This window comes from Schistocerca cancellata, chromosome 2 (genome assembly GCF_023864275.1).
Source record: "Schistocerca cancellata isolate TAMUIC-IGC-003103 chromosome 2, iqSchCanc2.1, whole genome shotgun sequence".
Classification (NCBI taxonomy): Eukaryota; Metazoa; Arthropoda; class Insecta; order Orthoptera; family Acrididae; genus Schistocerca; species Schistocerca cancellata.
The window spans coordinates 1,080,128,011-1,080,249,906 of NC_064627.1; the positions used below are offsets into that span (position 1 = coordinate 1,080,128,011).

Consider the following 121,896-nt stretch of genomic DNA (forward strand, 5'->3'; position numbering starts at 1 on the left):
AAATGCTAATGAAACAGAACGCCGAAAACATGGCAACCTTACAGACACAAAATGACGCAATTAAATCTGACCTCATAGCACTCAAGACAGGTAATGACACTTTATGTAAACGTGTGGAACTTATAGACGCCACACTGACCAAACAGATGACTGAACTCAGTACTAAATTTTCCCAGCTTAATACGAGACAAGAAAAGACTACAACTGACGTAGCACTTTTACAGACACAAGTAAAAAACCTTAATGTCACGTGTGAAGTTCTTACTGAACAAATTCAAACATATCCTTCAGTACATGACAACCTTGAAAACGAATTACTGACGTACAGAATAAATTTGACAATGTTGAACAACACCTGACTGACATCTTACAATCTGATGCCACAGCTCATTTTCAAAATATTAATAAAGAATTTCATGATTGGGTAGTGAACAAAGACAAACATTTTGATAGATGCTTACGTGAAAATTTACCAACAATTGTGCACGACTCCGTAGCGCAATACATTACTAATAACAAACAGCTGATCAGTGACGCAGTACAATCCGTCACTGCACCCATGAGACAATTCACCGATCGACCACAGTCTGTATGTAACGAAAATATCAGTCAAAATGCACAGTTCAGGAACCAATATACATTCGAGTATGACACACACATACCGCACACGACAAACACACAAGAACAAAACACACCACGACTACAACACATACCACGATGTTCAAACACAAACACAAGCTATTATCGTGGTAAACCACAGCAACATTATCGTAGTTACTCGCCAGCTGAACATACCAGTAATTACAGTGGAATAAATCCATATCACAATACGAAGGAAGAAGAAAGCTTAATGAAACACAGGCAATTTCAGATTTTTATCCCAGAAAAACGAACCATTCATCCGGTGATTTTTCTTAAATCTTTTAGTAACGCATTTCCACGCACTTGGAGTGACCGGAAAAAGATTTCATATATTGTCGGTTACATCCAAGGCGATGCAGCTGTCTGGGCATACAGTCAAGCTGACGTATGTACCACGTACAGTGAGTTTGAGCGTGCTTTTCTGAACAAATTCTGGTCGCAATCCGTCCAGGAGCGACTCAGAAGACAAATTTTAGAACCTGAAACTTTTAACAGTAAAAATGGCAACTTACGCAGATATTTTGAAAAAAACTTGAACATGGGACACTTTTTAGACGAACCAGTCGCAACGCGTGATATACTCCGTGCGTTGAAGGCCAAATTGCCTTTCAACATTAAAGAAAAACTCCTACATATCCCGGATGACGATTCAGATTATTTTTTAACAGCCTTAGATTCGGTTGACATGTTACTTGAAGATCAGAGCTTCGCGCGGCAAAACAGCAGCCACAATGTTTACACTAGTGGTATGCAAAACATGCAGGCTTGCCAACTCAATTCTGGCGCGCCCACAGTTGGATACGCGGTACAGCAAAAACAGCAAACTCACATGCCGTTTCAATACGAAAATCAAAATCAACACGCGTATTCCAATACAAACAATAGTTATAACAGTAATAACACTTCATGCGGCAATCCATACAAAAGGCACCGCGGTAATAACTACAACGGTAACAACGGATACAAAGGCAACAGCAAAAACACAAACAGAAATAGAAATAATAATAACTACGAGCCAAGACAGCATCAAGGTTGGACTCGTAACGATCAGTACTTTCATTCAAACTCTGCTTTACCACAGCAGCCATCAGGAAAAAATTGGAGCATACCTTACGACCGACAGGTAAGTTATAATGCGCAACAGCAACAACAACCACAAAAGTTTGGAGATCATAATAGGCAATATCCGAATGTGAATATAATAAAAATGACACCTGATGCACAACCTCAATCTGTGTCAGTACCTAGTACAAATGCTAATCCGACAAACTAGAAACAGTCACTTCTATGCCCCAGGTCGTGGCTGAAGAATTCTTGCGGGGCGACTGCAATGTTAATCAGTTATTTGACACCACACTTGAACAACAGAATAATGATATGCCGAATAATTCTAAACAAAAATTACCTGTTTTATTTATAAGATACAACCACAATGAGAATATATCAGATGAACTTTTACAAGACAGTACACAATGTCGTTCAAACACAAATGAAATTGTTTTAGCATCTACTACTGGTGTAGTAGGTGGGATTCCAACTACTATTATCCTAGATACAGGTGCAGCTGTGAGCGTTTTGTCTTTTAATTTCTATAAAAAGATGTGTGAATTGGAACCTGTGCCTGAGTTTCCTGCCCAAAACTGTAAAATAACTACTGCACTAGGTAATAAGTCATGTAGGGTTACGAAGCAAGTTTTTGTAAACATTAAAATAGGTAATGGAACCGTACAATGGCCATTCCTGGTTGTACAAAACCTTGTGACAAATTGCATATTAGGAATAGATATTATGAGCGAGAAGGACTCTATTATAGACTTCTCCAAAGGTAAATGTATTTTAAATGATAAAGGCAGTGTAATTATTATTGATTTGGACAGGAGAACTCTAAAGCATGACAAACACTGTACAGGGTACAAGGTTCAGTTAGTACTTGACAATGACATTCAAGATATGCAAACACACTCATCTGACACAGAGCTAATGGACTTGAAAACATTGCTTGATCATAAGATAAGTGAAGCTACAGCTCTCAGTGTACATGAACGTATAAAACTACAGGAAGTGTTATCCAAATATTTACAAGTTTTTTACCAAACGATTAGGTGTTATCAACGCGTATGTGTACAAGATTGAAGTTAAGCCTCACAAAATCTTCTACCACAAGACATATAACGTACCGTTATCTCAACGACCTGCTGTCTGGCAAGAATTAAAGCAAACACACAACCATCCACCTCACCTTATTGTAGTCCTCTACTTGTTGTCAAAAAATCAAATGGAAGCATTAGGTTAGTGTTAGACGCACGAGCAATTAATGAAATAATTTTACCGGTTCACACAAAACCCGAAAATTTAGAAGAGCAATTACAGAAATTTCTAGATGCAAAATATTTTTCCTCAATAGATCTCGCTAATTCGTTTTGGCAGGTGGGTATCACTCCTGATTCACGGAAATATACTGCATTTATGTTCGGGGGGCGAACCTATCGGTTTTGTGTTCTACCTTTCGGACTGAATGTCAGCTCTGGGGTATTCATTACAGCCCTGGATACCGTGCTTGGCGACGATTTAGTTGAGACAGTCACACACTATGTAGATGATATACTGATAGCTACACAGTCTTGGAAGGAACACGTTGACACACTTCAAAGAATTTTAGAAAAATTTGCACAAGCTGGAGTCACAGACAATCTTAGAAAATCAAAGTTTGGTTGCAGTGAGATAAAGTATTTAGGACATATCATTAATTCGCAGGGCATACGTCTGGATCCCAGTAAATTAGATGCTATCAGAAACTTTCCTAGCCCTCGAACTAAAAAGCAGTTAAAATCATTCCTTGGGCTATGTTCATTTTTCAGACGTTTTTTGCCACAACCACTTTTGAACAGTAAACATCTGCTAAATATACTCAGAAAGAATCAAGTTTGGATCTGGTCGGAACAGTGCCAGAATGACTTTAATACAATTAAACATGCTTTAGTGAGTGCAAACTTATTGAGCCATCCAGATTTCAATTTAGACTTTTGTATGACTTGTGACGCTTCACGAACTGGCTTGGGATGTTGCTTATTTCAAGTTGTAAAGAATAAAGAAAAGGAACAGATAAGAATTATTGGGTTTGCAAGTCGTACTCTAACTGAATGTGAGTGTACATACTCCACTACTGAGTTAGAAACACTTTCCATAGTATGGGCATTCAAGAAATTCAATTATTATTTATTTGGAAAACATACAGTAATTTACACCGATCACCAGGCCCTGACATTTTTGTTAACTTGTAAACTTGTACATCCTAGACTATCACGATGGGCAGTTACACTTCAGAACTACTCTTTTGAAATTAAGTACATAAAAGGTAAGGACAACACCATTGCAGACGCTTTGTCTAGACTTCCACAAGGTATGAATGATACCAACAGTGACTTAGAAAATATAAATGACTACAGGATTCTCTTAATGCAAGACAAGCAGTATCACCAATATTATATTGATATGTGCAGAAACATGGCTAAATTACAAAAATCTGACCCTCACTGGTATAAGATAATAACATTACTGGTAGAAAAACACAATCATCCTTCGACTAAGTATTACAAGTTACACAATGATGTGTTATTTTACCGCCGACATCCAAATGCTACTAACTGGTGTGTATGCATTCCCAAAGAGTCTGAACGTAATCTAATTTGGCACACACACTTAGTTTGGGGTCATTATGGGACGAAAAAGTGTTTGGCAAAGCTCAGCACATACTGTTATTTTAGCAATATGAGAAGAAAAATTTACAGGGAACTGAAAACATGTGTCATATGTCAAAAATCAAAACCTCAGAATTTATCCACAAAAACAGATTTATATTCTATTTTACCTAGTAAACCCCTGGAAATTCTGTGTACTGACATCAGTGGACCGCATCCAGCAAGCTCTGGAGGCGTCAAATATATCTTAGCTTTTTACGATATATTTTCTAAACATGTCAAACTTTATGCTTTAAAATCCGCCACTGCAAGTGCTATAATACGAAGATTCTCAAGTGATTACCTGACATACGTGGGAAAACCTAAAGCAATTCTGTCAGATAATGCAGCATATTACTCTGGGTACAAATGGAGAAATTTCTTGAAGGACAATAACATTAAAAGTATATTTATTTCGAGGTTTAGTCCACAATGTAACGCGACTGAGAGACTTTTCCGAGAATTAAATCGATTCATGAGGACCTATATTTCATCAAAACATTCTAATTGGGTGTCCTCCCTAAGTCATTTCGAAGACGTACACAATAACTTAAATATTTATGATACAAATTACACACCTAACGAGATCATGTTCAATTGCAAACAGAACGATCAGTGGATAGAACCATTACCTAAGTTGTCAGACAAGGAAATCACACCTGAACAAAAAATAAAAGAAGTACTGACTACGCTGACACATCATGCACTGATACGAAACAAACATCACAGAAACATAATAAAAAGAAAACAAAAATTCGAGGTAGGAATGCTTGTACTACTTCGTACTCATCATAAATCTGTAGCACTCAAACGACGCAACGCTAAGTGGCGTCTGCTATACGAAGGACCTTATATAATTGTTAACATACCGCATCCTGGTGCGTATCTGTTACAACATCGTGGAACTAACAAAATTATTGGGCTATACGCACACCGAGATCTTAGAGCATTTCATGCTGAATAATGTCAAGGTCATACCCATCAAAATATTGCTAAGCAATTCGAAAAACTCTGTTGTTACAACACAGATAATAAGTAGTGTAGAAATTTTCATTTCAGCGGTTCCAGAGTCGCAGTTGAAGGCAGAAGAACTCTTCTTTCAGCGCGCGCCACCACCTGGAAGACGGGATATCAAAATAAAATTTATGATTACGTAGCAGTGAATGATATATTAATTTTTCACGGAGCATTTGTTATTGTAGGTACCACTGGCTTGGTATCACACCTGACGAACCGACAGACGTCATCTGTGAAGCGATCTTTTACTTTGAGAAATAGATTAGACGCACATCTCTCAACACGAAAAGCATCTATCAGTAGTCAAGGCCACACAGACACTCTACACACACGCACAAAACGCGAGGAATCGAACATTTTTTCTCTCTTACTATTTTGAATATTTATTGAGTAGTGAAAACGCCTGGTCTTGCCTACTGATGTAATGAATGTTGTGTCTAACCTATCTTAATTTCAGATGACATCACGTGACACAATGTAATAACCTATAGCTATGTAATGATGATGCAAACATGTTTATGTGCAACTGTATTATGTTTATGCTAAGAAAATATGTGACGTGTATATGTATAATTACTTATTTTTTTAACTGATGTATCATGTAACTGTTACTATGTAAAAATTTGAACAAAACGAGTGCCAAAAAGACATTGCATAGTGAACCTCTGTTCACGGACATTAACGAACATTACTAACTCTGCAACTACGCAGAAACCTATGTGAAAGAAACGGTTAATGCCATTCATTATGCAGCGTATCTACACTCCTGGAAATTGAAATAAGAACACCGTGAATCTATTGTCCCAGGAAGGGGAAACTTTATTGACACATTCCTGGGGTCAGATACATCACATGATCACACTGACAGAACCACAGGCTCATAGACACAGGCAACAGAGCATGCACAATGTCGGCACTAGTACAGTGTATATCCACCTTTCGCAGCAATGCAGGCTGCTATTCTCCCATGGAGACGATCGTAGAGATGCTGGATGTAGTCCTGTGGAACGGCTTGCCATGCCATTTCCACCTGGCGCCTCAGTTGGACCAGCGTTCGTGCTGGACGTGCAGACCGCGTGAGACGACGCTTCATCCAGTCCCAAACATGCTCAATGGGAGACAGATACGGAGATCTTGCGGCCAGGGTAGTTGACTTACACCATCTAGAGCACGTTGGGTGGCACGGGATACATGCGGACGTGCATTGTCCTGGTGGAACAGCAAGTTCCCTTGCCGGTCTAGGAATGGTAGAACGATGGGTTCGATGACGGTTTGGATGTACCGTGCACTATTCAGTGTCCCCTCGACGATCACCAGTGGTGTACGGCCAGTGTAGGAGACCGCTCCCCACACAACGATGCCGGGTGTTGGCCCTGTGTGCCTCGGTCGTATGCAGTCCTGATTGTGGCGCTCACCTGCACGGCGCCAAACACGCATACGACCATCATTGGCACCAAGGCAGAAGCGACTCTCATCGCTGAAGACGACACGTCTCCATTCGTCCCTCCATTCACGCCTGTCGCGACACCACTGGAGGCGGGCTGCACGATGTTGGGGCGTGAGCGGAAGACGGCCTAACGGTGTGCGGGACCGTAGCCCAGCTTCATGGAGACGGTTGCGAATGGTCCTCGCCGATACCCCAGGAGCAACAGTGTCCCTAATTTGCTGGGAAGTGGCGGTGCGGTCCCCTACGGCACTGCGTAGGATCCTACGGTCTTGGCGTGCATCCGTGCGTCGCTGCGGTCCGGTCCCAGGTCGACGGGCACGTGCACCTTCCGCCGACCACTGGCGACAACATCGATGTACTGTGGAGACCTCACGCCCCACGTGTTGAGCAATTCGGCGGTACGTCCACCCGGCCTCCCGCATGCCCACTATACGCCCTCGCTCAAAGTCCGTCAACTGCACATACGGTTCACGTCCACGCTGTCGCGGCATGCTACCAGTGTTAAAGACTGCGATGGAGCTCCGTATGCCACGGCAAACTGGCTGACACTGACGGCGGCGGTGCACAAATGCTGCGCAGCTAGCGCCATTCGACGGCCAACACCGCGGTTCCTGGTGTGTCCGCTGTGCCGTGCGTGTGATCATTGCTTGTACAGCCCTCTCGCAGAGTCCGGAGCAAGTATGGTGGGTCTGACACACCGGTGTCAATGTGTTCTTTTTTCCATTTCCAGGAGTGTATGTAAACGCGATGAATGATTTCTTTGATTAATAACTACGAACATGTAGGTGAGCTATATTCAGCAAAAAACTGAAAATGTGAAGGGCATAATTCGTGCATCGTCTAGTGACATTACTACAGTACCTAACTTCAAGATGTTAACTGGATTAAATGGACACAAAGTGCCTGTCCAGAAAACAACACGACAGGTGGAAGAATTTTGGTTGGAACTTCAGGGAATGAAATGTTCTCGAAATGTGACGGACACTCTTACCTGGACTGTCCAAGGATCGACGCCAGCTATGTGCCGTCCGAGGTTCTGCAACCAAGCTTCCACGGAATGTAAAAAAAAAAACGAACTGCACGTAGACCAATTACTCGACGAGTCACGTCTGATCTGTAATGAGAAATACCTTTAGTCACAACGAATTGCATCACAACGACTATAATGGAAATGGGAAATGGACACGCTTATGTATTAATCACGTTGTTATACAACGATGTTACTGTGATCAAAAAAACTTTACCACGACGATACTAACCTGTAAAAAAAAAAAATTATTGTGCAGCAGATGAATATGAACTGTAATAACGACACGATGTGTATAGGTCAACGCACCTGAAACATACGGACATTTTTCCTTGAAGTATTTCAAAACAATACTATGTAACTAAGAACATTCAACAATCTAAGTTGTATTGTGTTATAACAAATATTGTAAATTTAAAACTAAGTTACCTGTCATAGAATGTAGTCTTCATATGTAATCTTGGTTGAATATTTTCTTTGTGCAACGACTGAGAAACGCGCGCACACGAACAATATGCACTGCAATACTGTGCCGCGTGATCTAACTGTACGATATAACGGCAGTGTCGGAGTCACACAGACGCTTCTGCGCATGCGCGCACTCTATCTGCCAACATAAGAACTTTTACGGCGCACCCGCGTCATTCAAATTTTGTATATAATGTGTATAATGTAAGTCATGTAAATAGTTGTAGATAACTTAGATTTTCTTGTGCCTTTAGGTGAATTGCTCGCCTGCAGGTGTGTCCTTTCGCCTCGCAATTCAGGGGGCAATATAAAGGCACATTTGCATGCCGAGCGTGAGTTTCCTCGGAAACGCGAAATATTATATTAAATAAATAATCAGTGACAAATAAATAAAGCCTATGGCACACAACTGCAGCGCTGTGTCGCTGATAAAACAAAGGCACAATTACGTTACTCTTATGTTGGATTAAGAAATGAGAGAGCTCTGGTAGAAGTGCTGCGAGAAGCACGTATAATATTTTATTGTCTGGCACACCGCCATATTTCATGTTATAGACGAATACTGCGAGTTGCAACCAGACTAGGCACTCGATTCTGTAAAGAATTTACATTTATAAAAGTAAGTAGGATTATGAACTGTAGGCTTATTCATTGAATATATCTGATTTAACTAACTGTGAATTTTTTTTATGTTTAGTAGACAATCACCACTGTACGACATTTTGGCATGGCTGGCAAATTATTGTAATATTGAGATTTAGGTTATGAGTCCGCACCTACCGCAGCAGTCTTTGGAAACGATTTATTTACGAAGTCCGATTATTTCAGTTTTATTTCACGGTCAACTACGAGTAACATTGCCTTTACGAGAAAGCCATTGTCAAGCGTCTGATACCAAATAATTAAACGTACACGTTCCAGATAAGCAAATATTTATTACAATTACAATCACAATCACCATCATACAGATAGAATAATTAATATTTAAACAATATTTTTTATTTTATTTATTTTATAAAGTCCTCTAATGTCTTTGCAGTACAGTCGTTTGAATGTACAAAATGGGTACCAAAAGAGATCACTAGTGAACACTGTTCTTTAACGTCAATACTCCAGATGTAAATCAACACCAACTGGAAAATGCGTCATTAGAGATGATGAAGTCTTTTACGCTTGTAAACTCAATTTTATTACAGTACCTGACATTTCAAAATCAGTACCATACCCATTGGAATTTGAGTTAACTAATTCCGTCACAGAAATCTTTAGGCAAAATTAAAATTTTTGTGAACAACAGATTCCGAGACAATATCAGGACTCCTGAAGTTATATGACAATTCGAAGTATTTTTACTCTTTGAAACGTTTCCCAGAGCATGTGAAATGTCGTTCCTGATAATCGTGGTTAGCCATAAACTGAATGTTGGGCTAACAAGTTAAATGCATTGCGATTAACAGCGACAAAGGCTCTATGGAAACCTCAGAACTAAAATCGCATCCGCAGCAATTTCTAGTACTCATGAATGACCGAATATTTGTGCCAATGATTGAACCTTAAACGAAATGCCGAACTTTTTTGTTCTGTATCTGTAATGATACCAAGCATCTATAATCACTGGGACTAAGCTAAGCTATCGTGTCTGACCGAGACTCGATCATAGCAACGTTCGTCATTGGTGATCAGGCGTAAAGAGTCGTGAAATATCTGCCTGGAATCCTGTCAAGACCTTTACCTCTCTGTTAGCTAACCACGGAAAACGTTTATTATATTGGGTTCAATTCTCACTGCCGGCCTTTATTTTAAAACACGTGAACAGATCTCCATTTTGAACTTTTCACTATTTCAAGAAACTTTTAGGTCGAGAAATACCGTTGAAGTTACCAAATACTTCGATTATTACTGCAATTCTCGCTATTAACTTCTTCATTCTGCTGCTGCTACAAGCGTGCCTGAAACGAACATTTAATGCTTCATCGTCATTATTAGCAGCATTGGCAAAAATACAGGGAGATTTTGTTCGCAGCAAATGGTTGCGGCCTTCTGTGGGAACTGGACCGTCCTTCATCTAGTCATTACTACCGCGAAATAATGGGGATCGTGATACTCCCTTCTGTTCGTTAGCAATTTTTGGGTGACAGATTAATCTTTCAACGTGAGCGTTTTTCTGTCCACACAGCGAGCTGTGTAAAACACTGGTTTCAGATGGACGAAGACGTTGGGCTGTGAGACTGCCCTCCAAAATGTGCTGACTTCAGTCTCATCGAGCACCTATGGTCAGAAATGGGGAAAATTATTACCTGCAGAAGACCAACTTAGACAACCAAGACACCAATATTCGAAGGAGTCAGGGTGCATGAGAAGAGTTGTCACAGAATAACAGATTTATCCGGAAACTTGTTGTCTCTCTTCCTAGTGGGCTAAATGCAGTTGTAGAGCAGGTAGAAAACTAGACACGGCACTGAATTATTGTGTTGTTAGGTACAAATTGTTTATGAGAAAAGTATGTTTTGTTCTCCTTGGAAGAAGTGTAGTATTAGATTGTCTTATCTCTCTTCTTCTTTTTTTCTTATTGTAACGTTGAGCACAGTAGATGCAAAAGCTAGGCTGTCCGTTTCACTCTTTCAGTCGTTGAATAGACTCTTGATTTTAAATTATTTCACGAAACAATCATGACATTATTTCTTTTTGGTTTCCTTGTTTTTTTGTTTTTTTTCCACCTGGCGCATGACATCAATACCTATGAAGATATTACGGAGAAAGAATAGTTTTCTTACGTCGAGAAAATGCATCATATTAATTTGACTCATCTTTGTTTACACGCAGGCGGAACGCCAATACGGACGAAAGCAGGAAGTACATATCATTTTCTTTTAATGCGAAGCAGATATCACAGTACATAAAGAGGAAAAGAGGCGCATGACCAGTAGTGTAGTCGTAACACTTAATAATTCTGCTATACCCCCTAAACAAATAACTCTTACCACTAATTAAAATTTGTGGATGTGACAGGATTCGAACCCTTATATATAGTCTTCTGATTGGTTTCATCCAGCCCACCATGAATTCCTCTCCTGGGCCAATCTGTTCATCTCAGTCTCTCAGTAGCACTTACAACCTACAAACTCAATTATTCGCTGGACATATTCCAGTTTTAGTCTTTTTATGCAGCTTTTATCCTCTGTGGCTCCATCTAGTACCATGGAAGTTATTCTATGATGTCTTAGCAGATGTCCTATCATCTTGTCCCTCCTTCTTGTCAGTATCTTCCACATGTTCCTTTTCTCTCCGTTTCTGAGCAAAACCTCCGCATTTCTTACCTTCAGCTAATTTTCAACATTCGTCTGTAGCACCACATCTCAAATCCTACGATACACTTCTGTTCCACTTTTCCCACAGTCTGTGTTTCACTACCATAAAATGCTGTGTTCCAGTCGTACATTCTTCGAAACGTCTTCCTCAAATGAAGGCCTATGTTTCGTACTAACAGACTTCTCACGTCCACGAACGCCTTCTTTCCAATGCTAGTCTCCTTTTGATGTCATCCTAACTTCATCCGTCATTGGTCATGTTGCTGTCTAGGTACCAGAATTCCATAACTTCATCTACTTCGTGACAATCGATCCTGATATTAAGTTTCTCGTTGTACTCATTTCTACTACTTCTCATTACTTTTGTCTTTCTTCGATTTTTTCTCAAATCATATTCTGTACTCATTAGACCCTTCATTGCCTTCAGCAGATCATGTAATTCTTTGTCACTTTCACTGAGGATTGCAATGTCAATCGCCAATAGTGTCATCGCTCTCCTTTCACCTTGAGTTTTAATTTCTCTAATGAACGTTTCTTTTATTTCCATCATTGCTTCTTTTATGTATAGGTTGAACAGTTGGAACGAAAGATTACAATCCTATTTTATCCTCTTTAATCCGAGCACTTCGTTCCTATTCGTTCTATTTCCACATATTCGCTCTATCCTCTGCATTTAAAGGGGAAATTCCCACTTCATTCTTAATGTTACCACCCTTGCTTTTAATTTCGCCGAGGGTTGTTCTGATTTACCTATACGCTCACTGAGTCCTTCTGATAATCATTTCTTTTTTCATGCCGCCATTTCGTCTTAGCTTCCCAGCACTTCCTGTTTACTTAATTCTTCGGCGACTTGTATTTCTTTATTCCTGAACTTCCCTGAACAGTTTTGAACTTTGAATCTTTCATCGATCAACATCGGTATTTCATCTGTTACCCATGGTTTCTTCACAGTTAACCTCCTTGTACGAAACAGTTGGAACGAAAGATTACAATCCTATTTTATCCTCTTTAATCCGAGCACTTCGTTCCTGGTCTTCTTTGTTTATTACTCCCTGTTGGCTCTTGTACGTCTTGTATAGTACCCGTCTCTCCCTGTGCTTGCAACCTATTTTCTCAGACATTCGAATTTCTTGCACCATTTGACATTGTTGAACGCTTTTTCCAGGTCGACAGGTTCTATGACGTCTCTTGATTTTTTTAGTGTTGCTTCCATTTTCAACCGTGACGTCAGAATTGTCTCTCTGGCGCCTTTACCTTTCATAAAGCCAAACTGATCGTCATCTAACACATCCTCAATTTTCTATTCCATTCTTTTGTATATTATTTTGTTACAGCAACTTGGATGCATGAGATATTAAGATGACTAGGCGATTATTCTTGTCAGCTCTTGCAGTCTCAGAACTGTGTGGGTGATATTTTTTCAGAGGTCACATGATAAACCGCCAGTCTGATACATTCTACACACCGACATAAATAGTCGTTTTGTTGCCCCTACCCCCAATTACTTTAGAAATTCTAACGAAATGTTATCTATCCCTTCTGCCGTATTTGATCTTAAGTCATCCAAAGTTCTTTCGAATTCTGATTCTAATACTGGATCACCTACCTCTTCTAAATCGACTCCGGAAACATCAGACAAATCTTCCCAATCACAGAGCCCTTCATTGTACTATTTCCACATATTCGCTCTATCCTCTGCATTTAAAGGGGAAATTCCCACTTCATTCTTAATGTTACCACCCTTGCTTTTAATTTCGCCGAGGGTTGTTCTGATTTACCTATACGCTCACTGAGTCCTTCTGATAATCATTTCTTTTTTCATGCCGCCATTTCGTCTTAGCTTCCCAGCACTTCCTGTTTACTTAATTCTTCGGCGACTTGTATTTCTTTATTCCTGAACTTCCCTGAACAGTTTTGAACTTTGAATCTTTCATCGATCAACATCGGTATTTCATCTGTTACCCATGGTTTCTTCACAGTTAACCTCCTTGTACGAATATTTTTTTACAAACTTCTTTGGGTGCCCTTCTTAGAGATGTCCACTCTTTTTCAACAGTGGTGCCTACTAAGCTATTTGTTACTGCAGCACCTATAGCCTTAAAGAATTCAAGCGTATCTCTTCATTCCTTAGTTCTTCCGTATCCCATTTGTCTTCGTATTAATTATTCCTGAATAATATCTTAATAAACTTCAGTCTCCTCTTATCACTGCTACATTGACCTGAACCTATAGCTGCTTCTAGGAACGCCTTAGAATCCAGTATCGGATGTCGGAATCTCTGTCTGATCATGACGTAATCTAGGTGAAATCTTCCCACATCTCCCGGCCTTTACCAAATATACCTCCTCCTCCTGTGGTTCTTGCATGTAGCATTTGCTGTTACTAGCTCAATTATATTACGGAACTCATTTAGTCTTTCTCCTCTCTCATACTCTCTCGTAACCCTTTCTTCTACTCCTTCGCCTACAACCTCATTCCAGTCCCCCATGACAGATTTTCAACTCCATTTACGTACTTCATTACCCGTTCAATGTCCTCACATAATTTCTCTATCTCTTAGTCTTCAGCTGGCGATGTCGACATGCATAAATAAACTATCGTTGCAGCCGTTGGTTTGTTGTCGATTCTGATGAGAACAACCTTATCATTGAAGTTTTCCCAGTAACACTCTCCCTACGTTTCCTACCTATTCATAAGGACTACCTCTCCCGTTATATTAATTTCTGTTGCTGTTGATATTACCCTACGCTCACGTCATGTTTTGTCACATCTTATCCATTATAGTGGTTCGACTTACTCCGTCCGATATGCGAATAGAGTTTCACCTAGGCTACTCTAAGTACATATAGAACTCTGTAAGAAAGCTGCTTCTTTCTTCATTAATTGTTGCCACACTTGCTAGATTTAGGAACCAAGACTCTGTAGAATAATTACGCTCAAATAAAAAAAATGGTTCAAATGGCTCTGAGCACTATGGGACTTAACATCTATGGTCATCAGTCCCCTGGAACTTAGAACTACTTAAACCTAACTAACCTAAGGACAGCACACAACACCCAGCCATCACGGTGTCAGATTAATCAGTGCAACAGTGTAATGTCACAACACAGCTCCTCCAGAGAACCAGAAAGCAAATGAAATCTGAGAAGCCTAATTCGAAAATGAACAAGTGATACATAGGGTCTTCTCGTCCTAAAGATAAGTTTTAATCTTTTGACTTAGAAGTTAAATTCAATAATTTATTGACAGACAGTTGATTTCTTATCATGATGCGATACTGAACCACAATAACTGCTGGAACTCCATGTTTCCCACCCAGCCTACGGCGTCAGTCACAACGGCACAGTTCCATGCCACCATAAGGCACCACTAGATGTTGATTTCTGGCCACCCACTGACGCCCCCACACGCAAATACTCTAATAGCCGTACCAGCAGCGAACAGTGAAGAAAACGGTTCTATGTCAAGTTAGGTATTTATCTTTATGTAACAGTTTTCTGTACGCGTAAGTCCCTGATAACGAGCAAAACATGCTTTTCTCCTCCGTAGTCTGTACTACTCCAATGAGAGGACGTTCTTCATATTCTTGATTTCTGAGTAGCAGAGTGCGTAGGCTCAAACCCCGCTGTGATAGTATATTTAAAGCCATATATTTTCCTCCTCCTCTATCCTAAGTCATAAAGACCGCAACGAATGTAATGTAAGTAACAGATTCCTACGGAATCCTTAAGATTGTACTACAGTGTTGTACTACAGTGCTGTAAAGGTCAATAAGTAGTTTTCCACAATCTTCAGATGACTGTTGGAGTATGTCTCATCACACTGATTATTATTTATTATTTCATAGGTTCTTCTTTGTCTCTTATTTTCACAATTTTTGGCGTAAAGGACCTGGAAGAATGTAAACATTGGATGATGACCTTAGAGAATATTCGTATTTCCTTGAAATATTTCTCTTGAGAACATTGGTAGAATATCCATTCAGAAAATCTTATGCTATTCAGGCATTGTTGAGCAATTCTTCCGTAAGAAGGAATTAACTATGGTCTATAATCTAATGTAGTGGTAGTTTGGCCTTATGATTCAGCAGCGTATGGATAGTCTCTGTGAAAGATAGTCTCTATAAATTCGAAAACCGTCTGTTCTATTGTGCCGCCGCAACAGAACTCGATGACTCTCGTATGACTATTGTGATATCCAAGAGGCGTCGTTAGTATTGAAACGTTAGGGGGAAAATAAATAATACTCTGCGCAAGCGATGCATACATTCTCAGCACCATATTCAGCTCGGAGGGCCAGCTGTTATTTCGGGTTCTATCTGTCTTTACCACACAGCGCTTTGAAAAGCTCTTCAACATAGGCGCTTTTCGCTTTAATTGACAAAGCTTCTGCATCCTATACATTTTAATGACAACGAATAGATCAAACTTACCATTCTTTTGGTATTTACGCATTAAATGACAGTTTTACTTAAGATGACTTATTCTAGACATTACAGTCAGCGTTTTGTGTTCCTTGTTCCATTTTCTGATAACACTACTTCTATTGGAAGCTGGAATAGAAATTGCACTGCTACATTCGCTAGTTTAAATGTCAACGGAACTTCAAGCCCATATTTTCTGTCATTTCATATGGTTTGCTGCATAGCAGCCTTTCTTGATTTGGAACTTCACGCTAATCATAGCTCACGAAATGTCTCTGTGGATGTTACATTTTGCGATCGATGCTGTGTTGTTTTCTCTTCATTTGTGTGCCAGTCTTTCATGAATACTGGCGTTGGCATCGGTCTCAAGGAAAATATTTTCCAAGTTTTATAAAAAGGATGTGTTGCCTTCTCATAACGCTTACAGTATAACTACTAGAGATGTTCTAAAAATGAGAAACATGTCTGGCGACGGGCTGAGCTTTCTAGTTTCAGAACGCTTAAGACAGAACAACACAAGTAAATCTGACAGTTTATGATTTATGCTGTTCAATTTGCAGCCGGCGCTTCTGAGTTTTATTAGTGTCGACCCCGTAGCCCTAAACCCAGTTACAGAAACGTAAATAAGACTCACTGACTTGTACTTTGTGTATTTCGGCGCTCGGCCGCCACGTCTTTGAGACACAAACTATAGTCACTTCCTAGACCATCCAAAAGTGGTATTTCCTGCTAGAAGTATAACTGAAACTTGGAAACAGCGTAGGATATGTTTGGCAACCCTGTGACCGAAGAGTTATGTGTATGACACAGTGTTAGCGTACAAAATTCACTTGATATGTTGGCATCATTTCCATCAAAAAATATGAGTGATATTCACATAAGGTGAGAAATGAAAATATCAATGTTTGGTTTTGAGTTCAGGTGAGTCATTCAACGTGTAAACTGCAACAGTCTCGGCTTTTACGTTGTGGGCCTATCTGTCCTAGCCGGCACTATAGCGATGAGGCAGAACTGAAGACCACAGCGTTACCCCAACTCTGAGCTAAGGTCGTCACCAGTAAACTGTGGTATCGTTTGGTTCCTGGTTCCTGGCTCGCCGAATAATATATTTTTAGCCGTTTCCTGACATAGCTACAATCAGACAGATCGAGAATCAATAAGGGAATATTATTTATTTATGAAATGCCACATTGCATACTATTTCATTGCGACACAGGACAACAAGCAAACATAGACAGCTTCGAAATCAAGAATAAGTAATATCTTAGTAATTAGTGCTTATACAGGGATATTCCTGTCACAGACACCTTATGTTTCATTAAAGTTCCACGCCTGCAGAAACCTAATGGATCTGAGTTAAAGATGTTGTAAAACCAGATTTGAAGTACATTTTGGTCCAGAGATTAATTTATCTTGACTGTTTTTCGATAAGGAGCTCGAAAGGTAAACACGTGAGGGCGTAAGATAAGAAGAATAAGAGCGACTTTTCAAACTCGTGGACATTATTGTCAGTGAAGTGAGCAAAGTGCGTTATCGTGTGGTATCAACACGTGATGAAGTTTATTACGTCGTTTTCCTCGCACCGCGACCGATACGTATCTTAGCCGTTAAAAAAAATACCAACTAAAGTATAGTCTCCTCTGGGAAGGTTTTTTTTTAAAAAAAGCACAACATCCTTTTTGTGCCACCATATTATTTTCACACTACCCTTTGCTCGAGAATATGTCATTTGTTAGAGATGACCCATCGTTTCTTCTTATGAAGTTAACATCATACCTAGTCCCCAGTAGGAATATAGCACTGGAATTTTTAATGAACCAGTTGATGACGAGCAAGGAAATATGCAGTAATAGTAACCCCTTTTGAATCATACCATGCAGTACTGCTGTTCTCAACCTCTGAACCACGCTTACTGAATTCAAACGTCACACAACGCTTAAATGGTCGCACTCTATCACATAAGTCTGTAATCGAGGCTTCCTGAATGTGCAAAGTCATTCATGACAGAATGTTTCTTGAAGTAATAATTTTTTTTCTATTGTGTTTTGCCCAAAAGACTTACCATACACGCAATACGAAGGTTTAGAGCTGCCTCTGTTATCTTTACCCCTTTACTAAACCCAAAGCGAACAATATGTCGCAAAAGTTTGACCATTTTTCATTTGTGACTATATTTTATCACACTTGAACTACATTTATAAGTTTCAGGCATATAATTACCATATCGTTACTGCGAGATAAGTACGAGAACTTTTTTATTTATTATTATTTTGAGCTTTTCCTCATTACAGAGGCTTGTCTCCCACTTAATAATTTACTTGGAAATTACAATACAAACAATAGACGTTCTTAAACTATACTCTCAAAATATTTCTCCAGGTGTTTCGATCTTGCGTGTCCTCTTCCTGTGCGCCCATTCCCCTCACTGTGTGCTGTACATTCTGGAGCCAGGTGATCATAGGCAGTCCTCTTCTTCTTCCCCCCCTCCGGTTCCCACTCCAGTATCAATTTTGGTATTCTGGTTTTCTCCATTCGTCGTGCATGCCCGTACCACTGCAATTTCTTCCTATCCATTACGTCATATATTCTTTCCTTTATTTCCATTCTGCTTATTACTTCGGTGTTCCTTATCTTTTCTTTCCTGGAGATTCTCGCCGATCTTCTCTAAAAGTCCATCTCTAGAGCTTGTAATTTTTTAATGTGCTTCATGTTAATTGTCCAGGTCTCCGTTCCATACAGAACCACACCCACTAATATGGATTTGTATATTAATTTTTTAGTTCTGCTCATTACATTCCTGCTCCATAAGACTGAGTTAAGCATCCCAATGACTCTCCGTCCGCTACTAATTCTTTTATTGATTTCTGACTCTGATTTTCCCTCGATTTCTAAAATGGATCCCATATAACAGAAAGTGTTTATTTTTTTGATTTTCTTTCCTTCAATGTATAGCTCATCTGAATCATTAGTCAAGTATTCTGTTTTTTGGTAATTAATCTTCAAACTCCAAGTTTTGTATGCTACTGCTAGTTGATTGCACATATAGTTAACATCCTCCCCATCTTGTGCTACGACTACTTGATCATCAGCAAATAATAAATGATGTAGGTAAACTCCATCTCTTATTTCTAATCCCATACTATTACATTTACGAGACCATGTTCTAAGGCTAATATCTATATAGATTTTAAATAATGATGGTGACATGGGACAGCCCTGTAAAAGGCCTTTGCTTGTTCTAAATTTCTGTGAAAGTTTATTACCAACTTTCACTTGGCAAATGTTATCTTTATACATCTGTTGTATTATTTTAATCAAGGAAGGGTTTACGTTTGCCATATGTAGTGCTCTCCAAAGTAATTTTCTTGGAATTTTATCATACGCTTTATCTAGATCTATGAAAATTAATCCTATATTTTTTGATTTTTCCTTATGTTTCTCCAAAATCTGTCGTAATGTGAAAATATGGTCTACACATGATCTCCCAGCCGTGAATCCACATTGTTCTTCTTGGGTTCTAAAATTGTTTTTAATTACTTTCGCAAAAATTCTCATAAATGTGTTTGTAACACAAATTCCTCGATAGTTTGAACAAATTTTGCGATCCCCTTTCTTAAACATTGTATTAGTGTAACTTAGCTTCATCTCGTTGAGTATTGAATCTCCATGTATCATTTTGTTCAAGAGCTGTGTTATCAGTTTCACAATTTTGTCACTACCATATTTCAGACACTCCAGATTGATATTTCCTGGTCCCGGTGATTTACCATTCCTTCCTCTTCTCAATGCCTGAAGTACTTCACTTTCTAAAATCTGGATCTCATCATCTTCATGTCCTTTATCTTTCCCTGTTCCTTCTTCTAGATATTCTTCTCTGTCCTCATTTAATAATTTTAGGAAATACTGTTCCCATTCCTTTTGTGTTATCACTTGGAGATTAGTTTTGATTTTTGTATCTTGTCGAAGCCCTTTCAATATTGACCATGCTTCTTTTGCTCTCCCAAATTCTAATTTGCTATTCACCTTGGCATATGTTCTTTCCCATGCTTCATTTTTTGCCATCCTTATTATTTTCATCACTTCCTTCTTCTTTTCCTTGTATATTGATCTTATTTCTTCTAATTTATCATTCAACCACTGAAGGAATGCATTTCGTTTTTCTCTAACGAGGACCTCTAGTTCCTGTGACCACCACTCTGCTGCACGGTTGTGGTTGCTATCTTTTTTACCCAAGACCTCTGTTGCTATGATTTTCACTTCAGCTTTAATATAGTCATATACTTCCTCTGTACTTCCTTCAAATGATTCAACCAGTTTGCTTTCCATCCTGGCCGCAAAGAGTGTTCTGATACTTTCGTCTTGTAGGCTGTCAATATTAAAAGGTAAATTTTCATCTTCCTCAGTCTGGTTCGTTTTATTTATGTTATTTGTATCACTCCTTGCATTCTTCCATGGCCAGAAAGACTTCATTTTAACTAGATAGTGGTCTGATCCACACTGGTCTCCTCTATAAGATCTGACGTCTACTGCTTTGAAACTACTTGTTTGCCTACTGATAATATAATCTATTATAGAACGAAGTTCTTTGGTGTTCTGTTGCCAAGTATATTTATGAATGTCATTATGTTTGAAAAATGTGTTGGTAATTTTTAGATCGAATTGTTCACTAATTGCAATCAATCGTTCCCCATTGTCATTATATTCGTCCTCTCCATGTTGTCCTACTATTCTACAAGATTCTCTAATTCCTACCCTTCCATTCAGATCTCTCATGATAATCAGTTCCTTTCATCTTGGGATTTTTTCAATGGTCTCCCTGAGGGTGTCCCAAAATGTATCTTTCTCCTTATCTTTTGTGTCTTTCGTGGGTGCATATACGCCAATAATCACAACTTCCCTAGCAAATAATGTCATTTCAGCAGTTATAATACGTTGATTGATGAATGTCCAATTTGTGATTCTTTCTTTCCATGATTTGTTTATCATAATGGAGACTCCTGCTTTGGCTCTTACTGCTTTTGATACCCCACTCCAGATATGTACATAATTATCCAGTTCTTCTTCTCCTTGGCCTTTCTTCTTAGTTTCAGAGAGTACGACCTCATCCATGTTGAACATGTCAAGTTCTGCAGGTAGTAAATTTATTTTAGTGGAAATACCTAGCACATTCCACCATCCAAACATAATTCTCCGTTTGTCATCGCCAGTTCGTCGTCCAAAGTTCCAATTTTTCCGAGGCATATTATTAGGTTTTTTAGCATTTTTATGTTTTTATGTGAGTGAGGAGCTGGCCCACTGCACAATCCCCAATCCGAAGGACCAGGTAATTTTTACTCAAGGTTTTCTTCCTTTAGCCTTTGATAAGCCAATATCATACTACAAGGCAGCAGTTGCTAGTTTTGGTCCACTCCGGGTAATTTATTTCCCCGGTACCTACCATATTAGGTGAGCATTCCCCTATCCACCACCTGGGGAGGCGCCGGATGGGAGACCAGCAAACTCCACACGGGAGTACGAGAACTTCAAATAAGAAAATAACCGTTTATAAATCCACTCATAGCGCCGCGGCACGGTGGCGGACGGCGTATGGCCATTGGGTGGCAGCTGCTGTGGGGCAAAGGAAAGTCTAGAGCGAAAACTGATGTAGTCTCGACGCAGCAATGAGCTTCCTCAAGACAGATAACTTTAGCAGATACCCGAGTTGAAGGAGCTAGGGAATGGAGTAAACTCGAATGCGCTACCATACGTTTACAGAGCACAAAGTTTATTGAATCACTGAGGAGAAGTGATTGTTTTTGACATACTTAGTTACTTCAAAGAATGACTCAGAAAAGACTCCTGTGTGTCGTAATTTGGGGAATCATTTCCTGAGACAAACGTTATGGAAGCTGTGGACATACTAAGGTGAATCTGGATGTGAAAAACGTATTGAGCAGCAGAATTGGACGCTTTTTCATGTCTTCCGTTTTGTATCTACATCGGATGAGATACATTTTCCTTGTAAATATACGTTTTGATTATTGTGTGATATGGTTGAATCAATTCACGATTGTACTGAAACGAACAGTTCTCTCTCATTACATAAGACTTTCGTCGTAAGATGGATACGATAAGAATATAATTCAACTCCGTTTTCTGATACATTTCAATCATGGTGAGAAAATATATACTTCAAAGATTCTCAAGCAATTTCCTGCACGAGCAGTGGCCACAGTGGCATCACTGTGCCTAAATTTTATGACACTTGCGTTAGCAGCTATTAAGTTCTCACACTCTCCCACACACAGCATATCGCAAATAAGCAAATGTGATGAAATCTAGCACAATACTTACTGTGTCACATTCAGAAACCTTATGTTCTTATGTGTCCAACACATGTAATCATTGTTTCCGAATAAATCTGTCACTCTGTGACAACTCTTTCATGCGTCATGAGCTGCTTCGGACATCGCTGTCATGTTTCTCGGCGCTGGTCTTCTGTGCCTAATAATTTTCTCAATCTCTGCCCATAAGTGCTCCATGGGATTAAGGTCAGCATTTTTTGAGAAGCCAGGCCAACCAATCAACGTCTTTGTTCACCTCAAACCAGTGTTTTACACACTTTTCTGTATGGACAGGAAAACGGTCGTGTTATAAGATTAATCTGCCACCGGAAACTCTCTAAAGAACAAAAGGAAGCATTACGGTCTCCATTATTTCGCAGTAGTAATGACTGCAAAAAGGACGGTCCAGTTCCCACAGAATGCCACAACCATTTGCTGCGAACAAAAAGTCGCTGTTTCGGGCCACTACTTCTTAAAATGACCTAGAAGAAGTAAATATTTCCTTCAAGCACGAGTGTAGCAGCAGCAGAATGAAGAAGCCAGTAGCGACAATGGCAGTAATAATCTAAGTATTTGCTAACTTCATGCTCATGAACAGTGTTTATCAATCTAAGAGATTTCTTGAAACACTGAAAATTTCAAAATGGCGTCGCATCGAGGCTCAGATGGCTAAAATCATCTTTTTATCCGGCTGATATGTGGTTAGCATAATTTCCGTGTCAAGAGCCTGCTGATAAATAACTAGTTAATAGAGAACCTAATTGTTTCACCGTGTCTATTTTGTAAACTAAGCGCATAATGCGTTAAGACACAAGCATGACTGTAATAACTGTAGGGTTCTGAGGTCTGGAGTATTCATCCCGATTTCTAGTTGTGAGATATGGGTTCGATTCTCAATTCTGGCCTTTATTTTAAAACACGCGAACAGATCTCCGGCAGCTCTAGTAACGCCAAGTGAAGAACTCCAGGTTGCACTATCGTTCAGATTCAGCGTTGAAACCATCATACAGCTTCGTTACCAAATGGGCAGAGCCGGATTACGTTGTGCCATAACAGAGGCGGAGGTCACAGAAAACAGAAACTCTGCTGGCAGTGAGCTTCCTTACATCTGAAACTTTATTTAATGAGCCAATGGTCATTTAATGTCACAGAGCAATTTTATATTAGAACTTGAGATGTAGAAAAATTTAGTGCTGGACTAAGATCCGAATTTGAATCTCCTCTTTCGTGGTATCTAACACACACAGTACGAAATACTTTGATCATTTCGTAGTCTTCCCCAAGTTACAAACTCCGTTAGGTCTCAACGAAAGCCACTTATGTAGGTTCGAATTCTGGCCCAGCACAAAAATATCCTTGGTTTCATTTAAAGCCCTGTCGTATGTACACCAAACTGCTACTGACAAAGAATTTTAAATTTTAACTAACGTCAAGTGTTGTCAGCAAACATCTACACATCCCTTACTGCTGAGCAAACAATTCGTGGACAGAAAACAACGGCCGCAGATGTCGGATTCGATTCCCGGTCAGACAAAAGAGTTGACTCCTCAGACATCTCACTGCTAGTGAAAAATTCGATCTCTAACATGTGATTTTTACTTGATTAGCAGTCTGATTACTTGCTAGGTTCGAGACCCTGTCACATAAGTTTAGATCATCGCACTTCGTTTTAAACATGTGCAAACTTTGCCACTTACTAGACTAAACGCTTTTCGTAGTTACTTAGCAGTGAGATACTGGTCTGGACAGGATTCCAGGCAGGTATTTCACGACCTTTTACGCTTAGTCAGCAATGCTGAACGTTGCTATGATCTAGTCTCGGTCAGGAACGATAGCTTGGCTTACTTCCAGTGGTTATGAGTGCTTGGTTTCAATACAGTTACAGAAGAAAAAGTTCATGTCGTTTAAAGCTCAATTATGTGCACACATATTTGCTCAACCATGAATACAGAAAAATTGCTGGTCTAACAATGTTAATTTTGTCGTTTCCATGGGGTATTTGCTGCTGTGAATCGCGTTGCTTTTAACTGGTTAGCTCAACATTCAATTTATTTAGAAGCACTCGCATCAGATACGTCATTACACAGACGCCGAAATCCTTTTAAAGAGGAAAAACACTTCAAACTGTCGTAGAAAAGTCCAGGTATAGCCTCAGATTCTCTTATTCATAAAAGTATTTAATTTACTAAAGACTGCTGGGATACCTTACGTGACGGAGCTAGTTAACTCAAATTCCAACGAGTGTGGTAGTGATTTTTAAATGTCATTTATTGTTGTGGAATTGAGTTCGCAAGCGTTACGAACCGTCTCATCTCTAAGAACGCATTTCCTAGTACCTATAATATATTGGTTTTGATTTACATCTGGACCGGTTACATTAAAGAGCAGTGTCCTCTCTTGTGATACCTATTTTGTACAGTCAAACGATTGTACTGCAAAGAGAGAGGACCTGCAAGATAGCTACGTTCTGTGCGTTGCATGCAAATACGGCCGAAACGCAATTCAGGTTGTTCAGATGCTTTTGGGTGTGATAGTATATCTCGTGATGTTAAAACTAACGAATATTTCATAGCAATCTCAGGATAAGTGACAGTATTACGAGATGACAGTTATTATCCTGCGATAAACTCACTGGTACCTTTTACTCGCCAAACCCATTTCATGTCTTCAGGAAAGCGACATTTGCAAAAGCGAAATTGTTGAACTGAATCGAACGAAAATGAGGCAGTTATTTCTGGATTATGCAGATTCTTTATATGTGTTTTGCCTTTACACGTGTTAGATCGTCACCATGACATTCTCCCTGCGTTGCGTTTTCTGATATGCTATAGAATGCTTGTGTCATATGGCGTGAGAATATTCTCAAACATCTTGTGAGATATTACTCAAGTCTCCACAGGAGCTGAAGTGATTTGCAGTTTTTCTAGGCGCGATGCAAACTCTCCTCGACTTCGCCTCAGAAATACGTCAGGCACAATATCTGAGGAACTTTTAAGCTTTTAAGCTAGAAGTTTCCAGAGTCAGCAAGTGGCATCAGACTTCTGTGTCTTCGGCTAAGGAAACGTGAAAGAAACTGTTTCAGGATCAAACTGCGCCTCATCCCTCAGAATGCAGTCTACCAAGCCTTTACGGTGCAAATCGGATGAAGCAAGTTTTCCCAGAATTCCATTTGCGAAATCCAGTGCTGCTGCGATGCGTTTGGCGGATTCCCTACAAAATATAAGTGAATTTAAGTTTCAAACTTTTTATGGTAAGACACTCAAGTCGTTTATTGTACCAAAATCTCTTCGCCTACGAATTTGGAGGAATTTTTCCTTTGATTTCAAGTAATACCACGTTTTTCATCTATCAGACAATCATCATTTCTGATAAGGCTGCCGTGTAATGTTTATTTGTAAATTTGGAACTGTGAGATATCGTAATCGCTAGGATTCTTCTCACTGCAGTCAATGGTATTAACATAAAGGAAAACATGGTCCATGCTATGCTGTATTAGTCATTATTAAAAGTGCGGTCGGTCGAATTCTCCGTTGACATCATTTTCAAACACCTAAAATAAAACACTAACGTGAAACACACTATAAAATCAGTACAGCATGCTGGATTAACCGTGGGTCAGCAACTCCTGTTAATCAGTGGAACGAAAAGCCAGTCCAAAGTTATCTGTATGAGATGTAACTGTTTGTTGCACTTTTTGACAAAGTTTTCTTATTTTCGGAAATCCCATTTTCGACTATGTTACGACGATTTGAAAATGGGTCTCATCGAGTGATTAAAAAAAGTAAAATTTGCAAATCTGGTCTGGTTCTGCGTTCTACTGATGATACTCCACTTCCAAACTGACGCTTCGTTTATCACATTACCGTTAACCTCGGTTATATGTCTATACATCTCGATGGGTCGGACGTTATGTGCGTTTAAAAAGCGGATAACATTTCGCACCTCACACTTGATAGTATCGCCAATTTCGTCACACATTTTAAAGTCGCGCAGCTAAGCAGTAACCAACCGTATTGGAATGCACCTGCCACCAAACAGAAGCGGATGAGTAACTAGGTCACTGGTTGGTTGGCGCTTGTGGTAGGGGGACGTCGTGACATGTCAAAACAAAACGTTCTTACTTTCCAAATGTTCCTCGTATTTCGTTCGTTATATCGCAGCTTACTGCGCCTCTCCGAACAGATTGAAACCGGCGAAATAATCTGCTCTCGGACGAAACCATCACGATTTCCTATCAACAATGGGCTGCTATCCCTGTAAGCAACCTGTCTACCATCTGTGACGTCTCAATTGTCAGTTATTTTACTCGACATAATCTCAACAACTTGACTAATATAATGTTTGGTGAGTCCCTCTTCCCAATTGACTCAAGCATGACGAAAATTTTATTATGTGTTTATTTTACAAGTATTACAATTCCCGACGCAGTACTTTATAGCTACCCCATTTCATTTAAGTGGAAGAGAACACGCTACTGCACCTGTGTCGTTCCTCTCATTTAAAATGCGTCTTACATCTATTTAAACTGGTAGTGTATACAGACGGCGCCTTTTTCAAGGTTCGAGGAGCCATGTTGGCAGCTGCAAGTGGAACCTTTTCCGGTCACGTCAACATATTACGCCAGCATGTCCGCCAGCACATCAATTATTCAGGCTTTCGGAAGAATGGAAAGCATGGCTCCTAGTGCGTCTCGGAATTTTTCCGACCCCCTACCTTTGAAATTGACTAGGAAGGAAGCGAGTTATTTGATTCTAATGAGAATTTATATTCGGGAATGATTGTGGGTACGGAAATAAAAGAGCACTGTCACATCTCGTGTGGCTCTGCAAATAAACAAAGCAACGTATCTTTGTATTTACAGAAAGATATAACCGCCATTTGACTGTACGATATGCTTTATTACACGATCTAGATTTCAGCCTTCGACCATTTTCAAATTTTACGACTGGAATAAATGCACACTAAAAGTACAAATAGGAGGAAAGTAGCAGAAAATCAGGGCAAAATATATTTAATGTATGGATTACATGATCTGTTTTCCTACTTAAATGGCAAAAATCATTTGAGTTGTTTAAAATATATATCTTTGGTTATACTCTATACACCTGATGTTTCACAAGTGAAAGTGATAACATTTTTGTGGTATGTTAATTGGCTGGTGACTTATATGACTTATTAACAAGATAAGGCCATGAAGTTAAACTGATGATTAGATCGCAGTTTCATACTTCGTTTCACTGTTTCTAAGCAGCAACCAACATAAACGTAACTGAAACGATCGTCAAAGATCGTCACAGAGACATCAAAGTCTGCACCACGAATCTATGGAGCGCCAGGGAACCAGGCAGTGGAAATATTTACTTAACAAGCTGCATTATCTTTGCTATAGGAACAAGATGCCAGAGTGTACATTATATGGCACGGAGAACTAACTTCACAAAGCCGCGACATAAACCGTCATAATTTAAGAGACATACAAATTCAGCCTTGCGAGATAGTTAAGTGTTTGATAAATGGTCGGATAAAAAATAGTTATAAACATAGTTAAAATTACATCTCCTTATACAACAGAATTCTGATACCTGGTTCATATTATAAAACAAATTGTTATCAACATTTTTAAAAGCTACAACCCTCTTTACGTAAAAGCCTTAAAGATTCGTATAAAAGACCAAGCATTTAGGAAGAACAAAGGAAAAAGTGGGAAAGGGGGGCATAGTGGGCGAAGGTAAAGTGCAGGTACAGTTAACTGGAATAAGCATAGTGGGCGAAGGTAAAGTGCAGGTTGCAGTTAACAGAAATAAATCACAAGTAAGGCATAGGCTACGGATGGAGGATTGTGGGAGATGTAGGAGGTGGCGGTTGTAGTGGAATATTATGATTAAGTAGATGGAGAAAACAGTGCTGGGGAGGGAGGTGGGGGGTGAATAAAGGAGGAAATCAATGTACACAATATTCTCAGTGTGACATAGATATAGAATCTATACTTCAATGTTGAGCATGAGATAAAAAGTAAGCCTCTTATTGTATGAGGGTTAACAAATGTAGTAAATGAAGTAAAACTGAAAGCATAAAATGAATGGGACAACTCTTCATTTAGAAATATAGGAATGCCGTATGAAACACCAATTTTGAATCAATAACATCATTATTGGCGGCCGAAGACTTTCGGCTTAAGAATTCGTCCTCATTCCACCAACAGCCTTGTCTAAGAAGGCGGAAAAGCGGAGAGAGTTTCAGGGCTCTCTCTGGCCTTTGGTGTGAGAAACTATCACTAAAGATGGAAGAATCAGAGACGATCAACGCCATAAGGATGCAGTAGCCAACGTAAACTATTGCATTAAAGACACCTTGCATATCCGTAGGACACGTGTGGTGTAATTGTAGACGTGTCATGATCTAACCACTAGAAAAAAATTCCGGTACATTCCCCAACTCGTATCTTCGTGAGGAGACCGCTTAGGAGGAGGTGACCAAGAGAAAAAGATTGAATACCATCGAAAGGATAAGGTTTTATGAATCGGGGTAGGGAAGCTAGAAAATCCGAAAAGGTAAATGCAAAGGCTCACTGTAGATATCGTGGGGGTCAGAGAAGTGAAATGGAAAGAAGACAAGAATTTCTGTTCAGATGAGTATAGGGTGGTATCAACAGCAGCAGATAATGGTATAACTGGAGAACGATTCCTTATGAATATGAAGGTACGGCAGGGAGTGTTACTGTAAACATTTTAGTGATAGGGTTGTTCTCATCCGAATCGACAGGAAACCCACATCTACAAAGATAGTTCTGGTATACACGCCGACGTCGCAAGCTGAAGACGAAGACTCAGAGAAAGTATATGAGCAAATTGAAATGATTATTCGGTACTTAAATGGAGATGAACATCTAATAGCCGTGGGGTACCGGAATGCGGTTGTAGGACAAGGTGTAGAAGAAACGGATACAGGAGAATCTGGGGTTGGTAGTAGGAATGAGAGAGGACTAAGACTAACTGATTTATGCAATAAATTTCAGCTATCAATAGCGAACACTCATTCAAGAAACACAAGAGGGGAGGTTTGCTAGGAAAATCCCAGGAGGTACGGAAAGATTTAAGTTAGATTATATCATGGTCAGGCAGGGATTCTGCAATGAGATATTGGATTCTAAGGCGTATCCGGGAGCAGATATTAATTCAGGTCACAATTCAGCAATGATGGAGATCAGACTGATGTCTAAGAGACAAATGAGGAAGAACCAATCGTAAATAAGAGGGATACGGAAGTAGTAAGGAGTGAAGAAATACGCTTGAAGATCTCTAAGATTATAGATACTCTGATAAAGAGTAACACAGCACTCAGTTCAGTTGAAGAGGACTGGGTACCCATAAGGAGGGAAATCACAGAAGTTGGAGAGTAAAACATAGGTACTAAGAAAGTAACAGTGAAGAAACATTGGGTAACAGAGGAAACATTTCAGTCGATCGAGGAAAGAAGGAAGTACAAAAATGTTCAGGGGAATTCAGGAAATACAAGTCCCTTAGGAAATGCAAGTTCCTTAGGAATGAAATAAGTAGAACTTGTAGCGTGCTTAAGATGAAATGGCTGCTTGAAAAACGTGAAGAAATCGAGACAGAAATGATTGTCGGAAGGACTGACTCAGCATATACAGCATATACGAAAGTCAAAACAATCTTCGGGATGGCCGGTGTGGACGTGCGGTTCTAGGCGCTTCAGTCTGGAACCGCGTGACCACTACGGTCTTAGGTTCGAATCCTGCCTCGGGTATGGATGTGTGTGATGTCCTTCGGTTAGTTAGGTTTAAGTAGTTCTAAGTTCAAGGGGACTGATGACCATAGATGTTAAGTCCCAGTGTGCTCAGAGCCATTTGAACCATTTGAACACTCTTCGGTGAGATGAAAAATAAGTTTGGTAACACTAATACTGCCATGGGAATTACACTGTTAAATGCAAAAGAGAGAACGGATAAGTGAAAACAATACATTGAAGACCTCTATGGGGGCTGGGGGGAGGGGGCAAGATTTGTGAGATGTGATAGGAGAAGAAACAGGTGTCGATTTAAAAAATTGTTGTGGGAAGTAGCAACGAAACCAATATGCACTTTCATGTGTACAATGTATGTCTGACGATATACCATTTGACTACCGGAAAAACATCATCCACACAAATACGGAGATAGCAAGAGCTGACAAATACATAATTTGCTTAACAGCTCGTGCATCCAAGTTGATAATGGACGTAAGACCAAAGGAAAATCAAGAGATGTTCATAGAATTCGATGACCTCGAAAAGGCGTTCGCCAATGTCAAATGGTACAAGATGTTAGAAATTCTGAGAAAAATAGGAGTAAGCTATAGGGACAGATGGATCATATACAATATCTAAAAGAGAAAAGAGGGAATAATAAGAGTGGACGACCAAGAACGAAGTGCTCGGATTAAAAAGACCGTAACATAGGGATGTAGATTTCCGCCCCTACTGTTCAATCTGTACGCCGAAGAAGCAATGAGAAATAAAAAAAGTCTCAGGTGTGAAATTAACGTTCAGGTTGAAAGTGTATGTAGGCTGTTTAGGTTCTTATTGTAGGCTGTTCAGGTTCTTATATGTAGGCTGTTTAGGTTCTTATATTGGTAACGCCGCCGCCACGTAGCGCTCTCTGTATGAAAATCACTGGTTGTGCTGTGTGCAGTCTGTGGCTAGTTTGCATTGTTGTCTGCCATTGTAGTGTTGGGCAGCTGGACGTGAACAACGCGTAGCGTTGTGCAGTTGGAGGTGAGCCACCAGCAGTGGTGGATGTGGGGAGAGAGATGGCGGAGTTTTGAAATTTGTAAGACTGGATGTCATGAACTGCTATGTATATTATGATTTTTCAACACTATTAAGGTAAATACATTGTTTGTTCTCTATCAAAATATTTCATTTGCTAACTATGCCTATCAGTAGTTAGTGCCTTCAGTAGTTTGAATCTTTTATTTAGCTGGCGTTAGTGGGGCTCGCTGTATTGCAGTAGTTCGAGTAACGAAGATTTTTGTGAGGTAAGTGATTTGTGAAAGGTATAGGTTAATGTTAGTCAGGGCCAATCTTTGTAGCGATTACTGAAAGTCAAATTGCGTTGCGCTGAAAGTATTGTGTGTCACTTTAGTGAATGTTTGAGTACGTTCAGTTTTGCTAAGCTGTTTGAAAAGCAGATAATGTAAGAGGTTTATCAGCACAGTAATTCAATAATTTTTCAAAGGGGACGTTTCATATGTCGACCCTTAGCCGAGGATACCTCACTGGAATCTTCTGATTTTTTCTTGTAGTTTGTGTAATTAGTGTAGATTTTGTTTATTGCTAGTGCGTAATTGTAGAGAGAATCTCCTTTGTAGGTGCAGTCTTTCATTGTTGTACAGTAAAACAGTTGTGGCATGCATGTAGTTTTGCACCAAGTATTTCGCAGCTGCGCTTGCAATTAACTAGATATTATTTTCAGTGCTATGTTAATGTGTTCCCCTATTGTTGCTCTTCAAATTGTGTTTTTCTGTGTTGTAGTGAGAAATATTGTGACAATAATGGCGTGTGAAAAACGTAACACTAGGCTCCAAAGTAAACTGAGAAATAATAGTGCCGACGAGCGTAGCTTATCAACACCACTGTGTAGTGAATTAACAGACACTCGAAGTAGTAATTTGGTAATTGTGCATAGGGAAATGCAGTGGGCGGCAAACAATGGTATAGGCAGTGAAACAATTGGTGAACAGGGAAGCATTATCGATCGATCGCTTGGCAACAGCTCGCCTCAGGAATCCGAAATGACAGGACACAATTTTGCAAATACTGTAGATTCAGGTTTTGCGTCCTCACCGTTTTCTCAAATAAGTCAAGACACATTTTCTGCTTGTCAAAATGTGAATGTTGCCGGTGCAAATGCACTGCCGAAAAACGTAGAGGACCAGATTCCAGACACTAATGCGATGTTATTACAGCTAATGCAACAAATGGAACAAAATCAGAGACAAACACAGCAAATGCTTCAAAAGTTAGACACAATGGAACAAAATCAGAGACAAACACAGCAACAGTTAGACACAATGGAATAAAATCTTCAAAAGTTAGACACAATGGAACAAAAGCTTCAAAAGTTAGACTTAGTGGAACATACGCTTGAACAAACACGTGAAGATTTAACTACTGAGTTACATAACATTGAATCGAAATGTCAAAAAGTCTGTAACGATGTAAAAACACAAATTTGTGAGCATTTTCAACCTATTTTTTCGCGGCATGAAAATGCATTACAGAATCACGAAGCAGCCATAAAAGAACTCCAAACTATTGTTCATGAAAATCACGACACCTTGCAAGCTAAAATTGACTCAGTTGCATCTGCCAATTCGGTTACGCAACTTGCAAAAACTCAAGAAAACTTAAAGGACACAGTAGATACGATTTCAACACAAATGGGCACTCTGAAACTTGGTTCAGAAAAACACACTGAGGAAATAAGTACACTATCGGAGAAAGTAGCCGAACTTTCGGATCAGTTCACTAACTTATCTGCACAGGTAGATGATGATGTGAATGACACAAGACCTGTAGCCATCACTGACACAGAAGAGTGCGAACAAATTAGGAAATTCAAACAAAATCAGAATGAATTAATACGCAACACCAAAGAGAAATCCGGGAAGTACAAGATCAGCTGACACAGGTAATACAAGAATTACGTATTTCAGAGGCCACTCGCGCTCCAATACGGGAAGAGGGACATAGAAATACGGAACAGCCACAAAATAATAACTTAGGGCACTTCAAAAATTATGACAGGAATTGGCAAGGTACACCGAATTTTGAGATGGAACCGCCGACATGACGTAACAATCACCGATATGCTACTCGCCGACACGACGATTTTGACTATAAGCTGTTCATTACTACACGTAAATTCAAAACGTTTAAGAATTCTGCCAACGGCATTCATCCACAAACGTGGCTCCATCAATTCTCTCATTGTTTTCCTCCCAACTGGTCATTGGAGCACAGGTTAGAATTGATGTGTGGTCACTTGGAGAATGAACCAGCTGTAAGAATGTGATGGTCATTCACGATTGTCACAGTGAAGGAGAATTTTACCATGCGTTCCTCTCAGCATATTGGTCTCAAGCTACACAAGACCGAGTAAAACATAGCATCATAATGATGAAACATTTCGAACAATCTGAATTTTCCAGTCTTGTGAAATATTTTGAAAACATGTTGCACAAGAATAAGTACCTGTCAAACCCATACAGCCCCTCAGAACTCATCGGCATTTGCTTAATCAAACTGCCTGAACATTTACGACATATTATTTTAGCAGGACGTTGCAAAGACGACATTGAAGCTTTTCAGGGACTGTTACAAGAACTGGAAATTGACACTGACAATCACGGAACGCGAAAACAGGAGCACAACAATTACAGATCACATCCGTCACAATTCCGTGATGACAGAAATAATATACGACAAGGCTATTCTTTCAATGTAAATCGTGACCGAAACAGACACCACCCGTATGACAACCATTGGCAGAGTAGTAATAATTACAGGGAAAGATCACCTTTCCGCGGTAATGACTATCACAGAGACAATCAGATAAACAGACAATATGGGAACCAAAATAATTATTATCAAGGGAGACAGAATAACTTTAGACGCAACAGTCCAGCGCGCAGTTACGACTCAGGGACAAATTCTCCACCACGTGACCGACAAGAAAGAAACTATGGAATCTACCGACATGACGACAGACGATATGATAGTAACGACAGACCTGAACTGCATCAGAACTGGCGCGATTTAAACAGGGCAGGGCCCTCTCGTCACGGTGAATTTGTAGAAGTTAGGTCTCCAAATCCCAATAACGACGCGCGCCAACAAAGAGACAATAGGCAATGACTCACACCGCGGGCAGCCACAAAACGTACTTATGAAACTGACAATGCAGCTGCCGTAGCTAATAATTACGTAAAAATGGAAGACATTAGGGACATCTTACTCCAGGAATATGACGTAAAACATAACGAGTGCTAGCAAAATCTGAAAAAAATTAATCCGTTACTGAATTAGAAGCTTTAGCTATCGTTTGGGCATTTAACAAATTCCGTTTCTTTCTTTCTGGCAAGCACGTAAAAGTATACAGTGATCATCGTGCATTGCATATCCTGTGATTCACATTACTGTAAATGACGTAAAATTTACGGCAGTACTTGACTCTGGCAGTCCCATTTCAGTAATTAGTGAAACAGCTTTTAGAAAATGCAATATATCGAACGATTGCCCCACACTTACGTTACATAAGATTAAATTACAAGGTGCAATCTTTAGAAAAAGTGTAGATATGCGCCAACAAACCAATTTAGAATTCTTTTGCCAAAGCCACAGCTTCTCTATGAACTTTCTTATTGTTCCATTATTGCCGACGGAAATTATATTGCGAGTAGACTTTTTGAATGAATACAAAGCAATCTTAAGCTTTCACGATGCTGAAATAAGTTTAGAGAAGGAAGGTAAGTCAATAGCTTTGAAATTTGAAGATTGGCTCTCAAACCATGACGAGGAGATTAATCGGCTTTACCTTCTGTTAGACAACAGTTCGGAATTTTCTACGGAACTAGACACTAACAATCACTCTGCACGTACTGACAGGGATGATATCGACGGCATATTTGAAACTAATGAGTTAATTCAGAATAAAATTCAAACAATTGAGAATTGTAATGACATTGACATGCAGGACCTTTTTGAGATTTTACAAGCACATTCCACAGTTTTTACTCACAAAACAGGAACAATCAAGGGATTTCAATACCAATTTCGTGTTCGTGAGCATACTAAATTTTGTGTTAGACCATACTAATTCCAGCACATTATAGGGACCGTGTTAGAACAGAAATACAATCAATGCTTGACGAGGGCATTATTGGGCCTGCAGTAAGCTCATACAACAATCCATTACATGTTGCTGAGAAGAAAAATGGATCGATCAGGATTGTCTTAGATTCGAGACAAATCAATACTATCATTATTCCTGAAACAGACAGGCCGCAAACGTTGGAAGAACTTCTTCAAAATTTTAATGGTGTAAAAGTGTTGTCTTTTATTGATCTCAGATCCAGCTTTTATCAGATCTAACTTCATCCAGAATGTAGAAATTATACAGCCTTCCTTTGTTTCGGCGTTTGTTATCAGTTTCGGAAACTTCCTTTTGGTTTGAACATTTCTTCGGCAGCATTCATTCGCGGGCTAAATTCCATATTACCTGAGTTCTTAAAACGTCACATCACCTTATATGTGGACGATATTCTAATAGCAGAAACAACATAATCGCATCCTCATCAGTTTGTTACGTACTTTTGCAGAATCTGGAATTACAGTTAACATGGAAAAGTCTGAATTCGGTAGGTCAAAGGTGAGGTTTTTGGGACATATTATTTCTTCTGAAGGCATTCAGCCAGATCCTGAAAAGTTAGAAGCAATCAGAGCAATTCCAGTTCCATCCACAAAAAGACAAGTCCGCAGTTTTCTAGGTCTCGTAAATTTTTACCGTCGTTTTCTGAATATGCAAATTCTAGTTACACCAAAACTTTGTTGTCTCACTGGAAAAAATACTATTTGGAACTGGGACGAACAAGCACAGTTGGAATTCAATTCTTTGAAAGAATCGCTACTTAACGCGCCAATACTAGGTCATCCAGATCTGTCACAAGATTTCTGCCATAGCACGGATTCTTCTAAAGTCGGTCTTGGTGCCCATTTATTTCAAGAAGCCATAGAAAATGACACTACCATTCAGAAAACCATTGCTTTTGCTAGCCGAGTGCTAGCAAAATCTGAAAAAAATTAATCCATTACTGAATTAGAAGCTTTAGCTATCGTTTGGGCATTTAACAAATTCCGTTTCTTTCTTTCTGGCAAGCACGTAAAAGTATACAGTGATCATCGTGCATTACAATTTCTTATGTCTTCAGAATTAAATCATGACAGGTTAAAACGTTGGGCATTGTCTCTGCAAGAATTCCGCTTCACAATAGTCTACATTCCCGGCAAGGAGAACATTGTTGCGTACGCGCTGTCACGCGCACCGGCTGGGCTTGAGAAAATGTTGCCTTCTGTTTAGGTTCTTATATGTAGGCTGTTTAGGTTCTTATACTGGTAACGCCGCCACCACGTAGCGCTCTCTGTATGAAAATCACTGGTTGTGCTGTGTGCAGTCTGTGGCTAGTTTGCATTGTTGTCTGCCATTGTAGTGTTGGGCAGCTGGACGTGAACAGCGCGTAGCGCTGCGCAGTTGGAGGTGAGCCGCCAGCAGTGGTGGATGTGGGGAGAGAGATGGCGGAGTTTTGAAATTTGTAAGACTGGATGTCATAAACTGCTATGTATATTATGATTTTTAACACTATTAAGATAAATACATTGTTTGTTCTCTATCAAAATATTTCATTTGCTAACTATGCCTATCAGTAGTTAGTGCCTTCAGTAGTTTGAATCTTTTATTTAGCTGGCGTTAGTGGGGCTCGCTGTATTGCAGTAGTTCGAGTAACGAAGATTTTTGTGAGGTAAGTGATTTGTGAAAGGTATAGGTTAATGTTAGTCAGGGCCAATCTTTGTAGCGATTACTGAAAGTCAAATTGCGTTGCGCTGAAAGTATTGTGTGTCACTTTAGTGAATGTTTGAGTACGTTCAGTTTTGCTCAGCTGTTTGAAAAGCAGATAATGTAAGAGGTTTATCAGCACAGTAATTCAATAATTTTTCAAAGGGGACGTTTCAAAAGATATCAATGACAGGATTCGCTGATGACATTGCTATCTGTCTGTGACAGACCTCAAGATTTTGGGACAGTGTCATTGAAGAAGTCATTGAGATTAAGGTCACAGATAATCTAATCAAACGTTACTCGGGATACCAAATCAGCACTGCCTGGAATCCAGCACTTGAGCTTGTGAAAACTCAACGCAGGACACTCCCGGATTCTACGAGAAATATAAGTTGAGGCAGAGAGAACAGCTGCGAGACAAGGTGTCGGACATTAGAGACCAGATTTGACAAACCCCAGAGCATGAACTCGACTTCAGTAGACGGCCAGGTAAGGCGTGGACGGCGATCGGGATACAGGCGACCAGAGAGGACCAATGTAGTCGCGTCTGGCGGACGCGGACCACAGACGGAACACACAACACGTCGCGGACCGATTATGGAGCGCCCAACACGAAACAGAAGTGGAAATCATAGTAACTGTCATGAGACAGAGTACCCAGCATCTCAGATCGGGTCTGACACACCACTGATGACGTCCACAACCGGTGGGGACGGCCAAAACGGGTGCGGACGGCAGTCGGAACATCCGCGACTGGAGGGGTCCATTGAAGCCGAATCTGGCGGGCGCGGACCACACAGGGAACACTCGACTCGGGGCGGACCGAAGACGGAACGCCCTGCTCCTTCCACGCATAATTACAGGACTCGATCGACCCAAGGACCACGCACACACGACGCACGCACTCCGAGTTGCGATGTCAAGGCGAGAGGACGTGTTTGACGATCGAGCGAAGGATGTGGCGGAACGCTGTCCGGCGGGGTCAGCTCAGGCGACTGAGTTGCTCCCATCGGTGGCCCCATCCGGCCCCCCACTTATGACGAACCGGCGCTGACTACCTGACAACGACTTGGATGACTCTTCTGGTGACGTTTCTCGCGCCCAGGAGCGCATGCTCGTGCGAATGCACATGCTTGCTCATGGGGGCGGCTATCATGGTCGTGAGGATGACGTAGCAGCCGTGCTTGCATACTGCAGGATCCGGAAGGCTGCTTCACTGCCGGGCGCGGGGCGACAAGCAGCAGGTGAGCCGGTGGGGGCCTCGCCAGGCGCAGTGCAAGAGTCTGCGTCCCTGGCGACGGCGGTCTCACTGGATGCGCCACATGGGCCGGCCATGCAAGAGGTCGGTTCGCTCGTGGTTGCCTCTACGGCCCTGCGACAGCAAGAGCCCGTAGTCGCGGCAGTTTCTGCCCGCCCTGCCCGAATTGCACTACCGCGGACAGGGCGGGTGCAAAGCCAGCTCAAGAGGCCGCCGTGATCGAAGATGACGACGAATTGCCAGGCGCAAATCTCGCGGAGGCCATTGCCGACGCTGACAGGCGTGACGCTGACGATGCCCGTGCACACCGGAAGCACCGGGCTGACACGGCTGAGGACTCTGACATCCACCCCCAAGCCTCAGACACTGCTCGGCCGCGGAAGAAGGCCCCTAAGGACTCTCGCGCCACCGCTGCCACTGCGGTCCAGACGGTAGCGAAGAAGCCGCGCGCGAGGGAGCAGCAGTCCACCACAGGGCCTGCTCCCGTGCACCACCCTGACGAGGACGGGTTCATCACCCCTGCCAGGCGGCACGCGACAAAGGCCGGCTGTCCTACAGCCTGCCTGCCGCTGCCGACCGCCAACGCGTTCCAGGACGCGTCTGATGACGTCACTGATGACGCCGGGGCGCCCCCCCGGAAAGCACCGCCGCGCACGCCACCGATTGTGGTCCAGTGGGACGGCACTTATAAGCGGTTCGAGTAGAAGATCACTCGGGTGGCGCCCGCTGCCAGCGTCAGGACTGCCGGCAATGATCTTTAACGACTCTCCGTGACCACTGTCGAGTACTACCGTGCAGTAATGGATGTCATCTGAAAAGATGGCCTCCACTGCTACACGCACCTGTCGGAACCGCTCAAGCTGTTGAAGGTGGTGTTCCACTGCCTCCCCCCCCAGTTTGGGGCGGATTACCTCCGTGAAGAACTGGAGGACATGGGCTTCAGCATCCGCCACATGGGGCTCATGAACTCCCTGTGCACTCACTGCCCCGTGCCGCTGTACCAGGTCGTTCTTGTCGACAACCTGGAAAATTGCAAGATCTTTCAGGTACGGCAGGTGGGGTGGGTCGACGTCGAAGTGGAGCCACTGCGGGCCGAAGGTAAGTAGGCCCAGTGCATCTCTTGCCAACGGATCGACCATATGTCTAGCTACTGCTCGATGTAGCTCCGCTGCGTCGAGTGCGGGGCCCAGCATCAGAACAAGGAGTGCACACTTCCACGAGAGGACAAACCGACGCACGTCGCGAGCTACCGAGGATGTCCAGCCTTTCAGCGTGGCCGACTTCAGCACCATGGCCGGGCTGTCCCTTCCCACAAGGTGGAGCCTGGCACCAGCTTCGCTAATGCCGCCAGGGGGGCACCCGCCCCCTCCCCCCAGCGGCCTGCTGCCTCCAATAGCGCTGCACAGCAGCGGCCTGCCTCGTCGGAGGAGGCTGCTGCCCCTTCACTTACGCCTACCGAACAAGCTACCGCCCCCTGCAGGCAGCGCCAACGACCGCGCAGGGTCGCCCCCGCGGTGGATCAGCCGACCACTGCTGCTCCATTGGCGCAGCAACAGGCCGCGCCTCGGGCTGAGCTGCCGCGGCGATCGCCTCCTGCGGTCCCTCCCCAACCTGCTGTTCCTGCCATGGAGGCTGCCCCAGAGGCCCCCACGGCCCACGATGCGGCTGAGCTCCGTTCGCTCCTGCGTTCGTTGAGCCAGCTGCTCGAGCAGCTCCCGGTGCTCGTCACCGCCGTCACGTCCGCCCTCCAGGCCGGCGTTGTTCTTGCTGCCCGCCATGGATAATGCGCATGTCCATGTGCTCACAGTGTGTAGTTTCAACATACACGGTTTCGTTCCCCAACAAGGGGAATTCCGCGAATTCCTCCTTGACGAGGCAAAAGACATTTGTCTCGTTTGCGAGACATTCCTTAAACCTGGTGTGGACGTCAGGGTGGCGAACTACCGCCTCCGTCCTGAAAGGCATCGGGCACTTTACGTCAGCTACCATCCCATGCGCCCTGTCCTCTGACCACCTTCCGGTGATCTACGACGTGGACGACGTCGGCACCTCCCTGCCGGCTGACCGCTGCACCTTCCATGGCATTGATGAGGCCCGATTTCGCGCTGAACTGCTCGATCGCTTCGACGGTGCTCCCGATGCTGCCCTGGAGGGGGCCGGTGCTGCGCTGGCCTTCTTCAAGTGGCACACTCTCACCGCTGCAGCAGCTGCGTCTCCCAGACAGCCGCAGAGGCCTGACGAGATGTCACGGCAGCTTCCGCCACACATCCTTGAGTGGCAGCTCACTCACCATCCTGCGACCAAGTGCCACCTCAAAAGGGCACATCACGAAATCCAGGCCGCTATCGATGAGCACCAGAACCGTGACTGCGCTGACCTTGTTGCCACCCTGGACACGAGCGATGGGAGTGCCTGGCGGACCGCCAAGCGCTTCCCCCGCAGCCATCAGCAGGTTCCTCCGCTCCACGTCGGTGGCGAGGTTGTCTGTGTCCCGGATGCCAAAGCCAACGCCCTCGCCAACGTGTTCGCCGACAACTTCCGCCCCATCGCGGACGTCTTCGATGCCGTCCACGTTCGTCTCGTGGAAGACCGCCTGCCAGTTTTCCTCACCACCAGGGCCGATGACGTCGTGATCGCACCTATCACAGCCGCTGAGGTTGCACGCCCACTATACTGCCTCAACCCCAGGAAAGCGGGTGGCTCCGATGGTGTCACGAACCGCCTCCTGAAGTTACTGCCGCCGGAACTGCATCAATCGCTAGTGGACACCTTCATCTGCGTTCTCCGCTCTGGGACCTTCCCTTCCGCATGGAAACACGCGGAAGTGGCGGCTATCCCCAAGGCCGGCAAGGATCCGCGCCGGGCAGAGCACTACCGGCCGATTAGCCTGCTCCCATCTCTCTCCAAGATCTTTGAGAGGCGGTACCTGGAGTGGCTGTTGCGCCACGTCACTGCCGAAGGGCTCATACCGGAGGAGGAGTTCGGGTTCCGGAGGGGTCACTCGACCACACAACAGCTACTACGCCTGGTGGAACAGGCGATGCGGGCGCTGGAGACGCGGGAGTGCCTTGGGGCGGTGCTCCTCGACGTCTCCAAGGCGTTCGACTGTGTGTGGCACGAGGGCCTCGTGTACAAGCTCCTTGTACACGGGGTCCCGAAGTCACACGCCATTCTGATGCAGTCCTACCTCGCGGACCGCACCTTCCACGTCCGGGCTGCTGGAGGCACCTCCACCAACAAGCCGATTCGTGGGGCGGTACCGCAGGGGTCGGTTCTCGGCCCCCTGTTGTACTCCTTGTACACCGCTGACGCACCACTGGTGGCGCGCGTGGAGTTGGCTCTTTATGCCGACGACACTGCGCTGTTCACCCGCAGCATGAACGTGGTCGCGATGTGCCGCCGACTCCAACTAGCGTGCGACGTCCTGGGGGCGTGGTCCACCAAGTGGAGACTCAAATTTAACGCTGCCAAGAGCCAGGCGGTCGTCTTCACTCGGAGACGACTGCCTCCTGCCCTGCCGCCAGCCACGACCTTGGGAGGCTCCATCCTGTCGTCACCGTCCGGCAAGTAGCTCGGTGTGACACTGGACAGGCATCTCACCTGGTTGCAACACATCCGAGACATCAGGCGGCGAGCGATTGGGCGTCTCCGGGCTCTCTACCCGCTGCTGAACCCCGAATCCACCCTCCCACCTCGGCACGGCCTGGCTGTTTACTTGGCCCTTGTCCGTCCAGTGCTCGAGTACGCCGCCATAGTGTGGGGGCATGCAGCCACGTCGCAAGCCGCCATGCTCCAGCGCATCCAGAATCGGGCGCTCTGACTCGCTCTACACAAGCCGCCTAGTTACTCGACGAGGCTCCTTCACGAGGAAGCAGGCGCCCCGGATGCAGGCGCCCCGATGCTGTGGGATCGCTTCAAGCAGTCTTCCAGTGTATTCTATGCCTCCGCCGAACACTCTGGCTGTCGTCTGATTCGTGGACTGGGACACTAAGTCCACCACAGGCCGACCGTGCGCTGGCGTCGTCACCCCGTCTTATTTCCAACATCCTTCCATAGCACCACATCTCAGGCGCTTCGTCTTTCTTCTTTCCAGGTATTCCCACAAACCACGGTTTAATTTGAGATGGCAAATCCCTGTAACTGTGACGATAAACTTTAAAGACGACCGTTCAAGCGCTTCCTGTTGTGACAATAGAAGCAGGCGCAGACAGTCGGATCAGAGGGTGTGAAGGGCGAGCAGGGCCGCACGAGATTCACCGTGTCATTTTAGTACGCTGGTAAGGTAAACGCATGTTCTTGCCCCCATAGGCGTGGAAACCGGGGCTTCCAGCTGTTGGTGTGGAACATGGAGGGGTAACCGTCATGGCTGGATTCAGAGTCCAGAACAAAATAGCAAATAAGACTAAATCAAATAAAACCTGAACCAATATAGTGACAGAAAACCGAGTAATATGTTTAGTAACAAGACTAACGTAAGACGAGTGTGTAGGTGAAAATAGCAAGTAAGGCTAAATCAAATAAAACCTGAATCAATATAGGGACATAAAATCCAGTAATATGTTTAAAAACAAGACTAACGTAAGACGAGTGTGTAGGTGAAAACGAGGTTTCCGTAGGATGTGTAATTTATAAGTTATTTCATGTTGAATCTTTTATGTTTATAATTAAATAAAAAAAATATCTCAACAACTCCTTAAGTGATTTTTACAAACAAACTATCTATGGATACGTCTCATTGAGCGCTATCGGACCAACATAGTAGATATTCTTTAATCACTACCTATTCTGATTAGATATAGTTAGGAATTCATCAGCATACTTATTTGAAATTGTTTATATTTATTAGTTATAGGAAAATGCAAAGTGCGCTGAGGTGACAAAATCACGAGCTAGTGATATGTACAGATGGTGGTAGTATCACGTACACAATGTGTACATGCATTGGCGGAGATGTCATTTGTACTCAGGTCTTTAATGTGAAAATGTTTCCCATGTGATTATAGCCACACGACGAGGATTAAGACACAACGAGAAGTGGTAGTTGGAGCTAGAGGCATGGAATATTCAATATTTAGCGATCCACATTGTCAGGACTGTGCCGAGAATACCAAATTTCAAATAAAAAATGGGACATACTCGAGAGGACAGTCAGTTCGTCCACCAAATCATGCTCTAGTAACACTTTCACGTTTATGGAATGCGATAGTGGCAGCTTGGCTCTGTTTCTGCAGCGGACTTCCAGTGACTTGTGGTGTCCATGCCACGTCGAATTTCTGCACTATGCCAGGCAAAAGGAACTCCGACATGATGTGGGGAGATATTCCACGACTTTTGTCGCCTCAGCGTAGTGTTTGCCTGGACAAAATCATTGTTTATGACAAATAATTTAAGTTAGAGAAAAATAAGGACAGCAAAAAATAAAATAAAATTAGAACAAAAAAAAATTGCGTGCTAAAGAAGTCACAAGTGTGTTTGTTGACTCACGTCAATATGATGATTTAAATAGTGATGGCAATTTTTGCACGTGGCTTTTCGGCTCTTCACTTTGCACCTATTCAGAAATCTTGGAGCGTGAGTAACGTACGTGCCGCACTAGGTAGCGTTTCGAGTGTGGTGATCTCTTTGTAAGTGTTTGTGTAGTAGGTATGTGATACTCAAGTGTATCTATAGTAACTATTCCGAAATACGCGTTGTTTCAACGTTTGGACTTTTAGTATTTCGTGTTGGGAGAACTTGTCTGACTCTAAAAACTTATTTCAATTATTTCTGTCGGTTATCAACACACAGAATTTAATTATTTAGCGTTTGTAGAATTTACACTTTGGAATTGCAGTAAAGGAGCTTTGATTATATTTCCATAGTTTAATCTGAAATTTACTGGAATGTGAATTACTGTTCAATTTCGTTTAAGTCCTGGCTCAGATAATTAATATATGAGCAATGAATAGTTATTGACTATCATAAGAGTTCCAGAATGAGATTTTCACTCTACAGCGGAGCGTGCGCTGATATGAAACTTCCTGGCAGATTAAAACTGTGTGCCCGTCCGAGACTCGAACTCGGGACCTTTGCCTTTCGCGGGCAAGTGCTCTACCATCTGAGCTACCGAAGCACGACTCACGCCCGGTACTCACAGCTTTACTTCTGCCAGTACCTCGTCTCCTACCTTCCAAACTTTACAGAAGCTCTCCTGCGAACGTTACGTTCATGGATATAATCCTAGTTAGGTTATAAATTTAAACACTGTGAGAACTGAGCATTGTTTTCATCGCAAATCCCTGCCTGCATGTATTTGCACTTAGCGACTGGATTATTTTGGGTTGATGCCACAGCTGCATTGATTGACCTCTGGACTGTGGAGTAGCGAGCACTTGAAAATCTGACCATTAATTCTGGACGCCATACATGCAGTGTCTTTCTGATTTACACTCTTATTGTTCAAGGGGCCTCACAAGCTGCTGACTTAAGAACTACTTTGTGGAAGCTACAAGTTTTAGCTTCTCTCTCTCTCTATCCCTCTCTTTCTCTCTCTCTCTCTCTCTCTCTCTCTCTCTCTCTCTCTTCATTTATTATCTGTACTGTCGTATACACTTAGTCTCGTACATGAACATTTGTCATCAATCATCTGTCTCATCACAACTAACATACTCCGAAATTACATTCACAGAAATTTCTTTCTCATATTAAGGCTAATTTTTGATACTAGGAGACTTCTTTATGCTAGGAGTGCCACCTATCTCTATGCCTGTCTGCTTTTCATGTTCTTCTTGCTTCGTCCATCAGGTGCTAATTGATTTGCAAGTTAGTAGAATTTCTGCATTTCATAAGCTTCGTGGTCTCCAATTTTGATGTTAATTTTATGACTAATCTCAATTCTGCAACTCCTCATCACTTTCATCTTTCTTCGGTTTAGTTTCGGTCCAGATTCCCCTCTCATTACCCCATTTGTTTCGTTTAACATCTGCTTCTTCTTCACTTTCACAGACAAGACAGCAATGTCATCAGCGAATCGTATTACTGATATTAATTTACCCTGAATTTTAAACCCGCTCCTGAACCTTCCTCTTATTTCCGCCAATGTTTCGTCGATGTATAAATTCATCACCAACGGCGAAAAACCGTATTACCCTATAGGTGACATCTGTTTTTTGAAAATTTTGAACGTCGTGTACTACTTACTGTCGGATCCTTTTTGTAGAGCGACAAATCCTTGATACTTCTTCAATAAATAAATAGTTCCAAATTTATAAAATACCATCTCACAGGTTTTAGTTACTTGTGATGCACAAGGTTTGCGTATCTAAACATTGATTCTGATCTTACACAAGCTATAAGAATTTCATTATCACAATGCGCCCTGTACACTGTGACGTTACCTAATGGGATATTTTGGTGAGTGGCTTCTCTAATCAGAGTCCCTTACGAGCAAACCAGTTGCTATTTTGCCTGTGGTCAGCCATATCTTAACGTAATTGGGCAATTTATGGCTCCTTTTAAAAGGAATACCTCGATAACGTAGTAGGGTCAAGCCTCACACGTCTGCTTTCTTTACGAGCAGCTAACTTGCTGCACATAATTACCTGTAGCTGTCATCCTGCAGTCGAGTAGTCTATGGATTGGCTAGAACTACGAATTAATAAACAATCTGAAATATTAAATGAACGATAAATTAATAATTGATGAAAAGGTTTCTGCCCTAATGCCTGTAGTTGATGTAGACGAGATGTATATTAACTAATGTTTATTCATGAAGGTAAATCGATTAAAGATAAAAGGGTCTTATGATAACATAGTTATCCTTATAAAATGTAGTAAAGTTGCGCTGAGAGCATTACGAGAGTGGTAACAAAATCCCCAAGCTAAGTAGTCATTCAAGACATGTGACAAACTAAATCTTTATCGTGATAACAGTGCACGAAATATTAGCCCACTCAAAATAATCCAGAGTTCATTACGATGATCTACAAAATACCACATGAGAGATAACGAGTAGGAACTCATACTCTCTATACTCTCAATTCTGTAATGCCAGCGGATAAGTTAAAACTCTGGACTGAAGCACATTTGTTCCTCATGAGAGTCAGTGTCCCATCAATATTTAAAGTAGTGTGAGGACCGTTCACCACCCAGAATCAATTACCCACACCATCAAATAGCCCATGTTACACAGAAAGCTCTGTCTTCCACCAAATCTCAATGGAAAGTGACTAAAAGTTAAGGCCTTTTAGCAGCAGTTCCTCATCCAATATCAGTTCCCCACACGGACGAAAATCTCACTAACTCACAGGCAGGTCTTCCTCCTTTAAGAACTGGCGTAAATGTTGCCAATCGTTCTGTTGAGCGCCCCACTCTAAAAGTATTTGTCCGGACTCCATTAGTGTTCCACCACTGGTTGCTTCTCCCCACCAAAAGTACATCTTTCTTAAATTCTCGAGACATGGTTTTGACTCAGACTCACACTTTCTGCCCTAAACTAAACTATAACAACAATATTTAAATAAAAAATTGTTATAAACATTCAGTAACATTCAGATGATTTACAATAAATATAAGTTTAAGTTTGTTCAAAAATAAACTGACGGTTACTCTTACGCAAGTGCACTCACATTGAATGACAACTGATTTTAGTTACGTATTGCTTACACAATTATTGATGTCTGGTAGGAAGAAACGTCTTTTGGTACTCTTTTCAGTAGCGGTGTCAGCTAACATATGTGACCGACCGGTTTTAATTTTTTTTTTTTGTACGGTTGTAATTATGTTTAAATTAAGTTACTGGCAAACATGGAAAAAATATTCCTTGAATAACTACACAAATACAACAAGATATGACGTATTAATGCTGAGTTACTGTACAGGATATGATGTTTGGACGAACTACTGCATAATTAAGAGATCTCAAAACATGATAAATCAATAAAAAAAGTAGATACAGACGATTGAAATTCAGGAATGGTAGCTATAGTGCAAAGCTGTTATCTGAGGTATCGTTTGTTGATACTGCATGAACCATTTAAAAGTCGTTAATTCAAATGCTGATTGTGAAAACATTTAGTGACTGTAAAATATTAAATTTTGCATTTTTTAACTTATTGAAAATATTATTGTTTTACGGGATGTGCCTCATTTTTCTGACATAGCTGCTGTATTCAGATTTGCTATATTATGTAACTGTCATTTACTGTAGTATTTCTGTGAGCAATAAGCTGCCTTAGTTCAGACTCTCTTAAAGTTCGCCATTTTTCCTACATCTCCTACACCAACCATGTGAGTAACCATTGTCATCTTCATCTCCATTAGGATGTACCCATTTCCAGCAACTGAGGCTGATTGCCTTGTTACCTGAGCTTACCTGGTGAGCCCGCATGACTTCCTATCCCCACTGACTCGCACTCAGCCATGCAATCAGGTTCACCTCTCTAAGTACCAACTCTAAGCGGCCAAACCGCTCGCCTGCATGTGTGTAACGTTACAACAAACTAAAACAATTAACGTAAGAAATGAATGTACAAAAAGAAATCATTATACATGACACTGGGTATGCATTTAAATGTGATAAAAATGAAAATTGTAAAACCTTGGTTACATATAATCAGTACAAAACACAGCATACAAATAATGTAATTTTTTATGTACAACTTGGAAAATTACAACAACGAAATGGAGGCGCTATTAGAAGAGTAAATTGTATCTGAAAATGCCCTTTGAACGAAGTAATGTCTCACAACTTTAAATATATAATTATCTCTCATCCATTTGACTATTTCGTCTACTCTTTCAGCTGTATTGCGGCAGATTTATTGTGTCAGGATACAACTTTCTAATATGAGTGCACGGATACTATATCCATATATAATTAAGCCACTTTTGAACTGAAGTATAACGAACATATCAGTGGACAGAATTCGCATAACTGAAACAAGCAAGACCCTTGTGCAGCTGGTGTGGGGCTGTGTTTCCAGATGATTTATCACAACACCAAACTTAAAGTTTCTGAACAGACACTTACCTTCAGTTGCATAACTGAGGGTGAGTGAAGAGGAATTATCTCATGCCACTCAGCTGGGTCTGGGGCACTGCAAGAGTAGGAGTCAACTTATCGCTTGCATTATAGCAGCTGCATACCCCAGAGCATCTTCGGCAGCTGCGTGTAGAGCTGTCAGTGTCAGGAACATGATGTGTATAACCAGTGTGAGATTGAATTAGCAATGACTTAGCAAGAAAGAGTACAGCACCGAGTGGCACCAGCTGTTGTATTTTTTTGACATACGCATTTCTCCAGCTTTGTCGCTGTGAGACGCTCACTTCATGGACCTACATACGTAAGTTTCACCCTCTGTGATGCTAGTACAATGTCAAATTACTCTAGGGGGATTACTCTGCCAGAAACAGACTAGTTATGGTACAAATGTGTCACCTGCCACCGACTACTAGGACAGATGTAACAGAGATGCCCGAAACAGCAGCGTAACGTTTCTGAACTGTTGCGTATCTTCAGGCGCTCAGTTGACAGGCAGCCACGCTCTGGGTGTGACTCGGACATACAGCCCATTGGCTGCCGCCAGGATGACCTTGCGAGGCTCCAGCGGGATTGGACTGCCAGCTGAGCGCGCGCACCCCCAGAACTCGAAGCGCGACAGCAGAGCCGCCAGCCCAGCTTTCACCTCGACCAGAGAGAACGTCTGACCTGTAGAACAGTACAACTCAACTGCTTGCAGCTGTTCTACCGACAAAACGACAGTCACATTAATGTAATAGGAGACATTATTACCATAACAGATAACGAGAATTACACAAAGGAGTCTCAAAAAAATTTTAACAACAGGAGTGATTACTTAAACAGTGCGTTGTGTTTTTGCAGTCTTCAGTCCGGTGACTCGTTTGATGCTGCTCACTGTGGTACTCGATCATGTGCGAGCCTCCTCATCTCAATGCGTCTCCATCATCTTCGCCTGAAGATGATGGAGACGCATTGCATCGAAACGTTGCTACGAGACGACGATGCAACTCGGCTGACAACCTGTGAAGACTTCATATATGAAATTCGCCGAGAAAGCCTGCACTCGCATGTAACTACAACAACCTTCTGAATCTGCTTACTGTATTCATCTTTTCGTCTTCTTCTATGAATTTTACCCTGCACACTTCCCTCTAATGCTAAACTGTTGATCCATTGATGACTCAGAAAGTATACTATGACCGATCTGTTCTTCTAGTCATGTCACAAATTTCTGTTCTCCCCAAATCATTTCAGTACCCATGATCAACACATTTACACGTCAGAATTTTTCTGTAGCACCACATTTCAAAAGCTTCTATTCTCGTCTTGTGTAAACTAATTATAGTTCACGTTTCTCTTCCATACTTGGCTACGCTCATACAAATATTTTCAGAAAATACTTCGTAATCTATCTTCGATACTAACAAGTTACTCTTAATCACAAACACTTATCTGGGCATTGCGAGTCTACATTTCATATCCTCTCTTCTTTGGCCATCAGTAGTCATTTTGCTACCCAAATGGCAAAACTCATATTTTAGTCTGCGTCTTATTTCCTCAGCATCACCTGATTATGCATTATATTATCCTTGTTGTGCTTTTTTTGGTGTTTAAGACAATGTCCATTCTGTTTATCTTCCAAGTTATTTGCTGTCTCTCATAATTACATTGTCATCAGAACTTCTCAAAGTGTTTCTCTGTGAACTTGAATTCCTATTCAAATTTTTCTTTGTTTTCCTCTACTGCTCACTTTATATACAGATTGAATATCATGAGATATCGGCTGCACTCTTGTCATGCTCCCCTCTCAATCACTGCTTTCCTCCCATCAGGTGATTATGTGTGTGCCAGTCACAACACGATTATGTTATAAATGCGTCACCAGCAAGGCACCATTAGTACAGACATAAACAGCCCCCATTCAAATTTCAAGGTGGGAGCTACTTATGGGGGCTTCGTCATTACAGGTATGGATCGGAGTGTGGAATGTTAGATCCCGTAACCGAGCAGATATGTTAAAAATTTTAAAAAAGGAAATGGATAGGTTGATGTTCGGTACAGTGGGAATTAGTGAAGTTTGGTTAGAGGAGCAACAGGAATTCTGGTCTGGTGATTACAGGATTATAAACACAATATCCAGTAGGGCTAATGGAGGGCTGGGTTTAATAGTGATTAAGAAAATAGGGATGCATGTAAGCTACTAGGAACAGTATAGTGAACTCATTATCATAGCCAAGATAGACACACCAAACCACAGTTGAACGAGCTTATATACTAAGTAGCTCCACAGATGAAGGGTTTGAAGAAATTATTCAAATAGTTAAGGGAGACGAAAACTTAATTGTGATGGGGAACCTGAATTTGATAGTGGGAAGAGGAAGAAAAGAGTAGGCCTATGTGTATGGCGACTGAGGGGATATGAGTGAAAGAGGAAGCCACTTGGTAGAATTTTGCACAGAGCATAATTTAATAATAGCTGATAGTTGATTTAAGGATTGTGAGCTAAGTTTGAATGTTTGGAAGAGACCTGAAGAAACCAGAGGGTTTATGATTGATTCTATAATGATAAGACAGAGAATTATAAAAAAGATTTTAAAGTGTAAGATATTTGCAGGGTCAGATGTGGATTCCGACCACAGTTTATTGGTTATGGACTGTAGATAAAAACGGAAAAACTGCAAAAAGATAGAAAATTAAAGAGATGGCATCTGGATAAGTTGAAAGAGCTATTAGTTGCTGAGAATACCAGGGGAGCAGTAGACTCTGGTCGACTACAATAGGGGATCGCAATACGGTAGAAAATGAATGGGGTAGTCTTGAGATATGAAATAGTGAGAGCGGAAGAGGATCAAGTAGGTAAAACGGCAAGGCCTCATAGAAATCCTTAGATAATACAGGAGATATTGAATGTAATTGACAAAAATAGATAATATAAAAATGCTGCAAATAAAGTACCCTCAGGAAAGACTGTTTACACTTACAATTGGCTTGTAACATTTCATTGTGATCGTGCTAGTTTCTACGATGAATTTCGTGAAGCTGAACCAAAATTGGGTTTTATTGCGACGTTCATTGAAGACTGGAGAGCATCGGCATGTGTCTTACTACGTACAAGATGGAGTCATACGTAAACATATCTAAGACATTTGATCGAAGTTCAAGTATAGCCGAATGTCGTTTGCAGTGAGGAAATTCTCATAAAATGGAGAAACATTATGTAACGCTTTAATAGAAATTTAAGCTTCACTCGGTGTTCTGGGTTGTCCAAATGAACTGAAAACAATTACAGTAGTTTCTTTGCGATGTACTTCTAACGTAATCATCGTCTGTTTCGCTAATTGCACCACACATGTGACGACCTTTGCTTGCAAGGACCAAAAAATAGTTAACTCTGAATGATATACAATAATTTGTTTGTCAGAAGGCACCAACGAAATACGAAATACTCTCGTAATCATAGCACTTGTTATTCGTGGCTACAGTGCTATCTGACAAAGAGCGCGTCAAACTATTAAGTGCTTGACGGAGAAAAATATCGAATTAATACGTCAATGTCGGTATCCACATATTATATCGACCAAGGAATTGCTTTTGTTCGCTTATGCTACACACGATTTAAGTGCATAGCGATTTTGATGACTTGAAAACCTGCTGAAACCATCAAAAAACATATTTTTTGAAGTATCAACAAGAACGGGGACGGAAAAAAGTTTCCTGAAATACTACGAGGGCATGAAGAAGTTTACATCTTTTAAAGAAAACTACACTGCCTGCCAAAAACTGAAGTACTCGGAAGACGAGAGTGGATGTCAATTTTAGTGCATATACACATTATCGGAAGGTATGCAAGCGAGTAGAGTCGAAAATTTCTCTGACAGGTGGAATGGGTACCAGGCAGCTTTAGTGCTGTTCAGTTTTAGTGTTGTTACCAGACCTCGTAAGATGTACAAGGGGCATGAACGGGGTCTGATTTTGGGCTGTCACTGCGTAGGAGATGAAGTCATCGCGTTCTCGCAAGAGACGATGTTATCAGCAGGTGATGGCAATGAACGGGGCGTCATTGTGGATCTCCATTTAGTCAGATGGTCGAGTCGTGGAATATCGAGGTGTATTATGCAAGTGTAACAGTGGCCCACTGTTGGAGTTCATGGGAACGTGAGAGCAAGCATAGTCATTGTCAGGGTTCCGGTCATCCACGTCTGCCCGCCAGGAGGGAGGACCGCCGTATTGTGCGCCAGCTACATCGCAACACTTTCACATCTTCAGCTGTCATCCGACGACAGGTAATGGACTCCGAGCAACATTCTGTGTAGTTATGCATCACTGGGTAGAGAAGAGCAGCATTTGAACTAGGGGACTTCTGCCTAAAGTGCAGGCTATCGTTCTCATCAAAACACAAAGGACGGTTCTGGAGTGGTGCGTTAACTGTACGCCAGATGTGTCAGAAAATGTTTGCAAAAACTCAAGATCTCCATTTGGTTCTTGTTGATGAATAGACAATGTTACGAATAGATAATGTCCAGCGTTGGATCGTGAGGATGGCGGTGACCTGGAAGAGGTCCCATCCTTCCACTGCTTTGAGGAGACACAGTGGTGTTATTCCTGGTGTCAAAAACCACTCAAAAGATAAGAGCACACATAATATTTTTCGTTCAAGACTACCAGTTTCAACAGCCTTTTCTGTCATCTTCAGTTATTACACATCTTTTTGTAGTAAAGCATGTTCATTTTAAGCTGAAACTCACGCACGAGGTGTCAAAGGGATAAACCTCAGCACCTTATAAACGTTTGTCGTCCACTTGACATCGTGTGCATGAGGTTCAGCGTAAAATGAACAAGTGTCACAACAAAAAGATGTTTAAGACATGAAGATGGCAGGAAAGACTATTGAAACCAGTTGTGTTGGATACAAAATATATTGTGCCGTCTTGGCTTTTCAATAGTTTTTAGCGACTGAAACAGATCGCCCTTCAATCCTCTTATAGTGCGGAAATTGAATACTCCTGGTGTAATTCTGTTAGGAAACGCACGATATGACTTCAGGTCACGACTGGTAGTCATTGAGGGAATGCTGACAGAACAGCAATAGGTCACATGGACATTGTGTGTCCTCAAATGTTACACCAGATGCGACAGGATTGGTTACTAGTCTTCAACAGGACAATTCTCATTCACACATGGCACGTTCTTTATGAAATGTATGTGTGCCTTTGAGGTAATCCCATTGTCAAAAAGATGGCCAAATCTGTTCCTAATACAACATGTCTGGTTCCACCTTCGACATATATGCCATCCCAGTGCCGGTACGCAAGGTAAGAAGGTCAAATTACTACAGATGTGAATTACGTGATGTAGAAATAGTTCCATCGTCGAGGATTAGGTAGAACTTTGAAATATTGAAGGGTCTTGGTCGCACAATTCTCACAAGTAAATAATGTACAATAAAATTGATTATTGGGCTTTGTGTAAAGCATGTTAACATTTGTAATAGTTTATGTCATCATCATCATCATCATCTTGTACACTTTCCAGTCTCTGGCCGAGTCTGTGTGGAACATAGGCCTCTCCATCATCTTCCGTCTTGCCACCATCCCTCTGTCTTCATCTTGGTCCAGGCTTCTCCTTTCTTCTGGATGCATTCCTCTAGCCCTTTCAGCCATCTGTCTCTCGGTCTTCCTCTTGGTCTCTTTCCTTCCAGTTCCATCTCGCCGGCTTGAGTGGCCGAGCGGTTCTAGGCGCTCTCGTCTGGAACCGCACGAACGCTACGGTCGCAGGTTCGAATCCTGCCTTGGGCATGGATGTGTGTGATGTCCTTAGGTAGGTTACGCTTAAGGAGTTCTAAGTTCTAGGGGACTGATGACCTCAAGAGTTAAGTCCTATGGTGCTCAGAGCCATTTGAACCATTTGAAGTTCCATCTCGTGGATCCTCCGGGGTATCCTCTTCTCCTCCATTCTCTTAACGTGTCCATACCATCTCAGCCTTGATTTCTCTATCTCCTTCTGTAATGGTTCCACCTTCATTACATCTCTGATCCTCTCATTTCTTAACCTGTCTATCTTTGTCAATCCAATACTGTTTCTCAAGAATTTCATCTCACTAGCTTATACTTTGCTCTTCTCTCTTCCTTTCACAACCCAGGTTTCTGATGCATACGTCAGGATCGGGACAGAGTATGACCGGTACACAGGGTGGTACGTTGATAGTGATTGGGCCACATATCTCACGAAATAAGTATCAAACAAAAAAAAACTACAAAGAACGAAACTCGTCTAGCTTGAAGGGGGAAACCAGATGGCGCTATGGTTGGCCCGCTAGATGGCGCTGCCATAGGGCAAACGGATATCAACTCCATTTTTTAAAATAGGAACCCCCATTTTTATTACATATTCGTTTAGTACGTAAAGAAATATGAATGTTTTAGTTGGACCACTTTTTTCGCTTTGGGACAGATGCAGCTGAAATAGGCACAAACGTATAAGTACGTGGTATCACGTAACATTCCGCCAGTGCGGACGTTATTTGCATCGTGATACATTACCCGTGCTAAAATGGACCCTTTACCAACTTCGGAAAAGGTCGATGTCGTGTTGATGTATGGCTATTGTGATCAAAATGCCCAACGGTCGTGTGCAATGTATGCTGCTCGGTATCCTGGACGACATCCTCCAAGTTTCCGGACCGTTCGCCGGATAGTTATGTTATTTAAGGAAACAGGAAGTATTCAGCCACATGTGAAACGTCGACCACGACCTGAAACAAATGATGATGCCGAAGTAGGTGTTTTAGTTGCTGTCGCGGCTGATCCGCACATCAGTAGCAGACAAATTGCGGGAGAATCGGGAATCTCAAAAACGTCGGTGTTGGGAATGCTACATCAACATCGATTGCACCCGTACCATATTTCTATGCACCAGGAATTGCATGGCGACGACTTTCAACGTCGTGTACAGTTATGCCACTGGGCACAAGAGAAATTACGGGACGACGACAGATTCTTTGCACGCGTTCTATTTAGCGACGAAGCGTCATTCACCAACAGCGGTAACGTAAACCGGAATAATATGCAATGGGAAATCCATGATGGCTGCAACAAGTAGTACATCAGCGACCTTGGCGGGTTAATGTATGGTGCACCATTATGGGAGGAAGGATAATTGGCCCCCATTTTATTGATGACAATCTAAATAGTGCAATGTATGCTGATTTCCTACGTAATGTTCTACTGGTGTTACTACAAGACATTTCACTGCATGACAGAATGGCGATGTACTTCCAACATGATGGATGTCCGGTACATAGCTCACGTGCGGTTGAAACGGTATTTAATAGCATATTTCATGACAGGTGGATTGGTCGTCAAAGCACCATACATTGGCCGCCCGTTCACCGGATCTGACGTCCCCGGATTTCTTTCTGTGTGGAAAGTTGAAGGATATTTGCTATCGTGATCCACCTACAACGCCTGACAACATGCGTCAGCGCACTGTCAATACATGTGCCAACTTTACGGAAGGCGAACTGCTCGCTGTTGAGAGGAATATCGTTACACGTATTGCTAAATGCATTGAGGTTGGCGAACACTATTTTGAGCATTTATTGGATTAATGTGGCATTTACAGTTAATCACGCTGTAAAAGCATGCGTTCTCAGAAATGATAAGTTCACAAAGCTACATGTATCACATTGGAATAGCCGAAATAAAATGTTCAAACGTACCTACGTTCTCCATTTTAATTAGAAAGCCTACCTGTTACCAACTGTTCGTCGAAAATTGTGAGCCATATGTTTGTGACAATTACAGCGCCATATATCACAATGCGAAAGAAATGATCCAACTATAACATTCATATTTCTTTACATACTACACGAATATGTAATAAAAATTTGGGTTCCTATTTAAAAAAACGCAGTTGATATCCGATTGACCTATGGCAGAGCCATCTAGCGGACCAACCATAGCGCCATCTGGTTTCCCCCTTGAAGCTAGACAAATTTCGTTCTTTGTAGTTTTTTCGTTTGACCCTTATTTCGTTAGAAATTTGGCTAGGTCACTGCCAATGGACCGCCATGTATAACCATTTTACTGATTTGGAGTACACCCTTTCTCCATATCAGGCTTCTGACAATCTTCCAAAACTCTTCTGCTTTTCTCCTCTGCTCGTTTATTTCTCTGTCGTGTTATCCATCTTCAAAAGAATTGTGCGACCAAGACCTTTCTATATTTCAGAGTTGTACTACAGACGTGTCCCATCTAGCTATAGCAGAAAATGGAAGTTCTTTATGATGATCTTCACAAACGAATTAGTGAATGTATCGAGTCCAGAGTATTTGGAACGTCATGCTGATAAGTGAGCTCATATCGCCAAGTTTTGACTCGATTTTGTAATTGTTGAAATAACATCACATACCTTCTCAAATCGTTAAGGTTCATTGCGTTTCGTCCTTTCATCTGCGTGGTTCACTGTTTTTGTCAGGAGGTATAATTTCAGAAATAATACACTACTGGCCATTAAAATTGCTACACCAAGAAGAAATGCAGATGATAAACGGGTATTCATTGGACAAATATATTATACTAGAACTGAAATGTCATTACATTTTCACGCAATTTGGGTGCATAGATCCTGAGACATCAGTACCCAGAACAACCTCCTCTGGCCGTAATAACGCCCTAGATACGCCTGGGCATTGCGTCAAACAGAGCTTGGATGGCGTGTACAGGTACAGCTGCCCATGCAGCTTCAACACGATACCACAGTTCATCAAGAGTAGTGACTGGCGTATTGTGACGAGGCAGTTGCTCGGCCACAATTGACCAGACGTTTTCAATTGGTGAGACATCTGGAGAATGTGCTGTCCAGGGCAGCAGTCGAATATTTTCTGTATTCGGAAAGGCCCGCACAGGACCTGCAACACGCGGTCGTGCATTATCCTGCTGAAATGTAGGGTTTCGCAGGGATCGAATGAAGGGTAGAGCCACGGGTCGTAACTCATCTCAAATGTAACGTTCACTGTTCAAAGTGCCGTCAATGCGAACAAGAGGTGACCGAGACGTGTAACCAATGGCACCCCATACCATCACGCCGGGTGATACGCCAGTATGACGATGACGAATACACGCTTCCAATGTGCGTTCACCGCGATGTCACCAAACACGGTTGCGACCATCTTGATGCGGTAAACAGAACCCGGATTCATCCGAAAAATTACGTTTTGCCATTCTTGCACCCAGGTTCGTCGTTGAGTACACCATCGCAGCCGCTCCTGTCTGTGATGCAGCGTCAAGGGTAACCGCTGCCATGGTCCCCGAGCCGATAGTTCATGCTGCTGCAAACGTCGTCGAACTGTTCGTGCAGATGGTTGTTGTCTTGCAAACGTCCCCATGTGTTGACTCTGGGATCGAGACGTGGCTGCACGATCCGTTACAGCCATGGGGATAAGATGCCTGTCGTCTCGACTGCTAATGATACGAGGCCGTTGGGATCCAGCACGGTGTTCCGTATTACCCTCCTGAACCCGCCGATTCCATATTCTGCTAACAGTCATTGGTTATCGACCAACGCGAGCAGCAATGTCGCGATACGATAAACCGCAATCGCGATAGGCTACAATCCGACCTTTATCAAAGTCGGAAACGTGATGGTACGCATTCTTCCTCCTTATACGAGGCATCACAACAACGTTTCACCAGGCAACGCCGATCAACTGTTGCTTTTGTATGAGCAATCGGTTGGAAATTTTCCTTATGTCAGCACGTTGTAGGTGTCGACACCGGCGCCAACCTTGTGTGAATGCTCTGAAAGGCTACTCATTTGCATATCACAGCATATTCTTCCTGCCAGTTAAATTACGCGTATGTAGGGCGTCATCTTCGTGGTGTAGCAATCTTAATGGCCGGTAGTGTATATCGATTTCCACAAAAACAATTCGTTCTTCCTTTTTGTATACATATTGATTGCCGTCCACGTATATGAACCACGACTTGTCTGTAATGCTAGGTCACTCACCGAGACAGGTTCGTGGTCCGGCGCCAAACGGCAGGTAGGCTGGGTGGGCGTGTCCGCCGCTGAAGCGCTCCGGGTTGAAGCGCAGCGGCTCAGGGAAGAGGCGCGGGTCGCGGTGCAGCGACAGCAGCGGCACGTACACCACGTCCCCCACGCGCAGGCGCAGGTCGCTGCCCGGCACCTGGTACGGCTCCCCCGTACACTGCCGCATTAGGAAGCCCATTGGCGGGTACAGGCGTAGAGTCTCTGCCGAGGGGAAAACAGTCAGGGGCTTGTAATGGTACTTGAATTACGTAACCATTACATCACCTCAACTCAACCTCTCGATACCAGCAATATTCTAAAGTGTTTCTGTAAAGTAGTTAACGTATTTCTGAGACAACATTTAGATTTGATTTCATTAATGTAGAGGTACTTTTATACATCGATATGTTTATGTTGCAATGATATTATTGTTACGTGTGTTCTTTCTTTTGTCACTACGATCTTTGATGTACTTGTAACTCTGATTTTTGGGCGTGGTTATTAGTTAGAGAGTCGGACCTGGAAAAAGTCGAGCCTTGGACGTCATGTTGAAAAGACGCATAGTGTAGTCAGCTTATAAAAAGTGAACTTTAACAGTGAGGAAGATGTTTTCAAGTATGTTTTATATTGTGAAGTGATGTTTTGTGTGTGACATGATATTGCAACAAAAGAAATAAAAAGGAAGTGTAACTTAAATTCGGAGTGCTGATTAATTTATACATCACCATTGTGCTAACTTTCAAAGGTTTAATCTTCAAGAATGGTTTGTGAAGCGCATCTACAAAACTTTCGAATATCATATAATAAAACCTAGGCCTCTTTGCATCCGAGCTTGGAATCATCAACACCTAGATTTTCGACGATTGAGCCATGATTTTACAACGAGACCAGCGTGGGAAACACGAAAAGGTGAGTGCCTAGTTTATTCATTATTACATGGAATGACTTTATTAACTGTGCTGTAATGACACCTGCCACATAATAACTTTGTTGCTGCCAGAAAATGCAGTATTTAGCAGCGTGAGCAACACCACAATCATTATTAAATTTTGGCCTTTGTTGTGGTAGGGTTGTTAGAGGCTCCAGCAGCTGCGAGCTCAGTGTAATTCCTTCAATGAAGTAACCAACTTTTCACACATTTATGGCACTTGCGCTTCACCAATTTATCATAAATGCAACCCTAAATACGGTACGCAAGCCTGAAACGAATCAAAATTATGGTGGTTCTTATATGGCACTTTTTAAAATTTTTGATAATTTTTCATGAGATATGTCGCCAGTTTTGTTCCATTTCATGTGAAAATTAGCTGCATGAGATACGGGCTAGGTAGAATGAAGGAAAGTGTGCCCCTGGGGCTTAAAAGCAGATATAATGTGAAAAGGAAGACTACAATAAACTTTGTAAAATATTACTTTTGCATTGTAAGTTCGTTCAGTACCTAATGCAAACCGGTTGTTTCGTTCAGTTTGCTTAATTAAATCTCTTGTTGTTTCCACAGACCACTTTGTTCGAGTGACGTGATGGGTCAATGGACCGCACACAGATAGTAAGAGTAGGGACTAAGCTTTCTTTTCTTTTTACAACTTAACGTGGACTACCTCAGTAGTCTTCAACTTTTGCAGAAAGGTAGCAATTATAGCACACAGTACTTCTTCTCCAGTTCTATGGAAAAGGACATTTTGTCAAGCACAAGTTCACAATTTGCAAATGTATTAATCAACTGTACATCGAAGAATCACTTTGGGCAGGTAAGGGCAGATGATTTTTTGGGATATCTTACGCTTTTCGCCACAGGAGCAGGGAAAATCCAGCCCAAAATTAAAAGCTTTGTATTACAAGCGAATAGAAACTGGTCAAAACAGCATACGCTAACGCTTTGGTGATCGTTACTTTTTGAAGAAGATAGCCAGATCCACGACTGAAAAATAGGTCTAGGGTGGTCAATGGAATCGATGATTACAATGCCTCCAATGTGTCTTTACCAATTCCGAAAAATCCTTTACGTTATTTTATGCAAACTGGATCTCGTACACTTTTCGGCTGTTAATGATAGTTGGTGAATAATACAACCAGTCACAAATACTTTTGATCCTTTATTTCAGTTCCACATCTGATTTTGAGCTAATGTTTCTGTTTATTCTACCTATCTCTCGTTCTGTTCCCATGGCTACTTTTGATTCCATTATTCTCTTGAATCCAAACTGGAAACTGACTGCACCGTGAAGAAAATATTAAAAGCCTCCAAAATTATCGATAAGGGGATTGAACAGTGTTTTTGTAATAATGTTTGAGTCTCTTTCTAGTACGTTTCTCTTTAGTGAGTAATTTCTTAAGCCATATCCTTCGTAGTAGCGTGAAAGTGGAAATTTTGTCAACACCATTTCTTATACTGAAATCTGTAAATGGCCCAACTGAGAGACAGTTGTAGTTCATAAAAGACTGCAATGATGATTTACCAAAATCGATAAAGGGAAGTAGTGTGCGCTTTAGGTTGAATCCGAGTAGTGTTATACATTTCCAAGGCATAGGCACTGTAGCCAGTCCCAAGACCGACTGAGAAAGCAGGAGGTTCACCAGCGACCAGGCGCTCTCTACAATGACTTAAAGAGCGAAAGAAGTAACCTTCTCTGCTGGAATTCAATAAACAGAGACTAAAATGTGAGGTAGAACTCTTAAACCTTGGTCGGCTATCTACAGAGGAGAATGTATTCCGATTTAACACATAGTCCTTCACAATGGAGGGCGTGCAATGTTCTGGCTGCCCATCAATAGCAAAAGAATTGCAATTCATCATTTCCTAAGAATAAGCCAGAAAGTACTCAAAGATGCCAACAAGACCATGGTACAAGAAAACAAATTTGTGCTAAAGACAGTTTACGTATAGATACCTGGAATACATGTGGAGTTTTTAAAGCAAAGCAAACAGAACATATAGAAAATATGAAATAAAGAAAAATAAATGTTGGTGTAATCACAGAAAGAGGAAACAGAGGAACAAACGGTTTACATAATTATACACTAATTTACACTTGAGATGAACAAATGCCATTAGAAGTGAGTGAAAGAGGTATTCTTATAAATGGTAAACGGAAAAGAAATAAAGATTTTTTTATGATTATGTGATGGAAAGGGTAGCTAACGCTACATTTATAATTGGTAGAGGACATTAACACATCATAGGAGGAAGAAAGATAATACCAAGTTTCTGAAATATTTTATGATGAACTGCCAATCAAGCTAATAAATCTATAAAAACCATTTTTTGACATTAGGAGACTTAAATACAAAAACATAAGAGGTACCGGTAGGGGATATAGTAGGCATACTGGGTTAGATGACCTTAATGAAAAGGCCCAAAAGAATTTTTTTATGCTTAATCAGCTAATATTTACAATTACACTCATTAGAAGGAAATACCTAGAGAAATACACCTTTAGCACAAGATGCACACACTCTGTAATTGATTTTGTAATAGCTAATAAATAAATATTAGAGATAATACATGCTCTGGCCACTTCTCAATTACTAGACTGAAATATGGAAAAAACGAAGGAAACAAACCAATGTCAAGAAAATACAGGGACAAAACTCAAAATTTTATCTTCAGTTAGAGGAAAGAACATGGAAATTACATCAAGAAAGATTTACATGCAAACTTCAAATGGTTGAAACTAAACACAGTACTGAAGAAAAACTGGAAAAGGGAAGTATCAGACCAGAAAAGAGGTCTGAAAACATGAAACGAAAAAATAGCCAACAATATTAAAGAAAAACAAAATGCTTATAATGCCTATTTACAAACACCAGTGAATCCTAGGATATATATATAAATAGGGAATAAATAATACAAAAATTTTGATAAAAAGGCATCATGCTGAATCCAGGAATATACAGATTGCTAATGGTTAACATGAAATGAATTAAGATATAGCAAATATTAATATAACAACAGAAAATCAATGCATAGAACATTATGGAAATTTAAGGAATGGAGAAGATAGTGAAGAAAATTAGTTAATAAAAACTGGTAATAGCACTGTGGCTTGAATAGACATAAAAGAACTAAAAGGGCCCCTAAATGTAACAAAAAATAGGAATGCTACTGACCTGGATGGATATAATGCTGTATTAAGCAAATATAGAGAAATCAGTTTAGAATTTTGGTTTCTCAGTTTTCTGAATATGGGTTAGAAGAACTATTCCATACTGAAGTTATTTCTGTATTTAAAAAACGGTAACAGGAAAGATACAGTTAATTGCACATGGATAAGTTTACTAAGTACACGATACAAAATGTATGGAAAAAATTGTTAATCGAAGACTGCAAACTGATGCAGTAATTTCATGAGAACAATCAATATTCGAGAAGCAATGAATTTTTGTGAAGGGATATTAACGCTATGATAACATATTCATAATAAGACCAATTATTGAGGAACTTCAGTAATTTTCCTTAGAAAGGCTTTCAGCATGTACTGATTGTGAGGAAGCCTCTGATAATGTAAAAAGACACTTTCTGCAAAAATAATATAAAATATAAAGTTTTCCTAACACATTATTAATACAATGAAGAGTCTATAGTCTATCAAAATTCGAAAATGGTTACAATTACAGGTTAAACAATATTGGATGAAATTTTAATAAACCAACATGTTGGACAACAGTATAGTCTACCCAAATTTAATTGATTTAACTGTTGGTGACCTAGTTACAAGGTGAAAAGGTGAAAGACAGGAAATAAAATATGATCTAGCTTAACATTAAATAATCAATTTATGCTGATGATCAGATAATTATGAAGGAAACGACAGATAACGTAGAAAGAGCAGTATAAAAATTGAGCCACAATCGGATATACTACAGTTTAGCTGTATAATCAAACACTTCAAAGATAAAGGCTTTCAGACAGAAAATCCAGTCAGTTCAGAAGTAATAGTAAATGAAATTTTTTAGAACACTTGAATTACCAATACACTGACAACGAGGCTAATAAATTTAAAGTTATCTGGAGAACAATTAGAAGGACTTACGAAAGGAAAACAAGAAACAGGTTATAAACGTAGTTACGGCTCTACCTATTCTTGTATATGGTTTCAAATCATGGACTATAACAAAAATGGAAAATTATCTATACAGGCAGCAGAGATTAAGTTGATGAGATATGTGAGGGTTGTAATAAAATGGATAAAATAAATCTTTAAACAGATTTCTAAACCTTTTCAGCTAACGGCAAGGCAGAAGATAATAGAATGAAATGTTGATAGTTTGACGGAACTAAGACTACCAAAAAATGATTAATTTTCCGTTGAATGAAAGGGAGAACTAGGTAGAATTGATAAGAGGATGATACAAACCTGAACAGGTGACTATAAAATCTATTCTTTGGACAGAGGGAAGAGAGCGAAGCAATTCAAATGCGGGCTGCTACGTTACTGGTGGGTTCATACATCACATAAGTGTCAATGGTTTGGGAATCCCTGGAGGAAAAGTAGGAAATGTAGAAGTACAGAAATGGCTTTCTGGTGAGCATGATAATCATACAGTTCCTTAAAATTTACTTTTGTAGCCTCATGTCAAATAAAAGTTATCACAACAGGTTTTGTTTTCTAGGCAAGTAATCAATGACGACGGCTGACAGATATGTGCCTCGACAAAGTGGTCTCTGGAATCTGTATTTACACAGTGTACTATGTCTCGACACCCATTGTACAATAAGTACATATGATTGGGGCGAAAGCATAAAAACTCTGAACCAACAAAATGGATGGAAGTGCGTGATACAAAATTACATACGTTGTAAGCTGTCAGCTAACCACCAGGACCACCCCCCAGCCCATATTAAAAGCTAGAGCCCTCCAGAAGAACAGTATAGATCTTACAATAACTCCAAAAGGGCTACACCAGCCGCATGTTTTAGCGTCTCTGTTACGTTGCAAACGTTAAAAACATTGCCCCACCACGAAAAGTATAACGCTTCTCATTGGATAGACATAATTTTTGTAGGCGGAGCTTAAGGTTAACATTGAGACCCTGATTGGTCAGATGAAAACACAGCCAGATAGTTTTTTTAAACCAACTTCGGTAAATTGTAGTGTGGAGAAGTTAGTGGAGAGTTGCTTCCGAGACGGCGAGCTGTATGGAGCTGCGCCGGCCGCCGCCCCCTGATGAACACCAACAAGGTAGTGAACGCATGCAATGCCGCATTTTTGAGCGCATAAGGCTTCACTCAGAACTGCCGAAGTCTCGTCTGTTACATCCCCTTTTTACGTAATACTAGTGTCGATCGTCAATTGAAGCTCATGGTATTCACATTTGCTATGTAAGTTAAAATCTGAAACGCTATGATTTTTCTGTTACATAATTATTGAGAAGCCACAACAGCCACTGTAATTTACGACAAGTTAGATAAGTAATTAAAGATAACTGAGGGTCCCTGTAGACCATTTTGATAGTTTTCTCTTTTGTTAAACTTAATTTTAAACCTAGATTATAGATGTGTTATGGTGTAGGTCATCCTTCGATCCATTGTAGAACTTGGAAACCCATTCGGGAAATATTCGTTCACATTTTTGTTGAACGCAGTTGGTTTTTATCATCCTGTATTAACATATTTCCTTTTATCAAAAGGGCAATTTATAAACAATGTTTCGGGAGTAGAATAAAATTTCCAATGGATAACTAACTGCTTTTTCGACGTTATTTTACCAGCTAACTAAAAATAGGAAAGCCTTGAACCCCTTCCACTAAATTTAGTTAGTATTAAGATTCTTTTACAGGGAGTGGAGTGGAGCTGACGCTGAAGTCATTAAGTATTTAGTTATATCATCGCTAGTCTCACTGAACTGTTCTGAACTCTACATGTCATGTGTGGTCTGGCGTCTCCTTACCAGCAACAGGTCCCAGGTTCGAACTAGTCAATTCCCTATAAAACACGCTCAGAGCGTCGTTTCGCGAAAGTGGTAGGGAGACACGACTTAGAACAACAGACACCACGCAGAATCTTAGAACGTCACGACATGGCAGTTGACAGGAAATAAGGTTATCAAAACATTCGCTATCAACGCTACCAGAACGACTGGGATTTAAATAAAATAGAGCCATTTGACTGTAGATCTCCTTAAGGGAATTAACACATACGATTTAGGATCGAGATACCTATTGCTGTTATCATACAGGTAAACTACCTATTGGCCACACACATTTTGATTTTATAACAAGTTTCACCCATTAAACGCGAGCAACATCGAATAATTTAAAATCTTTTCCACTTAATTAACAGCCAGGTGTAACAACTGTTACGACTTATTTAAACAGGGAAACATTCTTGGTTGCAAATCAGTAATAATTTAATAACACGTTTCACCCTTTGAGGCAATAGTAATTTAAACATTGTCGTAAGGGAGAACTTACGTTGTCTTCGTCGAAATGTCCTAGATATGGCGTGGTCGTATAAAGGAAATATCGCGATACGAATATTTTAAAGTTGTAGACAAAAGGGACAAAAAGTGCAAAGCCGCCGGAGCATAATCGTAAACCTTATCATGAAAACATCGGCATTCGCAGACGTAGAAGCGCATAATCATGACCACGCTTACCAAGGTTAAAAGTGTAACATTAGTTTCCTCAAAACAGACATGTAACCATGTACGTCGAATTGTAGGACAACTGTACGCTACGTGAAGCTTAGTAAGGGTAACTTCAACTTGTTGACACGGATTGACATAACGTAGAGATTACTACATTTAAGATATGATGAACAGTTACTATAAACAACAATAAAATCTACAAATGTTTATGCGGAATTACAGATAAAAGAAAGAAGATGAATAAACGGAAAACATAGTGACCTGCAAGAGTGCTGGCATAGATTTTTGTAACATACAGTGTATAGAATATCATGAACTGCCAGATCAGATAAGATATTATTAATCTGCTAGGCAAATAATTTTGAGGAGGATTAAAAGTAAATAAACAAATATCGAAAATTCAGATATAAAATATAAAGCCCCCATTGTATGCAGACAAGTATGCAAGAGCACTCTCATCCAAGTAGCAACAGAGGCAAGAAAATTAGCGAAGACAACAGTAAAAAAAAGCAGTTCACTGTGGCAACCAAAATGTGCTAAATCGGTAAGTTTTGAATATACTCATCTTTTTTTCTTTTAGTGAATTTTATTTATAGTTGAACTCGATGACTGTTCCTTTATAGGGCGTAGAAAAATTTCCGCTACTAGTCACACTAAAAGATTATTTATTCGTTACACGACCGGTTTCGGGCTTTTTCCCATCCTCAGGTGTTTATACATTCGTCTACATGTTTATACTGCTGGAGATAACTGTGTAAATACAAAGAAAACTATTTGCTAGATACAAGTGGAACAACTGTAAGTGGCAAGGCAGCATTTGTCGAAAATATATGCGTACTTTCATAGAGATGAGAAATCATTATTGTAATTACGCTGTGGTGACACGTTTTCCACTTGGCAACATTGCCAAGATTTATTTGTTTTGTAAATAAAAACCGTCTTTTCTTGCAGCATTGTAATTTATTTCGACCAGATATGGGTCGCGACTTTTTTTTTACGCTAAGACATCTTCAGAGGGATCTAAAACTACACAGCTTCGTTTTGATATGTGTTAGTTTCAGTTCAAGTAGCGTTTCTTTATGTAAATATCTAGTTACCTACAGTTCTTCGCGTTTTTGGTTGGCATATACGTTTCCCCTCATATTGTCTAGGGGTCACACTACCAGTACATTTACATTCCGCAGCTCGTGGTCGTGCGGTAGCGTTCTCGCTTCCCGCGCCCGGGTTCCCGGGTTCGATTCCCGGCGGGGTCAGGGATTTTCTCTGCCTCGTGATGACTGGGTGTTGTGTGATGTCCTTAGGTTAGTTAGGTTTAAGTAGTTCTAAGTTATAGGGGACTGATGACCATAGATGTTAAGTCCCATAGTGCTCAGAGCCATTTGAAGCCAGTACATTTACAAAACATAAGCACTTTTTATATTCCGAACTTTTTCCTTCACACTGTTTATCCCGTTTACCCTAATTTTTGTGGTGCACAAGTTATAGATGTTTGTTCGAAAACTGTGCTTTTAAAGGCGGAAATATTGTGAGTTCTCAGTGTCTCCCCCTCTTTCGTTTGCTTACCTACCTGTCGTCAACCTAACGACGTATTTGCTGAAAACTAACAACTATCCATGATGTTTGTATCTGTGTGTCTGTGTGTGTGTGTTTGTGTGTGTGTGTGTGTGTGTGTGTGTGTGTGTGTGTGTGTTTGTGTGCAGTGTGGGGAGGAGGCGGTTGTTCAGTGTGAGTCGTAGAGTGTTGAATACGAATGTAAATGCTGTCCCTCTCTCTCTCTCTCTCTCTCTCTCTCATTCATACACACACACACACACACACACACACACACACACACACACACACACACACACACACACACTGATATAATCATCATGAATAGACCTAGCTTTCAGCATATACGTCATGAGGTTGGCGACATGTAGGTAAACAAACCAAAGAGAATGAGAGACACAGTGAACTCACAATATTTTCGCATCTGAAAGCACAGTTTTCGAACAAATATCTTTGTCATAAGAGTAATTGTGCATCACGAAAAGAGGGGTAAACAAAATGAAGAGTGTAAAGGGAAAAGTTCGGTATACAAAAATGTACTTATGTTTCGTAAGTGAAGTGGTAGTGCGACTTCCAGACCAGATCAGAGGAAACACATATGGCAACCATAAATTCAAAGAATTCTAATTACTTATTTACATTAACGAACCGAAGTAAACTGTTTTATAACCTAAAACTAACACATAAGAAAACAAAAATGTATCGTTTTAGATCCCTCCGAAGGTGCCATACAGAAAAATAGCTACCTCAGTTTTCACCTTTTAGCACCGACTATTTGTAATGCCCAAATAGTGGTATAATCCCCGACTACAATATAATGTTGAGCAGAGTTTCAGAAAACAAAAATCAGTAAAAGAATACTGGTGATTTTTGTAGTATACAGTCACTTATCACTCTTCGAGAAAAGCTGCAAACAGTGGATGGACTACGTTTCTTGTGTGCCTATTAAATTTAATAAAGTGATTCTATTTACCTTGACATGCAGTGAATCTAAATTTTTCAGTATTTGTTCGATTTCTATGTTTATTGCAGGAAATACTACAAATAAAAACCCGGTTATTTTGAGCGAATTTAACAGCTAGGTTAAAGTGGCGTGGGAAAAAACCGATATAACCTGATGTTTTAGCGATAACCGCCGTCCCTAATAAGTCCATGCCAGAATTCGTACATTTTGACGAATGCTTATTTGCGGAATACTACATAAGTTTACCATTTTTTACGACGATTTGTAAATTATTTGTTTACTTGTTGTAGAGGTGGATAATCGGAGGGTAGATAGAAGCCTCCTTTTCGTGTTAATATGTTTCTTTTTTCTCTTTCTCTGTTAATAATCTGATGATGCTCCAAAAGGCCGGAAAGTATTATTAAATAATCATTATATTGCAACCAAGAGCCGGCCGGAGTGGCCGAGCGGTTCTAGGTGCTATAGTCCTGCCTCGGGCATGGATGTGTGTGATGTCCTTAGGTTAGATAGATTTAAGTAGTTCTAAGTTCTAGGGGAATGATGACCACACCAGTTAAGTCCCATAGTGCTCAGAGCCATTTGAACCATTTTTTTGCAACCAAGACTGTTTTGTTTTTGAAACATCGTATAATTATTGTCCTGGTGGCAACACATTCAGATGTCAAAAGCAATATTCAGTAGCACAGTCAGAGTCAAACTTGTATTTGACTGAGACACCGAACGTTACTTTTGACACCCAAATTTTTTGCCACCATGACAACAATTACCTATCTAATGATGCTCGGTTTGACGAGCGAATCTGGTTATGAAATCAAATTTTGAGCGACATGTCGCTGCTTTAGCTATACATTAATTCCGACGTTCGCTGTATGACCGACAGGCAAGTTCTACGACTGCTGTGTGTAATGTCGCTGTGTAAATTTTCTGGTATGTATACAGCATAATATTTTCGAGGAGTCACTAGTCTTGATGGTCCCCAAATAATTCCTTTTGATCCGACGGTACAACCCATAGCGGAATGATTGTCATAAATATCATCCAGTACGAAGCAACCATTGTCATTCTGCCTGTCCTTGGAGTAGCTTGCTTTGTGGTCATCAGGATCAAATACAACATACGCCATTGTTGAAAAAATTCATTGTTTCATTCGGAGGTGGTTACAAACCTGCTGCAGTCATGTGATTTGTCACAGCCTCTGACCATCTGTCTGGATCCTGGAGAACTCAATTTAAGTGATGCGGTTGATGCTGGGCAGGAGTCTTTTTGCTCATTTCAGTCAAATTTATTTGTCGCAGTTACAAAGAAGTGCGAAAATAATTGATCGGATTATATCCATGAAGAATCTGACTCTTTAGTAACAAAGATTGTGTTACATTGCCAGGTGGTGGATCCATGTTGTTGTGGTCTTCAGTCCAGAGACTGGTTTGATGCAGCTCTCCATGCTACTCAATGCTGTGCAAGCCTCTTCATCTCTATGTAACTGCTGCAACCTACATCCTCCTGAATCAGCTTAGTGTATTCATCTCTGTTTCCCACTACGATTCCCCCCCCCCCCCCCGTCCTATGCTTCCCACCAGTACAAAACTGGTTGTCCCTTTTTTTTTTTTTTTTGGTCATCAGTCTACTGACTGGTTTGATGCGGCCCGCCACGAATTCCACGAATTCCTTTCCTGTGCTAACCTCTTCATCTCAGAGTAGCACTTGCAACCTACGTCCTCAATTATTTGCTTGACGTATTCCAATCTCTGTCTTCCTCTACAGTTTTTGCCCTCTACCGCTATCTCTAGTACCATGGAAGTCATTCCCTCATGTCTTAGCAGATGTCCTATCATCCTGTCCCTTCTCCTTATCAGTGATTTCCACATATTCCTTTCCTCTCCGATTCCGCCTAGAACCTCCTCATTCCTTACCTTATCAGTCCTCCTAATTTTCAACATTCGTCTGTAGCACCACATCTCAAATGCTTCGATTCTCTTCTCTTCCGGTATTCCCAAAGTCCATGTTTCACTACCATACAATGCTGTACTCCAGACGTACATCCTCAGAAATTTCTTCCTCAAATTAAGGCCGGTATTTGATATTAGTACACTTCTCTTGGTCAGAAATGCCTTTTTTGCCATAGCGAGTCTGCTTTTGATGTCCTCCTTGCTCCGTCCGTCATTGGTTATTTTACTGCCTAGGTAGCAGAATTCCTTAACTTCATTGACTTCGTGACCATCAATCCTGATGTTAAGTTTCTCGCTGTTCTCATTTCTACTACTTCTCATTACCTTCGTCTTTCTCCGATTTAGTCTCAAACCATACTGTGTACTCATTAGACTGTTCATTCCGTTCAGCAGATCATTTAATTCTTCTTCACTTTCACTCAGGATAGCAATGTCATCAGCGAATCGTATCATTGATATCCTTTCACCTTGTATTTTAATTCCACTCCTGAACCTTTCTTTTATTTCCATCATTGCTTCCTCGATGTACAGATTGAGGAGTAGGGGCGAAAGGCTACAGCCTTGTCTTACACCCTTCTTAATACGAGCACTTCGTTCTTGATCGTCCAATATTATTATTCCCTCTTGGTTGTTATACATATTATATATGACCCGTCTCTCCCTATAGCTTACCCCTACTTTTTTCAGAATCTCGAACAGCTTGCACCATTTTATATTGTCGAACGCTTTTTCCGAGTCGACAAATCCTATGAAAGTGCCTCGATTTTTCTTTAGCCTTGCTTCCATTATTGGCCGTAACGTCAGAATTCCCTCTCTCGTCCCTTTACTTTTCCTAAAGCCAAACTGATCGTCACCTAGCGCATTCTCAATTTTCTTTTCCATTATCCTGTATATTATTCTTGTAAGCAGCTTCGATGCATGAGCTGTTAAGCTGAATGTGCGATAATTCTCGCACTTGTCAGCTCTTGCCGTCTTCGGAATTGTGTGGAAGATGCTTTTCCGAAAGTCAGATGGTACATCGCCAGACTCATATATTCTACAAACCAACGTGAATAGTCGATTTGTTGCCACTTCCCCCAATGATTTTAGAAATTCTGATGGAATGTTATCTATCCCTTCTGCCTTATTTGACTGTAAGTCCTCCAAAGCTCTTTTAAGTTCCGATTCTAATACTGGATCAACTATCTCTTCTAAATCGACTCCTGCTTCTTCTTCTACCACATCACACAAATCTTCACCCTCATAGAGGCTTTCAATGTATTCTTTCCACCTATCTGCTCTCTCCTCTGCATTTAACAGTGGAATTTCCGTTGCACTCTTAATGTTACCACCGTTGCTTTTAATGTCACCAAAGTTTGTTTTGACTTTCCTGTATGCTGAGTCTGTCCTTCCGACAATCATATCTTTTTCGATGTCTTCACATTTTTCCTGCAGCCATTTCATCTTAGCTTCCCTGCACTTCCTATTTATTTCATTCCTCAGTGACTTGTATTCCTGTATTCCTGATTTTCCCGGAACATGTTTGTACTTCCTCCTTTCATCAATCAACTGTAGTATTTCTTCTGTTACCCATGGTTCCTTCGCAGCTACCTTCTTTGTATTTATGTTTTCCTTCCCAACTTCTGTGATGGCCCTTTTTAGAGATGTCCATTCCTCTTCAACTGTACTGCCTACTGCGCTATTCCTTATTGCTGTATCTATAGCGTTAGAGAACTTCAAACGTATCTCGTCATTCCTTAGTACTTCCGTATCTCACTTCTTTGCGTATTGATTCTTCCTGACTAATGTCTTGAACTTCAGCCTACTCTTCATCACTACTATATTGTGATCTGAGTCTATATCTGCTCCTGGGTACGCCTTACAATCCAGTATCTGATTTCGGAATCTCTGTCTGACCATGATGTAATCTAATTGAAATCTTCCCGTATCTCCCGGCCTTTTCCAAGTATACCTCCTTCTCTTGTGGTTCTTGAACAGGGTATTCGCTATTACTAGCTGAAACTTGTTACAGAACTCAATTAGTCTTTATTCTCTTTCATTCCTTGTCCCAAGCCCATATTCTCCTGTAACCTTTTCTTCTACTCCTTCCCCTACAACTGCATTCCAGTCGCCCATGACTATTAGATTTTCGTCCCCCTTTACATACTTCATTACCCTTTATATATCCTCATACACTTTCTCTATCTGTTCATCTTCAGCTTGCGACGTCGGTATGTATACCTGAACTATCGTTGTCGGTGTTGGTCTGCTGTCGATTCTGATTAGAACAACCCGGTCACTGAACTGTTCACAGTAACACACCCTCTGCCCTACCTTCCTATTCATAACGAATCCTACACCTGTTATACCATTTTCTGCTGCTGTTGATATTACCCGATACTCATCTGACCAGAAATCCTTGCCTTCCTTCCACTTCACTTCACTGACCCCTACTATATCTAGATTGAGCCTTTGCATTTCCCTTTCCAGATTTTATAGTTTCCGTACCACGTTCAAGCTTCTGACATTCCACGCCCCAACTCGTAGAACGTTATCCTTTCGTTGATTATTCAATCTTCTTCTCATGGTAACCTCCCCCTTGGCAGTCCCCTCCCGGAGATCCGAATGGGGGACTATTCCGGAATCTTTTGCCAATGGAGAGATCATCGTGACACTTCTTCAATTACAGGCCATATGTCCTGTGGATACACGTTACGTGTCTTTAATGCAGTGGTTTCCATTGCCTTCTGCATCCGCAAGTCGTTGATCATTGCTGATTCTTCCGCCTTTAGGGGCAATTTCCCACCCCTAGGACAAGAGAGTGCCCTGAACCTCTATCCGCTCCTCCGCCCTCTTTGACAAGGCCGTTGGCCGAATGAGGCTGACTTCTTATGCCGGAAGTCTTCGGCCGCCAATGCTGATTATTTATCAAAATTCAGGCAGTGGCGGGAATCGATCCCGGAACCGAGGACGTTTTGATTATGAATCAAAGACGCTACCCCTAGACCACGGGACTGCTTAATGCCTCATAACGTGTCCTACCAATGTAACACTTCTTCCCAATTCTATACAGCACCTCCTATTTAGTTATGTGATTCGATGGTTGATTTTGGGGGGGGGGGGCGGGGGGGAGGAGACCAAACTGCGAGGACATCGGTCTCATCCGATTATGGAAGGATGGGGAAGGAAGTCGGCCGTGCCCTTTCCAAGGAACCATTCCGGCAATTGCCTGAAGCGATTTAGGGAAAGCACGGAAAACCTAAATCAGGATGGCCGGATGCGGGATTGAAACGTCGTCCTCCAGAACGCGAGTCCAGTGTGCTAACCACTGCGCCACCTCGCTCAGTAGTTATTCGATCCACTCATCTAATTTTCACCATTCTTCCGTAGCACCACATTTCGAAAGCTTCCATTCTCTTCTTGTCCAAACTGTTTATCGTCCATACAGGGCTAAACTCCATAAAAACACTCCCAGAAAAAATCCATGTTAACAAATTTCTCTTTTTCAGAAACGTTTTCCTTGCCATTGCCAGTCTACATTTCCTATCCTCTCTACTTCGACCGTCATCAGTTATTTTGCTCCCCAAATAGCAAAACTCATCTACTACTTTAAGTGCCTCATTTCCTAATCTATTTCCCTCAGCATCACCTGATTTAATTCGACTACATTCCACTATCCTCGTTTTTCTTTTGTTGGTTCATGTACTTAGTCCAAATGTGAGTAATACTGACACCATTACGGTGACTGCTGTACATAACTGAAACGTTTATACTGTCAATTAGACAGCAAATGTCACACTCTCTCCTAATATACGTACTAACATATTTCATTGACAGTTTACCGACAGAGAAGTTATCAGCCTGTGTGTATGTGGTAGACGATTAGATGATACGTAAATATAATGTTTGTCTTAACCAGACTTGTTGCTTGTGTGGGTTACACAGTGACCCTCTATAAAGAGCGTAGGTTGTTCCGATGGAACAATGCACTTATATTCATTTAATAATAAAGAGAGAACAGATTTTACATTATAGCGATAATTTTAACGTACAGCTTTCGCAGTAAATAATTAGTTATACAGTTTTAACGAATGAGATTAACAGTATCATGGAGTTTAATCCAATACCCTCAGTGTCAATAGATTTCATATTTTCAGTTATGTCAACAAATTACAGCAGCGTATGTGGTTTCATGAAGGAAGGGCTAGTTTGGCAGTGTTTTGTTAGGTTAAGGAAAATTCACCAGTTGTTAACCAACTGGGGAGTAATATCAGTTACCCCTTACCATGGCGTTTGCAGCGACAGTGACAGGATACCGTTATATTGCGTGAGTACTCCTGTTAGTCGATTATCGATCAATCCTCGCCGGTCAACATTTTCAGTGATAAACTCTTCGTCTTAGATTTTCACGATGTTGTGAATCCAAAGACAGTTGCAAACTTTTGCTAGCCGAGCGGGGTAGCCGCGCGATCTAGGCGTCGTGTCACGGTCCGCGAGGCTTACCCCGTCGGAGGTTCGAGTCCTCCCTCGGGCACGAGTGTGTGTGTTTAGAGTAAGTTAGTTTAAGTTATATTAAGTAATGCGTAAGCTTAGGGACCGATGACCTCAGCAGTTTGGTCTCGTAAGACCTTACCACAAATTTCCAAAAACTTTTGCTACTTTCATTTTACTCCTCCTATGCTACTAGCCTGAACAGGTATCATCTCGCTCACCTTTGATAAGGTGCCTTAAAGTCTTCAGAACATATTCAAGTACCTAAACCTGCACATCTCCACAATTTCTAAAGAAAAACAGCACTCTCCTAAATTCCCTAGTCCCCTAAACCTACCGCTACTGTGAGCAGACATCTGTATAAGAGACGCAGTTGGCTACAATTAAAGCCCTTCTTACAATAATCGACACTGGAGTACGATAATCAATATGACGCCTGGAAACACATGCAAACCGGCTACGGTAGTATGTAGAGCTCAAATGAAATACAACGAGTTATAGAGACATATGAGTATCGCTCGTCAACTGAGAGGAAGTAGGAAATCTGAACGAGTAATAACATCTTGCTGAGAGGAAGTAGGAAATCTGAACAAGTAATAACATCTTGCAGTGTTACAGGTATTAAATATCAGTTTTGGTCGATTACACAAAAGAGAGGAAAAGTGGAGTCAATGTGGAACAGAATAATTAAAACCAGCTACACAAACAGGCGTTTAAGATTACAAACTGCGGAAGTTTAGTTTCTTCGGAAGTCTAGTTATTTATGAAGTCATCTACACACGTCTGATTGGCCCTTTATGCTGACAACCAAATCGTTTGTTACCAGATTGGCGACACAGAAACCAGCACCACACCTCACTCAGATGTTCTCCAAACAATCGTAATGCGACAATGAAACTGCATTTACTGAAACATGTGCAGTCAAAATCTGTTAAATACAGCTTATTACAGAGATGCAGTCTTCCTCACCTACTGTTCATTCAGGAAGCATTGGCGGATGTAAGAGGAAGTTTTTGGATTAGGAATCAAATTTAGGATGAAAGAAGGCCAATGGAAGATTTGTTGATGACGTTATCCACATTGAAGGTGGGGAAAAACTGCAGGATATGTTGTGTGGAATCTGTAGACTCATGACAGTAAGACATGTATTTCTAGAAAACCAGAGACCAATGGACGTTGCGAGTACTATCAGAAATAAGATCAGTGACAAATTTAAGATCGACATTCGGTGCGAAATGAAGCAATATCATGGGAGCTAATTAAATCATGGTCGTAGCAGCAAAGACATGTTGTTGTTGTTGTGGTCTTCAGTCCTGAGACTGGTTTGATGCAGCTCTCCACGCTACTCTATCCTGTGCAAGCTTCTTAATCTCCCAGTAACTACTGCAGCCTACATCCTTCTGAATCTGCTTCATTTGTTGGTCTCCCTCCACGATTTTTACCCTCCACGCTGCCCTCCAATACTAAATTGGTGATCCCTCGATGTCTCAGAACATGTCCTACCAACCGATCCCTTCTTCTAGTCAAGTTGTGCCACAAGCTCCTCTTCTCCCCAATTCTATTCAATACATCCTCATTAGTTATGTGATGTACCCATCTAATCTTCAGTATTCTTCTGTAGCACCACATTTCGAAAGCTTCTATTCTCTTCTTGTCTAAACTATTTATCGTCCACGTCTCACATCTATACATGGATACACTCCATACAAATACTTTCAGAAACGACTTCCTCACACTTAAATCTATACTCGACGTTAACAAATTTTTCTTCTTCAGAAACGCTTTCCTTGCCATTGCCAGTCTACATTTTATATCCTCTCTACTTCGACCATCATCAGTTACTTTGCTCCCCAAATACCAAAACACCTTTACTACTTTAAGTGTCTCATTTCCTAATCTAATTCCCTCAGCATCACCAGACTTAATTATCCTCGTTTTGCTTTTGTTGATGTTCATCTTATACTCTTCTTTGAAGACACTGTCCATTCCGTTCAATTGTTCTTCCAAGTCCTTTGCTGTCTCTGACAGAATTACAATGTCATCGGCGAACCTCAAAATTTTTATTTCTTCTCCATGGATTTCAATACCTACTCAGAACTTTTCTTTTGTTGCCTTTATTGCTTGTTCAATATAGAGATTGAATAACATCGGGGATAGGCTACAACCTTGTCTCAATCCCTTCCCAACCACTGCTTTCCTTTCATACCCCTCGACTCTTATAGCTGCCATCTGCTTTCTGTACAAAATGTAAATAGCCTTTCGCTCCCTGTATTTTCCCCGTGCCATCTTCAAAATTTGAAAGAGAGTATTCCAGTCAACATTGTCAAAACCTTTCTCTAAGTCTGAAAATGCTAGAAACGTAGGTTTGCCTTTCCTTAATCTTTCTTCTAAGATAAGTCGTAGGGTCAGTATTTTCTCACGTGTTCCTACATTTCTACGGAATCCAAATTGATCATCCCCGAGGTCGGCTTATACCAGTTTTTCCATTCGTCTGTAAAGAATTCGCGTGATTATTTTGCAGCTGTGACTTATTAAACTGATAGTTCGGTAATTTCCACATCTGTCAACACCTGCTTTCTTTGGGATTGGAATTATTATATTCTTCTTGAAGTCTGAGGGTATTTCACCTGTCTCATACATCTTGCTCACCAGACGGTAGAGTTTTGTCAGGAATGGCTCTCCCAAGGCTGTCAGTAGTTCTAATGGAATGTTGTCTACTCCAGGGGCCTTGTTTCGACTCAGGTCTCTCTGTGCTCTGTCAAACTCTTGACGTAGTATCATATCTCCCATTTCATCTTCATCTGCATCCTCTCCCATTTCCATAATATTGTCCTCAACTACATCGCTTTTGTATAGACCCTCTATATGCTCCCTCCACCTTTATGCTTTCCTTTATTTGGTTAGAACTGGGTTTCCATCTGAGCTTTTTATATTCATACAAGTGGTTCTCTTTCCTCCAAAGGTCTCTTTAATTATCCTGTAGGCAATATCTATCTTACCCGTAGTGAGATAAGCCTCTACATCCTTACATTTGTCCTCTGGCCACTACTGCTTAGCAATTTTGCACTGCCTGTCGGTTTTATTTTTGAGACGTTTGTATTCCTTTTTGCTTGCTTCAATTCCTGCATTTTTATATTTTCTCCTTTCATCAATTAAATTCGATATTTCTTCTGTCACCCACGGGTTTCTACTAGCCCTCGTCTTTTTACCTATTTGATCCTCTGCTGCCTTCACTATTTCGTCCCTCAAAAGCTACCCATTCTTCTTCTACTGTATTTCTTTCCCCCATTTCTGTCAATTGTTCCTCTATGCTCTCCCTGAAACTCTGTACAACCTCTGGTTCTTTCAGTTTATCCAGGTCCCATCTCCTTAAATCCCCAACTTTTTGCAGCTTCTTCAGTTTTAATCTACAGTTCATAACCAATAGATTGTGGTCAGAGACCACATCTGCCCCTGGAAATGTCTTATAATTTAAAACCTGGTTCCTAAATCTCTGTCTTACCATTATATAATCTATCTGATACCTTTTAGTATCTCCAGGGTTCTTCCATATATGCAACTTTCTTTCATGATTCTTAAACCAAGTGTTAGCTATGATTAAGTTATACTCTGCGCAAAACTCTACCAGGCGGCTTCCTCTTTCAGTCCTTAGCCCCAATCCATATTCACCTGCTATGTTTCCTTCTCTCCCTTTTCCTACTCTTGAATTCCAGTCACCCATGATATTAAATTTTCTTCTCCCTTCACTACTTGAATAATTTCCTTTATCTCATCACACATTTCATCTATTTCTTCGTCATCTGCAGAGCTAGTTGGCATATAAATTTTTACTACTGTAGTAGGCGTGGGCTTCGTGTCTATCTTGGCCACAATAATGCATTCACTATGCTATTTGTAGTAGCTTACCCGTACTCCTATTTTTTTATTCGTTATGAAACCTACTCCAGCATTACCCCTATTTGATTTTGTATTATAACCCTGTATTCACCTGACCAAAAGTCTTGTTCCTCCTGCCACCGAACTTAACTAATTCCCACTATATGTAACTTTAACCTATCCATTTCCCTTTTTAAATTTTCTAACCTACCTGCCCGATTAAGGGATCTGACATTCCACGCTCCGATCCATAGAATGCCAGTTTTCTTTCTCCTGATAACAACGTCCTCTTGAGTAGTCCCCGCCCGGATACCCGAATGATGGACTATTTTACCTCTGGAATATATTACCCAAGAGGACGCCATCATCATTTAATCATACAGTGAAGCTGATGTAAAGCAAAGTCATATAAGAAGAAAAACTTGCCTAGCAGAAGTGGACATAATTTGCTAAAGAAAGGAGCTCACCAGTAGCAAAGACAGAGTTCCGTTTCACGGGAATACAGATTTAGAGTTGTTGTTCCAAAGTGAATGATGGACTACGGAAAAAGTGAAAGTGAAGAGAATGGATTAGTTTGTTGCCACAGAAGGACGCTGTAAATTAAGTGGACTTATAAGGTGAGAAATGAGTAGATCCTCCAGTAAATCGAGTTGGAATAGAAGATGTGAAAAACACTGGCTAGAAGAAGCGACCGTACGACAAGATATGTACTCGACATTAAGTAAAAATTTCGTACGACGAGGAATCATAGAAGTCATAGGATAAGACAAAGACTGCAATATATCTAACAAGTAATTATGCCACTCTGAGGTGAAGAAGCTGGCAGAAGAGAGGAAGTCGTGGTATATCACGTTCAAACAAAACGATGACACAAAAAATAGAATAATTAGCACACGATGTGTCTGTCACTGAGGCCAGGCGGCACAGAGGCGTGCTGAACAACTGTATAATTTTGTTATTCAATATGAAGTACCAATTAAAATAGTATTTGTTTGTTTTTGATGTATGTCATTCGCCTCTTTTCGCAATTCCTTCACGTAAGCTTTTGCTAGCTTTAAATATTCGACCTTTTGCAGTTTGCCTTTTCTGGCTCGAATCCCAGCAGTTATTAAAACGCCAGGTATGTGAGGGTAGAGTTCATAATACAGAACCCACAGTGGGACATTCAGGATTAACCTCTATTATACTAAAGTAACAGATCAGACAGAGAATGCTATCTGCTGTGGGGAGGCGAACTCCTTACCAGCAACCACCATGTCCAGGTACCGCATCTCCTGGAGTGCTTCGTACGTGATTTCGCCACCGTGTCGGCTGAGTACTGCGTCTACCTCGACTCGCGCCTTGGTCTGCACTCCTGGGTTCATGGCCAGCTCGTGCAGGCAGAAGCTCATCGCCGTAGAAGTCATCTCGAAGCCGAGTGCGAACACTATGTGGAGCTGCGCTGCCATAAACTTGTCGCTGATTTCTGAAACAGAGGGGTGTGCTCTCCATATCTCTAGTAAGTGCAACACCTGAGGCAGGGACCCTCCTTACTTGGGAGTGACGCACATCGAAGGCACAGAAAAGTAAAACACTGTGCGCAGCAGAGACTCGAATTTGGAACACCCGTAATGTGCACCAAAACCAGTCCATAAACTGCTTACACAAAGCTAGTCCGTCCTCCCCTACAATACTTACCACACGGGATTCAGAGAGGACACCGAAAAAGCACAGAGGTGTCATAGAAGTAAATGTGCCTTTAGTGTACTAACAACACGATAATTCGCCACACACGCTGATGGAGTGAGGGGTTACTTCTCCCACTTTCTGGAGCCTGCGCGTAAATGTTTCTCGGACTGAACAATGAAATTTTTCAAGGTTCAGAAATGTAAAGCATAAAGAAGTTTTAAGCTAGTGCAAAAACTAAAATTGGTGCAGGAAAATGGTAAGAACAAACTTATGAACGTAGAAAGAAAACTGGTTAGAAGCTTACTTCGCTCAGGGACGGCATAAATAGAATACAATACGCCATACCTAAAAAAGAAATCTATGATCAACTAGGAAGCCAAATAGAACCCACTCCACAAAAAAGAAGTAGAATGAATGATGACGTACTGAGGAAGCAATTATTTAGTAGGTTCTGAAGCTTAAAAAACAACTGGAATGGCTGTTACCCACACTGAATCACCTCAGAAAAGCAAACATCAGCACTATGGACATACCATACCGAATTCATTTACGAAGAAGTTCAGAAAGTAGTCTTCAGGGGCGAATAGACACAAAAAGGAAACGGTACCATAACATCAAACAGCTCCGGAAGAAGACATCAGAACGTACGAAACGAATTTGAGTAAGTGCAACAGGACTCCATTCAGCAAGAGTTGTATTGATTCAACGTGGTCAGTAAAAGACCTACTCGAAAAATTAATTAGTAGTATTCGAGAAAGCGAAGTACTTATAAGATTTCGAGTTACGCCTAAATACAATAGTTACAAACCTGAAATTTTAATACTGTTTGTAATGGAGGAATGACGCGTCTTGCTGAAAACTTGTTTAACAGTTTTATTATTTTCCAAATCATTAATCAAATTGTTTAGTTTTGATGGAAAACAATAAACAAGACAATTCATCAAATATTCTAACTTTAGTTATAGCTTACATACTGAGTGACAAATGTCATGGGATACCACCTAACACTCAGTGCAAAAACCCAAACACGCAAAAGATGACTCCGTGAGCATTTCAGTTTTAAGCGACACAACTCTTATTTCTTTGTTTATTTATTTTATTTATGCATTTATTTTACCTGGCAAGATTAGGGCCTTCAGGCCCTCTCTTACACCTAACCAGGCATACTCAGATTCAACAAATTTCAGTTTCTACAGAACATTAAGGACATATAACATGTTATACAGTATTAATGTTACAGAAAAAATTAGAGATTATGAAAGTACTACAATGATAATTATAACAATCAAAAAGTAATTATAATAATCAAGAATAATAATAATAGTAATGACTATGTATAGGAAAGTGAACATATTTTTTCTTTTATGAATGTCAGTCCTATTGCTAGTTGGGAATTTTCTCGTTGTATTCTTGCAGCTTGTGAGTTATTCTCATCAAGCAGAGACATAAGACGATAGAATGGGGTGAAAGAGATATAGAAAAGGTAGATAAGTTAGAGGAGGAGAAATAGAATGGTAAAATTCGAAGCTATGATGGAGAGGAGAAAGAAAAAGATGAGAGGGGCACGACAATGGTGGCTATACCGTCCCTAATATGTAAGTCTTGAGTTCCCTCTTGAATGTTAAGTGGTTCTGGATAAGACGCAGATCACAGGGGAGCGCGTTCCATAGTCGTATGGCTGAGATGGAGAATGACACAGAGAAAGATTTTGTGTTATGTAAAGGTACAGCCAAGATGCTAGATGTATCCGATCTGGTATTGCGGTTGTGGAATGATGATAGGTGTTTAATGTGAGAAGATAAGTATTGGGGGCACCAGTGGCTAAGAAATCGTTGAAGTAAGCACATCGTGTGGAGATCGCGTGCCTTATGTGGGCGTATCCAACCTAGCTGGGAGTATGAAGGACTGATATGATCATACAACCGTATATTGCATACGTATCTAACGCAAGCATTCATCACTAGCTCGAGGCATCTCGAATTTTCACTATTTGTGCCGTGTTGAACTACATCACAGTAGTAAAGATTAGGCAAGACTAGTGTTTGGACTAATTTTTGTTTAACATGGGTTGGAAATATTTTTCTAAATTTTTGAATTGCATGTAGGGAGGAGAGCGATTTCCGGCAAGCTGTGACTGTTTGTTCTTCCCAGTTTAGGTGTTCATCCAAGATTATTCCAAGGTCTTTTACTGTTTTTTGGTATGGTAGTTGGGTACCATTGAGGAGTATTTGAGGGACTGTTTCCCGAAAGTACCGACTGATTAACTTTGGATGAGATATAAGTATGACCTGGGATTTCTTGGGGTTTAGTTTCAGACCTAGGTTCTATGCCCATCGAGAAACAGAGCAAAGATCTGCGTTCATACTCGCTACTGCGTCAGCAATGTTCTTGGGGCTTGCACTTATGTACAGTTGGATGTCGTCGGCATATAGATGGTAGTTGCAGGAGTGAATCACTGAAGAAATATCATTAATGTACAGTGAGAAGAGTAATGGACCAAGGACGGAGCCTTGGGGAACTCCAGAGCGCACGTTTTTCCATGATGACTTTTCCGACCCACAAATGACTTGTTGACTTCTGTTTTTGAGGTAGCTGTCGAACCAGTGTATAGCGCTGTTTGAGAAATTCAGCTGTTTCATTTTAATTAGTAATATATCAAAGTCAACTGTATCAAAAGCCTTGCTAAAGTCAAGCAGTGTTAGGATGGTAGCTTCACGTCTGTCCATAGCATGTTTAATGTCATCAGTTACTTTGATTAATGCAGTTGCTGTACTATGGTGCTTTCGAAAGCCTGACTGATATTTGTTGTGGATGTTATGAGTTTTGAGGTAATCCGTCAGCTGTTCATGGACGATGTATTCTAGGGCTTTAGATATTGCAGGTAGTATGCTGATCGGCCTGTAATCACCTGGCGACTTAGGGTTGTCAGTCTTGGGTATAGGTTGAATTAAACTTTGCTTCCACTCAGTAGGATATGTACTACTGACAAGAGACAGGTTGAAGATGTCTGTGATAACTGGAGTAATAGTGTCTACGACGTTCTTAATCATGCCAATGCTCACTCCATCATTTCCTACTGCCTCGGAAGAGATTCTCATAATTGCCTTGTGTACTGTGCCAGTAGTTACATGTTTTAGGTAAAACTTGTCTCTCTCGAGATTGATATCTTGGGGCTGGTAATTTGTCGCTGCGTGGCAGTTTATAGCTGTTGAGAAGAAATCATTGAATTCTTCTGCAGACGCTTGATAAACAGCGTCAGATCTTCGCTTCCCTATACCGAAACTGCGCAGCTTTTTCCACAGTGCAGCAGGTTTTGTTATACCGCATACGACAGAGCGGGCATGTCTGATTTTGGCATTCCTCACGCTTTGCTTGGTTCTATTTCGGAGTTACCTATAAGCTTCGTACGCCTCGGGAGTTGGGTTACGCTTGAAGGCCCTATGTGCAGCATCACGTTTATTCATTAACTGGCGTAATGCAGTGGTGAGCCACGGAGCGGGAGCTCTCTTTACCTTGACAGTGCGTTGAGGAGCATGTTTATCATTTTGCGACATAATTCCCGAATTTTTCCGTCTAAAGTCGGTTCATTGCTTATATCATGCCAAGGGATGTCTGAGCAATCCTTTTGAAGAGCGTCATGGTTAACATTTTTTAGGTTTCTGTAGGTTACCAGGTGAGATTTTTCTTTGGTAGTATGCACTGAGTAATTTAAGAATATCACGTCGTGAGCAGAGAGTCCTGGAGCGGATGTCTGATTGGCGCGAATTATTTTATCTGGTCGCTTTGTTGCTATTATATCTATGAGTGTATGGCTGTGTGGCGTGTGATGAGTTGGGTCCAGCGGTGTTAAACTCATATCATTGGAGTGGAACAGTCTCCTTAGTTTTTCTGCAGAGGGAGATTTTAACTGTAAGTCGATGTTTGTGTCGCCCATAACGATTATGTGTTCATACAGTGTCACGAGCGAGGACAGGGCAGGCTGAAAGGAGGACATAGCACCGACGTTTGGAGGTTTATAGATTACTCCAATTAGCAGTTTCTGATTTGATGTGTTTATTTCGAAAAACAAGAACTCTGCTTCTCCTTCGCCCTTTGCATCCGATGTGCATAGTACAGTAGGTCTGAGATCAGAGCGAACATAGGCACCCACACCACCTCCGCGTCGTGTTTCACGATCTGCTCTTAGGAGAGAGTAACCATTGATTCGGATAGCGTCGGAAGAAATGTTTGGTTTCAACCAAGTTTCAGAGACGAGGATAACATGGAACAGCGATTGGCAGAACAGGTCACAGAACTCGTCGAAGTGAGCCGTTAGCGACTGCGCGTTCGCGTGGGCCACAAAGAGCCCGTCGCCGGAACCGGTCCGTCCCATTGTGGCCGCCTGTAGGACCGAGCGCACTCCGTCTACCTGCTGGCCGGAAGAGGGACAAAAGCTGGATTTCGCGGGGGAAGACATATTTACAGGTGTGTCCAAGGTCGTGACTGACTCAAGCGTCTGTGAGCTAAAGGTGAAAGACAAGCTGGAGGTATCGGAGAAAGGAGCAAAAAGAAAGATGGAAAGTGGCAGTAGTGGTTACGAAAAAGATAATAGTAGTAGTAGTGGTAGTGACGAGGCTGAAAATGACAGATATAGAAAGGCGGTTTTAAGGAGATTCCTGTTAATAGACAATGTTAATTCCCGTTTGACTGATAATATGAATATGCATGAGCACTTATGATAGACAAATAAAGAAGCAATATTTATGTGAAACAATTGACTGATTTTAAAGAGAGTACTTATGGTGCTTATAGATATAACAAAGCAATATTTACGTAAAAAATGAAAAAAAGAATAAAAATTAACTTATATTAGACAGAGTACAATATGAGACTTTGTGTCTCGCGATATTTCGCTCAGACTTTCAGTTCGGACGTGTTCGTCACCGTTTTCCTCCCTCCTTCCGTCTTGATTACGATCCTGCCATCCTGGGTCCATACATTTTGAAGGCCGAACTGTGTGATCGCAGTGTTCAAAACTTTTAGTCTTTCGCGCGTCAGATCTTCCCTCAGGGTAACCCCACTCTTGGCGAGTTTTCTTTTCTGGGCAAACACTTCAGCTCTTTTCCGGTATGACACAAATTTAATTATTATGGGCCTGGGTTTCATGGCACCTGGTATCCTGCGCCCAACACGGTGGCTTCTGTCAATGTCGGCCACGTCGATCTGCACGCCAAGTTTCTCACGCACGAGGCTAATGGCCAGGTCGTCGGTGTTTTCACGATCGTTCTCAGCTACCCCGAACAAGCGCAAACTGTTCCTTCGCTGATACTGCTCAATTTCATCGGTGGCCGCAGACAGTTTAGCTTCTAGGTCGGCGGCTTTTTTCTCTTGTGCGGCCAGGGACTTTTTAAGAGACTGGATTTCGGTGCTGTTGCGCCCGACAGACTCTTGCAGTTTGTCCATGACCGCGGCCGTCACAGAGTCCGTGATGGACTGCACGATTACGTCTAGCGTGTCTTTACTGTGCAGCGCCGCACTCACCTGGGACCGGACGAGCTCCCCGATGTCGGGAAGCGAGGCCTCACCTGCCGCCGGAGACCGGGCGCCCGCTCTGCCTGCGCCCCTGTAGCCTCGCCTGCTGCCGCTTACTCGTGCTCTTCCCATTTTTCACTCACTTATCCCTTATCACTTGTGGTAATCAACGGAGAACAACACACCACGGCAAGTAACACTTGTTTAGTCGTATGCACACGTTGTGGACTGCCGCACTTCTCTGTAACACCTTCAAGCTGTCGTTTAGCTGTTTTAGTATTTTCCAAATCATTAATCAGAGTGTTTTGTTTTGATGGAAAACAATAAAACATGACAATTCATCAAACATTCTGACTTAAATAATAGCTTACATACTGAGGTGACAAAAGTCGCCGGATACCACCTAATACCGTGTCGGATCTCCTTTTGCCCGGGGTAGTGCAGCAACTTGATGCGGCATGGATTCAACACGCGGTTGAAAGTCCTCCGCAGGAATACTGAGCCATGCAGTTTCACGCATTAACTGATCTCTCGATTATGTCTCATAAATATTCGATGAGATTTATGTCGGGCCATCTGGTTGACCACATCACTCTCTCCAACCATCGAGAATATTCTTGAAACCAGTCGCGAACAACTGTGGGCCGGTGACATAGCGCATCGTTGTTTGAACGACCACAAAAGATCTCCATGTAACGGAACATAAACATTTCCTGTCAGTGATCGGTTCAGAGGAACCACTCCACTGCATGTAAACACAGCATACACCGTTGTGGAGCCACTACCAGCTTGCGCAATGGCTTGCAAACGACCTGGGTATCTCGATAAGTGCGGTCTGCGCCACACTCGAAACCTACCCTGTTCTTATGTATTGAAATCGGGACTCATCTGATGAGGTCACAGTCTTACAGGCGTCTAGGATCCCACCCATGTGGTCACGAACGCAGGAAAGGCGCTGCAAGCGATGTCATGCGTTTAGCAAAGGCATTCGCATCGGTCGTCGGTTGCCATAGCCCGTTAGTACCAAATTTTGCCGCAAAGTGCTAATCGATACGTCTGACAAACGTCCCACATCGATTTCTGCGGTTATTACGCTCTACATTGCTTGTCTGTTAGCACTGATAGCTCTATCCAAACGCCGCTACTCTATCTCGTTAAGGGATGGCCGTAAGTCACAGCGTTGTCCGTGGCGAAAGGTTATGCACGAAATATGGTACCCTCGTCACACTCTCGACACTGTGGGTCTCTGATCATTAAATTCCCTAACTATTTCCGAAATGGGATGTCTCATGCGTCTAGCTCCTACTACAATTCCGCGTACAGAGTCTGTTAATTCCCGTGGTGCGGCCATAATCACGTCGGAAACAAAAAAAAAAAAATGGTTCAAATGGCTCTGAGCCCTATGGGACTCAACTGCTGTGGTCATAAGTCCCCTAGAACTTAGAACTACTTAAACCTAACTAACCTAAGGACAGCACACAACACCCAGCCATCACGGGGCAGAGAAAATCCCTGACCCCGCCAGGAATCGAACCCGGGAACCCGGGCGTGGGAAGCGAGAACGCTACCGCACGACCACGAGATGCGGGCTCATCGGAAACCTTTTCGCATGAATTATCAGAGTAAATAGGACAGCTCCACCGGTTAACAGCCCTTAAATACGTCGCGTACGCGATACCACACCGCCAGCCGTATATCACTATCCCACGGCTATTAGTCATCTGAAGGCAGACGGCACTCCTGCGACCTCATAAGTGTGACAGACAGTAAAAACCAACCTATAGACTCTCCTTCCTCCGTTATCAGGAGCCCTTTCTGTTTCAGCGTCATCATCAGGTGAACTAGGTCATCGCGGAGGACTTTATTCTTCACCCTGTACTGCACAGTTTCCGCTGAGATTCTGTCGAAGAACTCCGTCACGGCCGTAGAAAAGAAGCTCATCCCGGGTAGAGCGGCCAGTGCTGGCAAAATTAGGAAGAGAATCTGCCGAAACGCATTAGTGGCCGAAGTGTCAAACACCTGGAAAAAAAATAAATACATCAATTAGATTCTCGAATAACCCTTATCAATCATCCTTGGAATGATATCAACCAATCGTTACGTGCCCTTCCTTTGAGAAAGAAAAAATAATTAGTTTTCCTGTCGGAATACATGCTCGTAATACACTGCTGGAAAAAAGTTAATACACCCTTGCAAAATTTTGCAGTTCACTCATTGTTTATTGTTGCAACTGGGCATATGGAGTATATGAAATGATTACATTTACATACCAAATAGCATAAAGTCGTTCTGAGGTACCATATATCGATCCATGCTGAAACACATATAAGAGTACTTAGTGTAGCCTCGAGGGCTGGCAATTCAGGCGCTGACTCTGGCATCCAGCCGATTGTACAGATGGCGAATACTGTACTGGGATACGTTGTGACTTGCCTTCTCGCCTCGTTCACGTAGTTCTGTAAATTCGTAGAGGAGTCGCACGTGTCACTTCTCGTCATATCATATCCCAGATGTGCCCGACTGTCGACAAGTCCGGAGTTCGTGTTGACCAGAGAAGTTGCTGCACGCCTTGCAGAGCACGTATAGTTTCACCGGCAGTGTGTGGGAGAGCACTGTCCTGTTGGGACACCACATCACCTTCCTGTTGCAAAAACTGAAAGGAACGAGTTTAACAACATTCTTCCGCTACCGGGCGCTGATTAGCGTCCCCTCAAAAAACACCTAAGCTAAATGAGAGTTGTAGCTTATCATACCTCAGATCATGATATCTGACATGGGGCTAGTGTGTCTCGGACGAATGCACTCTAAGAGATAGCGATCACCAGGTCTATGTCGTAAGCGCATTCGACCATGACATATGTGCAGCCAGAATGTGCTTTCATCGCTGAAGACCAGAGCGCGCCATTCCATCTTCCAAGCGACCGATGGCATCACTCCAGCCATGCATGTCTATGCTGTGGCATGAGTGGAACAGCTAGAGGTGTGCGTGCCCTTAGCACCACTGTTGATACCGAGTTTCAGCAGTACATGTTGACACGTTTCGGCTCGTGAGTCCTCTTATCTGTGCTGCGGTAACTGCACCATCTGCCATCTCTTACTATACGAAAATCCTGGCGGCTGTCTGTTTCCTTGTGGGCATCCAGAACCCGAGAATGGTCAAGTGAACATTGACACCAGCAGCGTTGCATAACCGATGCATCACGTCCACCTCTGTGGCCGAATGGAGTATTGCGCCACTTGGAAGGCTACAATTTTTGTTCTTTCCAGACTCACTCAGTTGGCTGTAGGAAGCATGAGTGGATCTCCGTAACATTGTTGTCTGCTTTCCTCACACGTATGTACCACACTGAGCCTTCTGGACGTGAGATTTTCATTTTGAAGGCAGACATAGATGGCGCTCTGGTAGCTGTACCAGTGAGCTCTCTGACTGGCGGACCACTTTGATACCATTATCACTACATCTACTAGTCCCCATACTGGCACGCACCATCATCGGAACAAAATCCACGTCGTCTTTCCCAGTGTACTAACTTCTCTTTCCGGCAGTGTATCTTCTGACAGGAAACTGTAATGCTTAAACTACAATGACGAACTATGCTATGTAAGTGACAAATGGAAACCGTTGAGAATGTAAGTTCTGGTGAACTACCAGTAACAGTACACACTAATCACATATAATTTCCGGTGAACTTTCAGTAACAGTGTAGTTTAATCATGCAGTCACGACTGCTACATTCACAATGATAAGACATCCAGAATGTGATAAAATCACCTAAGTATCATATCTCCCCAGTCATAAGGATTTAAGATATTCGCCTGCAGTAATGATTTCTTCGCCTTTCAGTATTATAATTACCGATGAATGGTATTCCTATTTCGGAAACGGAATCCTATTCCTTTTATGTAAGACAACACAAAATACACTATGTGATCAATCCGGACACCTGGCGGAAACCGACGCACAAGTTCGTGACGCCCTCCATTGGTAATGATGGAATTCAATATGGTGTTGGCCGACCCTTAGCCTTCATGACAGCTTCCGTTCTCGCAGGTATACGTTCAGTCGGGTGCTGGAAGGTTCCCTGGGGAATGGCAGCCCATTCTTCACGGAGTGCTGCAACTGAGGAGAGGTATCGATGTCGGTCGGTAGGATTGGCACGAAATCGGAGTTCCAAAACATCGCAAAGGTGTTCTGTCTGATGTAGGTCAGGACTCTGTGCAGGCCACGCCATTACAGGGATGTTATTATCGTGAAACCACTCCGCCACAGGCCGTGCATTGTGAACCGGTGCTCGATCGTGTTGAAAGATACAATCGCCATCTCCGAATCGTTCTTCAACAGTGGGAAACAAGAAGGTGCTTAAAACATTAACGTTGGCCTGTGCTGTGATAGTGCCATGCAAAAGATCAAAGGGGTTCAAGCCCCCTACATGAATTACACGACCGCATCATAACACCACCGCCTCCAAATTTTACTGTTGGCACTATACACACGGGCAGATGACGTTCATCGGGCAGTCGCCATACCCACACCCAACCATCGGATGGCCACATTGCGTACCGTGATTCATCACTCGACACAACGTTTCAACACAGTTCAATCGTTCAATGTTTACGTTCCTTACACCAAGTGGGCCATCGTTTGGCATTTACTGGCGTGATGTGTGGCTTATGAGCAGCCGCTCGACCATGAAATCCAAGTTTTCTCACCTCCCGCCTAACTGTCATAGTACTTGCAGTGGATCCTCATGCAGTTTGGAATTTCTGTGTGATGGTCTGGGTAGATGTCTGCCTATTACACATTACGAACCTCTTCAACTATCGGCGGTCTCTGTCAGTCAAGAAACGAGGTCGGTCTGTACGCTTTTGTGCTGTATGTGTCCCTTCACGTTTCCACTTCACCATCACATCGGAAGCAGTGGACCTATCGATGTTTAGGGTCGTGGAAATACCACGCACAGACGTATGACACAAGTGACACCCAATCACCTGACTACGGTGAAGTCCGTGAGTTCCGCGGAGCGCCCCATTCTGCTCTCTCACGATGTCTAATGACTACTGAGTTTGCTGATATGGAGTACGTGCAGTAGGTGGTAGCATAATGCACCTACTACGAAAAACGTATGTTTTTTAGGGTGTCCGGGTACTTTTGATCACATAGTGGATGTTCTCCACCACGATCTGCAATTAAACAGTACCATAATTGTTAAATTCCTCCCTACTTAGAATTTCACTTTTGTCATCTGCAAACAGAAAATAGTTTGCTTCGCAAGCCGTGTTGATCGGTAGGTCATTGATGTAGATTAGTATAACAAAAAAATCTGAACTCTACAACAAAGCCGCCTACTGTACCCAACACCGAAGTAAGTTCCGCATTTGTTCACTGTATGCTGTAACCCAACAGAATACTGAGAATGATGAATCAAAACACATGTCAGTTCCAGTTGTTATTTGATTGAGTAACCACTTTCGGTAATATATTACGCCATCTTCAGGCCTCCTGACAGACGTGTAGGAAGATTCCCATCTCTTTTCCAGTCAAAATAAGGGCCATCATTCAATGACTGGCATCCGCAGATTTTTGACACAATGGTAAAAGGCAGAATATTTGCTCTCACTGTTCGCTGAATTTCAAAAGAAACTTTGACAATCACGTCCCCTTACTTAATAATGTATCAACGTATTTGTGTGTATATGTTGGACCTCGAAATCTGCATGCAAAATGACAATGATCTTTGTCTTTCACATAAGTATGGTTGGCGAATTCCTGCTGTTCAAAACGCTTTTTCCTCATCAGGACTAAAAAGTCATCAGCTTGTTTTGCAACAAGTTATATTTAATGTGCTCTGCAGTACACCTGTTTACTAAACCATCCAAACATCAGTACCTCAGTATAGTTAAACCTCCTAGAACACACCAGAATAAAATTTCGTTTTATAGATACCTTCAACTTTCTGGTGTGCAACCTAGAAGAGTATCAGTAATATAACGTGTATGATATTTGAAATCGGACGAAAGAAAACAATTTCATTTAATTAATAAGGAATACAAGTTTCTATATGAGTATATAACTGACGAATCCCCGAACCCCTTTTTTGGATGAACAGTTGTCACCGATTGAAGCATCAAATAAGATGACCACGGAGGAAGAATTGGCATACCAAACAGCGTGCGAAGTGTGGTGTTTATTTGAATGCAAAACATTAGGAGATTACTCCGACTTATATTTTCAAAACGGTTACATGCTATTAGAAGATGTCTCTGAAAACTACCACACACTGAGTACCTAAATGCACGAACTGGATTATGTGACTTCATCTGCTTTACCGTAGGGCGCTTAGTTGAAAACCGTTAACGTAACGACTTATAGACGCAGAACAGTTACAGTCTGTAGTGCTGGGCACCAGAGGCGGGCACTGTTCATTGCTTACATCGACATGATAATGCAAGCAATAGGTTCATAACTGATTATAATAAATACTACGACGAATCGTACGTTAAACAAATCGATATATTTGGTCTCTAACGCTGAGCCATTATGCCATACCTATTAGTCAGTCATAGCTACCAATCTCTGATTTTGTATGGCTATCTCTAGCCAGTTTTGACGTAATGAACATTCCACATGATTCAGGCAGATGTCACATTTTATATGTGGACCTTGAGTGTCCAGCAAGTATACATGAGCTTCAATGTGTCCTTCCATTATTCCCAGAGAAACTGGTACCACAACCAAGCATTCACTAGCCAGGAGTTCCACAAAAACTCCTATTCGCATTATTCAAATGGTTCGCAACAAAAATTCAGACAACTCTCATATTGTAAGCTAAATTCACCGCATATTATCATGCCATCAAAGTCCCTGGATGAAGCAATATAATGATGTTAATGCTGAGAAAGGTATGAATGCAAAAACCGATTTTTCACATAATTAGAGTGTATTTGGAATAAACTATAAAGAATGTACGAAACTGAGATTGTAAGGTGTCAGGCAAATCCGACACCTTCCATGAAAACCCTGACATGATAAGCAAATCCAGTAGTATGTCACATAGCTCCGAATAAATCATGACATTAAATTAACCAAAGTAATACGAGTAACGAGTGAGCAAATGGAATACCACAGACTAACACAAGAACGCCTAAATGCATGTCATACCTTCCCACCGTGAGACAGACGCAGTTCCGAGGGGAGAAACGAGAACAGAAGCCGAGACCAGAACTGTGGTAAGCTAGAAGGCCCTACGATAAGGGACGGACACCCACGTCGCCAGCTAACCGCTAGGACCACCCCCAGCCCATGTTAAAAGCTAGAACCCTCCAGAAGAACAGTGTAGATCTTACGATAACACTAGAAGGGCCACCACAGCCGCAAGTTTTAGCGTGAGACTTTTTCGCGTCTCTGTTACGTCAGGACCACTCACCAGCCATGTTAAAAGATTGAACCCTCCAGAAGAACAGTATAATTCTTACGATAACACTAAAAGGACCACACCAGCTGCAAGTTTTACCGTGAGACTTTTTCGCGTCTCTGTTACGTTGCAAAATTTAATAACATTGCCCCACCACGAAAAGTATAACGTTTCTCATTGGATAGACAGAAGTTTTGTAGGCGGAGCTTAAGGCTAACATTGAGACTCTGATTGGTCAGACGAAAACACAGCCAGATAGTTTTTTTAAACCAACTTCGTTAAATTGTAGTAAGGAGAAGTTAGGGGAGGGTTGCTTCCGAGACGGCGAGGTGAGCGGAGCTGTGCTGTCCGCCGCCCCCTGACAAACACCGACAAGGTAATGAACGCACACGATGCCGCATAACAGCGCATAAAGCTTCACTCAGAACTGCAAAAGTCTCATCTGTTAAACCCCCTTTTTGCGCAATACTAGTGTCGATCGTCAATTAAAGCTCATTGTGTTCACATTTGCCACTTGAAGTAAAAAATCTGAAACACGATGATTTTTCTGTTATATAGTTATTGAGAAGCCACATCAGCCACTGTAATTTACAAGTTAGATAAGTAATTGAAGATAATTGAGGGTCACTGTAGACCATTTTGACAGTTTTCTCTCTTGTGAAACTCAATCTAAACCTAGATTATAGATGTGATACGGCATAGGTCATCCTTCGATCCATTGTAGAACTTGGAAACCCACTCAGGGAATTTTCGTTCATATTTTTGTTGAACGCAGTTCGTTTTTACCATCTCTTATTAAAACATTTCCTTTCATCAATAGTGCAATTTATAAACAATGTTTTATGAGCAGAATAAAATTTCCAATGGTAAACTTAACAGCTTTTTCGACGTTATTTTACCAACTAACTAAAATTAGGAAAGCCTTGAACCCCTCCCACTAAATTTAGTTAGTATTAAGATTCTTTTACAGGGAGTGCAGTGGAGCTGACGCTGAAATCATTAAGTATTTGGTTATATCATCGCTAGTCTCACTGAACTCTTCTGAACTCTACATGTCATGTGTGGTCTGGCGTCTCCTTACCAGCAACAGGTCCCTGGTTGAAACTAGTCAATTCCCTAAAAAACACGCTCAGAGCGTCGTTGCGCGAAAGAGGTAGGGAGACACACTATAGAACAAACAGACACCACGCAGAATGTTAGAAGATGTTTGAAGCTAGTAACTCGTAGAACGTAGATACGGAGCTAATGGTTTGATTGTAAGACCGAATCTGAAGCGCAGTGTCCCATTTAAGGAAAATTTGCTTGCTATTGAAAAAAAAATGGTTGAAATGGCTCTGAGCACTATGGGACTCAACTGCTGTGGTCATAAGTCCCCTAGAACTTAGAACTACTTAAACCTAACTAACCTAAGGACATCGCACACATCCATGCCCGAAGCAGGATTCGAACCTGCGACCGTAGCGGTCGTGCGGTTCCAGACTGTAGCGCCTTTAACCGCTCGGCCACTCCTGCCGGCGCTTGCTATAGAATTTAGTAGCATTAGCATCGTTTTTGGCAGACCCACAACGTGGAAATGGATGTTTTAAGGATTTCTAAGATGCTGTGAATTTCCATTATGGGCACATAATGAAGAAAGTATAGGTAAAAACATTAGCTCTGACAAGGTCAGCGTAATATATTGTTTGACTGCCTCTAATACTTAGGGCGTTATTAGAGAGGTGCATAAGTGATTTGACAGTTTTGGTTACCCAGACAATAATATTTACATCATCTCATGCATCAATAAAAAAGTGGTGTTATCGGAAGATGAATTATCGAGACAGATTATCACAGAATTAAAAATAACAATGTACGCTCTAGAAACTAAAACACAACGCGTTATGCTAAGAGAGAAATGTGTGAAACAGGCGCCGCCCGATGTGGCCGAGCGATACTAGGCGCTTCAGTCTGAAACCGCGTTGACGCTACGGTCGCAGGTTCGAATCCTGCCTCGGGCATGGATGTGTGTGATGTTCTTAGGTTAGTTAGGTTTAAGTCGGTCTAAGTTCTAGGTGACTGATGACCTCAGATGTTAAGTCCCATAGTGCTCAGAGACATTTGACTTTTTTTTTTTTGTGGAACAGGCATCAGCGAATAAATTAAGCAGTGATGACAATCGAGATACTGTATTAAATGATGTCGATAAATTAACTTTCAAGTATATAATTAGATGCCTGTTAGGTACCGTCTACTCTATAAAGCAATGTACACTACTGGCCATTAAAATTGCTACCCCAAGAAGAAATGCAGATGATAAACGGGTATTCATTGGACAAATATATTATACTAGAACTGACATGTGATTACATTTTCACGCAATTTGGGTGCATAGATCCTGAGAAATCAGTACCCAGAACAACCCCCTCCTGCCCTAATAACGGCCTTGATACGCCTGGACATTGAGTCAAACAGAGCTCGGATGGCGTGTACAGGTACAGCTGCACATGCAGCTTCAGCACGATACCACAGTTCATCAAGAGTAGTGACTGGTTTCTTGTGACGGGCCATTTGCTCGGCCACGATTGACCAGACGTTTTCAATTGGTGAGAGATCTGGAGAATGTGGTGGCCAGGGCAGCAGTCGAACATTTTCTGTATCCAGAAATGCCCGTACAGGACCTGCAACATGCGGTCCTGCATTATCCTGCTGAAATGTAGGGTTTCGCAGGAATCGAACGAATGGTAGACACACGGGTCGTAACACATCGAAATGTAACGTCCACTGTTCAAAGTGCCGTCAATGAGAACAAGAGGTGACCGAGACGTGTAACCAATGGAACTCCATACCATCACGCCGGGTGGTACGCCAGTATGGCGATGACGAATACACGCTTCCAATGTGCGTTCGCCGCGATGTCGCCAAACACGGATGTGACCATCATGATGTTGTAAACAGGACCTGGATTGATCCGAAAAAATGACGTTTTGCCATTCGCGCACCCAGGTTCGTTGTTGAGTACACCATCGCAGGAGCTCCTGTCTGTGATGCAGCGTCAAGGGTAACTGCAGCTATGGTCTCCGATCTGATAGTCCATATTGCTGCAAACGTTGTCGAACTGTTCGTGTAGATGGTTGTTGTCTTGCAAACGTGTGGTGTGCGTACTGTAAGACCTTCGGTACGGACACCATCAGATTATTTGACTTGTCGCTCTAACGAAGTAGGCGAGTGACAGCAATATGTCTCGTGGTCTTATCGTGGCGTGTTTATCTTCTGACGTCAGGTCAGACGATAGAAATGTCACTTCCACGCTTAGAGTAGCAGATTGACGGTGACCAACTTTAAACAGAACTTGATTAAATTTCAAACACATTAATTAAAATAATAAAAAACCTAGACATTACGTAACTTGATTCTGGAAGCTGTTTACAATTGACAATCTAAAGTTCCTTTGGTCTTGGTACGTTCTCACATATCTCTGATACTTGACAAAGTGTCTATTCATTTATCTTCAATGCAATGTACAGGAATATGGTAATCTTATTAGGCGCAGACTGAAACTTGACTGTAGACTGGTACAGACCAATGCAGACTCTTGCAGACTGGTACAGACTGGTGCAGACAAATGCATACTGACTAATCGGAGGTCTGTACACTCGTTATAATACCTCGTGCGTTTATGTATCACTGCGCGAGAGTGATCCGCGAGGAGAAAATATTCTACGTTAGCAGCAATCTCATTGGCTGCGTTACATATTGATACGCGGATCGCCGGAAGCAGAATTTGGTCCATTTCTAAGACAGCGCCATCTCGTAGTGCGGAGACGGAGGAGCCCTGCGCCTGCGCTGTTGTGCTTAGCGGGGCGCGTTCTATTGGGAAAGTTGTGTACGTGCTGACTACGCGGAACTATGTACACAACAAAACGTCCCCATCTGTTGACTCAGAGATCGAGACGTGGCTGCACGATCCTTTACAGCCATGGGGATAAGATGCCTGTCATCTCCACTGCTAATGATACGAGCCGCTGGGATACAGCACGGCGTTCCGCGGATTCCATATTCTGCTATCAGTCATTGGATCTCGACCAAAGCGAGCAGCAATGTCACGATACGATAAACCGGAATCGCGATAGGCTACAATCCGACCTTTATCAAAGTCGGAAACGTGATGGTACGCATTTCTCCTCCTTACACGAGGCATCACAACACCGTTTCACCAGGCAACGCCGGTCAACTGCTGTTTGTGTATGAGAAATCGGTTGGAAACTTTCCTCATGCCAGTACGTTGTAGGTGTCGCCACAGGCGCCAACCTTGTGTGAATGCTCTGAAAAGCTAATCATTTGCATACCACAGCAACTTCTTCCTGCCGGTTAAATTTCGCGTCTGTAGCACGTCATTTTCGTGGTGTAGCAATTTTAATGGCCAGTATTGTAAATCGCCATTATCGGCAAAAGACGATAAACGCTTCATACTCGGTGATGAAGTGGGTCCAGTAGCGTGGGGTCGTTTTAGAGAAGTCAGGGCTAATCAGCATCTGTATGTGCAACAGGGGGCCACTTGTAATTGATTTAGCAGTAACATTTTTGATTTGGACGAAGCGTAATTGAGATCTGCTTCAGCCTACATGTCGTAGATGTAATATGAAAGCAATGTTGTAGCTACATGCTATAGATGGGCAGTGATAGTGAAAATGGAAACCTAAAATCAGCAGATTTGTTGATTTTGTACCTCACAGTCCGTCCTTACCACTATAAGCTATCTCATTGCAATAAAATACTGTGCGCGATTGGGAATGTAACAGAATTGAGCGCGTGTGTGTGTCTGTGCTGGTTTAGAAGTTTTCCTAGTCGTCTGTTACCAAGTACGTGGCTTAGTTTAGGATAGGGGTATCTGGAGCCGGCCGCGGTAGTCTCGCGGTTCTAGGCGCGCAGACCGGAAGCGTGCGACTGCTACGGTCGCAGGTTCGAATCCTGCCTCGGACATGGATGTGTGTGATGTCCTTAGGTTAGTTAGGTTTAAGTAGTTCTAAGTTCTAGGGGACTGATAACCACAGCTGTTAAGTCCCATAGTGCTCAGAGCCATTTGAACCATTTGGTATCTGGCGCGGAAATGGGGTGAGGGAAGGTAGAGGTGAAACGGCTGGGAAGAATGGTAGGGGCAGGGAGGATGGGGTAGTGGGGGTCTCATGTCGTCAATACACTCTCCCCTACACATGAATATTGGTGACCCAAAAGCCAGAGGTCAATTTCTATCGAAAGTCGCCACTGCATCGCTGCTGCATGTTTCGTGGCTCAGCTTTTGGTGGGCTACAGTACATCTTTGGGCGTTCGGTTTTTCCTATCATTCTGTAACGCCGGAAATGCATATCCTCCTATTTCCATCTATTGTGCTATTATTTTCTTTCCTTGCTTTGTTACCTCAAGATATGACATTTCTGTCTCTTTGTATATTGTAATTGTTTTACTATTTGTATATTTATGCATTTATGTCGATGTATAATTGGTTTGTTTCGTAAATATTATTTGTATTTTTACGCTGGGTCTTGCCTAGGGAAAACTGCTATCGAACGATTACGTCGATAGGTCGTGTGAAGAATCGAAGTGTGTAGGATCTTTGGGAGTGTGTGAACTCTGCCGCGTGGAGCGCGGGCTGAGCAGAAGGAGTGTGGCTGGAGTAGCGAGTGGAGCAGGTGTGTTGTGTGACGCTCCCGCGAGTTGCCGCGCTTTCGGGGTTTGGCAGCATGTAATTGCGCTCGACTTGCGATGATAGTTTCTGACATGGTGTCGCGAACGGGAAGCATTAGCTGGCGCACATCAAGAGCCCGTTTCGTCTGGTGACCGTGTCGAGAAGAAGCCAACAACCAGCTTCTGCAACAACGACGGCCGACAATGAGTGACTGTCGCCACCTCGATCGACGGCTTTAAACCTTCAATCAACCGACAAGGAAGACTGGACGCACGTAAAGTTTTAGAACTGTATGGCAGACCTCAGCTTTTCAAACTGTTCCATTTTCGTCACTATAATTACAGCAACTTAGCATGAACGTTTGTTGCTCATTGTCCCAATTGCATTACCAAGCAGAGTCCCTTCCTTTTCCGAAATGAACCCGAGTGTCGTTGAAATTCAAACGCCAGCATTAAAGTAATATAGCTAACTCGTTTTCACTGCTTTAATTTCAAAATTCGGTTAAAGTATTTATAGCTGGCTAAACTATTTAGATTACACAAGCACAAATTAAGAGTGCGAGTTTTGTTACCATATTTTAGCTTACCTGTGACTGCAGCTCAGCTTGGTACGTACTAAATTTTACTATTGTTAATTGTTCAGAATCATTTAATTCAAGTTCAAAGTTAAATCTCTTATTTCTAAATTGCGTAGATTCAAGTAGTTTTTGAAATGATTGTTGAGGTAGTCCAAGACTAACCGTATTTTGCTGAATTTCGATGTGCGTCAGAAAGAAAGCTCACTATTAACTTCAGTCACTAAATTAACTTTCGATTTTCCGGTTTTATTAATTCTTTTGCTAAATTAAGTCAGGGTGTAGCGAAATTTATTACTTCTGACAAACTTTCAGTTTTCACACTACACGTGTCAACCTTCAGTTGCCACGCTTCTAGTGCTAATTATATGTGTAATAACCTTTCTTTTTCAGTTACTATAGTAATTGTCCTTAGGACTGGCGACCGTGATTTCCCCCAAATCTCAAATACCTAATTACCGCTAGTTAATCGTTAACGTAACAGCTGCACATTTACTTTCTTTATTAACTTTACCACTTTTCAAAATTAATTTCCACCAGTTTCACTAGCACATTTCCTTTCATTTAGATGTAACCCTTCCCTCCCTGATTTACTGACAGGTTAACTTCGGTGACGATTGCTTTTCCAAAACTCCCATTAGGTACACGCGGTTTCATTTTTCACTGTCATTAAGGTCGGTAAGTGAGGGGGAGGTTACACGTGGCGACCTGGTGACAGGACAATCTTCAATTTTGAGGTTGTTCTGGACACGAATTTTGCATTGTGCTAATCTCGTAACAAAGTACTGGTTATGTAATGGTCGTTACGTCAGCGAGAATAAGTAGTGGGAGTAATCCTAATTGTATTTGAGATTTGGCATTTATATTGAAAATTATTAAAATGAGTGTAGGCAACAATTGCCAAAATTTGGTAGACTTGGATACGGAACAATCGGTCGAACAGTGGGAAACGCGCACCGCGGTACCCATTGTTCAGGGGCAGGCGGCTAGCATGAAAGACGCGACCGCCGAAACGCAACAAAGAGCAGAAATGGAATTCCAAACTTTAGTAAATGTTTCGGAATCGGAAGTGAAAATCAAATCTGAATCCCTTGATGACGAATATGGGGCAACAATTAAAGAGGAAGCCGCTACGGAAGTAAAACCGGTAGTTTCCGGGAATTTAACTGATTTATTGAATGTTTTGATTAACGAAATCAAGAGTCAATCGGCGGAAATTAAAGCTCTGTCTGCCAAGCAAGAAGCTCCGGCTGCCAAGCAAGAAGCTCAGTCTGAAAAAATTGAACGAAAGCTAGACAATCAGAACAAAGCTATTAATGTTGTTAACAACAATGTTGGAGTTGTTAATACAAAAGTTGATAAAATCAAAGAAGATATTGTTGTAATTAATACCGAAATCGGTAATCTTAAACAGGAAATGATAGGCGTTCAGGCGGAAATTGCGAGCATAAATACTCGTTTTGATTCCGAAATTAGCACAATCGAGAAAAGTGTAGGAGAAGCAGTTGCTCCGATCATCGAGAATAAGGTGACGGAACAAATTCAATTAGTGAAAAAAGAGGATCAATAGAAGGTGGAAACTTCAAAGGCTTTAGTGTCCGAAGTAGACACTAAAGTGAGGGAGCAGGCTAATACCCGCGAAGAGAAAAAGAGGGAAGTGGAAACGCTTGCGACAACCACTTGCCAAGTAATTACGAGAGTGTCGGAATTAGAAAAGAAACTTGACGAAAAACAGAGCTATGTGCCAATCTGTGCACATAGTTCGGAATTGTTGACGAAAGAGGAGCGGTTCGACCCCTTGAAAAAAGGCGGTATACACGCGACGGATTTCATTAAAAATTGTGAAAGGGTTTTACCCAGATCATGGACTAATGAGAGAAAAATTAATGCGGTTATTGATGTGCTGGCTGGTGATGCCAAGCGTTGGGGCTTAAACCTCAACATTACGAACCTGACTTTTGACGAGTTTAAAAATTTGTTTCTGGCTGAATACTGGTCAGAGCAAAAACAGCAAAGTGTCTGGCGCGAATTTGTCGTATCGAGGCCTATCGATGCGAATTCGCGCGGTTCGATGAGGGAGTTTTGTGAGGGCTGGATCCGCAAGTTGAAATATTTGCGTGATCGCCGCACGGAATCCGAAATAGTCTGGGAACTCTACAAGAAGCTTCCAGATGATACAAAACGCTACGTAGGAAGCAATTACAGGACAATCAATGATTTCCTGGAAAGAGTTGAGGACGAGGACAATTGGCGCATTAATCGCGACAGTGGTAGAGGCCGTGGTAACAACAACGGGTACCACCCCAACCATAACAACGATAACCATGGAAATAATGCATACCGCAACCATGGCAACAATAACAATAATGGTTCGGACCGTAATAACAATCGGTACAATGCAAATAATAACAGGAATGACGGAAACCAGTATCGTACTAACGTGATACGGGCCTCACAGAATAGTAATAACGCCAGGGGGTGTGATGAGCCGCCACAGCGGCATCCGGGGACCGTATCTGCTGGGACGAGACAGGTAAACCATTAGCCGCGCCGGTGAGGGGCCGAGCGGGCGTGGAGAAATTTTGGCGGCCCAATAACAGGAGAAAACCCAGGTATCGTCATTATGAAAATTCCGTGTGGAATAATCAACGGCGGGAGTGTGTGCCAGTGTTAGGAGAAAGGAGTGCGCCCACAAGTAGTAGATCAGCTGTATACACGGCAGTAGGTTGTACATTCACTGTCAGTGAGAACAATTTAAGTAGTGTTCCCGAAATCGATTATAAAGTGGCAGCTGTAATACCCACAGCGGAACTGGAGATTGAGTTTAAGGATGATTCGCAATTGTTGAGAGAAGATCAGATGTCGGATAACACGTCCGTCATCGAGCGAGGGGATGCAGAGAGGGATGAGGTCTGGTTAAGGCAGTTCGGTCGCTTATACGACGAACTAAGAGATTATAGGGGTCTGTATGGGAGAAGTGTTTATGGGGAGCGCGTGCAGGATTTTCCGCGTCTCGTCCCGCAGGAAGATAGTGTTTGTGAAGTGATAGAAAGTTCTGGCCCTAACCGGCAGACTTTACCAGAAATAGTTGATGTTAATGGGGAGCACGAGCAAGATTCGTCGTGTTTCGTCCCGCAAGAGTTGGATGTTGAAGTAGTAACGGAAAGTTCTGGCCCTAACCGGCAGACCTTACCGAAAGTTGTAGTGGTAGAAGTAGCCGACCCATCCGACGCAAACCTCCAGTTTAAACATTGTGAAAGTATTAAGGAGAAAGATTACGAGAATTTTAGTGGCAGCCGGACACGATTGGTAGAAAAGCACGTAGATTACAGCGTGTATGAGGTTAGGGCTGACGTTATACGGTCGGACGATAGCAGTGGGGGTTGCGCAGATCCAGAGGAAGTAATTGCAGATACTACTGAGCACAGTCCTCCAGGTAGATTGGCAGATGAGATCAATCTGGCCAAAGATGAATCAACGAATGTGACAATTAGTAAATTGATAGCAAAGCGACACTCAATAGTTGACGAGTTACAGGTAAAGGTTTCGGTATTGGAGGCGAAGCTACAGACTAAGCCTCAGGACAAACGTGTTGAAATTAAAACTGTATGTGAACAGAGGCTGAAAAAGCCGCCAGATAAGCCGGCTTTAGGATCAAAGCCGGATGGTTTTTTCTGGAATGACCTGGATATAGACGAGGATTTACTGTGGGAAAATAAAGAAACAGTCGAGGACAAGTGTAGACAGATAGTAGTGTCTGTTAATATGCACGACCTACAACTAAACGTGTTGATTGACACCGGTGCAGAATTGAGTGCTGTATCTGGGAAAATATTTGAGTTACTGAAAGACAGACCTGGCATCGTAGTTATGCCAGTAACAGGAGTGAAAATTATCGGTGCTACTGGGAAGGCCAGTAAACCGGTCACAAAACAGATTTTTGTACACTTCGAGATAAGTGGGGCACGATTTGAACAAGAGTTTGTCGTCGTGCCAGACTTGACTACGGAAGTAATTATCGGGTTGGATTGGCTATTAAAGTACCGTGCAGTGATTAATTGCGAAAGCAAAACTTTGACATGTACGTCACAAGATAAAACAATAGTAGTTAGTTTTGACGAGGCAGGAGACTGTGTGCATAGGCAATACCAGCCTATACACATTGTTAACTGGCCGGATGCTATTGACGTAGGTATGAATTTGAACTACCGTAACGTGAGGAATCTCAGCATTGACAAAAGTGAGATAATCAAATTCCCTCCACGGATTGACATTAGTATTGGTGTGAAAAAAGATCGTTTGCGAGAAGTAATGAAGCTAAAAGCCGATGCTCGCATACGTCGTCGTGACGCTAAAGCGCGTTTTGCTAAGTTTGCAATCGGAGACTTAGTATTTGTAAAAGCTCATGAGAAATCGAGCGAGATAGACCATGAAATCTCTAAATTTAAGTTTGTTTATAATGGACCATATAAAGTCATTGGTATACCTCACACAAATGCTTATTGCTTAGAGTATCCAAGCTCTGGAAAACTGTTAGGTATACGGAACATTGTAGACTTGAAATTGTGCCAACCTAGGATTGATTAATACCACACAATGGGTAATTTGTACAGTATGTAAATATAGAGTGTAAGATTTAAGGATGTGCCATGTTACGATGCTTTTGCCTGACCTAGAGGTCATTAAAGAAGTTGTAATTAATAAGCAATTAATTTTGACTAAATGATTTAAGAGTAACTGATTAGTAATCATCTGAAAAATCCAAGCTGCTAGTTTAAGTTTTCAGCTGAGTCACAGTAGATTAAGGAATGTAAATATGATTTTGTAACTTTCTGTAATATTTCATGAATGTGTGTTTTTATTAGTCATTGCCGATGTACTTAGACGCTGTTTTAAGTTTCAGGCTAGTACATGCGTGTGATGATGGACAGTGTTGAGTTATCCACTGTGATAGTGTTTATGGACTCCTTGAGATTACTCGGGAGTGAGTTTTTCCAAAAGAATTCAGTGAAACGGACGTTCTGCAAATGCCGTTACACAGGCGAGTGAGATCAAGCGTGCCGCACAGGCGGGCGCAACAATATTGGCGAGGCGGAGCAGCTGTCGGCTCTTGTGTCGCTGTCGGCTTTTGTGCCGCTGTCGGCATTCTTTGTACTCGCGAGTACGGGATGTGGAGTTGCTTTTCTTCCCAGACAGCTGATGTGAAAGAATTCTGCTGTCGATATTTATGTTTTTTTCGATCTGCTGTATATTATTTTCTTGTTTAGCGTTAATTGGACATGACGAGAAAATTAATTATAAAAAGGTTACATAAAAATGTGTATTCTATGTAATTAATCATTAGTTTGCGTATTTTGATATACCTGTTTTTAATGACCATGTACTCAGATTAATTTTGCAAATAGTATTCCATTTCTTATAGTGTTACGAATTTTAATGATTTTGGAATAGCTAAACCATTTTCTATGTTTTTTTATGAATTTTGATGTGTTGTCAACCTGTTTTACTTTGTGCAAGATGACAGAGTGGAATAAGATTAGGAGTATCTCCACTCAATTATTATTGTATAAAAATTGGTTTACGATTAATTAGACGAATGCTAAATTTTTTTGATGTTTTGAGCGTATGCATTCCCGCTGTTTCTTTTTTGGGACATTTTCTGAGTCTGTTTACGTTACACGAACATCCTCAGACAATGTGGGGCACGTGTAACGCTGGAAATGCATATCCTCCTATTTCCATCTATTGTGCTATTATTTTCTTTCCTTGCTTTGTTACCTCAAGATATGACATTTCTGTCTCTTTGTATATTGTAATTGTTTTACTATTTGTATATTTATGCATTTATGTCGATGTATAATTGGTTTGTTTCGTAAATATTATTTGTATTTTTACGCTGGGTCTTGCCTAGGGAAAACTGCTATCGAATGATTACGTCGATAGGTCGTGTCAAGAATCAAAGTGTGTAGGATCTTTGGGAGTGTGTGAACTCTGCCGCGTGGAGTGCGGGCTGAGCAGAAGGAGTGTGGCTGGAGTAGCGAGTGGAGCAGGTGTGTTGTGTGACGCTCCCGCGAGTTGCCGCGCTTTCGGGGTTTGGCAGCATGTAATTGCGCTCGACTTGCGATGATAGTTTCTGACATGGTGTCGCGGACAGGAAGCATTAGCTGGCGCACATCAAGAGCCCGTTTCGTCTGGTGACCGTGTCGAGAAGAAGCCAACAACCAGCTTCTGCAACAACGACGGCCGACAATGAGTGACTGTCGCCACCTCGATCGACGGCTTTAAACCTTCAATCAACCGACAAGGAAGACTGGACGCACGTAAAGTTTTAGAACTGTATGGCAGACCTCAGCTTTTCAAACTGTTCCATTTTCGTCACTATAATTACAGCAACTTAGCATGAACGTTTGTTGCTCATTGTCCCAATTGCATTACCAAGCAGAGTCCCTTCCTTTTCCGAAATGAACCCGAGTGTCGTTGAAATTCAAACGCCAGCATTAAAGTAATATAGCTAACTCGTTTTCACTGCTTTAATTTCAAAATTCGGTTAAAGTATTTATAGCTGGCTACACTATTTAGATTACACAAGCACAAATTAAGAGTGCGAGTTTTGTTACCATATTTTAGCTTACCTGTGACTGCAGCTCAGCTTGGTATGTACTAAATTTTACTATTGTTAATTGTTCGGAATCATTTAATTCAAGTTCAAAGTTAAATCTCTTATTTCTAAATTGCGTAGATTCAAGTAGTTTTTGAAATGATTGTTGAGGTAGTCCAAGACTAACCGTATTTTGCTGAATTTCGATGTGCGTCAGAAAGAAAGCTCACTATTAACTTCAGTCACTAAATTAACTTTCGATTTTCCGGTTTTATTAATTCTTTTGCTAAATTAAGTCAGGGTGTAGCGAAATTTATTACTTCTGACAAACTTTCAGTTTTCACACTACACGTGTCAACCTTCAGTTGCCACGCTTCTAGTGCTAATTATATGTGTAATAACCTATCTTTTTCAGTTACTATAGTAATTGTCCTTAGGACTGGCGACCGTGATTTCCCCCAAATCTCAAATACCTAATTACCGCTAGTTAATTGTTAACGTAACGGCTGCACATTTACTTTCTTTATTAACTTTACCCCTTTTCAAAATTAATTTCCACCAGTTTCACTAGCACATTTCCTTTCATTTAGATGTAACCCTTCCCTCCCTGATTTACCGACAGGTTAACTTCGGTGACGATTGCTTTTCCAAAACTCCCATTAGGTACACGCGGTTTCATTTTTCACTGTCATTAAGGTCGGTAAGTGAGGGGGAGGTTACAATTCGACAAAAGCTGAGCCTGGCACAGAGCAGACTGCAACTTCCCTTGGGTCGCATCACAGAGTGTTATTGCGGCTCACTAAATCCCCAGCCGGCATGTGCGACCGTCAGTTTCCACTTTTGTATAAATTTTCGTATCATCTTTGAGTGCAACAACAGTACCTGACACTGAACAATTCGTTTCCCTAGATATATGTTCCGTTCCGTTATGAACTTTGTACAGTTACCCTGATTTACACACAGAAACACCCTGAATACGTATGTCGTCTCTGCAGCTACTGTGAGGAGCGTTTCTGAAAACAAGTCGGTTTCATTCAGGATTCCAAATCATTCCCCACTCTGGCTGTTACTCTACTGGGCGACATCGGAGCCATTGTCTTTACTGCATCAATAACGCCCCCATCATACACGTACTGCTTCCGGCGGAGTGCATCCTTCATTGGTCCGAACAGATGGAAGTCAGAAACAACGAGCTCCGCGCTGTATGCGGGATGAGGAGGAACAGTCCAATGAAGTTTTGTGAGCATCTATGCAGACTTGTGTGAGGCCTTGCGTTGTCATGGCGGACGAAAAGTTAATTTGCATTTTTGTGGCGATGAACATGCTGAAGTCGTTTCTCCGAATCCCTTCGGAGCTGCTCCTTGCACCATGAGGGAGGTATAAAAAAAAACCTTCAGAGTTCCATGTGTTTACCGGCGTGTGCGGCTCTTATATTTTTCTTCGCAGGAGAGATGGTGTGGTGCCACTCCATGCACTGCTGTTTTACCTCTGGTTCGACGTGATGAACACGTGTTTCATCGCTTGTGACAATTTTCGTCAAAAATTGTCGCTATTAGCCTCGTAACTCGTCAAACAATTCCGCAAGATGGTCGTCCGTTGTCCCTCCATAGATTTCCGTTATGTTTACGGTTCGAAGTGATGAACCCATCTTTCATCACCTGTGACGATCTTCGACAGCAAACTGTCACGATCAACTCGTAGCGCGCAAGCACTTCCACACGGATTTTCCTTCGTTCCTCCTTATGGTCTTTTGTTAGGCGACCAGGAACCCAGAGGCGACACATCTTTAAGTTCAAATGGCTCTGAGCACTATCGGACTTAACATCTGTGGTCATCAGTCCCCTAGAACTTAGAAATACCTAAACCTAAGTAACTTAAGGACCGAAACTTCCTGTCAGATTAAAACTGTGTACCCGACCGAGACTCGAACTCGGGACCTTTGCCTTTCGCGGGCAAGTGCTTTACCATCTGAGCTACCGAAGCACCACTCACGCCCGGTACTCATAGCTTTACTTCTGCCAGTATCTCGTCTCCTACCTTCCAAACTTTACAGAAGCTCTCCTGCGAACCTTGCAGAATTAGCACTCCTGAAAGAAAGGATATTGCGGAGACATGGCTTAGCCACAGCCTGGGGGATGTTTCCAGAATGAGATTTTCACTCTGCAGCGGAGTGTCCGCTGATATGAAACTTCCTGGCAGATTAAAACTGTGTGCCCGACCGACACTCGAACTCGGAACCTTTGCCTTTCGCAGGCAAGTGCTCTACCATCTGAGCTACCGAAGCACGACTTACGCCCGGTACTCACAGCTTTGCTTCTGCCAGTATCTCGTCTCCTGGAAGTTTCATATCAGCGCACACTCCGCTGCAGAGTGAAAATCTCATTCTGGAAACATCCCCCAGGCTGTGGATAAGCCATGTCTCCACATTATCCTTTCTTTCAGGAGTGTTAGTTCTGAAAGGTTCGCTGGAGAGCTTCTGTAAAGTTTGGAAGGTAGGAGACGAGGTACTGGCAGAAGTAAAGCTTTGAGTACCGGACGTGAGTGGTGCTTCGGTAGCTCAGATGGTAGAGCACTTGCCCGCGAAAGGCAAAGGTCCCGAGTTCGAGTCTCTGTCGGGCACACAGTTTTAATCTGCCAGGAAGTTTCATATCAGCGCAAACTCCGCTGCAGAGTGATAATCTCATTCTGGTAACCTAAGGACATCATACACATCCATGCCCGAGGCAGGATTCGAACCTGCGACCACGGTTCCAGACTGAAGCACCTAGAACCGCACGGCCACACCAGCCGGCCATCTTTAAGTACCCCATCTGGTGTACGAGTGTGTCGGCACTACCAATTGAGACGTCCAGTTGAGCAGCGAGGTCTTTGTGGACCGTCTATCACCTCAAATGAGAGTGTCCGCAAGTTTCAACATTGCAGGAGTCACAGATGTGGGCGGCCTGCCGGGACACGGACGATCGGACAGGTTTTGCGCGATCTCGTTGCGATTACGACATACACCTGTCCGTGCTTTTGTCCACTGGTAGGTCTCCGTAGACACACTGCAAACGCCTAAGAATATTTGTGATGCTGTGGTTTTCCGTCAAAAGAAAATCAGTGACAGCTCTCTGCTTGGAACGAACCTCCGTAACAGATGCCATTTCGAAGGGGCTACCTATAGCGCTACCATATACTGGAACTTCATGGAACTATGCGGGCTGAAGAAGGAATATTCTACAACGTCCCACCACAAATTCCTCATTTTTTCCATCCGGAACTATTCGAGGAAAAAATGCGATGCAGTACTCATTAAAAGGCCGTTGTACAATAGCGCTTCATGGCTCTCCTGGACCGTCGTTAACTGTGTACATTCCCTGCTTCCCCTGTCTGGCCCAAAGCAGCTTGCGGTCGCATTGTACCCCTACGTCCCAAGACACAGTAAAATACTCGCCATGCTGCTGATGCGACGAAACTGCGAGTTGGCGTCATCAATTGCACCACACTCGATCCCGAAGGCGTACACTCCGATGACGTCAGTGGTGAACGAGGAGACCAGCTCCTTGAGCTCCACCTCGCAGCCGGGCTGGCGCCGGATGGCCGCCTCCACGGACTTCTGGAGGCGCGCGCAGCACTCCTGCACCACGAAGAAGACGCGGCGCGTGTGGCCCACGGAAAACACCTGCGACATGCGGAGGCGCATCTCCTTCCACATGGAGCCGCCCATGGTGCACAAGTGTTGCATCATCGGGTCCTTTTTGTATTGCGGGAAGTTCATCCTGAAACAGTGCGACGAGACGTTAGTGAGGTATCACGTGTCTGACACGCTTTCCACATTTGTTATACGGAGCAAGGTTGAGTTTAAGTCCTGTGTTACTGTTGGTGGGCATAACGGGATAGACAGCAAGCTGGTTTGAGCCTTGATCACCTACGCTGTTGTGGTCGTAGTGAGAATTTGGGGCACTTTGCATTCAGGGCCGGTTACTAACAGAGGTTTACAGGGCAGAGTGAGGCAGTTTCAGGAACAAATTTTGGGATCTGATTTTCTTTTCCTTTTCGCATTAGGAAACCATAAGTTTTTATGAGTTTCCAGCCCTACACAACGCTGTGACACTGGTACGTTTATTTCCATCCTGTTAATGTTCATCTAGGTATACTGGTGGTTTAATGGAAGTATGAGCACTTGGGAAATTAAATTAAAACTGAGACTGATTTGACGAAGTCTTTGTAGCGACAATGCCGGATGTTATGTTGGATAGTCATCAACAGACATAGACATAGCTACAGTCATGCCCCAAGAAAAGTTCTGATGTGGCATGCCGTTTATATATCAACAAACCTGGTGGCCTTAATCCAGCTTAAACTTCGCAGAAGCCGTAAAGAACTAATGTTCTCTCCGTCAAAGCCCCGAGGAATGTGGACGGCGCTCTTTAACATTACGTGTGCTTTAAGAGTCTGTGCGTCCAGGTTTCTCAGGTGTGGTAGCCACAAATTCTTTTGTTAAAAACTAGGTTCCTAAAGTTTAAAATCTCACGCTCATAACATTGTACCCTATTATTACTACTGCTATGTACGTATCACGAATGACGGAAGTCCATCGACACTCTTTGCACGTCTACAGTTTCCTACCGCTCTCTCCTTATTGAGAAGTAATACAGTTCATCATTACAAAACAGAATAAGAGTACGCTTCCTTCAGGCATTTCGTTCTCCACCTAATACTGGTCTCATACGAATTCCCCAGTTTGGTACCAGAAATAAGGTCCTTACGTGAAGGGCTGTAGAATGGTAAGTAGCTATCCCCAGAACACCCACTGACGGACATATCCGAGGATGTTATTGCTATAAGTAGGTTCATAGGCGTTCCATAGAGCTAAAAATACTCTTATGAAGTATTTGGTGCATATAAATGCATGCGTTACAATCTTCAGCAGGGTCGTATTTCCTACAACAGAATTGTATTTCATGAAGCAGCGGACAAGATTAAGAAATTGCCTGCATTTGAGAACCCAGACAAGAGGGTGATTTGCCATATCTCACAGTGTCATTTCTTCAACATTGGTCGTGTGGTCTAGAGGTAGCATCTCTGATCAGTAATCAGTACCTCCTGAAACCCGAGTTCGAGCCAAGACAGTGCTTAAATTTGAAACGAAATTCATTTCCATTGGTGAACGAAGATTTCCATTGTACCCTACTCTTGCCAACGGTGTTCTCGAAAAGAGCAGAGGAGCGGACAGAAGTTCGGGGCGGCGCGGGATTAGCAGAGCGGTCTAAGACGCTTCAGTCAAGGACTGTGCGGCTGGTCCTGGCGGAGGTTCGAGTCCTCCCTCGTGCATGAGTGTGTGTGTTTGTCCTTAGGGTAATTTAGGTTATGTAGTGTGTAAGCTTAGGGACTGATGGCCTTAGCAGTTAAGTCCCACAAGACTTCACACACAGTTGAACAGAGGGTCGGGGCACCTTCTACCCTCTAAATGATGGAAGAGTCTGCAGTGATCAGCGGCACGAGGACGTAGAAAGCAACGGAGACCACTACATTAAAAGCATACAATCTGTATTCACAAGACAGGAGACCTATAATTAAGAAATGATTATAATGGTCATCTGCTGAGAAAATATTGTGGATTGGAATGACAGGAGTTCGACGCGATAATAAAGCTATAAAATCTAAAAAGGAAAATGGGAAGGCTCAGCCAAAATATAGGGCATATCAGAAAGTACTTCACAAACTCGAAAATTCGTCCAATCTTATTCGTAAGACTTACAGACTTAGTCGTGATTACACCGTGAAGGAAAATGTCAGGTTTAGACTGTTCTGTAGGAGGTCAGGGAGCCGGAATCCAACTCGCAATTGAACAAGTTACGCCTGACATGCTGCAGCGGATTTTCAAGAAGTCTATCAGGGGTTGCGAAGTGGTGTTGGACACTGTCGCGGTGTTTGAATCGATGTAAAGTCCACAGCTGGCCTTTCTAAGCACCCATTTCGTCGCATTCCTTCTGGGCACTGCTCAATCTACTAAGTGTATTCACTTCCCACAAAGTGTGTCAGTTACAAATGGAGCGTATGCTGTAAGATCAGTGGTGGGGAACGACCCTCTTTCAGTCTTGGGTCAAACAGCTGTACAAGTGACAAGTGAAACCAAACTGAATCGACCACTCATCTGTCATGATGTGGTCGCAGACCCCTCTTGCACACATCGTTCTTGACTCAGTGAAACGTTCTCGTGTTATTGCTAGTTCTTCCTGTTCCCCAGTGATCGTCAGTGTTAAGTGAGAACCTAACAGTCAGGACAGAAACTGCACAGTGACATACATATTAAGTAGTGTTCACTGCATCAGTATTCTCTTACTGTAGTTGATTCAACAGAATGTCACAATGAACCATGACTTTATTTTAAAAATGTAAGTAAAAGGAAATCTTCGTCGTGTAGGAAACTCTTCAGTCCCATAGCCTTGTTTGTAGTCCTATAGTCGTTGGCCTCATCATCAATAATATTTTCCATGCACTCAACAATTTTCTTTTGGTTTTAAAAATACTGTGATTACGCTCGTCGCTTTTAAATTCCAACTGATGTGCTGAGGACAGGTAGGAATACGATTCTTCATTGTCTAACCAAGAACGGCTTTGAGTTTATGAGACGAGGAAAAAGGGAAGAAATTCCTTCCGAGTTGCTGATGAAAATACGCACTTGCTCATTGCCCATCACACAACACTCAACAATTAAATTTAACTTACGTACATACTAGTGAATCCAGGCAGCATTTACGTACATCTCTTTAATTCTCATTTCAACTCGACTTTTGTGGCCACTCATAACAGGAACACTATCGTAACACTGAGATCGTTTTTCAGGCGTCTCATTGGCTTTATTACCTCTAGCTCTCAGAGAACAGCTGCCGGTACATCGTCTGCACTGTGACTTTTTGGTCGTACAATGGATATAAAATCTTCCGTTTATTTTCGTCTGTAGCTCATACAGAATTATTAGGATAAGATATGCAAAATTTGCCAAGTCAGTGGTTCCATCAACTTCGACAGCGAGGAAATTCGTCTTCGACTGTTCACTTGAGATAAGATTGAGGCATACCTCATAAACTTATTGAGGGGATTCATGTTGAACTGTTTTGGGCAGGCCTAAGAAAACCCTGTTTATGGTTTTTCAGGGTGCAGCTTGAAAATGCGCTCTAGTTCTGACGTTAGATTAATTACAATACGAATGGTTCCTGGGTTCTCGGTATTTTCTGTTCCGTCATTGCCCTTAAGGCAAGCTGGAATTGGCTGCAAAATTTAATGCTGTCTGTCAGTTTACTCAATATAATACGGATTGTTTACACATTTCCATTATATATATTTATATTAAGGCGATAAGCACTACTAGTTGGTACATAATGTCCACTAACCCTAGCATTGGAATTAGACTTAAACCATTTAACTGTTTTTCACTAAAACTATGTTTTTTAGCTTCGCTGGAAAATTTTTAAGATTTTAATACATCTCTCAGTCCAGATGCTATCACTAGTATTTGTAACTGGGCAAGTGAAACAGGAAAATCTTTTTTTCACTTCACATCCGAAGCATCGCTCAACTGCATTGTACATAGCAGTAATAACATTGCCTGTATAGTCTTGCCTGAATTTTGTTCCTGTACTTGACTGAAGTTTAGATGGGGTAGTGGTGCCCCAATTTCCTTCACTTTCATCCTATGCTCATGTTCAATATTTTTCTCATAATTTGCACAATGAACTGTTATTGTGCTGTTTTCTGACTCGTAGTATATTACAGTTATTCACAACATAGTAGAAACTAAATGAACGGTACATACTTCGCGCTCGTTTTCCTATAATCATTCGTAAACACTCATTAGGTGGTGAAATTTATCTTACCGCGTTTAACTCTAGCGAGACATTTTCAAACTTATAGCAGAAATAAAAAACACCATCCGAAACACTATCAAAACAACATTACTAAACGTCGATTAATTATTCATCAAAGCTTAAGAGAGATATACAGAGACAGGGGTTAGTTAGCAAAATTTTATCAATTCTGTTCATTCTCTATCAATGCAAGCAGTTGCACATGAAAATTGTGTGGAGGTCGGTAGCACACCTTTAGGCTGAAAGATAACAGCCTACGGGTAGCCCGCAAAAGCTGTATTCTTTAGAAGCATGCGCCGAACCTCTGCTACACAGAACTAAGCGGTACTTCAAGGAGCAACCTTTACCCTAGCTACTACCTCTTTGAAAACCAATGCTTGATATCACATGTCCAAGGTTCAAAAACGTTGACCGGTGATATTGAAATCCGTGTAGAAAATATGCGAAATACGTTCTGATAATTCAAACTTCGTAATACGAAGCTGAGTATTTTAATGTATATTTTGGAGCAGCTCCATCACAGATATTTTAAGTACGAGCCGCGCCTGATACAGAGTAAAATAAATAGTTCTACATATCTAAGGAAAAAGCAGATATACGAATTTTCCCAATGAAAGTGTGAGGCCTTTGTTAATTACATGTATCATAGATCATTTGAAAGATTCTTTTATCGAAGTGGCGTGGAACGAGTCAGTTTACAGAGTGTGTATAGACGATTAATGTTAAACATTAATGAATACATTATCATTTGCGGTCCTACTCATGTAACTGCCCTTTTTTTGTACTGGCTACCAGTTTTTAAGAAGAAACTTGTCAATGCAATAGAAGAAGTTGTCCTGGAGGAATGATTTCAAATTATACTTTAAACTTACTTTGATACATCTCAAACTTTTTAGACGTTTTATGTCGTTGGGCAAATAATTAAATATTTTTATGGTGGCAAACTGAACTTCTTTCTGAGCCACAGGAAGCTTTAACAATGGATTACAAAGTTTATTTTTCCCTGCAGTGTTGTAGGTAAGGATTTTTTGTTCATCTGAAATTGTGCTGGATTATTTCTGACCAATTTCATTAGTGATTATATCTATTATGACGGCCTAGCTAAAATAATTAGCTCCTTGAAAAGGTGCCTACGTGACACACTTGGGTGAACACCACATATTACTGCTCGCTTTTGCGCAATCAATAGTTTTCGACCCAAAATTTAACCCTGTGGGACCCCCTTTGTCGACTTCTTCTCCCAGTCATTAAAATTTTCTACCTTTCAACATAGTCTGAATTATTGAGCACACCGTTTTGCACTCTCTTTGTTAAGTATGTTGTGTAAAGCCATCAATTCCATAAAACTTCAGTTTTTCTAAGAGATTAACATGCCGCCCTTAAAGAAATCATTGAAAGGTAAAGAGCGATAACATCTGGAAAGAATGAAGAGAAAGCGATACAAAAATCAGTATACACATTTATAAGCAGAGATGAACATAATATCTATGGATATCCATGGGAGACGAGAAATAGCATGTAGACTAGCAAAGAATACAACAGTCTGACTGGATTAAATATTATGAAGAACTAGGGTACAATCCACAAGCCAAAGAAGTAGATAAAAAAATAACAGTCCCAAGGAATAGACTTATATACCTGATGGAATTGAAGACAGATATAAAAAATTGAAAACAAAGACCAAATTCAGAATTAATCAACCACAGAGAAATTTGGCTAGAATTAAGAATGCTACATACCTTTAACAAGCGCTGGGTAAAATTTGAGATACCACAGGAATGGAAAATAACCAAGGTCACTTCAGTACACATAAGAAAAGCGGAAGAAGTAATACATCCAACTAGAGGGGTATAAGTTTTTTGGAAAAATCTTGCAAAATCTGCAGTAAAGTAATACATAAAAAGCTCAGAAATTCCTTGTATATAATTTCAGTGAAGAAATAAGCAGGTGTCCAAAAGAGAAGATCACACAAAGATGGTGTTTTCGCAACGTAACAGATAATATAGAAAAGACGGGAATCTCATCTAGAAACTCACCTAGCATTTCTGAACCAAGAAAAACCATTTCACAGAATTCTCAGAGAAGAGTTATGGGCAATAACGGAAAAACGAGGAATGCCTGAAGAGCCGACTCATTTCGAAACAAGCCTGTATATGAGCACAAGAATTAGAACTGTCACAGATAAAGAGATAGCACATGAAATACATGGAAATCAAGCAGTTAAACACACTCGTAGCTTGTCACCAACATTATTCAATATCTGTGAAAATGACATGATCAGAGAACAGAAAACAGAGAGAATATCATAAGGCATAAGTATAGCGAGGAGTTAACATATCAGTGCGATGTTATTTGCAGATAATCAGGTTATTATACAAGACAGCGAAGATAAATTACCAATAGCTTACATTAACTAAACTAAATAAGCGCAAGCTACAATCTTACTATATCTGTAAATAGAACTAGGTATTCATTCAATACAAACAAAAATAGTATTCAATAATGAAGCGGTAGAACGTGTAGCCCGTTTCCATTATTTAGGATGTGACTTACCAGATGAGCAAAATATCGATGTATAGAAAGAAATTAACATTCACCGTCGTATATGTGGCGCAACAAGATGAACACTTAAGGATAAAACAAGAAAGAAAAACAACTGAAATTTTTGAAAGTCATGACAGTATACACTTTACTACAAGATGTGGAAATTGAGAGGCTGAGATACATATAGAATTTCTAACACCTGCGAAAGGCCGCACTAAATAAGACAAAATTAAAAGCGATACAATAAGGAAAGAACTAGGGATGGAACCCCTAAACCCAAAGGAAATGCAATGAAGAAAAAACAGAGAGAACAAGCACTTCTTATACCGTCACAAAGCATTCCTAAACTAGGACTGGAATATAAGCAGTGAGGAAAGAGAAGTATGGGAAGACCGAGGAAGAGATTGTAAGACAGGAACAGACCGCAGGGAAGCGGCAGATGAAGGACAACGTTTAGTTATACAAAAGAGAGAATTACGATTAGCGTGAAACAAATCTTTCCTGATACAGTGATACGTTATTTAAAGACGAATATACCATAATTGATATCAAAGGAGAAAATCGTTGAAGCAGTCACCATCAGAGATGACATAAACAAGGGAGTCAAGGAGATAGGCAAGGATGCTGTATATCTCCATCACTGTTTAACAATTGACAAGAATAATGAAGGCGACGATTTTCGTTTGGTAATAAGATTTTGAATATAGCAGTAAGCGAACATTTTATGGTGACAGTCAAGTAAAGTGATAAACAGCAAAAGGTACTAAAAGCCGTGGGGGACATAAGGCGCACACTAGAAGAGAACATACGTCACCTGCAGAAGTCTGCTGGTATAATGTATGAGCCTTGAATTGAGAAAGAACTCTCTGAGAATGTACCTCTGGTGCACAGAATTATGTGAAAGTCCATGACAGAGTATGGAAAAAAACTTGAAGAAGTGAATCGAGATATTTAAGTGATTGAAATGTGGTGTTACCGAGTTATAGTGACAGTTCAGTAGACTGATAAGACAACAAATGGGATGGTACTATGTAGCATCGTCGAGGAAACTCTTCCGTGGAGAACACTGTAATTTAAATTAGTTTGCATCTGACGTTTAAGCAACAAAGTTGTGACGTTGTATCTGCGAGCACCGTCCTGTCGGCACAGCACTTCGCTTCCTGCGTGGATAAAAATCGCTTTAAAGTCTCTATCTGCTACAAAAACAAAACAAAGATAACAAGATTTGTTCAGGTTACAGATTTCCACTGTGTTTCCTAGCATATAAAATATATGTCCGTCACTTTAATTAGAGGAAGATATAGAAGTTTTGCGTTTTCTAACGTAGAAAATTTTTCCATCTGGTAAATAATTTAAAGCTCATCACTTTATATTTCAGAAACTGTTGAACCCACTGAAATAATTTTCTTTTCATTAATTACCAGTTACATAGATAGAAAAAGTATCTTTCCAAAGTTTCCTATCGCATTGCGTTTACTACATACCAGCTTCGGAAAATGGACTTTTTTATTTTCTTTTCTTTTTTAAATCAACATTTTTAAGGCTTTGCCAGGACTGTTATTGATATCGAATGAAACAAAAAGTTTTTGTAACAGATTACTGCTTAATTTATTTCCACAACACGTTTCAATGCTTTGAGACTCCATCATCTCCCAAAGCTTTCGAAATCATGGTTTTCTTTTTGCTTTATTTTATTCCTAGTTTGAAATTATATTTCTGTTTATGCTGTTTCCTTGCACAAGTCATTTTTTTAGACACCATCTTTGTTGACAATGAGTGACAGTTTATAAGTGATGTATTAAGACTGTGAAAGGAGCCTGTGATCTCTGGAGGTATTCTATTTTACTCCTTTTAATTGCAATTTTACATTTATGTTCAGTTTTTGGTGAAATATATCCATAGAACTATGTTCTGGAGCAATGTTGTGGTTCTGTGCTGCACAGTGCCACAGGTTTCTCCAAAATCGTTAAGACCACACACGTAGGTCATATTAATATAAATAAATAATCCTGATGATGGAGGTTTGAACCTGTGAAAAGCGTTATGGAAATAATGCACGACTAACGTATCTTAATGTATGTAAGAGGATCAAAGATCTGTTCTTAACGTTAATTAGGATTCTGTTTCCGTTTCTTGCCGGAACAGGAGACATTTTCGCATCCGGGTAAGTTTTCTATTAGAGAGTTAGCAAGCACGATGCTCTGCGCAGCGAAGTGGCAACGAAGTGGGAATCGACAATGGTAGCAAAGCTGCTAGTGCACCACTGGCGGGAGTAATCCAGCATGCTAGGCCTCGAATCGCAGCTACTTTAAATACAACTGCAGAACATTAGTTAATGTGTGAGACGATAACGTCGCAGTTACTAAGAAGTGCGTAGGGGGCAACCAATGGACAGGAAGACGGAGATTGGAATATTTTCAACAAAGAATTGAAGACATCCTCACTCAGGGGGATCGTACAAACATACCGCCGTTTGCCGGCCGAAATGGCCGTGCGGTTAAAGGCGCTGCAGTCTGGAACCGCAAGACCGCTACGGTCGCAGGTTCGAATCCTGCCTCGGGCATGGATGTTTGTGATGTCCTTAGGTTAGTTAGGTTTAACTAGTTCTAAGTTCTAGGGGACTAATGACCTCAGCAGTTGAGTCCCATAGTGCTCAGAGCCATACCGCCGTTTGAGTCTCGTAGAGATTCCCGTATAGAGGACATAGTGATAGACATCCCTGGGGTTGTGAAGCAGCTGAATGGGTTGAAAATAAATAAATCGCCAGGTCCTGATGGGATTCTAATTCGGTTTTACAGAGAAAACTCTACTGCATAGGCTCCTTACTTAGCTTGCATTTATCGCGAATTTCTTGCCCAGCGTAAAGTCCAGAGCGATTGGAAAAAACCGCAGGTGACGCCTGTATATAAGAAGGGTAGAAGGACAGATCCTTAAAATTACAAACCAATATCCTTAACATCGGTTTGTTGCAGGATTCTCGAACATATTCTCAGTCCGAATATAATGAATTTCCTTGAGGCAGAGAAGTTGCTGCCCATGTATCAGCACGGCTTTAGAAACTCGCCCTTTTTTCACATGATATCTTGCGAACCATGGATGAAGCGTATCAGACGGATGCCATATTCCTTGACTTCCGGATAGAGTTTGACTCGGTGCCCCACTGCAGACTCCTAACTAAGGTACGAGCATATGGGATTGGTTCCCAAACTTGTGAGTGGTTCGAAGGCTTCTTAAGTAATAGAACCCAGTACGTTGTCCTCGATGGTGAGTGTTCATCTTAGGTGAGGGTATCATCTGGAATGCCCCAGGGAAGTATGTTAGGTCCGCTGTTGTTTTCTGTCTACATAAATGATCTTTTGGATAGGGTGAATAGCAATGTGAGGCTGTTTGCTGATGATGCTGCGGTGTACGGGACGGTGTCGTCGTTGAGTGACTGTAGGAGGATAGAAGATGACTTGGACAGGATTTGTGATCGGTGTAAAGAATGGTAGCTAACTCTAAATGTAGATAAATGTAAATTAATGCAGATGAATAGGAAAAAGAATCCTGTAATGTTTGAATACTCCATTAGTAGTGTAGCGCTTTACACAGTCACGTCGATTAAATATTTGGGCGTAACATTGCAGAGCGATATGAAATGGGACAAGCATGTAATGGCAGTTGTGGGGAAGGCGGATAGTCGTCTTCGGTTTGTTGGTAGAATTTTGGGTAGATGTGGTTCATCCGTAAAGGAGACCGCTTATAAAACACTAATACGACCTTTTCTTGAGTACTGTTCGAGCGTTTGGGATCCCTATCAGGTCGGACTGAGGGAGGACATAGAAGCAATTCAGAGGCGGGCTGCTAGATTTGTTACCGGTTGGTTTGATCATCACGCGAGTGTTACGGAAATGCTTCAGGAACTCGGGTGGGAGTCTCTGGAGGAAAGGAGGCGTTCTTTTCGTGAATGGCTTCTGAAGAAATTTAGAGAACCAGCCCTTGAGGCTGACTGCAGTACAATTTTACTGCCGCCAACTTATATTTCGCGGAAAGACCACAATGATAAGAGAGATTAGGGCTCGTACAGAGGTATATAGGCAGTCAATTTTCCCTCGTTCTGTTTGGGAGTGGAACAGCGACACATGCTAGTTGTGGTACGAGGTACCCTCCGCCACGCACCGTGTGGTGGATTGCGGAGTATGTATGCAGATGTAGATGTAGATATGTTACTCTGAGATGAAGAGGTTGACGCAAGGAAGGAAATCGTAACAGATTGCTGAATTATACAGTTCAGGAAGTTCGTTAGAAAAAAAGGAAAAAGAAAAATACTACTAATTTACAGTCGGCTCATTTGTTGGTTGAGACTTTACCTGTCGTGAAAATGTCCAAAGTCTCCGACGAATATTCTGTTGATGAGGCTGACGTCCCTCAGTAGAAGACAAGGCCTCGTCATGAGGTAGAAACCCCCGAACGACAGTCCCTCCAGCTGGTGATAGACCCGGTCCAGCGCCTCTGGGAGGCATTCCTTGAGGAGGAACAGGCGGCGGGTGTTCCCAAAGAAGAGTTGCGGCTTGGGGTGCGCGATCCCCAGTTTCCTCCAGTGCTGGTTGACGGAGTGCAGGTAGAGTAGCAACAACGCGGCAGCCACTGCGAGCAGCACCAGACTGTACCACAGCCACATGGCGGGGCAACGTCTGGGTCTCTCACTCGCCAACTCGCCGCCGCACCGTCCCAGCGACGCCAGCTACTCGGCTGCCGCAGCCGTGAACTGACCTCATGGCAGCCGCAGCCGTTACTGCTTACTGCGTCTGATGTGCGACCAGCACAGACACAGCAGATAAGGAAGTCGCGCCGAGTGGTTCGACCTTCAGCGGGGCGGTGACGTAGCGTAATCGCGAGGCGAGCTGTTCATCAAACACCGTTGCCCCAGGCGACTGTCACGTGCCAGACGCCACCTGGTTTTGACGCTGCTGTGTGTTTTACTACTTTGCAAGTCCCGTATGTACGTAAGTGGATCATTTGGCGAATGGTACTTTTAAAAAGGCCTCGTCGCGTGACCGCGGAAACATATTCGAGCGGTCCAAGGTGAAGCAGAGCGAAGCTGTTAATATGTCTTATGTGAGCAGCGCAGCCGCGTAAACGCTCCGTCCTCACACCCGACCAGACAACACAGCAAATTCATCGAGGACGAACGAAAGACATTTCTAACGGAAAACTCCTACGTAAAGTGTCAAACACTTTAGCAACATCGGCTACTACGGCACGGAAGACAACGCAGGTGTTTTTCACGAATGATGCTGCCGACACGCAATAGAAAAGGGAAGATCAAGAACACCTAGAAACGAGTGTTTGCCAGGCTCCAGTGCCCAGTGCCTATACGTTTTATAGCAGGATGCAGGATTTTGTATGTC

The 121,896-nt window shown here is 41.9% G+C and overlaps 1 protein-coding gene across 1 annotated transcript; it reads right to left on the minus strand.

Annotated features, from left to right (window-relative positions):
• Positions 1-46,669: 46,669 nt before the first annotated feature.
• Positions 46,670-121,277, minus strand: LOC126163083 (probable cytochrome P450 6a13). Its single transcript, XM_049919993.1, has 6 exons — positions 120,856-121,277; positions 109,546-109,870; positions 87,645-87,885; positions 79,931-80,152; positions 58,273-58,515; positions 46,670-48,951 (listed from the first exon to the last, which is right to left on the minus strand). Exons 1-6 carry the CDS (start codon positions 121,164-121,166, stop codon positions 48,767-48,769), a joined length of 1,527 nt encoding a protein of 508 aa, XP_049775950.1. The 5' UTR covers positions 121,167-121,277; the 3' UTR covers positions 46,670-48,766.
• Between the last annotated feature and the right edge of the window lie 619 nt (positions 121,278-121,896).

What these genes read in the sequence shown, in the direction of transcription:
- LOC126163083 (XM_049919993.1), bottom strand. Translation starts at nt 121,166, where the DNA reads ATGTGGCTGTGGTACAGTCTGGTGCTGCTCGCAGTGGCTGCCGCGTTG. An exon ending in GGAGGAAGGAGAGTCTATAG is followed by an intron (nt 80,153 to 87,644) that starts GTTGGTTTTTAC and finishes CCTCTGTTTCAG; the next exon opens with AAATCAGCGACAAGTTTATG. An exon ending in CCTGGACATGGTGGTTGCTG is followed by an intron (nt 58,516 to 79,930) that starts GTAAGGAGTTCG and finishes TCCCCTCGGCAG; the next exon opens with AGACTCTACGCCTGTACCCG.